Below are 103,600 nucleotides of genomic sequence, written 5' to 3'. Positions count from 1 at the left end.
AAAAATACCGAAAATTGCCTTACGTAATAAATGGACCGCCCCTAAAGACCGAAAAGTTAAGAAAAAGGACAAAACCACAAGCGGACAAGCGTCAGCCATAACGTATATGCCACGTCGAAAAGGGAATAAAGAAAGGGTATGGAAAAAAGGAACGGGATGGGCAGGCTACTGGGACGAATAGCGATAAGCTAAAGGTCTATTCAGATCTAGATCTCAGTGAGACCAGACGGAAATACTGGCAAATCATGTTGACCGTTTTTGAAGCAAGGTGAATTGTAGTTCAAAGTCATCCGACTTTAAGGCTAAGTAGCCCGTCATTCGTTTTGGCAACAATGGACCAATGGACCTATGGATCGATGCACGAGTTCATTATTTGACGTTTGAGCGGTGCCGTGTTATTTACGTGACCATGGCAACGAGTGAATTCGGCACCGCTCAAATGTCAAATTCGTGAACTCGTGCATCGGTCCATGGACCTTTTGGATGCTGGATCATGGTCCATGGACCATGATGCCTTTTCAGCTTGCATTTCAAAGTGATAAAACTCAGTCTTGATTGTTATATTGGCTTGAAAAAGTATCACTGTACGCACTTATGTGCATAAGTGAAAACAATGCTCGAACCAGGTATGCCAATTAGTAGTTCACTATTCAAAGGAACCCCGTCAATAGCCAATAGCCATCTTAACGCCCTACCCATAACCCTACTATCAGGACCTATTATCGTTTGCCAGAAGAGTTCAGCGAAGGCTCCCACGACCTGTCGAAACTCGTGGTGAACCCCTGTAGCTGCCCTGAAGGTCCGCTTAAGGTCCAAGGATCGCGCCCGGACAACCAAAATGTACGTATAACGAAATCACCTGGAGGCTTTGCATGTGCAACATTCCACTTATAAGATGCTGCGAAAAGGCCTTCTACGTACAAAAGTGGAGGCAATGTACGTGCATATATTATGTGATGAATAATAGCATACAATGCGAGTGTATAATTATTTTACCGAACTAACCTGTGATTTTATGCGACTTAACTTATGATAACAAATGTTAATTTGACAGCTGCTACGCATTGATTCGACTTACTTTGTACGAGTGTACGGAACGAAACAAAATGTGCAAATGAACTCAGAAAAAAGCGTTTTATGCGAGTAAACTCTTAAATCTGACGATTTTATCCAACGTGTTTTGCGGGTTTGATGTAATTTGTATGAATAAACAAGTTTTTACGTGAACTTTGATGCGACTTCTGGTTGTCTGGGCGCCAAGGATACCAAGAGCCGACCGTTGGAACCCCCGACGTCCTAGGACGCTGGCACAACCAGTTAAGGTACCTGTATCAGCATATACCTACCTCGTTTACCAACTCGAAGACCGTTGGGCTCCTGAAAGGATACAGAGTTGGTCAAGTCATCCAGGCCCCGTGGATATCGCGTTCAACCCCCACGTATACTTCCAGCCGGCCGCATCGAGACACTACACTTCTCGCGTAACAATTCTAAAGGGCCAATGATCAAATTGTCAACAAATCCGGTTTTGAAACCATTCGATAGCATCTCCCAACACCCACAAACTATGCAAACATTGTCAACATAATCATAAAACTTACCGTTATAAACTCGATTTTCAAAACGGCCAATAATCGCTTTTTTCCAAATCATTCATTGGCCCCCTGCTTGAAACGGCCAATGATCGGTTCTCGCTCTATCGAGAGGGCCTACAATCGGAAAATTTCGCAAACTGTCATTGGCCTTAGCATGGTGAGTAGACTGGCCCTTAAACAAAAAAGTTGTAAATCTCAACGGGGCACCCCCTAGATATTAGCCTTAGGGTAAGAAAAACGCTCTCTCAAAAATTCAACTCAATTGGTTGCTCCACCAGCTGGCGCATTCGATTTGAAGTTTGTATGGGATTTTCGTCTCAAATATATTGAAAATTGATCCTACGTCACTGTTTCGTTCCGTATACTAATTGTTCGCGTTCAAAAAAGCCCAGAATGACAAATACACTAGTTGATACCCTAATGAACATAACTGCAGAAGGTTGTATCTGGGTTTAATCTCATTTTCACTACTCTTTCAGTTGTTGAAAGTTAAGCTTAGATCAGCACTCCCGTACAGTCACTTATATGCATGCGACATGTGCCTCAGCTCGCCCAGCGTCATAGGTGGCTATGATGCGCTTAGTGGCTACCTCCAAGCTATATTGAAGAAATACAAGCAGTATTGCATGATATATTTCAGATGGTTAAAACACCAACTTTGCTAAATTAGATCATGGTACAATCTTCTACAATATTCTTCGCTATTACATCAAGTATTGTTTTTGACATTCTGGGCCCAATTGAATCATCAATTTTCCTGAACCAAACAGTAGATGATGTACTGTTGCTCATATGTTTGAGCTGAAAATCCCATATTAACTTCAATTCAAATGCGCCAGCTCATGGAACGACCAAATTAGCTGCATTTTTCAGAAAGGCTTTCTCTAATCCCAAGAAATAATCCTGGGGGGTGCCCCGTGGAATCATACAACTTTATTTTTCTCCCATACTGAGCTGGGCCAGTCTAATGGTGAGAGGCCAATGACTCTCTCTTGCTCATTCATTGAAAACCGAAAAGGCCTAGCCTTGGTCCAAGCACGCTAATAAAATTCTATTTTGGCCAATAAAAAAGGCCCATGCCTTGTTGAAAATCGAAAATGGACCAAGCATTTAAACTCATAATTTTTTTCATATTTTTGTCAGTTTTCAGAATAAAATCGATTATTAGCGTATAGTAATAGTAAATCGTCACTCAACTAGCAAGAAATCACATTGATTGATTTGAATACTGAGAAATAGGAATTGAAAATGTGATGAACAATGTTCAAATCGAATTTTCTCAGAGTCAATGATCTGAGGATTGGCCCTTTTAAATTGTTACGCGAGACTTCACATCCACACCACATATAGTAAGTTTAATAATAGTAGTTTACACAACAAGGTGCAGAATGAAGATTTTTACAGCACGAGTTGTAATTACAATGAGTGCAGTAAAAATCGAGTTCTGCAACGAGTTGCGTACAGCATTTTTTGCAATTTCGTAGAAGACCACTTGAGGATATCAAAAATCATAGGGGTCGTCCATAAATGACGTAGCTTTTTAGGGGGGAGGGGGGTCTTCACGAATTTGTGACGAAGTGTGACGAGGGGGAGGGAGGGGTCTTAGCTAGTGGACGTAGCATTTTGAATCAAGTCCGTAAAAAGAAAGGCGCTGAAAAAAATTGCATACAATTATTTTTTTATGAAACTTCTTTTTTTTACTTATAAACTTGGGTTATAAAATTATGATTAAGCTTCAAAACATTCATATGACAAGATTGAAAAAAATATCTATGAAACTTTAGATTTTCTTGATAAATGCAATCAAACAGATGTTTTGAAGCTTTAAATAATTATGTGAATATTATATTTTATTCGTGTCCAAATTAATTAATTTATAAATAATCAAAATAAGTTTAATGAATTGATTAAAAATCAACGCTCTAACTACTTGGAGTACATTTTTTTGCCATTTGTTAACATGACATAAGTCAGTCGTTTTAGTTTTATCCGTATTTTCTTTTGGGGCTTTATTTCTCCAAGAAAAAAAATTCTCTTCTTGGCAAATATTACATTTAAAGCAAGATATTTATTCCGTGAATTATGCCTTCAATGTTGCAAGAGATCTCCAACCAATCAACTCATCATTTGTTTTGATACATCAATGCTCTTGATGGAATAGCCTGAATATTCATGAGGATAATAGATTCGAGTGTTAACAAAATTGCCCTATCCAGTGTTGACCAGACTCATTTCCCCGAAATTTGAATTGTCAAGCCATGAACTGTTATAACTGTGCGTTGTATTCCTGAGATGAAGAGGGAGGTGGTTGGGCTTGAGTGTTGCACATGGGATCCGACAGTTTCGATCTCAGTGGGCCGCAATTCAAGTTTCGGTGAAGTGATTCGCACTCACTCACTCACTCATTTCATTTCACCGAAACTTGAATTGTGGCTCTCTGGGATCAAAATTGATCGATTTTGTGTGCAGTACTCAAGCTTAACCATCTGCATTTCTATTTTAGGAGGATAGAGCATGGTTGTAGTAGTTCGTGGCTTCGTAGTTCGGAAAATGTTATTTTCGGGGAAATGAGTCTGAGCAACACTGGCCCTATCATTAAATTTTGGTAATAACTCGGTAATTTGAAGAATTTTTGCTATTTAACGGTTTCATTATAGGTTGTGTAAGATTATTTCAGTATGGAAACGATAATGAAAATCAACTGAAATATTAATAGAGAGTATTGTATTTGTATAATAATCTCTATAATTTTCTAAACATTCCAAATATTTCAAGTGTAATTTTTTATGTATCTGGCCACTGTTTGCTAAAATGTATTGAAATTGGATAATATTAACGATGATTCATTTCAAAATAATATATTTTCTTGATCATCTTCATTGAAATCTATTACCTAACAACGAATAATTAAAAAAAAACAATCTTCTAATATAACGAAATTTTTGTTAAATATATTATAAAATATATTGGACCCTAACTGGACAGTAACGAGCTCGATATGCTACGTATTTTCCAGGGGGGAGTACCAGCATTTGTGACGAAATGCTACGAGGGGGGAGGGGGTGTAAAAAATCAGTATGCTACGTCATTTATGGACGGCTCCATATCGAAATGCATTCCAATTACTGCAATTTCTGAAAAAAAGTGCAATGCAATTACAACACTGATTACAGCACTGATACACTACTTAAAACCAAGATGGCCGCCAGATTTTATCACTCAAAATAATACTCTTATTCTTCACTTGACTCGAGGAAAACACCAACGATTATAAACTTGTTTTTTGTTGTACAAAAAATATTGTTTGCATTTATTGCACTCCCATATACGTCAAAACCGTAGAACATGATTAAGAAAATCGTTCATTTCATAGGATAAATACCATTGCTCACCTAGTTTTTGTAGCCTATCTTACGCAGTTTTCCTCATCTTTCTGATGGTGATCTCAGAATTCAAAACGAGCGGTGCGCTAATGGTGAAAACACATTTTTTTTAACAAAATTCAAGATAATCATTTTTTTTAATCAAAATGAAAGCTTTATCCTTTCTCTATACGAAGCCACTAAGTTTTCCATGTGTTCCAAAGGAAATATGAGACATATCACGTGAAGAAATACCCTATATTTATCAAAAAATGGGCTTTTTCGCAAGCTGTTTAGCTAGCTGGCGTACGAGGAGTCCACAAATTTGAGAAAACTGAAAGGACCACCCTTAAGTTTCATCGAAAACTAGCGATCAGGGACATAAAATTGCAATTCTAACAATGGGTGCCTAATCTAATCCAATTGCAAATTATATGTAATGTTTAGCTTTTCGGTAGTTGTTCAAATGAAAGCTGTATAGAGAAAATACGATGCCACTAATTTTTCTATGTGTTCCAAGGGAAATATGAGACATATCACGTGAAGAAATACCCAAGATTTATCAAAAAATTGGCTTTTTCGCAAACTATTTAGCTAGCTGGCGTACGAGGGGTACACCAATTTGAGAAAACCGAAAGGACCACCTTTAAGTTTCATCGAAAACTAGCGATCAATGACATTAAATTGGAATTCTAACGATGGGTGCCGATGGCGGCCTGGTTTCAGCGAGAATGGCTCATGGTGAATGCTTTCCGATATAATTTCTGATACCTTTAAGTGGTCTTCTACGAAATTACGTAACTCGTTGCAGAACTCGATTTTTACAGCACTACTATTTTGCAATTTTATAAAAGGTTACTTGAGGAATAATTTTTCCGATTCTGATATTCCGATTAGTATTGATTCGGCAGCGGAAGTGGCCCTAGACGGTTTCCTACCGGATAAATCCAATTTAGAATTTCTGAAGCCACCGTCACTAGCAGATTACACAGGACACTGCTTTCGATCGTCCGCGTTTCTGCTGGCAGAGGCAATGAGATGAGAATATATACCAAGATGTGGAAGAAGACATTCAAAAAGGTGCAAAATGTTTCACAACTACAAGCAAGTGAGCTCCCATTAGAAGCCGTTTAAATTAGTGACGTAGTTATTTTTGCCACATACTGCTTCTTCTTCCACACCTTGGTATATATTCTCATTGACATGCAGGATGGAAATCTTCACCTGTTGCTGGAGGATACGCCGAAATTTTCTCCCAACAATGAAATAATGATAATTACATAAATCCTAAGAACGAAAATTCATGGACTTCTTCGTTTTTCTAAGAATGGTAGTTAAATAAATCACATGTGCTTCATTACGTTACTGTAAAGCATTGCGTAATAAGTCATTACCATTCGCTTTTCAGTTCGATAATAGACTCATACGACAATGCTGGAAAATAGGCCATTTCAAGACGGTTTGACGTGATGGAAAACAGATATCGAAAAAATAATAAAACAAACTGTGTGAGTTTTTCTTGAACCCTTGACGAGCTTAAGGCAACCCTAAGAGTCTCTGTGTTTGAGCCAGGTCCCTCCGACCGGCCGGGTAACAGGACCATCGAGGTAGCCATGCAAACCAACTTTTGCTACGGGTCTCTAACTTGATATTGGTACACGAAATATCAAGTAAGGAAGAGTTGACTGTAGTATTAAAAGGATTGTTGGGACGGAAGAGTAGTAACATGGAAAGAGTTCAAAAAGCAGGCCTGTTCAAGCTGTTCAAAGAAATTTGAAAATAAAACATTGTTGCTGCTGAGCGTTATTGTCTACATTTTTGAATAATTTCTTTTAGAAAGTGATAATCTTGCTCAGGATTGCATTAGAACCTAGCTTTAGATTTGTAAATTTGTTCTACGAAAATATGTAAGGGGCTCTGCACAAAAATCGTTCTCTCTTTTTCACTCCTCCATGAAATTTGTAAACAACAAGGCCAGTAAACGTCAAAATGCCCTACAAAATCAAAACAGTGCAGAGCCCCATAGGATTTATGAGAATTCTACTCAAAATTTTATTAGAATCTTGTAGAATATCCTATCTTATAAGAATTCCTAAACTAGTAAATCGTATATCGTTCCATCGAATATATTTGGATTTTTTTCCTGTATCTTTTAGGCATCTTCTCTCTCCTAATCAATTTTAACAAATCTGCTTTCAGAAATAAACAAGAATTCCCTTTAACATTTCGAAGGGAAGAATGAAAGAATATTTCGAATGATTCCTGGAAGAATTTATGAATTTATTTATGATTCTTTCAGTGAATCAGTACGCGTGAAAAAAAATTAAGGTTTGAACATTTGTTTCATAATCAGCTGTGCAAAAGAAGCGAAAGAAACCCAAAAAAATTGAAGTTAAAATTACATCTCCTCGTACTTGCCATCGGAGTGTTTCTACTTTGATATGATATTTATTTCACATGATTTGTTACAATAATGTTAATACACGATGCCCCGACAGACCGTTATTATGAAAACAAATTGTCCATCAAATCTGAGTGCAGAGCTCGATTCCTGAGGCCATTCTGCACCTCTGGGCCAATTTTTAAAAAATCCCTAGGAGGAACCTCGAGAAATCTTGTTTTAAAGTTTTTTACTTGAAAATCCATATTGAAGTTTGAAAATCAATATGGGAAAGTTATTCTTCATATAAAAATATAAAATTTTTGTAAAACTATGATTTTGATTCGTATTTTGTCTGCACCGTGAAGCTGGTGATACTTTAGGAACATGAATTGGAAATAGTTCTACTATAGGGACATGTGTTCCTATAGTGGCTCAAGCGATATTAAATACAAACATGATTTACCAAATCTTTATGTTGCAGCAGATCCTCCAAGTGTCGCGAATATCAAGTCCCTACGCACCGATTTCAAAGCGGCCTATGATACCATCGACCGCGAAGAGCTGTGGAAGATTACGGACGAGAATGGTTTTCCCGGGAAACTGATTAGACTGATCAAAGCAACGATGGATAGTGTACAGTGCTGTGTGAAGATATCGGGAGCATTATCGGACCCATTTGAAACACGCAAAGGACTTCGACAAGGCGATGGTCTCTCCTGCCTCCTGTTCAATATTGCGCTAGTATGGGCGGGCTTCAACATGCGGGGCACGATCTTCAATAAATCCAGCCAGTTCATCTGTTTCGCTGACGACGTGGACATTGTCGGAAGAACGTTCCAGTTGCTTTCTGAACAGTATACCACACTTAAAACGTGAAGCAAACCGGGTTGGATTGAAGGTAAATATGTCTAAGACGAAATATCCACTGGCTGGAGGAACCGAGCGCGATTGAGCTCGCATTGGCAGACGCGAGATGATCGACGGGGATGAGTTCGAGGTGGTGGACGAATTTGTCTACCTCGGATCATTGGTAACGTCGGATAACAACTGCAGCAGAAAATTCGAAGACGTATCATTGCCGGAATTCGTGCTTACTACGGACTGCGCAAGACTTTGCGGTCTGGTAAACTCGGTAAACTTCACCTCCGTACTAAGAGTACCATGTACAAGACGCTGATAAGACCGGTAGTCCTCTACGGGCATGAGACGTGGACAATGCTCGAACAGGACCTGCAAGCGCTAGGAGTTTTTGAACGACGTGTGCTTAGGACGATCTTCGGCGGATTATGTGAGAACGGCGTATGGAGAAGAAGAATGAATCACGAGCTTGCGCAACTCTATGGTAAACCCAGTATCCAGAAAATCGCCAAAGCTGGAAGGGTACGATGGGCGGGACACGTTGTGAGAATGCCGGACAACAATCCCGCAAAAATGGTATTCGCCTCGAATCCGGCCGGTACAAGACGAAGAGGAGCGCAACGAGCTAAGTGGTTTGACCAAAAGGAGGAGGATTTTGGAAGTGTGGGGAAATCGAGAAACTGGAGGTTAGCAGCCATGGATCGAGTTAGTTGCCGTAACATAGTGGCGCAGGTCATGTTTTGAAGGACGTAGTGCCATCAAAAGTACAGTAAGTGATGATGTTTTGTATTTTTCATGTTTTTCCTACAAAACCAAGATTAAAAGCTTTGAGATGACGTAAAAATAACACTGCTGGCTTTATTATTCGATTTTACACAAATATTTGTTTTCAGCTGATCGTTTGGTACACTGAATGAATTCAATGAATCTAACATTTACAGGTTGAACCCCAAGTGTTCTGACCAAGTAAAATTATGGGATGCTTTGGGCAGTTTGCACCACACTGTATGTATATTACCTGTATAATGATTTATCATCTGTTTCCATCCCGCTTGACATAGTTACACGGACTACATAATGCGAACCGGATTTGATACATACTTCGATCGTTTGCTAAGATACCTAAGTCTACATCCTTGATGGCATAATAAGAGCAGAATGGAAATGACAACCTCGTTCGGTACATATAATTCAAACCATAACTGCAACGCAGGGCTCATTCATAAATATCATCATTAGAAAATTGCTATATTTCACACCTATTGTAAAAATTATCGTCAGAATTTAATTAACGTTTGGCATGCCAACACCGGTTTTTTTTCTATTCTTCACCAAGCGTTATGTAATTTACACACAGCCCCTACGATGCGCGCAATGGAAATTTTTCTTCGACGTCTTCCCGACCTAAGTAGTTTACCTGTGAACGAAGAGACTGAGAAAAATCACCTCGATTGAAATTCTGCTAAATGATTCGGTAAGCACCCCCTTTCGGCGGTTAATCCGTTATGGGATGACTGATACGAATCTACCGTGTAGTGGAGTGAATTGAAAAGGGATGTATCACTGCAAAAGCTTCTAGCTATGGTCCAATCAGGTTGCTTTTCTCCAACAGTAAACTTTTTGAAAATGTCATTTTGAACAGATTGATGGTCCACATAAACGAAAATTCAATTTTTGCCAATGAACGGTTCGGATTCCGACATGGGAATTTGACCACTCCTCAACTCTTATGTGTTACAAATTTGATTCGTTCGAACAAATCTTAATTCTACTAGGCTTGCTCTTCTAGACACAGAAAAAGCATTCGACACTAATTTTCTAACATACATTGTTAGGATAATCCAAAGTTATCTATCAAACCCTACACTTCAGATTAATTATCAAAACTTCAAGTCTTTCAGCTTCCTGTAAGAATTGGGTCCTAAAATTTTTAATGAAATCTTGTTTTTATTCAATAACACGAAAGAGCATCTTACTGCAACTACTTTAGCAATTTTTCCCGCTCAAATAACGGCTATATTATGTATAAACTTTAATTTAAAAATTAGGTCCATAAGTGAACCTTGACACATAAGATCATGTTTGACGTTCGCTTAGTCGACAAAAACACCACAGGGGTTTTAGTTTTAACACTGGGGTTGTTCTTATCTGACATTTCGGAAGGGACACGGAAAACAAAATACACTCAAAATTTGAGTTTAAGCCAAGGGGTGTGACAAAATCTAAAAAAATGTTTTTTGGACTCAAATCAACGGAAAACATTAGAAAGTTGAGTAAACATGTGTTATTGGCCTAAACTTAAGCGTTTGGCACTGAAATTGGGACAGGGCTTTAGGACCCTATTGGTGTTCCTCAAGGCATAATTTTAAGACAATATTATACAATATTTTCACATCTGACTTACCTGAGCAAAAAGTTTGGATATTTGTTCTTCATACTTGCAAAAATGGAAGATTTCTCCTAATACTTCCAAAACTAAACTACCGTCGTTGGGGGTGACAATGGGTCAAAAAGGGATATGTGCGATTTATTTTTTGAATAACTATCGCAATTTAACTTCAATAAACTTCAAATTTGGTGTGTATGTACTTTGATGGTACATTAACAACTGTTCAAAAAATTAAAGACAAATATTTATTCACAGCGGCACCACAAGTGAATGAAAAATGACCCAATCTTACCCCATAGAGGGGGTGACATTGGGTCACTATAATTGAAATAACTTGTTTTTGAGAATATGATTTCAAAACCATTCACAACTGAAAAATATTGACAAAAAACGATGCAAACAAGACAAAAAGATATCTAAGATGTTTCACAAGTATGATAAACCAACTTAAAAAAAGATTATACTGAAAATTGAAGAGCTATGAGAAAAAATCTGTAAACCCAACATTTATCGTCAAGTTTACATAAATTTACCCTCAAATTGTCCTCAAAGCCTCATCCCCATTGCTATAAAGCCCATTCAGTTTCCCCAAAGGTGTACTGAAACAGTGATTAGTTCAAACCTTCGCAAATAGTTAAATTTCGGTGCGACATTCCACGATCAATAAATTTCAAGCAGAAGTTGACGTCATAATCCCAGTATTTCAACGATCCAACTCATTTGTACTTCCGTGAGATGTTTCTTTAATATGAAAACACTGATAAATAATCAAATTTAGAAAAAAAAACACCCTTTTGATAAAAATTTACGATGTTGCTGCGCACGAAACACAGTTGCTGGTTTGAGAAGTTGTCAAAATGCGTTGTATTGTTATTCAATGCACGGAATGCTCAAGTAGACTTGTTTGATGTTTCAGAGATGCTGTATTTAGAAAGAATAAACACATCTGAATGAAAAAAGAGAACACCCGGCACCGTAAAATGTCAAAAAAGTGGACTTGGAATTTAATTTACTATCGTTCTTGCTTGACCCAATCTCACCCCCATTTTCAATGTTTTAGCAGGCGTTGCAGAATTCGCTCTCATTTGAGTATGAAGCACGATCAAAGCAAGCAAAGACAAACATCCCATCTGTTGCGGACCACGATCGTCATTGTATCGCAAGGTGTAACAAGTCTGATAAATGGAAGCAGCGAGCGAGAGCCCCAATGAGAAAGCGATGATAAAATCCATTTTTCTCGCTTGTTTACCGTTGGGGATAGATGTTTTTCTTTACTGGCACGATAAACAATCCACGAACTTCCAATAGCAATAGTGTCCCCCAGGCTTGGAGCATGTTTATAGGGGTTTTATCATGCACTACTATCCCCCCAATCTGATCAAACTTGTAGCAGTATACGATAAACAGTCTCTCATAATGTGCAGCATGTTATGATAGTTACAGAGAGCGATACGTGAGAGATTCTCTCAATTTTCTCAGGATTCAATCCCTGTGTTTTAGACATCGTACCGAAAAAAATGATTTTTTTGTGGGAAAATCAAATAGATTCCGGAAAATACCTGTGATGTGTAATGAAAAGGCTTTCAACATTCTACTAATATAACGATAGAGGCTAGAGTACATGCGTGATACTTTGTACAGGAGAAATTTAATGTTGTAAATTTTATCTAGTTTCAACATGCAAGTTTATTGATGTAGTACACAAAAACTACTATTTCTAAAAATGTATATTGTTATGAATTATGTGTAATAATATGTTCCCTAATATATGAATTATAAATTTTAGTAATATCAGCGTTATTAGCTGAAATATTTCACAAAACATATTTTTCCGTTTTGACCCAATCTCACCCCATAGACCCATTGTCACCCCCATCGACGGTAACAATATTCCCACATATACCAAAAGTACTTTATTTGAAACCTTCAAGTAGACATGCTGTCATGATGAGTGCGGTTCCACTTAATTGATCAGATGAAGTTAAATATCTAGAGCACTGGCTAGATGAAAATTTAACTTTCAAAAATCACATCGAGGGCATTCAAGCAAAATGTTACAAATATATAAAATGTCTTTATCCCCTTATTAACAGAAAATCAAAACTTTGTCTCAAGAAAAAGCTTTTGATCTCCAAACAAATTTTCAGGCCAGCCATGTTGTATACTGTACCAATATGGACTAGTTGTTGTAATACCAGGGAGAAAGCTCTTTAGAGGATTCAAAATAATATTTTGAAAATGATTTTGAAGCTCCCTCCCTGGTATAGTACTAATGAATAACATAGAATATCCAATGTTGAAACATTGGAGCAAATGTCGAATAAAATTATTAGCTAATCATTTTAAACAAAAATCGTTGTAATCCTCTGATGCCACAATACAAGAGTTACATAGTTATGTGATGTTAGGTTAAGTTAATTGAAAGCGTGTTTTTTTGTTCTCTTAAAAGCAGGTGAAATCAACTCACCTGTAAAAAATTGAACTGCTACGGAAAATTAAATGTAATATGTTTTTAACAAAATGTTAATATAAGCTTAATTTATTTTTACCAAATTAGGAAGATAGTTTTGTCTCACATAAAACACCTAGATATAAGAAATAAATGTAATGTTTGAAATGGTACTGATACAAGATTCTAAATTGTAAATTCTAAATTCTTCTAAAACGAATGACGGGCTTCTTAGCTTAACAGAATCACACCACTTTACGGTACATCTACGTACACTAGTGAGACATACTTTCATTTGATATCACATCACATTTGTGATGCACGATTTGAACTAACAGACTGATTATCACTGAGTCTTGAAGATCAAATCAATCAGTTCATTCCCATCTTGCCTCGGGTAATGTACAGTTTCTTTCTCCTAACGCGTATCCCATTTCAGTATAGTTACCAGAATACGTTATAATTTTATATAAACTAAAATGTATCTACAGATATTAACGGTAAACTAATACATTAGTATAAAATTCTCAAATCAATAACTATCGTCCCAATTACAGATAACAGCATGTCTGTCGACACTGTCAATTGCAAGTCCACTGCCAATCAACGAACTCAACCCGACAATAGCTAACATAGAGAACTATTTCGGAAACTTGGCAAAATCTTTGATTTTCAGACGCGCAGTCAATTCAACGGAGAAGTATCAATCCGCGGATGGCCTTACGCAAGTGGTGATCCAACCTGCTGCAACGACAAATCTACAGGAAATTTTGTTCCATCCAACCAACCAGCATTTGGTGGCCCAGAACGAGACCGAGGTTTTCAGCAATGGAACGAGCAAAGTACTTGTGGCCAAAGTTGATCTCGTCACTGAAGTTACAGAGATTCAGAAAACTTCTGAAACGACGTCTCCAGTATCCACCACAACGACCTCAGATCAAGCCGCGCCTAAATCGCCAACATCGACCATACAGGTCTTGAAAGCCATTCCTTCCTCAGTCGTGGCAGGAACGACCGAATCTACCACTACTTTGGCTAATTTGTCGACAAAATCGATTAGCACCCCAAATTCGACGCCACATGTTGCAATCGTCACACCGGCAGTGAGTGAGGTGGTAAATGCGACTTCCAGACCCACTACAACTGCGGAGCCCGAATCCGAATCGAAGGAGATTCGGGACAAGGTCAAGGAGGTAGAAGCCGAGCCAGTCATTTTGACTGTTGGCGTGTGAAATTATCACCTTTTAACAATATGTAATTTATAACAACCAATGTATTTTGATAAGGAAATTGTTTGTAATAAATATATTACGATTCAGGCGTATTAGCTCTAAGATATAACTCAACTTTATTTTTAAGAGATCAAAACGTTAGAAGCGTAGACGTCCAGTAGGAGATTGTTGAAGAATATTTTTAGGACTTTTTTGGGAATTCTGTATGTATATTTTTCATGATTTTCTCCGGAGATCCAACTGCTCAAATTTTTTTTTCAGATATTACTCCACAGATTTCTTCAGGTGGTTATTTAGTGATCCTTACGGACTTCCTAAGGAATCCCCCAAGAGTTTTGTTTTAGATACAATCAAAAATTTGTCTAAGGATAACCACATAAATTGTATCAGAGATTCCATCAGGAATTTCTCCAATGATTTTTTCATATATTTTTCTATTCTATTCTATTCTATTCTATTCTATTCAAAGTGCTTGCACAGCCAATATTGAATAGCATCCTGGAATTACCTAGGTATTTTCTTGTCAACATTAATATTAAGCCACTATGGTAAGTTAAGTCAGTTGTAAATATATCTAATTATAACAACGGTAAAAATAATATACTAATTGGGAACAGTTTGGCCAACTTTTCGATTGTTTTTGTATTTTTTTTTTTCAGTGCTATTACGTAATTCTAATATGGATTAGGGGAAGACGGGGTAAGACCGCCTGCCTAAGCAATTTAATTCATATCTCAAAATCAAGAATCAATGAATCCTTTTTCGACGCAACATGTCGTTTTTTGAAGCCTTAGACATGATCAAAAAATATCAAAGGTGTTGTATTTGTAAAAATGTATTTCTTGAAGCTTGAAAAAGTGATGTCTTATTATGATTATTTTTAATAACGAGGTCCCAGCCACGGGATAAAAGCGACAATCACATTTTTTGTACATATTTTCTACATTGATTAAAGGGGATTTTGAAGCATTTTTAGAGTTGATTAATTAAAAAAAAACTTAGATATATACATGTCATAACCTTGAGACACGCATATTTTGGAAAAATATGCCGATTTGACTTGTATTTTTAACAAAATTGAGTTCATTTGACTTGAGTAGTAATGTTCAACGTAGTTTCAATCAAAATGATTTAGAAATTGTATTTGGTATAAATTAGGGGTGGCAGTCTTACCCCATCAACAGTGGTCGGTTTTACCCCGCTTGCGCAATTTTCATTAGGGCCTTATTTCAAAGCTAAATACAGTTAACTCTCCCTTACTCGATATTGAAGGGACCGAGATACAGAACACGTATTTTTCAAATTTTAAACTTTTTATTATTTTGACAAAATACATTCAGAATAGTTATTTTCACGTGAAAAACAATACAATTTTACAATTTTTACCCTTGTGACACTTTTTTACCGATCAGCAAAAATTAAAAATTTTAGCACCCAGAAATTGGCAGTAAACTTTAATTTTACTATCAATTTTATCATAATAATCAAATTCATGAAATTTATTAACGTTTGGCGGACATTTGGAACTTTTCATGAAAATATCGAGTTAGAGAGGTAAACTTACTTGGGAAACTGAAACTGATAGCATCGAGTTAGGGAACATCGAGTTAGAGAGGTATCGAATTACAGAGGTATCAAAGCATGCTAGATTGAAGGGACCGCGCATTCCATCGAGTTAAGGGAAATATCGAGATACAGAATATCGAGTAAGGGAGAGACGACTGTATTTACAATTTATATTTCACTTCTCTTCTGTTAAAGAATGGACGGGTAATTTATTATGTTTTTTACAAACAAAATCCCTTCCAAAATCCTTAAGTGAGCATCTTTTAAATTTAGTTCAATATCGACGAGCAGAAACTTTGTTTTTGCTTATTGTAATGAAAAATTATTAGTATAGTATTATCCTAAATGCTTCGGAATGTGCTTGGTGAACTTTCAAGAAAATTGCCATTTTCATGCCAAACTGAAGGTGGTCCGTCTTACCCCTGTGGGCGCTCTTACCCCGTCGTCTTCACTTATATTGAATTTTTAAGTCAAGATTTTTCGAGATTCCTTCTAGGGATTTTTTTGAAAATAGGCCCAAAGGCGCAGAATGACTTCAGGAATTGAGCCCTGCGATTAACATTTTTTTTTTCATAATAACGATCTGGTGGGGCACCATGTGAAGATTATTTTAAACCTATAATCCTATACCCTTTGATACCTCCTTTTCAAAAGGACATCTCATAGTAACATCTGATGAGTCTTGATAAGGTTCAAAAGTAATCCATGATTAACTCGCACAACGTTATGTGAATGAAATCCTGGGCATCTTAAGAAATCTTGGAAGATTTCTGAGATAAATTGTTAAGATTAATAAAAAAAATATCAATACACATTTCCCCGGATGTGTGTACATAGCATCTATGGATGAACCAAATGTCATTTCATGTAGTTACGAGTCTCTGGCTTTGGCTCGCAATATCGTAACTACTGAATCGATTCAATGAGCACTTAATAGTTTTGCCCCATTCAATTCTCCAGGGACAGATGGAACTTATCCTGTTCTGCTCCAAAAAAGATTTGAATTTATCAAACATGTTTTGAAAAGGCTACTTGTAAGCACTTTTGCTACCGGGTATATTACCAGATCCTAACGTGATATTACTGTGAAGTTTATCCCGAAAGGAGGACGTGCGTCGTATGAGGAAGCAAAGAGTTTTAGATCAATCAGTTTGCCCTTTTTTTTCTGAAATGTCTAGAACGCATTATTGATCATCACATCCGTCAGTTAAGCGTTTTGCAGTGCCCTTTTTAGGGCGCTGTTCGATCCCATTGTGGTATGGAGCTACATGCTCTCATTTCGCTTATGTGATCTTCTCTCTTCATGGGATCCCACTTCTATTTCCTCCCATTTTTCTCTTCTCTTTCCTCTCCCATCGGGTAGATGATGAAATAGGCTCAAATATGGCGATGGAACAAATCTCCTTATAGGTGGGGAATGTGCCTTTGGAGCCGGCCTTCTGATACCTGATGCAACTCCCAACCTTCTTTTGTTGATTCCCTGTGCAGTTTTGATTATTCTGGTCAATCACGGAGTAGCAACTACGAATTGTACGGTCGTCAATGCTTATGTTTATGCTAATTCTTATTCTTGGAAGTATATGTGAATTAATTCTTGTAAGAATTCGTATAATATTGCCAAATATTGGCGTAGGAATTCATGTAAATCTACCTGGAAAAAATCCTAAACAAATTTCATCAAAAAATCTGAATAAATCATTGTGGATTTTCTTGGAATAAGTCCTGCAGAAATGTTTGAAAGATCTTCTAAAAAAACAACTGGTGAAATCAGTGGAAGAATTATGTAGTCAAAAAATATCTGGAGAAAATCTTGTGCTAGACTCTAGAAAATAACTAGAGGTAGAAGCGTTGAGATTGCTCCTGGATTTCTTGGAGCAAATTCTGGAGAAATTTCACTAAGCCTCAAACGCAACACCGCTGGAAAAATAGGTAAGGAAATCACTAGATGAGTTTCTCAAGGGATCCCTAAAAGTAAGCCAGAAGGAATCTCTGAAGAAATTATTAGCAGAATTCGTAAACATTTTCCTCGAGGAATCCGAGAAGCAGTTGCTGAAGAACCTTTGAAATGTACGCGTAATAGTCTCCAAGATTTAACAGCAGGATTCATTGCAAGCAAAATAAAGAAAAAAAAAGACTATAGAAACCTTTTTGATTAAAATATACTTTAGAGACCTTCTGTTTAAAAAAATACTTTAATTGAAATAGAGACCAAGTCTCTGAAAAGAGACCGGGTACCAGCCCTGCAATTGAAACATCCATTACTGACAATATGCAGCTATTTAGGCTGACCGGGAAAAATCGATGATTAATCATCAATGAAAAATATTAATGGTTGGATTCATAAATGCTTAAGTTCTGTAGGACAGTTCTTTCGAGACAATACAAGGAATCTGCTTAAATAATACGTAAGTGCTCATACCTTCATTTTTTAGCGAAAAAATAATCAAATAATGGTGGATCAGAAAGCTTCCTGCCTCTTAGTTGGCTTCCGGTATGTCTCCTCCAGGAACGAGCTAAAAAGAATATTCAACCATCAGTACCGCTGTAAGAAAACAGATACTCCGCAATTCAAGCTTAGCTGTGTTCAACGAGCTGCTCGAACTTGGTTGCAACCACTTGCGAGTCAGCTTTTGGTGTTCATTGAGCCACTCCAACCTACTTCGAGTCGCTCGGGTTTGTGTTCATTGAGCCGAGTCCAACCAACTCCGAGTCGCTCGAAACAGGTTGGAAGCTAGAGTCCGAGCTAGTTCAACCAGCTCGCAGTAGCTCGTGTTTTTGACGTTTAAAAACGTAAACATTCAGAAAAAAAAGCAAAATTCCGTAGCGATACGGATTGTTAAGTGCGCGAATTTTTTTTCACGTGGAATTCCGGTAAATTAGTAAAAAGAGTAAAAAGAGCGTTCATTGAGAAAGCAGCTTGGAGTTGCTCGAAGTAGCTTTGACAGTTATTTGTTGACAAAAAATACGAGCTAGTACAACCAACCCCGAGCAAGTTCGATCAAAGTCATTGAACACAGCTCTTCATAATCTGATCGTGCGTACCATGGTTATGTTGTTCCCGTTGAGCAAAATCTGATCCAGCTTGGTGATTCGCCTTCCCTCGGACGTATTCTCGTACTCGGTCACATCCTCCAGCAGCATATTGACGAAATCGTCGAAACCCAGCAGCGTGCCAACGATTTCCTTATCGTTCTTCATGATAATGTGTATCCGCGAACCGATGCATTTATCCACCAATTCTGAAGAAGCGATTATGCTTGCTATATTGTTCATATAAAAACGTTTTTTGTTTACTCACCGAGAGGTAGCAGTGTAGATTGGTTTGAGACGGTAGTTTGTGCCATTTTATGAACTTTTAACTATTAAAAATCGATATTTAACTGGTTAATTTGCACAGCGTTTGCAACCGCTATCACGTTTGTTTTCGTTTATGTTTTGACCGGTTTGACAGCAGCCACCAGCTCATTGCTCTGCTTTATCGATGATGCTCAAGCGGAGGGAATTGGGGTGCGCTGATTCACGCATCAACAATGCTTGCACCATGCACGTGGTTGTTCAGAAAAGCCAAATTCTGAGAACAGACTGCTATCACTTTAATCTGCCCAAGAAACCATCTTTTGGGATTTTAAAAATAGGAGAAAAGAAGTTTCTCCGGAATGCCCGCTTTCTTGCAAGGATAAAATAGGTAATGTCTGAGTCAAAATTAGCAATCAGCTGGACGCTTTATATTAATTTCTGCGTAAATATTTATACACATTTTCCGTACCGTAATCCGGAGGCAAATTGATCATTGCGGTGAATTTGATCAGGTTGTTAGGCCTCACACAAAACATTGTAGAACAACCATAAACATAAACTGATGGAGATCAACCAATTTTGACGAAATTAATTTGACTATATTTGAATTCTGAAGGATAACATAACAAAAATTTGAATTAAAGCATTTGACAACTGTTCTACAGAACATATTGTTCCATTTCGTTCCAATAGTCTTCGAAATTGTGATATGAATTTTTATTCTTTCCATTTATTCATCCACCATGGGTTATGGGTATTCCTATAGTTGCGGAAATGTTATTTATACTGAATCCATTGAATTGGCCACATAACTGACACTTCCAATCGACGAATTGGCTAGTTGATACATGAAATGAGCATAGTTTAAATGGATCATTGAAGATCACTCATTTGGCACTCACCGCATCAGAGCAGCGGCGCCACTGTATATGGGATATAACATCGTGACAGCATTGCTGTTCTGTCAAACACACACGTCTATGGTGGTGGTATCTTTGCATTTCATAGCGGCCGTTTTGGTTATTTTAATGATCCATTGCTCTGAAATTGGTGAAATAGTACCAAAACTGCTTAAACTTTTCTCACTTATTGTACCAGGAGTTGAGATAAAGTGTTGCTATAATACAGGATATCTTAAGAAAACAACGGATACATCAACTTAAGAACACACATTAAAAATATATCGTAACCAAAGGAACAGTGTACCATCAGGATTATTGTTTTTTACCGTTATGCCGTTGTTCATTGCGATAATATGTTTTTTTCTCATTAAGTAAAGGGGTCATTACTTCCCGTTTCACTAATAATATATACATTCATTGTGCTTCTTGAAATTTGACCGATTTGTGCAGTTGAATCGTACTTAGCACCTTCAATATTGGAACATTTACCGTATTGTAACAAATTCCACATTATGAGTGTTTGCGATTTGCGAAATGATTACACTGTGGAACAAGTTTCTGTCCCAAGTTTGAAAATCCCGCTATTCAATCAATTTTGGCTCGCTGAATCTATTACCATTTTCCGAAAATGATATAGCACGTCTAGTTATTGATATATTGAATGTTGAAAATGCATTATTTATCGATGTCAGTCAACTTGCATGCAAATTCACCAGCTGTACGCTGCTTTTTGAGCTTAATTCACTACAATAAGCAATGATTGGGTACTAAAGAATACGAATCAAAGAAGTTTTTAATATGTTTGATATTAAATTGACGATTTAAAAAAGTATTGTATTTGACCATATAAAAGAAACAACGATTTTTTTGTGGGAACCGCAAGCATTTTCAAAAATTCGATAAAATCGATATTAAATAGTAAAATTGAACAATTGCAAAAGTTCAAGTCCTATTTTGCATGCTTGGTGGATTGATTTACAAAAAAAAAATCTTTAATCATTGTATAAATTTTCTTTAAAGATCAATAAAAACAGTATGTATTTATACAACTTTGACAACCTGTAGCAAAAAATGTGATGTGCTGGAGCATTTCTGGAAGCGGCAACGAATTTAGTAGCAATTCCAAATATAGTGGAGACACGTTATTGAAATTTAATAATAAATTAATATTTAATAATAATTAAATAATAATCAAATGTCGATCTTTGAAACACGCGAAAACAATAATGCTGGTTTTGGAGATTATCATATTGATAACTCATCATTTTATAAAATTAGAATCTCCTTGTTTTATTTTTGTTTCCGAATTATGTGCTTCCTATTTTACATGTAATTTGATAAGGGAATGCTGTCCAAACATGTAACCAGTGGTGTGTCTGTCTGTGCGAGATTTTTGAGATTTTCGCGATGTAGTGTGTTCCGTGTAATAGTTTGTACGAAAAAACGAAACGAAAGAGCCCCCATTCGTCCCCATAATTAAAACACACCCCCCATTTGTCCTCCAAATACCCGCAGGACCCTTGGTTTTACCCTTGGTTTTATCCTTAGAGTACCCTTAGTGACCTTGGAGTAACCTTGGCCGTTGCCTTGCCGTAGGCTGGAGTGCGCGTAGTAGACCCGAAGACCTTGATTGGTCCTACCGCCTCGAAGTGCGCTGCAGTGCTCGTCCCTTACACCCGAGACTGCCAAACGAGCGAGGAAGTGCCTTCTGTCGCAGCTGTGCACGCCATTTTGTTAGCAGCGACGCTACACCTTCAAGCCAAGGCCCAGTAAGGTGAAGACAGGAGGAAGGAAGTAAGGAGAGGAGCCGCGGTCGCAGCCCAACCGAGGAGAGGAGCGAACCGGCGGCGACGAAGCAAGGTGTGGTAGCGGAACGAATAAGGGGCCCCGCCACCAGAAGAAGAGAAGAAGAGGAAGTGGAAGGTAGGAGATAGGCTGTAAGGAAGTGGGAGGAAATACCTGTGTGCAAGAAAAGTTAATAAAGTGATTAATTAAAAGATAATTAAGTGTCGCAAAGTGGATATTCAAGCGTTTTCTTGGTCGCGGATTATCACGCGCATATGCCGACCCTGAGGCTGTGTAGAAGGGGGTCTCATTGATGCCGGATAAGGGGCTGCCCCATTAGTTACAAACATTATATTTACTGATAGCATGAGCTGTATGAATGCTATTCAATCCATTGGTTTTAATTTTAAAACACATTCGTTGTCATTGTTTTGTAAGCTATTATATCATTTTATTAAATTTGTCAGGGCTCCAGCGACTTTTTACGCAAAAACAATTATTATACACAACCTTTACCCCTTTTTGCATGAAGCGTCAAACTATGAAAAATATTATCCTCCTTCTTCATTCACAATAAGCAAAGTAGAATCCAAAAGCACACCGGTTCAATTTGTTTCTTAGCCCGTATAGGACTAAGTGAAAGCAAAAATACTAAAATCCTCACAACTCAGCGAATTCTTAACGCATTCAAATTCGTGGGCTTCATAGCCGTGCGGTTAGTGTCACCAGGCATTTAGCTGCATCGTGCTAGGGAGTGTGGGTTCGATTCCCACCTCAGGCCGGTAAAATTTTCGTGAGGACTGTTTTCTGACTGTGCCACTGGGGGTTGCATGCTAGTCTGTTGTCTAGTGTGGTGCTTCCTTCAAAGGGCATGGAAGCATTAACGTGTCAGTGTCTTTTTTTTAATGATTTTTTTGTCAGTATACTGGCACACATATCTAGTTTCTAGAAGTGGCCAGAGAAAGCTTATTCCGGTGGGTCACTGAGTCAAATCGGGTAAAAAAGGGCTATTTTTTGGGACATGCCAAGTCACCTTTATTTATTTGCAATGACAATTATTTTAATTTGCATAAATCATTTAGATCTAATATTCAACATTAAGAGTATTGCTCCGTTTAAAATATACCGTATGTGGCTACTCGAACTTAATGGCCGGAAGAATCGGCTATAGATTTGTTGGATACTAAACCGTTTCAAATCTCGAAAAGTAGAAATCAGACATAACTGTGCACTAAAATGCGTTCCTATAAGCTTGGAACAGATGTTTAGATACAAATTGGTCACTTTACCGTAAATTTGAGGCGTCACGAGGATCTGAAAATGGTCATTTGTGGGATCGATCAAATGCAGAACTCATAGTTATTCAATCGTTTCTCAAAAGGTTTATACTAGACTGGCCCAGCTTCGTATGGGAGAAAATTAAAGTTGTATAATTCCACGGGGCACCCTCCAGAATTATTCCTTAGAGTTAGAAGAAGACTTCCTGAAAGTTTCAGCTCATTTGGTCGTTACATGAGCTGGCGCATTTGAATTGAAGTTAATATGGGATTTTCAGCTCAAACATATGGGATTCAGCGCATCATCTAATGTTTGGTTCAGGAAAATCGATGATCGCGTTCAATTGCACCCAGAATGTCAAAAACACTACTTGATACCATAGCAAACAATATTGTAGAAGGTTATATCATGATTAAAATTGATAAAGTTGGTGTTTTAACTATTTGAAGGAGATTTGCTAACCCAACTAACATTCACTCATTTAACAAACGCATTTATGGCAGTTTTATCCAGCATCATGTTTTATAACATTTTAATAATGTCCATGGCCATCCTTTGTTAAAGCATTGTTCACACAAATTTGGAGAAACTTTAAAGCATGTCGTTGAATACCAACTTTATTTTTCAGCTTTAAAAACGTTTTTCAAGCATTTAGTTCAGCTTTTATACGGCTGGTCTAAAAATAATCACAGACTAATAAAAACAAAAAAATTTTTTTCTAGGCTCTTTATAAATGTAGTGTGCACTATTATTATGATAGTATAACAATCTGATTTATAAATCGCCTGTATACTGGATTCGAACTCGAGACCTTCCAATCGTCAGCGGTATGCTTTGCCATCTGCGCTATCCTAGAATTAGTGATTATACCGTCCAGTGCAAAATATAAACTTCTCATAGCTGAATATTGACCATGTTCGAGCTACTATTCGACAACGTCTAATCAGCACATGGTACGCTAATCTACAACTGAACAAGCATATTATTCAGCTGCTGTTTAGTGCTGATCCAAGCTGAGTTCAGTCGGCTATTTTTAGCGCACAGTGAGAAAATTTATGTCGATGTTGGTCAAAATAATGTTTATTTACACAAAGTAAAAACAGTCTGAAATGATAAATCTAATTTCATAATAAGTTTTAGTTTGTTCAAAAATGATTAATTAACTTAAATAATTTTATAATTTATAGTTTGATTATATTTTTATTTGTATTTTTCATAAACCTATTACATATGCATTGAAGTAAAAGTTCTCTGTATGAATATATTTGAATCATTTGAAGGGTTAGTCCTCAGAACCCACGTGAATAAAAAAATATTCGAATATCGTGATGCGATTTTTATTTTCGGAAACGGCCAAGTAAATTATTTTTCTTAGAGCGCAGTATTTATTCAGTTGTGAAGAAATGTCATTTCAAATGTAGCTGGCTATAGAAATTTATTTAATCAGAAATTTCCATTTTTCTTGTACGGAAAAACATCCATATCTGCGTACATCAAATTTTTCATAGGTTTAGAAGTTCCAGGAACAAAATTTTGATATTGTCTTCAGATATTTTATCTCTTATGTCAATCAAGTCAATATCACGCTTTGTTTGTCAGTACTTTGCTCCTACTTGGAATACTTAGCTTAAATGTTTATTTTTGTTTTTCACAATAATTCTGCATTTCTGGAGACTGACAATGTTTATTTTCTGAACAGCTATTTCAAAAGTTTTAAGAAAGCATAATTTATGAGCTTTGAAATGCATACGGAACTCAACACGAATTTCGGATATTTTGTCCATTTTATGAAATTTAGCTATAGTGTGATCGCTTTTACAAGGCTATTTATTGCTGAACAATGTGTTTGTTAATTGTCATTTTGGCCTCTATTGGATCAACTGTTCTTATAATATACTGAAGCTGAATTAGGATTTTATAAGATACTTATTCAGCTCTTATTCATGCTTATGTTAAACATGTGAGAATAGCTGAAGTGCGACGCAAGTAAAACGTTAGTTCGTCTTCTGAATATCCTTTTATACATTTACATTTGTTTAGTGGAATATTGGCTTTTTAATTGGGGGAAACATGTCTTGTTCAGCTCATTTGTAGAACAATCTTGACTAGTCGAATGAGAATCTTTGGAAACGTTTAATAAGTGGCGATTCAACTTTTGTTCATTCTAATGCATAACGTTGAACATTGATCTAAGTTTGTGTTAAAAAAGCACCTTCTCAGCTCTTTATAGAGCAAATTTTTTATTCAGCTGCCATTACCATTATTGAACAATAATTAAACATGCATGCTTGTTTGTGGTTTTGAATTGTTAGTTGGGAAGCTCATGCTATACTGCTTTGTATTTCCTCAACATAGCCACTAAGCGCATCATAGCCACCTATGACGCTGAGCGAGCTGCTGCACAAGGCGTATGCCTATATGTGACTGTACGGGAGGTTGATCTAAGCATAACTTTCAATAACTGAAATGTTATTGAAAACGAGCTCAAATCTAGATACAACCTTCTGCAATTATGTTCATTAGGGTATCAACTAGTGTATTTGTCATTCTGGGCTCAATTGAACGCGATCAACTTGTATACGGAACGAAACAGTGACATTGGGTCAATTCTCAATATATTTGGAACGAATATTCCATATAAACTTCTAATTGAATGCGCCAGCTGGTGAAGCAACCAATCGAGTTGAAATTTTGTTAGCGCTTTTTTCTAACCCTAAGGTACATATCTAGGGGGTGCCCCGTTGAGTTTTACAACATTTTTGTTTTAGGGCCAGTCTAGTTTACACAGATGCAATTTTCTTAAAATTCCGTGATATAGTGGCCACATTATCGCCGATCCTGGAAATTATCTGTGACTTGAAATTTGCCTACCTCCAGGGGCACAAACACACAGTACTCTTTTCACCCAACCGGACCCAGTGACCCACCGCAATAACTCCAGCCACATGAATATTTCCGCGTTCCTCTGGGCACTTCTAGAAACTAGATATGTGAGCCAGTATACTGACAAAAAATATTTGAATCCTTTAAGAATTCGCTGAGTGGTGAGAGTTTTAGTATTTTTGCTTTCACTCAGGCCTATATACGAGTCTATTACACTCATCAAAGGATTTAAGTATAAGCATAAGCATAGATGACCGTACAATCGAAGTTGCACAGGGAATTAATGAATGGGGCTTGGGATTAGCTTACCATTCTTCAATGTGCACAAATCGAGAGCGCAAATTTTAAAAGTCAATAACGGCACCGGCCACGTCCTTACGGTCATCGCGGAAGGGAAGGAATGTTAGTGTGACTACCGTTGTTACTAGAGACTGAGATCACCTCTGCATCTCCACGGTTGTCATGGAAAGGATATTGGGTTAGTCGGTAAGGTAGAGATCTTGGAGTCACCAATGTTTGGTGATGCGATCCATGATATAATTACACCTAACCGGATTCGCGAAATAATTCGATAATCGCATTGTACGCCAAACAAGTGTTCATCGCTCGCCTTCGCAAGAGCAAGCGACGTAATCAATAGATCAAACACTACTAAGCGATCGCGGCACTTTTTCACTAATACGCAAACACGACGCGCGAAATGTTTGATCCTGCCCTCATCGCCCGCCCCCGCAGGAGCTTGCGTCAAGGTCGAAGGATCAAACACTATACTCAATTAAACCCATCAAAAGATTTTAGGGATTATTTATTTATTTTTTTTAGGGATATCTTTGAGTAAAACTGTAAACTTCAATATTTTTTCATAAATACTTTCAACATACTTTCAGAGATTTTTCCATAATTAACACTAACAATTACTCCAAGAATCAATAATTTTCTTAGATAACCAAAATCCCTACAGAGATTCATATAAAATCTTCTCTGTGGGTTACCTAAGAGCTATGTTTAGCATTCTAGTTAGCTTAACTTTATATGTAAAACATGAACAATTTATACCCTCATGCTTGTTATTGTCAGGAATCTTTACCTTTTCATGTTTTGGTTCAAATACTTCTCAGAATGCACATTAATAGTCCCAAAGCCATATCTAGGAAGACAAAAATGATTGCGAAAAACCGTCAATTTTAGATATATGGTGTCTTCGGCTAAGTTTCTCCATATTTTTTCAGACATTTTTTTTCAGTGATGTGAAATTAGGGTCACCCACATGGTTTCCGAGATCAGCACATAAACTTTTTTGCTGACGCATTTAGGCCTACACAATGTTCTACAATGTTTTAGAACAACCGATTTGGAGCAACCTTACCGAAGAACCCAATTTCTATCTCTTATAAATGGTTCGCGAGTTATGTTTTTTTTAACAAAAAAGTTAGAGTGATACTGAAAAATCGTTTTTTTTTTCTTGATAACTTTTTATACGATAATTTCTCGCAAAAACTTTGTTCCGAGCATTTATAAAACTTTTGATTGTGCAACTTTTTGTTGAAGAAAATACTGTTCTATCTCTCAAGGTTACAGATATATCAGAAAGTTTCTTCGAAAAAAATGGTTGTTTTCAAATGCCGATATCTCCGAAAGGCGCTAACAGATTTCCAATATTTTGTCGCCATTAGAAAGATTATCTTTTTCTCTGTTTATGGTGAGAAAACTGTGAGAACAATTTTTGTTTGAAAAGATTGACAAAATTTTGAAAATAATGTGTTTTTAACCGGAAATTGTCCGTGACTTGAAAAATAATCGAGAAAGCTCTTTGGTGCTTTCATCAAAAATGTGCAAAATTTAAAGTTCGGAAAGTGTTTCATACAAAGTATTCATAAAAAATCAACGCTTTAAGATATATTCACCATTAACCGAATTGGTGAAGAATGCGAAAAAAGAGAATTTGCTGGAACAACCGAAATGAAGGAGTTAGGGGTAGGAAAGTTGATTGCTGAAGCAGTGTTAACATTAACAATTATCCATAAACGAAGTCTTGTTATTTCACGCGACATAAAGTTTGTGCAGCTAACCTATGACGTGGTCAGTTATAGATTGCTACCGCTTTGGCTTACTAAGCAGAAAGTAATGTGTTCAATACCGATCCTGTTTATTATATTATCAACCCTTTACGATAACAAAAAGTATAAGAATTCCTTCAAATTACCAACATCCTCTTATAGCAATATTGAAGTATCTGCAATTATTGTATCTGGGCATCCAACTTTTCTCATTCAATTCAATTAAATCCATTAAATCTGCCACAACGAATTGGTCAGGGCAGCATCCGCCTGTTGAAGAATGCATGAATCTTGAACAAGAGCCATATATAAGTTCCAAATGTCTGTCTAAGGTAACGAACCAGAAGGTGGGCCTTGATCACTTGAAAACTGCTTCAGCAAATAATTTTCCTTCTTTCAACTCCTCAATACAAGTGTAATCAATTTTAAATGACGTTACATACAGTTATTTTGATTGTTCTAGCAAATATCTCTTTTTTCGCTTTCTTTACCATATAAATTTTGGTTTATTGGGAATATATCGTAAAGCGTTGATTTTTTTATGAATACTTTGTATGAATCACTTTCAGAACTTTCAATTTTGCACATTTTTGCTGAAGGCACCAAAGAGCTATCTCGATTATTTTCAAGTTAAAGACGATTTTCGTTTAAAAACACATTATTTTCAAAATTTTGTCAATCTTTTCAAACAAAAAACATCCCTACAGTTTTCTCATCATAAACAGAGAAAGAGATAGTGTTTCTAATGGTGACAAAATATTGAAAATCCGTTAGCGCCTTTCGGAGATATCGGAATTTGAAAACAACCATTTTTTTCGAACTAAATTTCCGATAACTCTGTAACCATAAGAGATAGAACAGTAGTTTCTTTGACAAAAGTTGCGCAATCAAAAGTTCTAAAAGTGCGCGGAACAAAGTTTTTGCGAGAAATTATCGTATAAAAAGTTATCAAGAAAAAACTGATTTGTCAGTACCATCCTAACTTTTTAATTTAAAAAATATATAACTCGCGAACCCTAAGAGATATGAATTTGGGTCCTTCGGCAAAGTTGCTCCAAATCAGTCGTTTTGAAACATTGTGTAGGCCTTAATGCGTCAGCAAAAAAGTTTATGTGCTGATCTCGTAGATCATGCGGGCCACACTAATTTCACATCACTGAAAAATATGGAGAAACTTTGCCGAAGACACCATATATCTAAAATTGACGGTTTATGCGCAATCATTTTTGTCTTCCTAGATATGGCTTTGGGACCAATGAGGAATGATGTTAAACTGCACAGGATTTTGAGCCTATAATTTAATGAGAATTTAGTTGACCAATTCAACCTAGGAGTTGTAAAAAAATATAGGGAAACTGCTATTATTATCCAAACAAGGTTAAGCCAACTGATAAATAAAAACTGGAAATATAGAAAACTCAATCACAAAATCTTGGGCTCAGAATCATTCACATGAATTTTATGAAAACCTTGGGCAGGATTCCCACAAAATCTTAGGCAGGATCTAATTATGAGTTACGCATTCAACTAGGTAGGGTTTTTCAAGAATTCTGAGCAAGATTTATTTTTAATCCTGGACAGCAACTGCACAGATTTCAGAATAGGATTATGAAATAAATTTTAATCAAGATTCTGAAAAAATCCCATACAAAGTCTCAAAGAATCTTGCTCATGATTTCCATTCAATCCTAGACAAGATTATCAAAAAATGTTGGGCAGCATTCTCACAGTACCCAGGATCTCATTGTAGAATTTTTTGAAGAAGAATTTTTCAAACATTCAAGTAGGATTTTTATGAAATCTGGAATTCCATACCCATAAAGTTCAGGTCAGATTCTTATAAAAATGCTAGACGTTGTGGCACAATCATGTACAAAAGTCCCACAACATTTTTCATTTTTTCAAAAAATGTTTTTTTTTTATTGACTGGCTTTTGTTTGACTTTACAAAAGTTGATTTCATTGTGCACTTAAAAAAAAAATTGGCCCTCCATCAAATTCTGTTTCTGAGATTTGGCCCGCGATTCAAAAAGGTTGGGCAGGGCTAATTTACAGCATCCACTTATCGATTTTACTTCATTTCACAGTAATATGAATCAACTTGGAAAAAAAAATGAAAGCTCAGAAAATAGAAGAGCTCATTCAACACTAAGCTGAGAAGCAGGGTCTGTCCCAGTGAGGACATAATGTCAAGAAGGAGAAGATGAAGAAGAAGGCCCTTAATTTTCTGTACATGTTATTTTAAGCTTAAGGTCTTGTTTTCGGTGTACCTCATGATATCTCACTGTATCAGCAAGGATCGCTTCAGGTATAATTTCGTGCAGTTGTTTGTTCCCATATCCCCCCAAACAAACAACGTGCACATGACACAATTTGCACAAGCGCACATGGGTCGCCTCTCGCGTGAGAGTCATTAGCAAAGTTTACATTTTTTTCTAATGTAGATACCTAGGTTGGATCCAGAGTTGGCTATCCCCAAGTTGATGATAGTGGCTACCACTCTCTTCCATTGTGTCGGCGACTGTCACGCTGTTCGTGTCGTCCAAATTTCGCTGTCCCGATCCCGTATGCCGTGTGTCGCGTCCTCTGGAGGTGCAGTGCCCAATCCATATATAGAGCAGCAATAAGTGAAAAACATGGCGCCCGAAGGTAGACACTGCCGACACTACTGGTATTAATTGCTTCCTGGATGTGCTGAAACATCGTTAGTCGTATAGTTCGTCGTCGTGTAAGCTAAAGAATAGTATAATCGCGTAATTCCACGTATTCAGTCTATCAGTATTGTCTATCCAAGATTCCCAGTGAAAGTGCAACCTCAATCCCTTATTCTCATAAGCCAGATAACGAAGAGTCTCCTCAATATTATAAGCACTATATAGCAAAGAATTAGTGTTCTACTGTCCCTTATTGCTACCTGAGCTGTATACTCGAAAAGTGTGTAAACAAGAAAGCAGAAAATCCACTAATTAGCGTGTTGCGAAATCGTGTTTCATGTGGTCAGCGAGAAGAGTCAGAAGTTAGGATTGCAGCGTTCTACTAGCACCTGTGTGCGATATACGTATATCATATATAGATATGCCGCACAGCAAAATCGGCAGTGGCAAACAAAGCTAGGAAAAATCGATTCGCTTGGAAAGAGAAGAAAGCAAACGCCAGTTTACACAGTCAGTGATATGTAATGTGGAAAGATGCAACAACGAGTGCAAGCTGTGCTCGGTGAGGGAAAAGGAAAATTCAACATCCCCTGAGCTTGTCGTCGTGTTAAAGTGTGGGAGGTTAAACGGTGCTCCAGTGTAATCCGCAAGTGAGATTGAACCGAGCGCCAGGATGAATGCCGACCGGAACAAACGACAGTATCGATCCGGTAACAATCTGTTCAGCGATGATGAGCTGGAATTATCATCGGTAGGTTGTCACGCGACGCATCTTATCCGCTAGATAGATGATCACTTGAGCTCAAAATGCAAGCAATTTGTTTTAGAATACAAATGATGAATCATATGTCGGCAATCGAGAAACAAATGTGCTAAGTAAAAGTTGCAATTATTATCACATAGCCTATACAGATTACCATTCGTTCTTGCATTGTGTGCTGATCGATGTCTGTGTCTGGATTACGTATATATTTCATAGTAAGAACGATTTGTATGCAAACAACGTGCACGCTTCGTTCGCTTCAATTTCGGATGCTTTGAGCAGAGGGAAATTTTTATGAGGTCATTAATATTCCTTCTAACGTAGATCAAATGTGGTTTTACAAAACCGCAATGCAATTGTGATCAGCGAATTATCAGTAGCAATTATATAAATATGAGTAAGTCAATTTTGATAAAACTTTTCACTATTTTTGTTATTTTTTGCATTTTAAAATGCAATTGGAACATTGAACCTATTAGTAAAAAATTATTTTTTTTTCTATCTTTATTAACGAGATTTTTAGCCCTGGGCTAGTTATCTCGGGACCAACGGCTTTACTTCCCTTCCGAAGGAAGTCGTCACTGAAATTTTTAGTGACTATCTCGGGGATGGGATTCGATCCCAGGTCCTCGGCGTGAGAGGCGTGTTTTCTAACCAGTACACCGGGTCCGTCCCGAATATTAGAAAAAAAAATGAACATTTCTAGCGGAAGTATACTCTATATATGCTTTTTTCATTTATTTATTGATCTCTTTAAAATTAAGACTGTTGCCTTGTATGTTTTAAGTGCTGAGGATAAGAATAACATGATTACAAAAAATAACGTTGAGATACACATTAAAAATTAACACAACTTCCAACTTACTAATTAAAATGCTAAAAAAAAAACCATGTAGAATTAATGATTTGAATACTAGAAGGTAGTTTATTCTAGAAATGTATGCCTCTTACAAAAATGAGCTCCCGTATTGTGATGTTCTATGACGGGGGATTTAAAACTTCCTGCCGCGCTGACTTCTTAATGGTGCTATTTTCGAAAATAAATACGGTGGTGTTTTAGATTGTATAATGTTTTGAAACAAAACAACACTTCTAAGTTTCGTAAACTTATCAAACCTGCAACCAATTAAAAAATGCTGTAAATGAGTCACGCTTGCATATCTGTTGAGATTGAATACAAATCTAACACAAAAATTTAAAGCTACTCTAAGTCGATTTATAGTATTTGCAGAAGCTTGTGACAAAAAAATCACAAAACAAAAAGTGTGGGTATATTAGGGATTTGAATTGCATCAATTTAGTCTTTGCTCCAAGACACTCACCTTTAATTCTAAGGGTTCGCAAGGTTGCATATATGTTACGGCATTGTTTTAAAATAAAATATATCCCACTCGAAATTGCTTTGAATGGTACCGTCGTTCGGGGTGACATTGGCCATAAGGGTGACTTTGGGCCAAGATTTTTACAGCAAAGTAATGCCAGAATAATGAAAACAATGTGTCAAGTTTCAAGAATACGTTACAAATAGCCAATAGATGGGCATAGATTAGTTTTTTGGCGCTCCTACTAGCCATGGAAGGCATCGATAGAGGCGGTCAAAGTCACCCCCTAGGCCCAATGTCACCCCGCACAGCGGTAATTCCTAAGCTAAGAACTTCGTTCGAAAACTCTATTTTATCGCCATTTCGAAAAATATTAGGTTCGTTTACAATATTTCTGTTACGTGTAATAAGCATAGCCTGAGTTTTATGCGTTTTTAGAATGGTACAGTTTTCCATGGCCCACCTAGAAACATCAGAGAGACATTCGTTGATTAAATTTTCGATTGCTGCTGTTTCTAAACTGGTACAATCAAATAAGATATGCACATCATCGGCAAAAATATGCACCAAACAATTTCTCAAAGTTGAATGCAAATCGTTAATGTAAAGTAAAGAGAGGAGTGGACCTAACACTGATCCCTGCCGAACTCCAGAAGTGATAGGCAGCAGTGAAGAAAAGCAATTATTATGAAAAACAGTTTGGTAACGATAACTTAAATTTGATTTAATGAAACACACAGCTCTTTAGCAGAATCCAAATTGCCGTTCTAATTTACGACAAAGATTAGTGTGACAGATTGTATCGAACGCCTTAGAGAAGTCCAGAAGAATCATGATAACATGGCCATTAGAGTGATGCAAATTTTGAAATTTTAGCTCCCCTATGCTTAAACGATTTTAATTATGGTGAATAACATTCTCCCAAAGTTTGAAGTGATTCGAAAGAAATTTGACTGTGCACACGCCATTTGAAGTTTATATGGAGATTACTATGGAAAACGCCATCCTTTTGTATTCAGCCCTCTATCTCTTCGTCATGATGTTTTATGAAAAAGTGAACACAATCTTCTCATGTGGCATACTTTCAGCTACAACTTTGCCGAAGACCACATTTTGATTGGACGTCGGGATAAATTGTTATTCATCATCATAAAGTGGGTTTGCATTTTACATGCTTAACTAACTGCTCGGCAGGCAACAGTGGTGCTCCTGGCGGGAAGAATAGATCAAAGTAATCCAGGCTACTATGTTCTACAGCAAAAAAGCAGTGTTGCTCTGAAAGAAATTGAATGATCATCTCAGCGTGGTTTGAACTTTGGAATCAAGAATAGCAAAATATTCAGACATCCAATCAAAATGTGATCTTCGGCAAAGTTGTAGCTGGGAAATTTTCACATAAGATGAGTGTGGTCACTTTTCCATAGATTATTATGACGAGCAGTTAGAGGACTGAACACAAAAGGTTTGCCTTTTTCATAGTAATCTCCATATAAACTTCAAATGGCGTGTGCACAACCAAATTTCTTCCGAATCAATTCAAATTTTGGGAAGATCAATTAAGCATCGTTTAAGCATAGGGGAGCAAAAACTTCAAAATTTGCATCAGTCTAATGGCCATTGCTATCTATGACAGTTCCTATGTCGTCAGAAATACTGAGAATGGCTATTTTTATGCTGTGTCCTCGACGATAACCAGACTGGCAAGGTGACGCCAAGTTATGTCTTTTAATGAAGCTACTTATTTGTTTCTTTGCAACCCGCTCAAATGTTTTCGATAATGCATTTTGTATGCTGATTGGCCTTAGATTTCCAAGAGAAGGATTTGTCTTTTTCTTTTCAATCGGAATTATTTTTGAAATTTTCCGCATTTCAGGGTAGATACTAGTTTTAATAATTTGATTAAAAATGTATTTTAGAGGTGTGATTAACAATGGGAGAATTAATTTAATAAACTTTACAGGAATGTTATCTAACCCTACAGCATTCGATTTTATGTCATGTCATGTCATGTCATTGAACTCGAAAGATTGAGACAAATTCTCATTTTCGCTGGAACTGCTAATCGCATTATTCAAGGAAAAATTGTTACTGAACTGTGCGTTGATTTGATCAGGAGTGAATGGTCGGTATTTGAGATTTTCACAAGCTCGGAATGATTAGTCACTGTTGGTGTGATTTCGGATGTCTTTGAGCAACTCGCTTTTTCCGCAGAGTATCGCTTAAGCTGCAATATTTAATTATTAGTTAATTCAATTCCAGTCGAATTCAGGTTAAGTTACTTACAACTTTGTGCGCTGGATTTTACCATGTCTGTGCGTTCACTTGTGAAACATTCCATTTGATTTAATTTTGGAGAGCTTCGTCACAAATTGATGCCTATGCATATATTATATTTAAATTGTTGAAACAGGGCCGAACTTATATTGAAAACTGATTCAGCAGCCTATAGTGCACGCAAGATATTGTTGAAATTGCTATCATAAATTACAGACCAGTAAATCATTCCTAATAATTGTGGATTATCGATATTCAAGAAAATACTTACATACAGTGATACCTCCATGAGTCGATGTTCCATGACTCGATATCGACTCATGGAACCATACTAAAAACATAATTTCATGGTTACTATGATGGTCCCTAGAAGCAGCTTTCCAAAGAATTGCTGTTCCATGACTCGATATTTCCATAAGTCGATGGTCCCTTCAATATCGACTCATAGAGGTTTCATTGTAATAGTTATTGTATAATGATTCTATGAATATGCGAGTCGAATAATTTTTTTGGCGTACAGCGCTTAAATAAAATATTTCACACATCACATATCATGGGGGCGATTCCAGAAAAATATTGGCCTCAAGGGGGCAATAGTTGAAAAAGTTTGGGAAGCACTGTTTTAGAACAATCGATTTGGAGCAACTTTACCGAAGAACCCAAATTTCTATCTCTTATGGTTCGCGAGTTATGATTTTTTTTAACAAAAAAGTTAGGGTGGTACTGAAAAATCAGTTTTTTCTAATATCAACGCTTTAAGGCGAAGTAGGCCGTCATTGAAATTTGTACGCGTCGTTGGTGATTGTTGCTAATTCATCTCACGATTTCGAATCAAAGAAAATCAGTTGGTTTTGTACTGACATAGCTGAAAAAGTATTAGCATACTTTATGCATGTTAACGCGTACAGAGATATTTTCAAGTCAATATAAACTCTCAAGATTGAGTTTTATCACTTTGAAATGCAAGCTGAAAAGTCATCATTGTTGCCAAAACGAATGACGGGCTACTTATCCTTAAGATATATTCACCATAATCCAAATTTTATATGGTAAAGAAAGCAAAAAAAAAAACAATCGAACAATCGAAATAACAGTACCGTTTTGATTCATATTACGGACACTTAAGGACTCAGGGAAATATAACCCAGCATAGAGCATACAAAATAAATCATTCTGTATGATTCCTTAGCGCTATCGAGCGTCGGAAGCCATTTACTTTCGAACGGTGGTTGAAGAATACGCTTCCGCAACTTCAATAATTTTAAATAAATGAAAATGTGTGGCCTTTTCATGATTCTTATTCCGGACGCTTCCTCACTTTTGCCTCATATTCCGGACACTTTAAATCGAATTCCGGACAGCTCATAATAATCATTAATGGAACAGTCAAATCATCAATCGAAATTGTTAAACCACCAAAGAGACGTCTAAGGTAGTTAGGCATTATAAATTTTCAAAGATATTTATGGAAAAAGTTTACTAAAACGAGCCTTGAAATTGAGAACTTTTGAACAGCAAAAATTGAAACATTTCGCGTGAAATGTTTCCCATACAAAGTAGAGTGTCCGGAATTTGAAGCTGTCCGTAATATGAATCAAAACGGTATGTAAAGTCATTTAAAATTGAATACACATGTATTGATATCGATCATAGTAAGCGGAATATAAGGAGTTGAAAGAAGGAAAATTATTTGCTGAAGCAGTTTTCAAGTGATCAAGGCCCACCTTCTGGTTCGTTACCTTAGACAGACATTTGGGATTTATATCTGGCTCTTGTTCAAGATTCATGCATTCTTCAACAGGCGGATGCTGCCGTGACCAATTCGTTGTGGCAGAGTTTTTGGATTTAATTGAATTGAATGGGATAAGTTGGTTGCCCAGATAGAATAATTGCAAATACTTCTATATTTCTATGAGAGGATATCACGGGAAGTAAGGTTTTGGTAATTTGAAGGAATTCTTCAATGTATACGTTTTGTTATATTTTAGGGTTGATAATATAATAAACGGGACCGGTATCGAACGCATGACCTTCTGCTTAGTAAGCCAGAGCGATAGCAATTTATAACCGATCACGGCATAGGTTAGCTGGGCAAACTTTATGTCGCGTGAAATAACAAGACTTCGTTTATGGATCAATGTTCCATGGATGTTGAAACTGCTTCAGCAATGAACTTTCCCTAACTCCTAATATTTCGCTTACTGTGATCGATCTTATATCAATACATAAATTCAATTTTAAATGACTTTACATGCAGTTAGGGTAAGTGTTCCCTTAGTTGTGGGTGTTCCTATAGTTGCGGTAGTGCCGTTTTCACTGATTTCATTACATTAGTCACATAACCGACACTGCCAATCGACGTATTGGCTTGTTGATACACGGAACAGTTGAAAAGAGTGTTCAAATTGCTTTGAAACTGATGAATATCACTAAAATTGCTAAAGCTTTGCTTACTTGTACCAATAGTTGCGGTAAAGTGTTCCTATAGTGGAGGATTCCATAAGAAAACAACGAATACCGCAACTATAGGAACACAAATTAAGAATATACCGCAACTAAAGGAACAGTGTACCAATAGTGGAGGTATTATTTTTCACTGACATGCCGTGGATTACTGCGATGAAATCATTTTTCTCATTAAGTCAATGGTCGTTACTTCCCGTTACAATATTAACATGTACATTAATTGGGCTTCTTGAATTTAGGCGTTTAAATGAAGTTCAATCGTGCTTAGTACCTCCACTATTGGTACATCTACCCTATTTCGGTTGTTCCAGCAAATATATTTCTTTTTTCGTTTTCTTTACCATATAAAATTCGGTTTATGTCGAATATATCTTAAGAGGAAAATAACCATCATCGTTTTACAAATTTTCAAAACCAGTTTTTTCGCTCAAAATTGAAGCAATGTTCAAGAAAATCTTTCATTGCATTGTCCTTGCTATCTGTAATGCAATGATAGATTTTCATGAGGATTTCTTTTGATTTAAGCGAAATAACTGGTTTTCAATTTTTGATGATTGCTGATGATTGAATGATGGATTCTTGAGCCTTAAAGCGTTGATTTTTTATAAATAATTTGTATGGAACACTTTCAGAACTTTCAATTTTGCACAATTTTGCTGAAGGCACCAAAGAGCTATCTCGATTATTTTTCATGTTATGAACAATTTTCGGTTAAAAACATATTATTTTCAAAATTTTGTCAATCTTTTCAAACAAAAACGTCCTCACAGTTTTCTCACCATAAACAGAGAAAGAGATAAACTTTCTAAAAATTGAAAATCCGTTTGCGCCTTTCGGAGGCATTTGAAAACAACCATTTTTCGAAGAAACTTTCTGATATATCTGTAACCATAACAGATAGAACAGTAGTTTTTTTTCGGCAAAAAGTTGCGCAATCAAAAGTTCTAAAAGGGCTCGGAACAAAGTTTTTGCGAGAAATTATCGTATAAAAAGTTATTAAGAAAAAACTGATTTTTCAGTATCACTTTAATCATAACTCGCGAACTATAAGAGATAGAAATTTGGGTTCTGAATCGGTTGTTCTAAAATATTGTAGAACATTGTGTAGTCCTAAATGCGTCAACAAAAAAGTTTATGTGCTAATCTCGTAAACCATGTGGGCCACCCTAATTTCACATCACTGAAAAAAAATGTCTGAAAAATATGGAGAAACTTTGCCGAAGACACCATATATCTAAAATTGACGGTTTAATCGCAATCATTTTTGTCTTCCTAGATATGGCTTTGGGACCAATGTGCAATGTGCAATGTCGTCACCGGCCAATTTTTGGTTCTCCGGAAGATCCCGAACATTCGGAAATGTGGAGATTTTCAGAAAGTTGGCCTAACAAAATGTTAATAAAAACGTAATTTAGTTGTACCAAATTAGGATGCTACAGATGATAGCACAGAACACCTAGATAAAGGAAATGCTTGTAATATTTGAAATGACACCAATAGAGGAACTAAGGCTTTGAACCGTTTCACTGATTCGTTTAATTTTTAGTTAAAATTTGACATTTCGATAGTTATTTTCCCCTAAAATGGTTAAATTAAACTTCGCGGTCGACCCATTTGAGCTTTGACAGTCGAGAGGTATTTCAGCACAAAGTTGACAGATGATTAGTTATTCTAGTTATTCACAGGAGCAGAAAATAACTTTTGAACTGTCAAGTTTAACCATGCTCCAGAGCAGGGTTATTTTAAACCTGAGGGGAAATAACTATCGAGCTGTCAAATTTTAACTAAAAGTTAAACGAATCGGTGAAACGGTTCATAGCCTAAAAAGCATGTAGATATATAATGAAACAAAATGAGCGCTGTCAAATGCTTTACGTTTGGATAGAAAAGAATACCTATTTGTTGAGAAAGTGTGCTCAGAGTAATTTCAGGTTAAATTATTGGAGAAATCATGGAAAACATCACAGGAAATCTTTGGCTGAACTCCTAGATAAATTAAAATTAGTAGCAAACATTAGGCAAATTCTTGCGAAACCTTTGAAGTAGTTTTTGGTGTAATTTCAGGAGCCAAGCAAGATAGAAGGAGTCCTCAATAAAATTCATATTCTTAAAGGAATTCCTAGTCAAAATCCAAAAAGAAATGATGTTGTTTTGCTTTAGAAACTCAAAGAGTTCTTAGAACATTGTTTTAAAAACTCTTGGAAGATTTTTTATAAGATTTATTGAAATAAAAACGTTTTAGAAATAAAAGTACAAATGAACTTTAACACTTCACTTTTTGCAAAAAAAAAATAAAATACTAAAATCACTAAGGTGAGCAAATACCTTTAAACTCTAATATGTGTTGCTTATCTTGACAGATAGGCCTATTTCGTCTGCGACTTACAGACTTCTTCAGTGTCGAGTGCTCGACTTTGCATGTAGTGAAAGTCGAGCACTCGACACTGAAGAAGTCTGTAAGTCGCAGACGAAATAGGCCTATCTGTCAAGATAAGCAACACATATTAGAGTTTAAAGGTATTTGCTCACCTTAGTGATTTTAGTATTTTATTTTTTTTTTGCAAAAAGTGAAGTGTTAAAGTTTATTTGTAGTTTTAAACATACTCTAATAATCCCTCCCAAAGTTTAATATAAAAAAGTGTAGTTTAAGAATTGTTTAACAGTTTGTTTAAGAAATTCTTGCACGAAATCTATAAAATGCCAATCTGAGAGAATCGTCTCACAATAATCCTGGAAGGGGTATACCTGAAATAACTCAATGGGTTTCTGGAGGAATCCATGAATCAATTCGTAAGAGAATATGTATATGGAGAAATTTCTTGAGGTACTTGTATTTGAAGAACAACGCTTAGAGGTTTTCTCTGTAGAATTATTGGTCGTATCTCTGAAGAACTTTTGTAATGATTCCTGTAATAATCTCGAAGAATATGCAAAATTTCTTATGGCAATTTTTAAACAAATACCAGAAATCCCTGATGTTTTTTAAATAAGAAACCTCGGTGAATTCAAGTATTATCTATACAGCAAATTCTGAAACAGTCAACTCTCCAAAAATCGATATTGGAAGGTATCCAGTTATAGAACACAAAACCACAGCAAATGCGATCCAAGACACCACCGAAGTAGCCATGAAAACCAATTTTTCTATGGATCTCCAACTCGATAGTGATATACGCCCAAAGCATTTTCACTACTGGCAGCTGCTAAATATTGATTAGAAATTCTTTAAAAATCCTGGTGAAGTTCCTCAAAAAGCTGTATAAATGAGAATCTGTGTTTTCAAGAAATCAATGTAAGAAGTTTCTTCGAGTAGTTGCATGTGCTGGTTCTAGAAGGAAGATTGTCTTCAAGAATCACTAGAAGCGTCTCTTTAAGAAATCTTAAGTTTTTCCAGTGGTATCTTTGAACGAATTTTTCAAAGAATCTATGGATCCCTATTTTTTTTATTAGGAATTGTTGCTTTAATTCATTTGAAAGTCCCAAACAGTTTACCAAGATTTCTGAATAATGCAAGTGAGCTTATCAAAAAATTTAGATATCCATAATTCTTGGTAGGATTTCTCACATAAACCTGTGTAAAATTCTGAATGTGATTCTTGAAATACCCAATGAGGAAATTCCTGAAGGAACTTCTAGATGAACATTTCAATAGAAATTCTTGAGGAAATTCATCAGAGAATCAATGGGAATTATTCGGCGTTATACCATCAGAATACTTCTAGAAACAATTCATACTTAATGGGGTTAGAAGGAGAGCGATAACATTTCTGATAGAACTATCATTTATTTATAATAATCAAGGCACAAAAAGGTCGTTTGGTAGATATATGTTTTATTTAGAATTTTTATGCAATTCCCACTCCGTATTCATACGAAGGATATATAGATATTTATGCGGCTTTCACGATCCGATAAGCGGTAGAGCCTGTATCGCCAACCTGTGTATGCGCCCTTAAATCTACATGGTGTTTACAGAAAAGGCTAGGGAAAGTGGAAAATGAAAAATTGTTATACCTTCAGGGCAGCGCTCCATTATTCCACATGCAATACGACGGCTTTCTTGGCTTATGTCTCCACATCTGATCCATGTGGAAAACCATTAGCGACATTTGCCTATAGCCGGAGGAAAAAAAATGTGAAATGAAAAGCGTCTGCGAAATGAGTAGGTACGTAGGGGTCACACAATAATTACGTAATAAAATTTCCAGAAAACTTGTTTTACTAAAGGATTATGAAACGCTTTGTTCAACGCATGGGAATGTAAATCATATTCTTACTTCTTAAACTTTTACATGGTTCATGTACGACCCCCACGACCAAGTTCTAACCGTAAAAACCAGTCCTCATGGTAGACATACCGACCGGAAACGAAGTGGAATGCAAGATGGTACGAAACAAGCAGCAATTGAGCCTGGAGCGGAGATCGAAATGTGTTCATAGGAAGGAAATCCGCTGTTATGAGGTGGACTACTAAATCAAAAATTCAATTTTTGCATCCCCCACCGATGGCGGCAAGGAGATAAAAATGAACATAAAATACGGATTAAGATTGGAGATTATGTGGAAGCTGTAATGTTCTGAAATGTGGAATTAAATGCATGTAAAAATGTAGATTTCTACGCTTTAACCAAATCGAGAAAATGGAAAGAATGTACAGGTTTTTATCTCAAAGGTAAATGTAAAATCTCATTTGCCACAAATAAACATGTGGTCAACTGAAAAATGTTTTTTTTACAAATTGTATAGAGAAGAGTTAGTTAACGTTTTCTTAAACCATTGAAACAGGAAACCATTTCGGAGTTTGTTGGTTTGGTTCATCGGTTAACAATGCAGTTATAATAAATCATTGTTCATGAATAATTTTTGTATGATCATTTTTTATTACATTAATCTCTGGACAAGTTGATTCATAAATTTATGTTGCAATTGCTATAGAGGCTTCAATCTCAAAGATTTTTATTTGGAATAACTGGATTTATTTTTGAGAATTATCAGAATCACAAAATTCTCGAAAAAAATAATATTTTGGAGGGAGATGGGTTGTTCAGTAATTTTTGAAAGATTTTAGTTTTAACCTCTGATGGAAATGCTGTAAGAACTATTGGAGAAATTATTATAACGAAATTATAAACTATAATGGAATGCTAGTAGAAATTTTAGACGGAACTAACTGCTGATATTTTGCAGAAATATCCAGATATTTTTTTGTAATGCGGAATTTACTAAATAAGAAAATTCTTCTTCTTCATGGCATTTTATTTACGTCCATTTTCAGCTCAGCATTTAGAGCATTTTCAGCTTCAGCATTAGAGCTTTCTTTGCCAAAGTTGCCATTTTCGCATTCGTATATCGTGTGGCAGCCTGCCACTGGCAGGTACGATTAGTTTTTTATGCCCAGGGAAGTCAAGGAAATTTCTGTTACGAAAAGATCCTGGACCGACAGGGATTCGAACCCAGACACCTTCAGCATGGCTTTGCTTTATAGCCGCGGACTCTAACCACTCGGCTAAGGAAGGCCGAAAAAGAAAATTCTGCACACTTCGAAATAATCGAGTAATTTTATGTCATTTTGCACCGACATATTAAAGCGAGCCAAATGACATAAAAATAAGTGAGATTTTAATTCTACGCGTTTCGAAAATGGAGTAATTTTACTGTTCAAGATATTATAGCAAGTACTTTTACAACAAGACGCCCTCCCGTCAACCTAACCTCAAAGGCTGTCCATGATTCCCACTGGAAATTTCTTTCAAAATGTAAATTTGAATGGAATACCGTTTCTTCTCATCATTACACTTTTTATTCAATTAACGTACTTACAAAATATCAGCTCTATCAAACATAAAGTATTGAACGGTATGCCTGCATCCAGCGAACACAGCAATTGATTTCCAATCTTAAGCGTATTGAATGGATAGTTCTGGAACCCACTCCACGACGGCCGGAACGTGCTCACATTAATTTGTAGTTATCTTCTGGTTTCTCGTAATATATCCGGAAAATTGGCAAAACACGCACTGGTAATCAAATCTATCACTAATTTTTGTTTTGTTTCAACAGGTTGTGCTTTTTGACATTTCTTCGGAACGAAGGGTGCAATTGTGTCATATTGATGTAAATTTAAGTCACATCTCATTGAAAATTATGTTATGTGATAGGAAAATGAAACCGTATATGTAAAAACAAGCAAATTTCAATAACAAGAATGTGTTTTTGGATTTATGGCATTTATGACTCGAAAATAAATTGCAATTGAGTTTACGACTTGCCTGATTAGATCAGTTTTTCACATTAAGTTATTTTGAATATTCAGATTTTTTTAGTGTGTGTCGAAGCGTAATTCTTGAGGCTTTGCATTCGAATATTGAAAATAGTTGAATTTAAGGGGCAGGATTCGTCTTTAATTTGAGTATTTTCAAAGGCAGTTTTTTCGTTCAAAATCGAGAAGCTTCACTGTATTCCATTCTCTAACCGAAGTTTCGAGATTTTTGAACGTTAGGAATTTTTTGAAACGCTTGCATAAAATCTATTCTACGAATTTATCGATGAAGTTTTAAAGAGTTCGTCACTAATCCTTTTCAACTAGGCTGACCTAGTGCAAAGTCAGAATTTACATATGATGTTAAACGCCTAGAGGTATGTAACGCCCTATATACTATACCTTTTTTTTCGATTTTGGTCGTTATGTATTTACCTATTTATATTGAAAAACGAATGATTTATGCTTGATTCAATATTGAAGTATGAAAATCATTCGATATCTATTCAGAAATTTAATTTGATATAAACTCTTGTCCAGCTTTTTAAAAAGCGTTAATGGCTGCCGCAAACACGCTTCTTTCTGGTAGGGATCAGTCGAATTGACGTTTGGCTTGAGTCGTTTTATATAGGCCTTTTCATGTGACAGATCCGTCTATGCATTTGTTTACATCGGTGGAGGACCGGTGCTAACACGGGACCCAAGCCAAACGTCATATCGACTGATCCCTACCAGAAAGCGCGCCTGATTGTGGCAGCCATTAGCGCTCGTAAAAACCTTGATAGACTAACAATGATGGTTGTCCAACTTAAAACACATTTGTACGTGTTTTTTTTTATTAATTCTGTACTTTAGTGCATCATATCTAATCCACGTTGTCTATTAACATTCTCCAATCCACTTCCAACTGCAATGGTGACAAACAGTAGTTTGGCTATGGATTGCCATGTGCTTACATACGTTACATACCCATTATCAAAGCTACCGTAATCCAAGGTAACATTGATCAGCGGGTTAACATTGACACTTCTCATGAAAAGTTCAAATCAACATTTATCGATAAAACTTTTTCAATGCATGAATGGTGCTACTCCCTATAATATTCATGAGCTAATAAGCATTAAAGTTTTTACGAAAATTGAGATGCGTTCAAGCGAAAAATTTTCAACTTTTGTACACAATTATTTTTATGATTATGGATGACATGGTCAAATAATCATCTTCTTCTTGGCATTAACGTCCCCACTGGAACAGAGCCGGCTTCTCAGCTTAGTGTTCTTATGAGCTCTACCCCAGCTATTAACTGAGAGCTTTCTTTGTCTAAATAGCCATTTTTGCATTCGTATATCGTGTGGCAGGTACGACGATACTTTATGCCCAGGGAAGTCAAGGAAAATTTTATCACGAAAAGATCCTGGACCGACCGGGAATCGAACCCAGACACCTTAAGCATGGTTTTGTTTTGTAGCCGCGGACTCTAACCACTCGGCTAAGGAAGGCCCCTACAAGTCAAATAATCATGTCTCACATTCTTTTGTACCGTAAAACGGGGTAACTTTGATAATGCGGGTAACTTTGATAGTGCAAGACCCACAACATGCTAAACGAAATAACAAAGTTTCTGTTAATCAGTTAAGCAAACCGAATGCAAGAGTAAAGAGTATTAGTATGACACTTCATGTCGAAGCTATTTTCGTTGGAATCAAGTGTATTTGAGGATTTTTATGCAAATATTAAAAATTTACAAGATTTTAGCATTTTTGCATCGCTTACAAACAATCTGTTCTACGACCACTATTTGATAAAGTCATAATGAGTTCGTCACTTACTCATGACAGCCTAGTTATAGTAGAACATTAATTCGGTCTCAAATCTCTTAGCGAAAACCATTTTTACAAACTGGGACCATTTTCGTAATCTAAGTCAGAAATTTCCATATAGCGTTAAACGCCTAGAGGTATGCAACGCACTATAAATGTTCCGTAATTGATTAAATTTTGTTCGATTTATACTGCATTATCAAAGTTACCCCTAAACAGAAAAACGACTTTCGATTATATGAAAAATTATATATCCATTCAGAATTAATCTTTTGGCAATCTATCAACTGCAATCGATAGTTAGGATACCAGTACTTGTTTTAAAAATATAAATTGTAATTCTTTGAAACAGCATGCATAAATATTCAAGTTTTCTTCGAAAAAACTATCAAAGTTACCCCGTTTTACGGTATTTAATAAATAGTGCTGTTTTAAGCAACAAATGATTTTTGTCAATCGTAAGTTATTGGAAACCACCGCGAATCGATTGGACTTCGTCGTTTTGTACCGTCGTGAGTGTGTGGATTAATTTAGGAAATTGTGCGTTAGATTATAAAAAAGAGTGCGTTTAGTAAAACCCAAGATTCGCCGGAGGGATTTTTTTTATTTATCTTGTATCCACATTTTGCTGGACAGTGCTTTGTGAAGGCCCAAGTCTAATAACTCACGCATCGTCGGAGTGATTTTAAATCTCAGTTTTCAGTTCAGCTCAGCTAAATCAACACGCATATGCCGAGATTTCAGTCGAGGATGGGTTACCAACTGGTGAGCTTGTTTCATGCTTGTGAATACAAATTATCAATGGCAATATTATATTTATTTAATCATTAAACATAGTATGGATGGTTCGTCACTATAAGTGTCGAAATAAGCCTTTATTCCTGTTCTATAAAAAATGAGATACACGTACCTATTATTTTATTATTTTATCGCAATTACTTAAAATAACATTTGAAAAATTTGACATTAAACATGTCGACGCTTTCATAGATAACTATTTAAATTGAGGCTACATGCATCGCATCACTTACCAAGGTGAATCCTGATCATATAGCTTTTGAACCCTCCCACTAACAAAACTCCTTCCTGTGAAAACCATGGAGATGCAGAGGTGATCTCGGTCTCTAGTAGCAATGGACGTCACACTAACATTTCTTCCTCGATAACGAGTCATCAATGCTTATGCTTATGCTTATGCTTATACTTTAAACATTCAGAAAATAAAATACAGTATATAGAGACGAGAAATGGTTGTCAGTAGTTGTTTTATAAATATAAAACATGCAACATATGCATTTTAAAATGAAATTTTTAAGAAAAATCCAAAAAACTGATCAATGCTACCCCGGATTACGGTACCCAAAATAGCTAAAATTGACTTTTGATTACATGAAAAATTATAGCTGCATTTTTAATGAATCGTCATGAAATATTTCAAATCAAATCAATAACTAAGACAGCAGTACTTCTTTTAAAAATATTGATTAAAATGATTGAAACAAAAAGCAGAAACAATCAGTTTTTTCCACGAATAAAACTATCAAAGCTACTTCGTTTTACGATACCTAGTATATATTAGAATAGATCCTTTGAAGGAACTAAGCTAAAAATATATCCACATACTTATATTCTAAATTATGTTTATAGACTGAAATGTTGAAATCACATATATCATGATGTTATCAGCATATTATGAGTGTTTTTCCTAAGTAGTCCACTATTATTACAGTGCAGAAAAAATGAGTGGGATGTTGAACCTAATAACACAGACAATCTGTGCTAATACGTTCATACCAGTGATTCCCAACTGTTTTGAACCCTTACCAGACACTAATAATATCGAAAGAAGACCATACCTTGCATCTTTCTCGAAGCCACTAAGCAATTTTCAAAAACAATCCTTCAAAACTCCAATCAAGTTTTATAGGTTATGTTCATAGGAAGATTCCAACACATTCAACAGACTTTTCCAGGATTCGTTGAAAGTTTGCTCGGAAATGCCTCTACAGATTTGAAATACTTTTTTCCAGAATTTCTTACAAACATATTATGAGTTCTGTTTGATCTTTCGACCTTGACGCTTGCTCCTACGGGGGCGAGTGACGAGGGCAGGATCAAACATGTCGAGCGTTGGTCGAGTAGTGAAATGAAAAAGCACCGTGGATCGTAAGTACCTAGTGCTTGCTCTTGTGCGGGCGAGTGATGAACACTTGTTCGGGGTACAATGCGTTTATCTATATCGCGAATCCGATTAGGCGTGATTATATCATGGATCGCATCACCAACCATTGGTGACTCCCAGATCTTTACCTTATCCCACTAACCAAATATCCTTTCCATGACAACTATGGAGATTCAGAGGCAGAGCCGTAGCGTGGTCCCACGGCGCCCTTGGCTAACTTTCCTTTGGGCGCCCCTAAGTCAATTTTGTTTTCATAATGCGAGTTTGTATGCGATTAAAGCTTTCGTCAAATATCCCAAAAAAACAATACTGTTCAAGATGTTATTTTTGCAAATAAACGGTGTACTAGCCTTATGTACATTACTGAATAACTATAGTTAAAGTGGATTTACAATGGGAAAAGGCCCCACAAATGTCGAGTTAATGTTATGAATTATAACATCAATATGGCGCTGATAGACCCCTGTCCAACTTTAAATCAACTTTGATTGTACACAGTTCAAAAACGTTACATCGAGTTGCATGTAACAAACAATTCGCATTTACCAAAATTTTTCATCTGGTTTTAAAATTACAGGTTAACTTCAGTATGGACTTTGCGTAAAATATTTCATCGTTTGCGTAATTTTAAATGAAATGTGATATAAATTGACACATCTAATGCTAGTCAATTGTAATTGAAGATTTTTTTTAAATACAAAGACGGCTACTGTATGAAATTATTATCGAAATCAACAAAAAATATCATGTTGTGACTTAAGTATTCACTAATTAAGAGTACATTACTATATTGGGTATATATTAGTAGAAAGTGTACAAGATAGTTCTTCTTGAGAAGTAATGAAGATTATCTAAAAGATGTTTTGAAGAAATGCATAAGAAAATTATGATAGCAACTCTTAAAAGTCTTTATAATCCTCATCGAGTTCATTTGAATTTTTTAGTAATTTCTTCTCAAAAAACCTCAAATTGAACACCACATATGATTTTAATAGTCTTTAAAACTATGTCAAATTTTAACGGCTATTAAAAATACAAGGAAGATCACTTAGGGCCGATTTATTCGCCTTTGCTTAAGCCGTAAACCACGTTTACCCATATGATTGTACTATACTTAAGGCGGCCATAGATCGCTTTTGAGAGGCCTAGACGCTTATTAGAAATTTAGCAAGTAAATTTTGAAATTGATCAATTGGGATCATCCAAACCATCAAATAACACTACGGAATACATTTTTGTCGCAAGCACCAAAATACCGCTATTCATTTTATTTTAGGTTTGCTGAATCCATGGCCGTTCTCAGAAAAATCATAGCACGTCTAGTTTTTCAAACATTCGCTGTTGAAGATGCAGAATTTGATTATTTTGGCCAATTTTCATACAAGTTTGCCAGCTTGTATGGCAATTTATTTACTTAATTTGGCACAGAAATCTATTTTCATGTGTTAAACAACGCTTATCTACAAATTTTACAATATATTAGATGCTTAAAGGTTATATTTTGATGGTTTAGAAAAGTATTGTATTTTCCCATATAAGAGAAACGAAGATGTATGTATGAAGACCGTATACATGTTGAAAAAATCGATTTATTTAAAATTAAAGCGTGCCATTCAAACCATATTACATCTTAAATGAAAGTTGAAGTCCTATTCTGCATGCATGATGGATAAGATCACTTAGAAAATTGGTTATTCATACTTATAATTCCATGTAAACATAAGTTAAACCAGTGTTTTTCACAACTTTGGCGACCCGTAACTAAAAGCTGTGACGTGCTGGAAAATGTTTGAGAACGGCATAAGATTCAGCCACACCAAATCTACTAGAGACACATAATATGATCCGTGAGACACGCATAAATGTCATGTTTGTTACACTGCGTAATCTTTGAAAGCGATTCAAGAATTGTTAAAATTTTCCATTGTTATGATAAAGACTTAGGAAGCGCCCTTATTTAATAAATCTCTTCCAAAATTTATCAAATGCGTGATGTATTTTGGCGCCCCCAAAAGCTGGCGTCCTTGGCGGGTGCCAACCTGGCCAACCGCATGCTACGGCACTGTTCAGAGGTATACTCTCTATAAATAAAATAATATATGTATATAATAAAATGTATATAAAAGGTCTCTAGTAACAACGGTTGTCTAACTAACATTCCTTCTTTTCCCCGATGACCGTAAGGACGTGGCCGGCGCCGTTATTGACTTTTAAAATTTGTGCTCTCGATTTGTGCACATTGAAGAATGGTAAGCTAACCCCAAGCCCCATTCATAAATTCCCTGTGCAACTTCGATTGTTCTGGTCAATCAATTTCCTCAGAATCCTCGTCAGTCATTTTCTAAAGATGTTTCCTGAAATATTTTAGGTTTTTCCTCTGAAATGGATGGATGTTCTGGACATTTTGATAAAATTATCAAGAAGATTGGAATGGAAACGGGAAAAACAAGTACAAAAATTGAATTGGAAATTTTCGTGTACCTTGTCGCCTAGAATAGGCTCCTAGAATTTATGATAAAATCTTGTTTTATTGAAAAATACGATAGAACGCGTTCTTGAATTGCATTTTAGCAACTTTTTTTTGCTCAAATAACGGTTATACCGTTTTGATTCATATTACGGACAGCTTCAAATTCCGGACACTCTACTTTGTATGGGAAACATTTCACGCGAAATGTTTCAATTTTTGCTGTTCATAAGTTCTCAATTTCAAGGCTCGTTTAAGTAAACTTTTTCCATAAATATCTTTGAAAATTTATAATGCCCAACTACCTTAGATGTCTCTTTGGTGGTTTAACGATTTCGATTGATGATTTGACTGTTCCATTAATGATTATCATGAGCTGTCCGGAATTCGATTCAAAGTGTCCGGAATATGAGGCAAAAGTGAGGAAGCGTCCGGAATAAGAATCATGAAAAAGCCACACATTTTGATTTATTTAAAATTATTGAAGTTGCGGAAGAGTATTCTTCACCCACCGTTCGAAAGTAAAGGGCTTCCGACGCTCGATAGCGCTAAGGAATCATACAGAATGATTTATTTTGTATGCTCTATGCTGGGTTATATTTCCCTGAGTCCTTAAGTGTCCGTAATATGAATCAAAACGGTATCATATTGAAATTATATTTTCAAAAATGGATCCAAATAGGATTTTTTTTACTTTTGTTCATGTTTGACGTTCACTTGATCTCGATTGAATTTGATTTCCAGTCGACCAGTAATTTAACATTGGCCAGTTATTGACACGCCAGTTATTGACATAATAATTCAGTTCCCATGATAGATTCTACCAACATTTCTTTTAGAAATAACTCCCAAATTTCTGCAGGCATCCTTAAAATAGTTTTTCGAGGTATTCCTCTAAGAAAACTTCTTCCAGTAGATTCCTGTAGAGATTTTCTCAGGAGTTGGTTTCAGCTTTAACTCCGGTTTACACATTTCATCAAAAGTATAATTTTTAAAACTCAAGGCATAAGTTCATGAATTTTAAACATTTAACATTTGTTGCGAAGATTGTTTCGTAAACTACTCCAAAAAGTTCTCAAGTATTTTTTCTTGTATTCTTCCTTTTCCTGGATTCCTGAAATTTTCATGACGATTGTTTTTCCTAACAATTAAATCATGGTTGCATCAAACCATCATTGCAATGATACATGCAATTTCTCATTATTTTTCTTGAATTACATTCAGAATTCCTCTAAGGATTGTTTCAGGAACACTATCAATGTGTATTGTTTATTGCAGAAATCAATTCAGAACTATTTCAATAATTTATTTTATATTTCATCTATTTTCGTTTCTTTGGATGTTTCTGGGGCTCTGCCATACAAGTTCTATGTAGAATCCTATGCATTAATCCTTGAATGCCATGCAATTCAAGAATTTCTTCAAAAGTTCTTCCAGAGATATCTTTGAGAAAAATTTTTAAATTTACTTTAACTTTTTTTTTTCAAAAATTCGTTTTGGCATACCTTAGAGTATTCTTGTTAAATTAACACCAACAGCTACTCCAAAAATCAAGAATTACTCTTAGATCACCAACATTCCTACACAGGTTAATGGAAGAGCTTCTCTGCGGGTTTTTCTTAAACAATAAATTTCTCAGGAGCTCTTTTTAGTATTCTTCTGAGCATAATTCTAGATTCATCCAGAATTTGATCCACAGATTTTTACATTATTTTTCCAATAATTCCTGAAACCCTATCCAAGAGTTTCTTCAAGAATTTATTCTATTTGTAGATTCTTCCAGGAAGTCGTCCAAAAATTTATCAAGATTTTTTTCTAAGAACATCCCAAGCAAACCCGTAGGAAGCATTGGATGAAGCTTGAAAAAAGCTCTACACTGTTTCCTAAGGTGCCTTTCGAAGAAAAAAAAAATTGAAATTTTGGGAACAATACTTCAAGGGAAGCATCAAGAATCAGGAATGAAAAAATCCATTAAAGATGTCTCACATTAATTTTGTTTTGATATCCGGCGAAAATCCAAATATAGCACCTTTTATCAGGTTGAATTCTTATAACTCTTAGAAATTTACAAATAGTGGTTACTTCTACATGAATTTTTGAATACGGTTTTTGAAATTTCAAACTGTAAAATTTTCCACGATACGCATCCGCCTTGAAAAAAGAGAAATCGATGTATTTTTTCTGGAATTCCAAAGATAAATTATTGAAGGTATCTTGAGAAAAATTCTTTCGTAGAGTTTTCATAGAAATTCTTGGATGAAACCAAAGATAAAATTTTGAAGAAACTTTGAGAGGCAGGAAAATATCTGAGGGTGCGTGACTAAGGACTCCATGGAAAATTTCGAGCTACTCGCAGGAGCTGGGATAAATTATTGAAATGGTAATTGAAGAACTATTTGAAGTATCGAAAGAAAAAAGTATAATTGAAAATAAAGAGGAATCCCAGAATGAATTCCTGGCACATATGTTTTTATCCCTAATCGGATACTTTGACGAATTCCTCTAATATTTATTGAAACAAAATTCATTTCAAGTAACTAACAGATGCTTGGCAATAGCGTTTGAGTTTCATAACACATTTCTTGCAAGATTTATTGCAATCTGTCAATACATTTATCGAATGTTTTTTATTAAGATCTTTAACAGAAATTTAATTTCTAGTTGGACCATGAATTATTGAATAATGTGACCAAGACGCTGAAAGAGATGAATGCTGAAGACACTATTTTAAAAATTCGTTTTTTTCGCCAGGGGAGGGCCGCGGACCACCTGTTAGGAAACCCTGATCTAGGTCCTTGAACTGCCCAGAGCGGTGGATCTAGTCAAAGGGACTACTTCACCATTATTATGTAAATATAATGTGATAACGACATATAACTGTATAAGCCATGTGTCAAATAATTCGTTAACATAGTTTTATTACAATATATCTGATCAGAACAAATTCTAACATATTACATTTGATCATTATCTGCATTCTCACATGGCCCACAGTCACAGGTGCTGGAGAAGGTCAAATCGGACCGCATTGCTTCCACCAAACCGGACGAGGATCGTCGCCGGCGAACGATCATCGTTGAGAAGAAGAACGGTTCCTACGGGTTTACGCTGCAGAGCTACGGAATCCACTACAAGAAGGAGCAGGAGGTTGAAATGATCACCTACGTGGACTACGTCGAGTACGACGGGCCGGCCTATCGAGCGGGCATGCGGGAAGGAGATGTGATCCTGTCGATCAATGGGTACGACATGGAGAAGGCCGAACACAAAACGTTGGTCAATTTCATCAAAAACTGTGATAACCGAATGAGAATGGTGGTGCTGTTTGAAGACTGCTGTCGAAAGGTAAAGGGTTTCTCAAACTATTTAGATTTTACGAATTTCAAAGCAGATGTTTGTTACAGGTAGAGCTACATCTGAAGTACATCCACCTCCAGGAGCTGCTGAAAAGCAAAATGAACGACCTGGAGCGGATATGTCTGAAGGAGCGGGAGCTACTGGAAGGAAAGTGGAAAACTCACAGCTTACCGGCGCGGAAGAAGGCCACCCCTTCCACCGATGACATCGATCCCGGTTCTACGACTGACGTCGAATCAGCGTCCGGTCCCTCGTTTTGCCGTCCAGCTTCATCGACGGAGGACGTCAAGAAGCTGCTACGGCAGAAGACGTACATTGTACCACCGCCCGCCCAGTTCATGCTAGCGTACCATGTGAGTATTATGAATTTCATATAGATTTGCTGAATTTGTTGTATACAACACACATTAAAACAACAAAGAAATTTTACTTACTGTAAAGTGCTGCATCGCCTTTCTTGTAGATTGGGCGTGTTCTGGTACCCAGATTGTGCCTATGAGCCGGAGTAAATAAATAGCTAGCTTCTCAAGTCCCATCTTTATGAGTTCAACTCAGATATCATCCTTGCTGGCAGATTCATTGTTCTTAATCTGATGAATAACATCCTTCAGTTCCCTCTAAGTGCCCCTTGTTGCTGGTTGGTTTCCTTCGTTCACAGTACTGTCGTAGACATTTCCTCCGTTGCCTTAACCCTCATTGCCTGAGCTCTCAGCACCATTCAAGTGTTCATCGAAGTGCTGCTTTCACCTTTTGATCACCTCATTTTCGTCTGTGCCATTGCGAGTTGAATGTTTGGTAGAGCTCTCAGCTTCTTGAGACTAGCACAGATGTTTCATGTCCTTGTACTCTGCTTCATCCAGGTGGCGTTTTTCGCACGTTTTCTGCATACATTCCTCATCGAACCCATCGTTCCGTAGACTCCGTCTCACGTACCCGACATTGTTGATGCCTGTTCTCATTGAACTCTACCATTATTCAAAAAAGGCTTCATCAAGTTTACTCTTTTCCATAGCATGGCAAAATTTAAGTGGTACGTCGAAAGCTTATTTCAAAAACGTAGAGGAGATAGTTCCAATGTTATTTTTCAAACGCATTAACACAGAAAGGGTTTAAATGTATAACGGGTTTTAAGTACGCAATATAAGAAAACCATTAAACTATACCTAGGCTGTTAACATGGAGCTCATTCTTACGTCTGTTTGATTATTCTGTACTCAACAGTGCTTGGACAGCAACTACCGCTACGTGATACACCCATCGACCTCGACTGGTGCTACCGGTAATACCGAGTACTCCTCGGGAGCCGCATCATTCAACCCTAGCTGTGCTCAATCAACGGCCAAATTGTGTAAAGATCATCAGCATGTAATCCGTGGTTCTTCCCTTGACAATAGCAACGTGGGCAGCGGTCAGCAACCGAAGTCGACATCGCCAACGAAGAGTCTTCACAACTATGACACCAAATCAACGAAATCCTCCTCACGGCGACATCTGCACGGGCACTCCTGTAATCCGTGCATGGGTCACTTCCTGCGCGGCGGCGGTGACAAAGGCAATAAGGCCGACAAAGACAACACCAGTCTCGATGCGTACGACCTCGCCAGCCCTTGCTGTGATCCACAATGTGTTCCTTCGCGGCGCAAGTCCAAACACCACAAAGACCATCATCACAAGCACAAACATCGGGACAAGGAAGCGAAAGAGAGCGCCAAAGAGCGCATTCCTCGTCCCAAGTCACAGCCACACATTTCACCACAGTCACAGGCTAACTATCTGTATCGCCATAGTAAAGATAAGCACGTAAGTTTCGATTCGTAGTTATAGAACCGTACCCTAAATCGCTAGATGACCTTATGAAACACAACCCTTGAACCTATATTTTGAATTTTGAGCTAGTTCCTCTCAATCCTTATCGCCATATTTTTGCATCTTTCCCATTTGCATCCCTTTTTCTCCAGGAACATCACCATGCCAAAGTTTACGACCTAAACGCTAGCTTAACTAGTCATTGTAGTCTTCATTCATGCACATCCAGCGAGTTCAATCCGGCTGCGGAAAATTCGCCAGCATCCTATAGCACATCCATCAGCACCGATACGCTGTATTGGGAACCGCACAGCGAATCAACGTCCGCTTCGGCAGGTTCGGCCCACAAGAAGCCCCCGGCCACAAGTTCTGCGGGTCCAAGCCGTCCGCATACTCATCAACACCACTACTACGTTCAGAAATACATCAATCCTCATACCGGCCAAATACAGCCCATTGCTATGTACGCTGGGCCTCCGGTTCACAAGCCCAAATCTTGGGACAACCTCGCAATGAAAGGATACGGAGGCTATGGATATGGCTACGGTTATCTAGAGATGAATAAGGCGAACATTCCAGCGGCCCAGACCAGGACGCAAACGACCATCACCATCCAGCACAGGAACTCCATTCCGAGAAAGAACGGCTACGAACGGTACTCAGCTTTCGTCGATGTAGAAAACTATGCACCTCCACCGACGCAGTTCCTACAGGAAACGACAACTACGACGACTACCATAACAACCAAGTCGACGGAAAATATCCTCGCACCGTACAACATTTCGGATCAAAGTTTGTCCTGCGAGTGCATCGAGGGTCCGTCGAGTTCAGGTGGAACCGGTGGCGGCGGAAAAGCAACCAGTACCATGGAAATACTACACGATAAGACCGGATATTACTCCAGTTTGGGGGGAGGATCAAGTGCAGGCACTGGAAACAAGAAGCAAATAGCCAACCTAACTGAGATTGCTCGACTCTAGACTAGCTTTTTGTACTCTACGACGTTTCTAGAAGTTAATTTGTTTAATTCGGTTCGATTCAATGCAATTCAATTCCTCATTTTGCTTCTACATTCCCTGTATGAAGTCTCATACGAAATTTGTTCATTGTAGACCTCCATCGCCTAGCGGTGGTACAGTTCAGAACTTTTGCTGGCATGAGCGCAAAATATAAGCGTTGACGTGTATGACAAGCTTGAAAAAGAAACAACGAAATTAATGATATTGAAGTTTTTTGAGTATACTCGAAAATGATAATTAACCTTCATGTAGGCAACAATCAAAGGCGAAATAGAGACGACGTAATCTGTATACACTTAAATTATTTTACGGATTCCTGTAAAATCTCAACAGCTGAACAATTCGGTGAAATAAATTAACGGAGTACGGTAAATTTTTACAGTATTCGGTGGAAAATCACCGCAATCCGTAAAATTTCGACGGAATTACGGTGTTTTATTTCACCGAACTGTTCAGCTGTTGAGATTACGGTGAAATTCACCGTAAGAGCTTAGTGTGATAGTAAATCTGAGTCATTGTACAAGATATTCTTCTAACAATTAAACTCTCCTGACGAAATACCTTAATACATTTCTCCAAAAATTTCACAGAAAATTTTCAGGAAGAAAATGAAAGAACAGCTGGAAGTATTCCTCAAGTAATTCATTAGGATATTTTTTACCACTAGGAGCCCCGGGATCATAAAAGTTAAGCGGAGACCCATGATCAAAAACATTTAAACGGAGTATCAACTATATCCTTGACAGTGATGACTCATTCAATTTTCGAAATTTTTTCACTTATCTCATGTGCGGTTTGAAAAAAACTGCAGTGATGTCCAAATTTCCCATAGAGCAATTAAACCAATGCACTGAAACTGCATGAATCGTGTCAAATCTGTAACAAATGGGCGATCCCTGCCCAGCACAGATGAGACTTACCTCTCTTCAACTACCTCAGGATCAGCGACTATCGCGACCAAGAATACACTAACTACTTTTACTGAACACAAACCCACTTTATTCCGATCTTGTACCGATAGAACTTTATTCTGCTCCACTTTCTTAAGTCTAGCTTCTATTTCACTCGCTCTCTAATCCAACGGCGCTCTCTACTCCTCCACCTTCCTCTTCTCGACCTTGTCAGGCACTTCGCTGGCTGGTACTTCTCTTTACACTGCCTTTCGCCTCCTTATCGTCAGGCCGTTCCCAAAATAGCTGCCTTTGTTCACTAACTAGGTGACGCCTATTGTCTCGCTGTAGCAGTCTACGGAGTCTACACTTATCGACTCTAGGCCAACAACGAGGTATGCCGAGGCCACGACTCACGTCCAGCGATACTTCGGACGGATCCAAATTTTGGTTCGGGGCCAAACCCAGGGTCGAGGTCCTGGATATAATTCCTCGCTTCTTCCACTCTCTTCTATATTTGCTTCCTTATTAGTAGGATCCTAAAGTCCTGTCTCAATTTTAGTGTCAAACGCTTAAGGCTTAAGTTTGGGCCAGAAATACATGTTTACAAAATTTTTAAATGATTTCCGTTGGTTTAAGTCCAAAAAACATTTTTCCTTAGTGTTGGGGCTTTAGTTAAACCTTTTGGTTTCAACTAAATTGTTGGGTATATTTCGTTTCCCGTGTCTATTCCGAAATGTCAGAGAGGAACAGCCCCAGTGTTAAAACTAAAAACCCTGTGGCATTTTTGTTGACAAAGTGAACGTCAAACATGATCAAAAGTGTCATATTTGGAACCGTTTTTAAAATTAAAGTTTAAACATGTTATAGTCGTTATTTGAATTTTAGGACGCAATTTATGAGCTTTCACTTTTGTCGTCATTCTTGCTTGAAAGCTGCAGACTTAATGATCTTTGCGATGGCGGTTAATTATCGACGATTGCAGCCCTTGAAATATTTTTCCTTCTGCGGTGTCTGGTGGTGAGTGCCGGAACCTGATGTGATACGGCTGCGTTCTTCAAAGTGGATGTTAATAGTGTTCAGTTTGAAGTACTCTAATCTGAATTTCTTGATATAATTTATTTTTAACTAGTGGTCCCGGCAAACTTTGTCTTGCCGTTAAGCAGGCTGATGAAAAACACCATAAAACACACAGTTTGAACGAAACGTGTAAATTTCTGAGATATATAATGCACAAAATTATAGCGTGGAATATCATGGATATTTACATGATATGTCATGTAAACTTCAATTATATGTCATGTAATCAAGCAGGATCCAGAGTGATTACATGACATATAACACATTTTTACATGATTTTGAACTGAAATTTACATGACGTCATGTTTACATCGCATAAATGAAGTTAACATGACGTGTAATCTTCATTATTTTTAACTGTGCATTCTGTACAAAATGTGCATTCTGTACAAACGTTCACTCCCATTTTCCGTCTTTCCCGTTCAATATCCTGTGCTTTTTAAATACACAAACACATCGGTATACTTTAAGAACATAACTATGGAAGAATTCTCAAAATCTGATAGCCCGTTCTCAAGCCATTTCGTGACATACAAACACCATTTGATCTAGATCAGTTTTAACTTTTCATATGAATGTTCTAGTTAAAATCTTTCTTCTGCAATGTTGTTCAATGAGAATTTTTTATATGTATTTTCTTGTAAAAGAATCAACGCACACTTAAAAGTTTTCCAAATATGCAGTCTACCTGTACTGCAGGAACTTCCTAGTTTCATCTGGTTCACTTTTTGACACCAATTCAACAAGCACAAATTTCAAGCGATGTAATATGAGATTTTTCAAAAGCTAAAACATATAAAGCTCCAATGAACATTTTTGGAAGAAGAAAAAGAAATTTTTGATTAAATTCAAAGTGTACTTAAAAAACATTTTTTCAAGCCTGTTTGCCTATGAATCAAACTTTAGCCCGATAACATGTTTAGGCAAACATAGAAATGTTTGATTAAAATTTATGTTAAAATTACTGCGCTTCAAATTTGGATTTACAGGCAATTAGTTATAGAAAATAATGTTTTGTCTAGTTTTTTTTTTTTTTTGTAAAATAAATTTTGATTGTAATCAATTTGTATGTATTGTTATGTTAAAGAAGTTTTAAGTGTAATCCTAAATTTATCTCTCTGCTCAAACTAAGGCTCAAATATATGCACTGTTTCTGTACAATCAAAGCAGAAACTACATAATCGCTTTGAAACTTGATTTATGGGCAAATAGTTATAATAAAATAAGTATTACCACCTTTATTTTTGGTACAAAACATATTTCAGTATAAAAACTACAAATTGAACTTTAACACTTCACTTTTACAAAAAAAAAATAAAATACTAAAATCACTAGTAAGGCGAGCAAATACCTTTAAACTCTAATAATGTGTTGCTTATCTTGACAGATAGGCCTATTTCGTCTGCGACTTACAGACTTCTTCAGTGCCGAGAGCTGGTTTTATTTTAAAAAAAATCAACGTAGGTAATCCAAAATTTCTATATCTTTTCAAATATGTTCACTGGACACGTATCTACCCACAGTCCAGTTTATGTCGAAAAAAATATATTTCAAGTCGAACACTCGATACTGAAGAAGTCTGTAAGTCAGAGACGAAACAGGCTTATCTGTCAAGTCTGAATAGGGTCCTAAAGCCCTGTCCCAATTTTAGTGCCAAACGCTTAAGTTTAGGCCAAAAACACATGTTTACTCAATTTTCTAATGTTTTCCGTTGGTTCAAGCCCAAAAAACATTTTATTAGATTTTGTCACATCCTTTGGCTTAAACTCAAATTTTGGGTGTATTTTGTTTTCCGTGTCCCTTACGAAATGTCAGATAGGAACAACCCCAGTGGTCGAACTAAAACCCCTGTGGTGTTTTTGTCGACTAAGCGAACGTCAAACATGATCAAAAGTGTCAAGGTTCATTTATGGACCAAATTTTTAAATTAAAGTTTAAACATGATATAGCCATTATTTGAGCGGGAGAAATTGCTAAAGTAGTTACAGTAACATGTTTTTTTGTGTTATTAAATAAAAACAAGATTTCATTTGAAAATTTTAGGACCCAATTTAAAGGTATTTGCTCTCGCCTTACTAGTGATTTTAGTATTTTTTTTTTTTTTGCGAAAGTGAAGTGTTAAAGCTCAATTAGTAGTTTTTTTTTCTCTTAAACACACTCTAATAATCCCTTCCATAAATTTAATAAAAAAGTGTATATTTCATCGCTTTGAAATTTGATTTATAGGCAAACACGTTGCAAAACATAGATTTTTTAAAGTTTTTAATCAAAATAAGTTTTGAGTGTAATTTGAGTCTATTCTCAAAAACGTTCTCCGAATTACTGCGTTCAAATTAATGTAGAAAAAACCACACGTCATTGCTTTAAGTTTTGGTTCATACGCAAACAGTTTAGAAAAAACGGTATTTCTTATTTCTTCACAGTAACACAAAGTTTGAGTGTAATCAAAAATTTATACTTCTGCTCAAACATGTTCTTAGCAATACTACAAAAAATTCTTATTGAACAGCCTGGCAGAAAGCAGTTTTTTACTAGGGATTTCCTATTTATCAATTAATATTGTATACAATATTATACAAATTGAATGGTGTTTGTATGTCACGAGTTGGCTTGAGAACGAATGAATAGATTTACCTTATTCTTTCACTGTTTCATTGTTCAAGGGCTGCAACGTGTTCATGAGTAGAAAATGTTTAGATAAGTCTCCGTAATAATTGAAAAAAAAACTGTCATTTTGTATGGGAGATTTCATACCGTTTTTCAACAGCCTACTTGATGGCAAGACAAAGTTTTCCGGGACCACAAGTCAAGAGATAAAACTGATGTAGATCAGATATAACCTGTCTACATCAAATCCAAACGGATCAATATGTAGTGCAACTTTATCTAAAATACTTTTTCGGAGATTCCAAACCTCTAGCACCAGAGGTTTTGGCATGTAAAATCCGCGATCTTCACAAATCTGCCTCGTTAGGGATACTAGAAATATATATATATATATATATATATATATATATATATATATATATATATATATTTTTTTTTTTTTTTTGCATTACATGTATTATTTATCAAGTTTTCTAGGGCCAAGTTATCTATGGTTTGAAAAAACTTAAATAATAACATTCGCGGTAAAATTTGACACGACCGATTCGGTGTGCGAAAAAAATATTTTGGTTTAATTGCTCTAGGGGAAATTTGAACACCCCTAGGAACAATTTTTTCATACCGTACTAAACTATGGAACATGGACATGAGATACGTCTCAAAGAGCTTCAAATTTCGGATGAACCGTTGCTTGAACTGATTAAAATTCAAGGTACACCTGATTTTGGTCCCGGAGCTCCTAGTGTTGATATTACCGAAGAAACCAATGGAGAATTATCTTAATGAATTTATAGATCAATCTTTCGAGACATTTTGGAGGAGCTTAATTTCAAAAAATATTTCACTATCCTTCCAATTTTTTTTTTATTTTATTCCAAAAGGAATGATTCAAGTGATTTACTCAGGAATTTTCTGAGAATTCTCTAGGCAATCACTTAGTAACATCTAATGAACTTATAAAGAAGAGAACCTGTGTAAGGATCTCTGTTGGAACTTCTGGATCCTTGGAAAAGTCTTGAAAGAATTTCCAGATAAATTGGTGGAATAATTATTGGAATGATTATCATAACAAACTCGGGATAATATCATGTCGGATTTCCTAAAAACCCTCGGGCGATATCTCTGAGGGTGTTTGTATAGAGAAATTACTGATAATAGTGATTATATCACTGCAAGATTTCTTGGTAGATTGGGAGATCCCAGGGATTTGCGCCGGAGATTTCTGGAATAATTTATTGAGAAACGTTTGATTATATTTTACCTAGAAGAAATCCTACAGGAATAACCGGAATAATATCTCGAGCATTCCTGGGATAATTCGTGAGCAAGTATTTGTTATAATTCCTATGAAAATTATTTAGTACTGCCAAGGGTATTAAGCACTTTAAACTTTTTTTTTGTTAAAATTTTCTATCTGATTTTGTGAGTTTTCTTGGAGAAATTGTTGTAGGAATTCTGGAAATGTGTAAGAGCATCAACTGACGAAATAATTGGAAGAATTTTTGGAATAATTTCTGAAGGAAGCATTGAGGAGATTTTTCGGATCTTTCGCTGACGGAGCTACTAAAATATTCTGCGTGGGATTGCTAAACCAAATTTTGAAAGAACTCCTCTAAGGAAGACTCGGGGAAATCCGTAAATGTATTCACAAAGAAATATCTGAAAGAATTCCCGAAGCTCGTAATCAAGGAATCTATGAAGAATTTTCCTAAGAACATGGGAAGCGTTGGAATCTCTGGTGGGTCTATGATTTACACCAACAGTAATCCCTGAAAATTCCAAACGCTTTGAATATATTTTAAGATTTTGGAAGAATATCTAGAGAAGTTTGCAGCTTAATTCTTGAATAAAAAAAATCTTCGTTGGAATATATTCGAGATTCCAGGGAAGTTCTTTGGTGAGATCGTTATCATCAGAATGCTAGAAGAAATTCCATGCAAAATATATAGAACAATCACCATGAATCACTCGCATAACTTGCTGTAGAAATTGCAACAAGCTAAACGTATTAGGAAATGTGTTATAATTTCAATTTCGGCAATAAGGGGTGCATTAGTAAACGAATTATTTCAATTGTGACTTGAAGGTTCCCAAATAAAATGGCAAAAACTGCAATAAACTGAAATTTCGAAAAAAAAAATGCCTAACGTAAATAAAATTACAATCAGGCAATTAGCATTTCAGTTTGATGTAATGGATTTTACTCTAGCATAGCAGTAACGTCTGGGTATTCTAATGAACACATTTGGAGGGAGCAAGTTTGATATTCAAATATCAAAATGGGATTCCTTAAAACGATTTAAGGTAAAACGATAGACTCACGGAAATCACTACTAATATGAATTTCTCAGCATTCTAAATTGTGCTCTATTACTTCATAAGTCACAAATGTTAAAAAAAAACTACATTACACATTAACGTCCTTATTTTGCTTTTGATATAATTCTATTTGTAGAAAAAAAATAAGGAAAGGCATTTATTCCAAAAAGTAAATTTATTCCAAAAAATTGTCAAACTTCATGAGAAAATCAGTAGATTGCAAGAGGTATGAAAAACAGCCGCGTTTGTGCTTCTTTAAAGAATAGGTTTATGCGCTCGACAGTTGTTCAGTTTTACCAAACATATGTTCTTATTTTCGTGAGTTGTGTTGTATTATCTTTGAGACTTGTTCTGTTATAAATTGGCTATCGAAACTTCGTAGCGTGAAACGTTATTACTACATGTTAGTCACAAGAAAGACGATTCCTTTTCCTGATTAATAATCCGTCTGCTAGACATAAGGTGAAGATATGTCGGAGTCATGTCTCATATTTTCAAGAGCACCAACCTTGAAAACTAAACATGTCTTAAAACAAAAAATGTGATCGATTGGTAACCACAATCATCCCTAGCGACTAATCAATCGAATCAATTTTCAACGTAAACAGCTATTTGTTTTTCAGCTTTGTGCTCTTGAAAATTTGACTTACCATCGATATAATATTCACCGTAAAGGGCCGCCATATAGGATATCTAGTTTACTAATTATAGTGTCGCAATAACAATAAATAAAAGGTATTCAAAGTTTCCAAATTGCAATCATGCAAAGCCAAAAACAAAACCATCAAGTTTTTACCATTTTGGATACAAGTAGGACATTTAATGTAACTAATTTATACGCATAAGTTAGCAATGGTATCGAACCATATTTGTAAAACTAGATCGATGAGCAAAAACAGCAGTTATCAAGTGAAAAACGCCAATGGTCAGGGAAACAAGGAGCAAAACGCTATCCTTGGCATTGATTGTCCTTGATTCAACCAGTTCGATTTTTATGAGGAAAATATCAATAATACGACTCACTATCGCAAAACTCAAACTAATAATAGAACAACCCGAAATATTATTCAAATATGTCAGTAAATATTGTGGAATGGATAATATTTTAGCATTTTGCAGGGGAAGCATCAAAGCTTTGAACAGGAGAGAAACGAGAGAAAAAGACCCCAAATACTTAGATGTAACAGTTGGCTTAATACAATTATTGAAGTAGAAGAGTGAAAGTGACAGTTTATCTCTAGAAAATATATCCGAAATTCTACAATTATCTGGAATTAAACGGTATAGTACTAAATTCGGTTTTCATTTTTTATACGTATTCTATTAAACAGCTCAAAGATTTATTATAAATCGGTATATATTTTTCGCTCCATGAATTCTTCGGTTTACTGGGCATTCAGTACACTGAAACAAGCGTTGCAGTAATGAGAACCATGAACGTGTTTTTAAATTTACTATTCCAACCACGATTGAGCTATCATGAACTCTTTTTATTTGCGTTTTGTTTCCTCTCAATCCAACCGCGTCGATAGCCGAGCGGCTAGCGTTCGCGCTTGGCAATCGCCAGATCCTCGGTTTGATTCTGGTCTGCTGCAAGTTTTTAACCATGATATAGTAATTTTTACTATACAAATGGTGCCATGGTAAAATTGAATGCACAAAATATTCTAAATAAATGCGAATTTAGTCTGCACAAATCAAGTGGCGTTGTGTATTTAATTTAACCCTCTGATATAGTATTTTCAACCGCAACGCTGTTCTCAGTGTGGTAAAATTGAATGCACAAAATATTCTAAATAAATGCGAATTTAGTCTGCACAAATCAAGTGGCGTTGTGTATTTAATTTAACCCTCTGATATAGTATTTTCAACCGCAACGCTGTTCTCAGTGTAACAGAAATAAATGACCAAAAACCTCACAGTCCAAAAACCCTGTAAAATTCTACCGAAGCCCTTAACCTACATTAGGTTAAATCAATCAGAGTGTCTTTCTTTTCCAAAATCAGTAAAGAAAAATGTGATTCTTTCTAATATATTTATTGTTCTGGTAAGTTTTACTTCTAAAACCATCGGTATTCAAGTTGTGATAGAACTGTTTAGTAACGATGGGCCTCTACAGCTATTTTCACTTCATTATGCAGGTGTCTAGATGGAATGGGAAGGGGTGATAAAATGAACACTTTACGGATATAATCTTGTTTCTGACAGAAAAATGATTAATTTGTATACTGCCTATGTTTGCATGGTCGACGTAATCACGTATCATTGCTGGGAAAATGCATTTTTGTATTTCTAGATGCATTCTTGAATTTTTCAACAATTTCGGTCAAATAATCTGTACATTTGCTATGTATGTAAGATTGACATTCAAAAGTTGACTGAGGGAGACTTCTTGATTAATTAGAACAAACGGAACCACTGTGGAGCGTTCAAGAGCAGCAACTCTCACAGACTGCAACAATATCGATATCGGGTGATTTAGGGATGGTACACAAATTATGTCACGCTAAATTTCGACTTTTTCGAGCCACTCCCCCCCCCCCTTTGTCACGTTTTTGTATGAGTCCTTAAAAAAATTTGTAAGGCTTGTCACGCTTGGCTTGACCCCCCCCCCTTGGAGCGTGACGTAATTTGTGCATGACCCCTTATGTTTTGCATAAAATTGGTAATAACTTTCATATTTTCTGATAATGCAGCCTTTAACAACCTAATTATAATCTATTGGATCATTGCAAACATAGCCATTGTCGTGAATTTGGCTTGCTACAAACTCCCGGAATAGCAAATACGCATCTAATTATAACTAGAACTAATAAACACGCACCTACTTATTATTCGAAGCGTCCGTTCTCGCGTAAATCCGTTTCAAAACTGATTTGTTTTTATGTTTTTTGGCGCATTCAAACCCTTTACGGGCCTTGTGCGCATTTTAACCCTTGCTATTACAAAAGCCCTTGCTATTACAAAAACCCTTTTTGGTTACACTTCGGTTAACAAATACTCAGTAGTGTAAATTAGTTACTCTTCATACATTCTGAATAATTTCTCACGAGAATATCTTAGTGTATCTATTCTCTACACATTTGTATATTCTTTCCTCATACAAATTACACAAATTTATTCCCTTCATACACTTTTACATCTATTCCCTACATTCACCTCCTCCTCTACTCTAAACAAAAATGTTAGAAAATACTTTAACATGTATGAGGAAATCATTTCATTTTATATATTCTTACGCACTTAAAAAAAAACGTTCAACAATGTCTTCAAATCATCTCATTTTACATGTTCTATCGCACTACAAATAGCTCACTCTGATTCTAGTCACGCTATTCTGGATTGAGCTTACCAGGCTCGAAGCATCCCATTAGCAGCAAAATCAGAAAATGTTCAACAATGTCTTCAAATCATCTCATTTTACATGTTCTATCGCACTACAAATAGCTCACTCTGATTCTATTCACGCTATTCTGGATTGAGCTTACCAGGCTCGAAGTACTCCATTAGCAGCAAAATCAAAAAATGTTCAACAATGTCTTCAAATCATCTCATTTTACATGTTCTATCGCACTACAAATAGCTCACTCTGATTCTAGTCATGCTATTCTGGATTGAGCTTACCAGGCTCGAAGCATCCCATTAGCAGCAAAATCAGAAAATGTTCAACAATGTCTTCAAATCATCTCATTTTACATGTTCTATCGCACTACAAATAGCTCACTCTGATTCTAATCACGCTATTCTGGATTGAGCTTACCAGGCTCGAAGCATCCCTTTAGCAGCAAAATCAGAAAATGTTCGAAAAGTTCCTCAAATCATTTCTGTTTATATGTTCTATCGCACTACAAATAGCTCACTCTGATTCTATTCACGCTATTCTGGATTGAGCTTACCAGGCTCGAAGCATCCCATTAGCAGCAAAATCAGAAAATGTTCAACAATGTCTTCAAATCATCTCATTTTACATGTTCTATCGCACTACAAATAGCTCACTCTGATTCTAGTCACGCTATTCTGGATTGAGCTTACCAGGCTCGAAGCATCCCATTAGCAGCAAAATCAGAAAATGTTCAACAATGTCTTCAAATCATCTCATTTTACATGTTCTATCGCACTACAAATAGCTCACTCTGATTCTAGTCATGCTATTCTGGATTGAGCTTACCAGGCTCGAAGCATCCCATTAGCAGCAAAATCAGAAAATGTTCAACAATGTCTTCAAATCATCTCATTTTACATGTTCTATCGCACTACAAATAGCTCACTCTGATTCTAATCACGCTATTCTGGATTGAGCTTACCAGGCTCGAAGCATCCCTTTAGCAGCAAAATCAGAAAATGTTCGAAAAGTTCCTCAAATCATTTCTGGTTATATGTTCTATCGCACTACAAATAGCTCACTCTGATTCTATTCACGCTATTCTGGATTGAGCTTACCAGGCTCGAAGCATCCCATTAGCAGCAAAATCAGAAAATGTTCAACAATGTCTTCAAATCATCTCATTTTCTATCGCACTACAAATAGCTCACTCTGATTCTAGTCACGCTATTCTGGATTGAGCTTACCAGGCTCGAAGCATCCCTTTAGCAGCAAAATCAGAAAATGTTCGAAAAGTTCCTCAAATCATTTCTGGTTATATGTTCTATCGCACTACAAATAGCTCACTCTGATTCTATTCACGCTATTCTGGATTGAGCTTACCAGGCTCGAAGCATCCCATTAGCAGCAAAATCAGAAAATGTTCGAAAAGTTCCTCAAATCATTTCTGTTTATATGTTCTATCGCACTACAAATAGCTCACTCTGATTCTATTCACGCTATTCTGGATTGAGCATACCAGGCTCGAAGCATCCCATTAGCAGCAAAATCAGAAAATGTTCAACAATGTCTTCAAATCATCTCATTTTACATGTTCTAACGCACTTCAAATAGCTCACTCTGATTCTAGTCATGCTATTCTGGATTGAGCTTACCCTTAAGCAGCAAAAGCAGAAAATGTTCAACAACATTTTTCGTTGGTAACATTCCTCATATTCTAACACACTTTTATCTTACTTACACTATTCTAGATTGAGCTTGTAATCTAACGCATCTCAACTTAACTAAATCCGATGGCTTCTCCGATCCATCGATCAACTCACTCTAGAGTTGGGTTTCAAATTTCGTTCGACCCAACTGGGTCCGATGGCTTCTCCGACCCATCGACCAACTCACTCCAGAGTTAGATTTCAAATTTCTTTTGACCCAACTAGGTCCGATGGCTTCTCCGACCCATCGACCAACTCACTCCAGAGTTGGATTTCAAATTTCTTTTGACCCAACTGGGTCCGATGGCTTCTTCGACCCATCGACCAACTCACTCCAGAGTTGGGTTTCAAATTTCGTTCGACCCAACTGGGTCCGATGGCTTCTCCGACCCATCGACCAACTCACTCCAGAGTTAGATTTCAAATTTCTTTTGACCCAACTAGGTCCGATGGCTTCTCCGACCCATCGACCAACTCACTCCAGAGTTGGATTTCAAATTTCTTTTGACCCAACTGGGTCCGATGGCTTCTCCGACCCATCGACCAACTCACTCCAGAGTTAGATTTCAAATTTCTTTTGACCCAACTGGGTCCGATGGCTTCTCCGACCCATCGACCAACTCACTTCAGAGTTGGATTTCAAATTTCGTTCGACCCAACTGGGTCCGATGGCCTTCCGACCCATCGACCAACTCACTCCAGAGTTGGATTTCAAATTTCGTTCGACCCAACTAGGTTCGATGGCTTCTCTGCCCATCGACCAACTCACTCCAAAGTTGGATTTCAAATTTCGTTCGACCCAACTAGGTTCGATGGCTTCTCTGCCCATCGACCAACTCACTCCAAAGTTGGATTTCAAATTTCGTTTGACCCAACTAGGTCCGATGGCTTCTCCGACCCATCGACCAACTCACTCCAGAGTTGGATTTCAAATTTCGTTCGACCCAACTAGGTTCGATGGCTTCTCTGCCCATCGACCAACTCACTCCAAAGTTGGATTTCAAATTTCGTTCGACCCAACTAGGTTCGATGGCTTCTCTGCCCATCGACCAACTCACTCCAAAGTTGGATTTCAAATTTCGTTTGACCCAACTAGGTCTGATGGCTTCTCCGACCCATCGACCAACTCACTGTATTAGTCAAATTCTATTAACTAAATGCTATCCACACCCGAGTCTTGTTACACGGTTTTTACAATTTCATTTACGATATTACGAGTAACTCAACATTCATAATTGGTTGAATATACAGGACCTATGTCTGTACAACTGTATCCAATTGCTCAGTCGTTAATGTTCTAGTATTGGGTACACATATGTGTTCTTATTGCTCCCAACCATGCTTTAGAAACACAATGATACATGTATCCAGAGTCATCGTGCAATGTGTAGTTTTTTTATCTAAACCGAACTCTTCAGCAATGATGATTTAGAACATCGTCTATATAAAGGATTTGTCGAAACTATTCGAAATAAGCAACATATCATTGTTAACAATACTCTTGTAGATCGAAAAATTCATTTTTTTTCTGAAATTTGGAAGGTTTTTCAGTCAAACCAAGATTATACAAGATTAGACCTTCATTACCCTAAAAGACTTTGATCCAATTACCGACAGAGTCCAAAAAATGATCGATCTGGAAAACAACTTCATCGCGGAAGTGATTTTAGAACATAAGAGCAAAACAGACCATGTCCCATTTGTGATGTTCTGCTTGAAAGGTTCAATCAGATTCAACTTACACTTGTCAACTATAACTTTAATTAAACGGAGCTACTTCATGAAAATTATTACCGGTAACAATCTCTGAACAAGAAAGAAGTGTAATTGACTAAATGTACCGGTCATTTCGTAAGATAACCCCAATTCGGCTTAACTTTAGACCGAAGTTCATATAAGAAATGAACTATCTTTAATAAAAGTGCGCCGAAGTTTTGGCTGCCAAACTCCTATAAACGCCACTCGGATTATCGATAGTTTTTTATTTGACAACAGCGATAAATTCCAACTCAGTACAAAGTTATTTTTTTACCCAGCGATAGCTTTTGAAATCTCCCTAGTGGGTTAAAACAACTTAAATGTAATAAAACCAATATTTGACTTATTCCACGGAATTGTATCATTGAGTCGACACATTTCTATCTGTTCTTTACATCAATGCTATTGCGAAAGAGGCAAAACAACCCCACCGCGGTTGAAAACTAAGTGCGTCTAAAATGTCCTAATTGTAAAGTTTAAGTTTTTTTTTTTTTAACTATATTTTTGGGTTGTCTGATTTTTCCGTGTGTGATCAGCGAGAGGAAACAAAACAAATTGGGCACCTTACCTTTACTCCAAAATGTGAGAGTATGATATGAACTAATCTACGATGACGTCACGCATGAACACTTCTAATTCACGATTGCGTCACATAACTTTCTTTCACGCAATTATTTCTCATTTTTCCTGTGTTTCTCTTTCTTCGTACCATATGCATAACTTCCACCTTTTAAACACTATTATACAGCACACACACACACACACACACACATAAAGCACCGGAGCCAAACTTCATCCCTGCTTTAGCAGATTGCAGTTAACACAATGTGACATCACATGACCGTGTGCAGGACGATTCGATGTGCACCTGTTTTTTTTTCTTTCCTGTTTACACAATCTCGTGGCCGAGCATATTACGAATATTTTTTTCAATAAACAATCCTACGGGAACGATTCAAGTTCCCTACCAACCACGTCATTGTCGTGAATTTGGCTTGCTACAAACTCCCGGAATAGCAAATACGCATCTAATTATAACTAGAACTAATAAACACGCACCTACTTATTATTCGAAGCGTCCGTTCTCGCGTAAATCCGTTTCAAAACTGATTTGTTTTTATGTTTTTTGGCGCATTCAAACCCTTTACGGGCCTTGTGCGCATTTTAACCCTTGCTATTACAAAAGCCCTTGCTATTACAAAAACCCTTTTTGGTTACACTTCGGTTAACAAATACTCAGTAGTGTAAATTAGTTACTCTTCATACATTCTGAATAATTTCTCACGAGAATATCTTAGTGTATCTATTCTCTACACATTTGTATATTCTTTCCTCATACAAATTACACAAATTTATTCCCTTCATACACTTTTACATCTATTCCCTACAGAAAATATTCGCCTCCTTTTCTTGATCAGAATGAGAGTGCGTCAGCGAATGTTACAAGTGTTGACACACAGTGATCGGCGCCAAACAGTGGGTGGTGTGTGTCTGTCTTGTTTTCGTTTATGGCTCGTTATCTTCCACGAACGATAAATGTCATGCGTGTTGTACACGCAGCGAACTGGACTATCGAATTTCATACATTTTGCCTTATGAAAGGTGGTGTGTGTCTGTCTTGTTTTCGTTTATGGCTCGTTATCTTCCACGAACGATATTGTGCTCTGCAAGATAAATCCACGTAATGCGATTATCTGAAAATGTCGATATACCGTCGCAGTGATAATGAAAATCACCAAAATGTTTCAGATTGGGCAAATTTGAAACATTTGTGTCCTTGAAGGACGAAAAAATCCAAGCCTACTTGAATTTTGACGTTGCGTTTGAATTGCGCGCATATTTTCTGCGCGTTACCGCCGCCGCTGGATGTGGATTTAATATAAGCGCCGCAATAAATGTCATGCGTGTTATACACGCAGCGAACTGGACTATCGAATTTCATACATTTTGCCTTATGAAAGGTGGAACGATTATTGCAATACGAACGCTTTATGTATCGTTTTAGCATCACTCCATCGAGGCGTCGATAGGCGCGTGGTGTACGCTCGGGGCTATCGATCGCAAGGTTCTTGGTTCGATTCCAGGTTGCCGCGAAAACGTTTTTTGTTTGCAAATGCTGGTTTCATATGGCATATTTATGAATTTCAATCCGATTTCTTGGGGCGAATTTTCATAAGGGGTTCCTATGTTTATCGATAGTCCATTTGCCTGAGTGTGTAAATGCAGGCGGATAAATTGGATGAAATTATTTACCGTCGCAGTGATGATGAAAATCACCATATGTTTCAGATTCAGCAAATTAGAAACATTTGTGTCCTTGAATGGCGAAAAAATCCAAGTCTACTTGAATTTTGACGTTGCGTTTGAATTGCGCGCATATCTTCTGCGCGTTACCGCCGCCGCTGGATGTGGATTTAATATAAGCGCCGCAATATGGCTCGTGTGTCAATGATCGTTAAATTTTCCAAAGCCTGATGGACCATCCTAATGTAGAACGAGTGTTGAACAGAGCTAATGTGTTCCTGGTCTCTGAGCTGTCAGTTAAAAATAAAAATCTAGATCAACATTTGTAAATAGTCTATCAACCTTTGTAATCAAAAACTTTGCACTTCGTTTTTTATTCAATTTCAACTTGCTCACGTTAATCTATGCCAAATTAATTATAGTTCATCTATCAGAATTTGTCCGAAAAACATTTGAAACGAAGAGACTTTGTTTAATGAGCGTAATGAAACAAAGCATGTTTGGAAAATGCTCCTGAATATTTTTCAGGAAAGGGAGATTCACTGAGGCTTTTTGTAATGTTGGTCTAGAAACAGCGACATCAGTCAGTCAGTCGCCGCCGTCGCCGCCAATCGTAAACAAAATCGCAATCGGTCAGTGAAAGTTTTTCTTTCGTTTCTCCTAATTTCGTTTCAGTTGGGATTTATGGCGATTTCAATTCGTAAAAAGGTAAAAAGTGTAATGCCAAGTAAGTAATACTTCAGCAATTGTTAAGAACGAGGCTTCAGTCGTATTTCTTTTCAGCTTAACTTTAAATACGCAAAAAAAGCGATGATAGTTCCGACACCGGATTGAGGTTAAACCCCCCCTAAAATGGAGTCGAGTAACGGTAGCGAGAAAGCCGACCTAAACAACTTGGTCAAAAACATCGTCAAAATTTTGCTGTCCACCTCCAAGTATTTCCACTGTCCGTTTTGTGCCGATGAGTATTTGTTCGAGTTCACCCTGAGACATCACCTGCTGAAGAATCATGAAGAGGACCTTTCCAAGATCGTACAATCGCCGGATTCCAGTATTAAGTTCTGTGATAGCAACATTTGTCCATACTGTGGGGCCTTATTCTATTACATTTCGGCGCTACCGAAGCACATCATGAACAGCCACAGCCGGGACTGTCTCATAAAGTGGCAAGCGATTGAGCGGGACAGCAGTCTGCGCAAGAGATTTGCCACCGAGCCGAGTATCCGGTGTGTTCCTTGTTCGCCGGGTTTGAGCGATCTCTTCGAAGAACTGAACACTGATTCCAGCAGAAAGAAACATCGAAGTCACCGCAGGAAGCCTTCCCCTCTGTACAAGTCAGCCCTGAAGAATGCCAACCGAATCTCCGCTTCTAAACGTATTTCCGGCGAATCTTGGGTCAGTTGTGACTTTGAATTCACCTCCGGAGAAGCAGCTCTCAGTGGTTCCGGTTCTGTAGGACGTCGATCCAATAGCGTCCGGAGGGAGCTCCAATTCGATGCGGTCGCATCGGAACCAACGTCCCCACAGGAACCAGAGGGCGTTTGCTCCGTGAAGAAAACGAAACGCGCTCGAAAGCGTTTCAATCTGAAATCACTCAAACCGAGAGTTGGCCTGAGGAAGTACGTGCTGTCAAAGTTCACCAAAAAGTATCGATGCAAAATTGTGACCAGCACACCGAATAATTTCCTGGATGATAGTGACGTCGAACGGAGCGATTCCCGGTTACACAATCAGGAACGCTGGAACAAGTTACATCTTGACTGAGTGGCGGCAGGTGAGTACCTTCCTATTAATCGTTGTTGGCACCCCCAAAGTATGGATATTCTGCAACAGGAATATTCTTCTAATTTTTATGGTATTATCGAATCAAAAGTTATTTAACAGAATCTAAAAGTATTTTGACAGTATGCTTTAACGTATCTCCTTGCCTAATTATTGTAATTCGTGGGCATTATTTGTAACTCGCATTTTTTTGGATGGGAATAATTATACATGCTAAGAATAATATATATGTCGATTTTTAGCTAAGTTAAAATTTGTTTTATTATATATTGTGAAAGCCAACATATACAATATGTACGTAGACAGGGAAATGGGAACACGAGAGGTTTTGTCAGAAATTTGAGACATATTTCATCAGAAATGCGTCAAAATCCGTCGCGAAACTTTCTAGGTTTCTGACCCTGATCTGATTGCAATATATCTTTAAATGTTTGTTTAGATTAATTATAGTAATGTACCTCTATCATCGCTAGTTATGAACAAATTATCTCAAAATGAATCCATCCTAAGTCTTTTTTATTCAGGTTCTCCACGAAATCCTCTAGAGTTTCCTCCAGATGTTTCTTCTAAGACGTTTCCAGGAAATCTAACAGAGAATCTTCATAGGATTATCATGGATTACTTCAAGTGTTCATCCAGAAATTTACGGCCTTCCTTATCCGAGAGTCCGCGGCTACAAAGCAAAGCCATGTTGAAGGTGGCTGGGTTCGATCCCCGGTCGGTCCAGAATCTTTTCGTAATGGAGATTTCCTTGACTTACCTGGGCATAAAGTATCATCGTACCTGCCACACGATATACGAATGCGAATATGTCAACTTTGGCAAAGAAAGCTCTCAGTTAATAACTGTGGAAGTGCTCATAAAAACACTAAGCTGAGAAGCAGGCTCTGTCCCAGTGAGGACGTAATGCCAAAAAGAAGAAGAAGATTCAGAAATGATTTTTCAAGATAGTTCAGCTAGCCCTACAAATATGCAATACTTACAGTATTTTTTTTTGCTCACCTAACCTTTGCGTACATATTGAAAAATCAAGTAACGCTGGTAGATCACCTTTTCGTGGTGCGTTACGGGGTAAGATCTAGCAATTTGAATCCTAGTCCCATCTGGTTTCTCAGGCTAGGGTAATATGTTGTGGTAATTCAAAGTTTCGCGGTACAAAATCCTTTTTAGGCGGCATCCACAAATTACATAACGCTCGAAGGGGAGGGAGGGGGTAGGCTCGAGCGTTACGACTCTTACAAAAATTTGAAAATTTCCATACAAAAAGCGTTACGGAGGGGGGGGGGAGTTGGTCGAAAATTTCGAATTTTAGCGTTACGTAATAAATGGATGCCGCCTCAGTAGTTGCTTATAAACCAGTGCTGGTTGTTGATGTTTCAGTTCGTTTACACGAGCTGTAGCATCCATTGTACTAATCAGTAATGGTGGTTGAGTTTCAAAGCCAACGTGATCAATCGTTTTATAATGCAACATAAGAAAGGGTGTTTGGTGAAACTGTGCGTTACATTACAGTCGAAGCGCGTTATAACGACATCGCAAGGGACCGTCGCAATAGAGAAAAGTCGTTATAGAGAATAGTTATAATATCGAAATGTGTTTCATGGGACCGGAAAAATGTCGCTATAGAGAGCTTTTGTCGTTATAAAAGTTGTCGTTATAACGAGCTTCGACTGTACGTCGTTATTAAATTTAGTGATTGTGAGGGTGCTAATAGTGATTCTAAAATAAAATTTATGGTGATGAAAATTTGTGGAAGTGATTGTGATAGTTTTGTGAAAAATACATGTATAATAATAATGACTATTAATTTAATAATGGTGAAAATACATTTCACAATACTTTCTCTGAATATAAACACTATTGCCTAGTTCTTCACACATGCATGATATGATAGTGTTTATAATGACAACGAGTGCAGAAGAATAGTTCGAAGTGATTGTTTTACTTTAATATTCTTGATCGTAGTGCTAAATCGTAGTTTGAATAGAAATGACTCTACAGCAATAAAAAAATGAAAAAAATATCTTTTAATTACTTAGTAATGATAACAGATGGTAATAACAATGAATTCATATGAAAATGGTGTAATGTAAATTTGATTTGATTTGTTTTATAAAAAATTGTAGCTGTGATAGTGAAAAGTGATATAATGGAAAGTATATTTGAAGTGTATTACGAAAGTTGTTGAGTGATATACGATTATCGGTTATATACGTGATAGTGATGAATAAAAGTGTCGATAGTGAGTGATGAAATGAAATGGAGAACTGAAGAACTGAATGAGGAACTTTTAATAAAACTATTTCGTTCTTCACTTTAACAACTAGTAGCATTTCAGGCCTTATAATAGTTTGATAGTAGTCTGAACTACTAGACTGCAAAACTACGGTAAGGGCTGATTGCTGGTAGGGTACACAGTGACCATTTGAGCAACATTGCTTAGGAACGTCTGTGTGATGAACGCAATAGAGGCTTATAAAAGCAAATGCTGGGAACGAGCTTAGGGCAGATTAAAAGTGCCAGTACTACCCCTATCGTTACTGACAAAAAAAAAGAGAAAAAAAAACTACCCAGGTAACCAATAAGCACTGTCATAGTCATAGGCGGCATATGAGCCGCTCAACAGGTTTTCAGTGCCAACAGGCTTCATATAACATTTTCAAGTGCTTTTAGGCACTGTCACCTTCGAGCACTGAAATTAGCCGTATATGCGTATATAACGCCATACCGCAGTGCTTGTAAGCCCTGTGCCCACAAGCCGCATACAACGACTGTCAATGCTGTTGCAAGGCTGTACTGGTCACAGAGGCCATCTGGATTCCAAGAACTGCGATCTACTTTACGACGCCTGGAAATATTAATGCAAGCAATTATTCTTGATACTTTCACGGTCTTTTCCTTCTCCCAAACATTCCCCATACTTCATTTTACACTCCTTTTTGACTTCCTTTGCAATGAAGTACAAATTAATCCAAATTGAACTGTTGGTATTTCCAGCCTCCAATAATTCTCTGCCTTATAAACGATGCTAAGCAAGGTAACTCATAAAAGCATAGATGGGGAAAGGGAACTGTATCATCTAATAGGAGCCTAGAAAACATCAGTTCGAGTCTAAGATACTTAGCAAAAAAAATAACTTGGAACCAGAGCGTTAAGTTAATCATGATTAAAAATTTGATGATTAAACGGTAAATCATGCAAAAAGCTTTTTCATTTGGATTTTTTTCTTCAATCATGAGTAAAGCTTATTATGCTCAACTGTATGATACATTTGTTGTATACTTCAAGGCGTTCAGGGCATCTCCAAAGTAATTTAATCACTATTTTTATAATTAATCAATGATTAATGATTAATCATTCATTGGCCAATGATTAAATGCCCATAAGTATGCACTAAACGCCTTGTATTATGAAACGAATAGGTTATACACTAGAATATGATGAATATTACTCATGATTAACGAAAAATCATACAAAAAAAGCTTCTGGACTTTTTGACAGCAAATTAATCACAATTTTTAATCACAAATTGTGATTAAATTTATGATTAATCATTAACGCTCTGCTTGGAACAGGTCAAAGAAAGAGAGAAAAGTACAGGAGATAAACAAACTTTTTTTTTTCTTTCTCTTCAACCAACCTGCTATAAAATGTTGACTTCTCTCGCTTCAGATATTCGGTACGAGTAGGCAGTATATAAGCCAAATAATTCGCCAAAAGTGGCTTTTTAACAGCCCTTAATTACGATATAGTTCCTATTAGCCCTGTTAGCCATGTCTTTTATTCGACTATAGAACCGACTTGGTGCCAAACTTTACGGCTTATTGGTTACTTAGGTAAGATTTCTCTAAAGATATTGTAATTGCTGACAATATCCTCAGAGAAATCCTAGTTTTTTTTAGATCCAGAGGTTCTATCCAAGATATCTACATTAGCCTGGGACACGATTATATGAAAAATTTAGATTCTCGCTCCAGTCCAAACCAATCCGATGCTTGGGAAAAAATATTAAGCATAGACTATTCGGAAATTTTGCCCAACGCCTTGCCAATAGGTTTTCATTGAATAACTTTTTGCACAAGCGTCGGATTGTTTCGCGGTCTTCGGCAATATTCTTCAAATGCCTATCGAGGTCTGTGCTCAGAATTTTTATAGAGGTCAATGGGCGACCTCTGGCGATTTTTCTTTGCAAAAGTAAGTTTCCCCATAGTAAATCCCATACAAACTTTTAACGGCTGGCGCTAAAATATAGTTTCTCTGATCGAGTTGAACTTTTGCACAATTGGTATGAGACCTAAATGCAATCCAAAAAGTGAACTGGAGCTAGAATCTTAATTTTGTCCCACACTAATCTTTACATATTGCTCCAGTTATTCTTTGAAATTTTATCAAGTTAGTGTTGAACGTTTTTTTTGACGGCATGCTTCCAGAAATGTCTTCAAGGAAATGCAAAGATTTATTTTTATGAAAAATAAATCCGTGAGGTATTTTTAAAGAAAATTTTTGAGTAACCTTTGATAAAACTATATAGGTATGTTTCAAAGTCACCTTTGAAGAATAAGGATCTCTGCAATAACTCTTGAGGGAGTTTAGGAGATTTCCTAGATAGTTTGCTAAGATAATCGAAAAGTCAATTTCGAGATAGTATGCCGCAGGATTTTTCCAAAGAAATTTCTCGGAAAATATTGGACAGAGTCTCTATAGAAATCTGTGTAGGAAAAAAGCTGTATAAACTGGCGCGAAAACTTAAATAAACTTATGAAAATTGCATGGATTTTGTTATATACTTTTTTAAGAAATGTTTGGTAAAACTGCAAAAGTAATACTTGGATGAAATATTGGAAAAATTACTAGGAAAAAAGAATAGATTTGTTCGAAGAACCCCTTAAGGAGTTTTGGATTTCTTGGAGGAAACGTGATTGAATTCTTGAAGGAATCTACATGCACAGGTGAAGGAATCCTTGTATGGTGTATTATTAAAAACTTTCAAACTATTTTTTTTCTAACACTCTGGAATAAACCTTTGTCCCTGGGCAAAGGCACAACCTTGTGATCAGCTTGATGATATTGTGAATATTAGTGATATAAGCAACAAGGACCCTACTTTTATTTTAATAAAGATAATGATATTGAGTGTTGATATGATTTATTTATTACAGTGATTATTTTTTAATGAGAAGTTTTATATTTTAAACTTGATGAAGCAGTATTGTGTTGTGGCTGGGTTATAGATGTGATGTTAATAATAAAAGTGGTATAGATAATGGTGACGCTGTTAGTAGAAATTCTGTTGATAATTAAGATGGTACGGCTAGCAACATAAAAAAACACTCTGGAAGAAGCCTTTGTGGATTTCCTCGGAAGAAATTCTATAGAAATCTTTTGCAGATCTCTTAGAGTAACAACTGGAGAATTTGGTTGAAAGATTAGTGAAGAATATCTTTTGGAAATTCTACTATAATTTTAGAGATTTTTAGAGAAAATTCTAGAGAAATTCTTCTAAGCATCCTTTGAATAATCGCTGGGAGAGTTTATAGGAGAATTGGTAGAGAAATCTCTAGAAGAAATTCTGGAGAGCTCCCTGTAAGATAAGGTATTTAAAATAAAATCACAAATAATTCCTGAAGCTTTTCCTCGGGGAATCTGAAACAAGTTTTTTGAAGCGGCTTAGAACCCGTTATAGTCTCTGGAAGTTTATTTGAAGCAGTTTTGCATCAGGATTTATTGCAAGCTGAAAAGGAAAAAAAGACTTTGGGGACCATTTTAGTTAAAATAGATACTTTAGAAATTACTAAATGATCTCTATCAGAAATAGAGACTTTTTACAGACTTCCATTTAGTGGGTTTCGTAGCCGTGCGGTTAGCGGCGTCAGTCGTTTAGGCGTATTGTGCTACGAAGTGTGGGTTCGATTCCCGCCCCAGTCGGAGAAAACTTTTCGTCAAACGAAAAAATTTTCACTGGTCCAATGGTCGTTCCGTGTGTCCGTTGTCTAATGTTAGTTAAGTTCAGTCTGTGCAGCCTATGGCTGAAGACGGTTTAAATTGTCTTTTAAAAAGATACCAAGTCTCTAAAAACAAACCTACTACACCATCGTATCAAGTTTATTATTATTTAGTATTATTCATATTAATATGAATATATTTGATATTTATATCCTTTTTATGTCAAATTGACCAAACTGATTGTCTATACAACCAGGTAGGTTGTTCTAATTTCCTCATCTATCAAAAAATGGATGAACAGCAAACATTCTGTGAATTTTGTGTAGTTTTTTTTTCTTTGCACCGAAGTGATCCGGGTAATTGCAAAAGTTTTCAACAGAAACTGAAGATGCTTGAAAAATGTTTCATCGCGCAGAAGCTCTATCAAATATGTCGCTAAAATTTCTCCAACAATTCTGCAAAAAAAAGTCTTGCGAAAAATCGTTTCTTTAATCAATTATTACAGTTAGTTTCCTAGGAATTTCACTATAGATATTCTCAATCGTTCTTCTCACGAGCTAGAACTTTTTGGGGGTCATGCACAACTAGGCAGGAAAATACCATGACACACCTTGTCGTGTCTTTCATTCTCCATAAGACTAAGTACGACATTGATTGAGTTTGTATGTAGTTTGAACAGATGATAAATAATTTCATTTATTTTTCAAGCTCCTGCTGACATTTTTTTTTTTGAATCGTGGGTGGGACAATCCTTTGACTGTTCTACCCAGCTGTATGTACTACGCGTCACTGGTGGAAGTGCTCATAAGAACACTAAGCTGAGAAGCAGGCTCTGTCCCAGTGAGGACGTAATATCAAGAAGAAGATTATGATAATGGTGAATATCTTGCTATTCTTATATTTTTTTGTTCAATACTAGTTTTTAGTCTTTAGCGATCCCAATTCAAATAAAAACATTCACTAATTTATATCGTGCACTTATTTCATGAGAGGCATGAATGTTCGATCAGGTTATTATAGTTTTATGCCATTTAAGTTATCTCACTTATCATTTTACAGTATCATCCGACTAAACCGAAAAAAATGATCAATTTCAACCGAAGTTTTCGTTTTGTCTGATATGTTTTCTGTAATGGGGATAATGCAGAAATAATGGATGGATGGAAATAATGAATAATTAAATTCGAAATTATACGCTGAAGATGGTAAGCTACTCCCAAGCTCTAGGGTTTCGTTCTACTTCGTCGTAAGAGCTACTATTCGTCGTATCAAACTTAAAATGTTCCACTACAGCGGATATTCCAACTTACCTGCAACATAGATTCATTTTCCAAATGTAATTTTGTGAAAGCTTTTATGATTCGTCCACCTGTACACCAAAAATGCAATGAAACTAATGTATTTCGATAAATAACTTTAGTTCAATTATCCACTTTACACTTTTTCACCGAAATCGCATGGACGAACACGATTTGAGAGAAATGCTTAGAGATCGACATCAGTCACACCACTTTCCAACACAAGTTTCTTCCTGCCCCCGTGGGTGACTTATTTCGCCGGGCACTTATTTTCACTATGGAAAACCTTCATACTTGTTCACTGAAGGATCTCATTCCAATCACACGCCGTAAAACTTCAATAAATCACCAAATTTTACGAAATTTCCTCAACCACCGCGTATGATTGAAAAAAACAAAGTTCTTTCCGTCGTACTGAGAAAAAAAAAAGCTTGTGCGCATCAATGTGTGCGCGACGCTCGACGTATAAATACGGTTCCTTTGATTGTGTTGTTTTCGCTGTACTGTGAGCAAATGCCATAATTGTACGGTCAAAAGGAATTGTGTTCATATGTTTGGGCTGAATTTTGATGACGAACAAAGAATTTTAAAGGAAATTAGTATATTCCAACATGCTGAAGAAACGGAGGGAGATGCCCGTAGATCTATATAATCTAGTGAAACATTTTATTATAGCGTTGATATATTGTGTTTTAACCACTCAATACATCACAGTGAGCCGTAAGTTGTGAGACGAATCTGGAAACTGATTGCAACGGAGTTGAAAACGATACGACGGATTGAGAATACGATAAGATGCATTTTCTTTGCATTATTTCCAAAAACAGATCAAGATTTATCAAAATGTTATTGTACAATGCTAAAGCCGTTTTGAGAAAGAATTGTTTGGCATCGGTTTGTATCAGCATCATTCACTGCAATACTGGGAAAATTACAGTTCGCACTGATCAATGCTTAATACGATGGATACTAGCATATCACCCTATTTGTTGAATTTAGATTATTAAATCACAGAGTAGCAACTACGAATATTACGGTCACTGAAATCGTGGTTACAAAACTTTAACAAGCCAACAATTGGTCTGGAGGAATTTCAACGAAAATGGAGAATCAACGCAAACAAAACCTAAACTATCTTTTTTACAAGAAAAAGAGCAGAGCGCAATAAAGCAGTTCGCTGTATGTACTCGCTTCTCAAACGGTGTTCCAAACTAAATCTAAAAACATAATGCTGGTCTTCCAATGCAAACTCCTGCACAACCTCGACCCTTGGTACTCAACAGAACAGCTATATCTTGTCACAAAAATGAATATTGTCGAAAAGTTTATTAGTCGATCTAACCGAAATTTCACTAACTCTTGTTAACTACCCTTTAATAGGATTGGTTTAAGATATTCTTATGGAATTATGTTAGAGTTTCATCCAGTTATTTCTCATCAGATACCATAGAGATTCCTCCAGAAATTATTTTACAATCAACAAACAATGTCTCCAGAAGTTCATCTATGAATACAAGAATTACTCCGAAAACCTTTGCAAAGACCGTTTCTATTCCAAAAAAATCTGTAAGACATCACCCAGGAATTTTTAAAGTTTTCTCCTAGTGTACTTTCAGGGATTTTACTCAAAAAAAAACATCAGATGTCGATGTCAATTTCGTCTTTCATTATATCAGGAATTTCTACAGAGATAACCTAAAATTTTTTTACAACGATTTCTTCAGGTATCTACACAAACATTTTTCAAAATATTTCTCTTCCGCAAATATTTCTTTAAAAATTAATATTTGTAGATCTGTATCTGGAATCCCCCATAAATAACAATAATAAATTCCTACAAGAATTTCGTCTTGGGATACCCGTTAAGAATTTTATCCAAAAACTCTAAAGATTTCTTCCTGGCCTGAATTGTAGGGTTTGACGGTGCCAAACTCAAGGTGCACCATACAAGAATGTCGATCTGAAAAAGATATCACCTTCTAATACTTTGGCACGCCTCTAACAGTTCACGACTTATCTTGAAACGGGTGATTTCAAGTAAAGGTTTTTTTAAACATGTTTCGGTGTAATATCAGTTAATCTTCGAGCGGAGGAGCCACCAGGGCTGAGTAGTTATTTATAAACCAGTGCTGATAGTTGATGTTGTAGTTTGTTTATACGAGTTGTAGCATTCTTTGTACTAGATGGTTAATATTCGAAGCCAACGTTTGATCCATATTTTTCTTAAGTAACGTATAAATGAGATTTTATTTGAGGTATTCTACCTCTTATACAGGTGGCTATTAAACATTGGCTTACACAGTTTCACACTAGGACTTATACGTCTGTTATCTGTGCTGGTATGGAATATCTTAGTTTGGTATTCGGCAGCAATTTTGTTCTGCTCCGGTATGGGCTTTTCCATCACTAGATTGGCCAAAGTATTTTGATGTAGGTGTAATAAGAAAGGATTTCTCAAATCGTTCCCATAATTCAGTCGATGAGCGTTTACTTTGGCATGCATTTATTCCCATTTGAGGCTATATAAAATTAGATAAACAGTTACATCTTATCTATTACGATTGATCAGCTTGCTTGTGTGGATTGTTTAATAGGATTGATGGAACATTTGTAATTCTCCATGCCTGATGAATTTGAAACAAATCTTGGAATTGTGTATAAGTCGTAACACCCCCCGTAACATACAAATTTTGTGGTGTAAAAAATCTAATAGGTTTTTATTTGAATAAACTGGAATATCACTTAGATAGGTTAACAATAGAGGAACATTTTGTGATCATTATGTGTAAGTCTAATAAAGAGAGCTCATTTCCTGGTAAAGTGCTTACGCTAGCTAATAAGCATAGAGAAAAATCAAATGTTCCCAACAGCCTAGAAACTTGGTAGCGAAAGATTTCCCAGCTGTTCAATGTACGGTTTTATTATCAAGGTCCGCTGTGCAATGAATAAAGTAATCCTTATTTAAAAATGCTTCCGAATGTACTGATAAAAACATTTCTGAAACTATACTCTAACACGGGCATGTCCTATCCGGCAGCGATGCCTACATCCATTAAAAGCTAATATACGATCTAATAGTAGTAATACCTATTGTAACAAAAAGTCTACGCCTTCGGCACAGCGACGTGTATGTGTCTGTGTGTGTGATGTTTAAGTTGAGGTAACTCCCTTTCGTGCCACCAGCAGATTGAGCACCGGGTTTTTCCTAATATAACTGACGGCTTTCTTGTGCGTTACCATAGTAAAGTCGTATCCGTTACATTGTAAAATTTTATCGTGCATTCGAAGGCCGGATTTTGCCGCAGGACTCCCTTCGTGGACTTCCGTCACGTAAATGCCCTGGAATTGAATTTTGTTGATCAATATCAATGTAAGGCCGGTTCTCGTTATCGTAACACTTACATAATCAGTATATCCTTGAGGACTTTTTTTGAAATCTTGGTCTATTCCACCACCGATTTTGAACCCGCATTTAAGTACTTCGCGTCCCTCTTCGTCCACATCTTTTTCTTTGTGCAACGTTATAGGAATCTGAAACGAAAGTTAAAAGAATTGTTTGGATTATTAAAAATTTAATTTCACTTTGGTTAATCAGGTATTTATTGATGATTCGCCTTCAGCGCCTAAAAACTGAAACGGTGCCATTGTCGTATATATTTGCTATTAACATTAAAAATACCTGTTCTGAGATATAGGTACTCGTAGAGTTTAGCAATTTCACATGGGATTAATTTCGGCGGTTAGACGTTAGCAGGAATAAGATGAAACTAACGGAAAACCGTAAATTTATCGAAAGGTGGAAGCAGCACTTCAACGAACGTCTGAATGATGCTGAGATTCAAGCAAAATGAAATTCAGATTTAAAGTTTTCTTCTTGCATACCCGAGCTTAAAATAAAAACAAAATGAAAATTGATTTTGTCATTATTCTTAGATTTTTTTTTTCTAATTGTTTATTTATTGGGCTCAATCGTTGTCAACACTTTACGGAGCCAATGGTCATTTAAATTGTATTGTTGTTGTACAATTTCATTCAAACTATAATAAAAACTAACATGCGGACTAATCCGATATATCGGACTTTGAACCGATAGACGACAGTCGGGATGAGCTTCGCTGCTTTTTCTCCTTAGGTGGCAAAATACTCCTAGACGCCTTGGCCTCCAAGTCACGTTTCTTCTGCGGCTCCGTTTCGTCTTCCACACTAATCTGTGCAATCCCTGCATACTGCGTATATGTCTTTCCGTTGGCCCTCCAAAATCTTATTGGCACTGGTTTGGCCTTGGCTTTCGGTATATCCTCTTTTTCCTGAGTTTCCTCGCATATTTCTTCCGACGCAATGATTTCCTCCTCTAAAACCTCTATCTCCAATTCCGTTACTTTTTCAATTTCCATTGATGTATTTTCCTTCACTACACCAGCATAGGTGCATGGTTCTCCCATTTCCTTGTCAGCATTTGGACGTTGAACCTTTTTCTTGGGACAGGCGCTCATCTGGTGTCCCTTTTCAGCACAAATAAAACACTTTTCCTTGTTTCCGAAGTAAAAAATGTTACCTCTCCAGTTAAGGAAATAAAGCACTGGCGGAATTTCTGATTTGACGTTCATATACACCCCACGAACGCCGTTGTATATGTCCAATCCAAGACCAGCAGGAAACTTTTCCCGTATTACTCGTTTAACTTCTCCGTACTTGCCTAGGACCAACGATATTTCTTTATCGGGCAGCTCCGGTGGTAGTTCACACACTCGCACGTATTGAAAATTGCCTTCCGCATCTGATGCTTGCACCACCACTGTCGTCCCATTCGCATATTCAAAACGAAGTGGATGTGCATTGTTCTCCATTGCTTGCTTGAACGCTTTTTGGGTCTTGAATTTCAAGTAAACACTGTGGGTTTCCGCTCGTCTGTACAGCGTATCCATTTCGATGGTACTGATATCCAATGCTTTGGCAAATTTGGCAATTTCTTCATAAGAGGGCCGTGCAGATTCCGGAGGAAAAGCAAACCTCACCGTGTTCTTAATTTCAACCATCTTCAAGAACGCTTATGGATTTTCAACAGCAACCAAGAGACACGTTCTGCTGCACCCGTTCGCGACAGCAGATGAAAGCAAACTGGTGATTATTCTTAGATTGTGATAACTTGAATCAATGATATTTTGATTGAGTTAACGAAAATTACATTAACAAATGAGATCAAAATTTTATATGAGAGTAATGAAAATGTAATACAGTTAACTCTCCCTTACTCGTTATTCCATACCTTTATATCGAGTTAGAGAACCATAGTAAAAGTTGGTTTTCGTGGCTACCTCGATGGTCTCGTGGTTTTGTGTTCTATAACTCAATATCTCCCTAACTCGATGGTCTCTTCAATATCGAGTTATGGAAAGTTGACTGTATTAGAATAATGAATCAATTAGTATTTTTCTAAATATCAGAAAAGGCAAAAAATGCAAGTTCTCGACCGAATTGTCTGATTTTTTTGTAACAAGAAGCACTTCATATTCGCATATTGTGGCCAAACATGAGCTCAGTAAAAGTTTTTCAAAAAACCCCTCTGCCGAAGTGAATTAAAAGTGCTAAGAATAGGAACCGGCTCCCTAAATATGTAACTCGCCATATGATTTGAAACTTTACTGAAGATGCTCTTATATTTGATTGATCCGTTCGGTACGTTTTTGACAGATTTAGAAACGTAGAACGATTTCGGTAATGGTTAACTTTCTTGGAAAAGGTAAACATCATATTTTGCTATACTTCGGCTGTTCCAAATTTGTCAAATTGCTACCGATGTCGGTAATCTAAGTTAATTACTACAGTCACCCCACAGTTATAGATAGCACACAGATATGGATCAAAGTTTGCTTAAACGGAGAATATCTTTATCTACGTGAACCATAAATCTGTACAGCATTGCAATTAATTATGACATCTTCTAGCATATTTTATTCGTCCGTATGGAATAAAATGTTATGCGTATTCATGGAATCATTGATTCATAACGGTGGGGCATTGAAAACCCGTTCCACAGTAATGAATCAACGATAAGACGATTCCGAAAGAAACGCCGAAACGTATACTTTCACTCACACGCCATTCGTTTACTTCACAGATAAATTGCTTTTATAATGCTTTGATCCATAATAAGGACCCTCCTGTTCCACTGACCCACATCTGTGGAACGGACAAGGTTTGAAATTTCTATCGAAATCGACACTTTTTCGTAAATAACCGCGATTTTTTATGAGTATTCTAGAAAACAACTATATTCGGCATTGTCTGGCGGGTTATTTTGTTTTGTACAAGGTCACCATGATTTGTAATATACTTTATTCTAAAAAATGACCCTTAGCTTATCCATAAGTGTGGGGTGACTGTATATTAAAACCATTAGATAGAGCTCAATTTGGCTCATCTTTTATGTACATGAAATATGGCATTTGTAAAACCCTGACCAACCTGTTAACTTTCCCCACCCATTTGGCAACATTGCCCCAAATCAGAGTATGCATCATTCATCGCACTTACGCTGAGGCACTCCATCGCGGTCCCCGCCTGGTGTTGAAACGCCATTTTTGCCATTATGATTCCTTTGATTCCTTTGGCCCACCTTCGGTTGAGGAAACACTCGGTGGTTACTTTTATCGACAATGCAGGAAATTTATCACGGATCCAATCGCTGCTTATCTCGTTTTTGGACGTCAAAAAACAATGTTAAATATCTTGTTGCTGACGAATCGCACCACACTAATCTTTGTATGCTTATAACAACGAATTGGTGTTGTATTTACCGACTGTGGTAGAAATGCGAATTAACACTCAAACTGATTCATAACACTGCCACTTGATCAACGTACATTCACGGTGACTAAAGGTATAATTTGTATTTGTATATCTTACACAATACACACATACAAATTTTCGACTTCGGTAATATTTTATCGAAATTATAGCCGCTTATCGCTTATCGAATTGAATACTAAAACTCTTTAAATTTACAGAACCTAGGAAATGTCCAGGGGCCCAGATAGCCGTAGCGGTAAACGCGCAGCTATTCAGCAAGACCAAGCTGAGGGTCGTGGGTTCGAATCCCACCGGTCGAGGATCTTTTCGGGTTGGAAATTTTCTCGACTTCCCAGGGCATAGAGTATCTTCGTACCTGCCACACGATATACACATGCAAAAATGGTCAATTGGCATAGAAAGCTCTCAGTTAATAACTGTGGAAGTGCTCATAAGAACACTAAGCTGAGAAGCAGGCTTTGTCCCAGTTGGGACGTAACGCCAGAAAGAAGAAGAAGGAAATGTTTTATAGTTCGCGTAACTATGTTTTAAATAGATAATTGTTCTAGTTGTAACGTCTGTTTGACTGTACTTCTATTGAGATATCGGTAAATGTTTACCGATTCTCGGTAACATTCGGCGAGATTTCGATAAAAAATGGATTTAATTTAAATGTGTAAGCCAATAAAATTATGTCAGTTTATTGAAATGTTTTATCACATATATTCATATGCGTAACATTTAAGATTTTTTACGATATGTATTTAAATAGCAAAGCAAAATCAAAAATTTTTGTTTTGTAAGCATCCATAGCTACCAACACTAATGCGAGAAAATATGTAGCATACCTTGCTCTAAGAACTTTTGAATTTACTGCTTTTCATTCTTTGACAGTCGACACTGATGCAGCGTATACATGTACAAACTAGTTGCACAAACTTGCTCGGCAAATATTTTTTTTACTGGGCTCGAACTGTAAATCACCTCACGAAAAAAATACTGAACTACGGTAAAAAAAAACATCCACACTTAGAATTTATCACAGATTTCTGTGAAATTTCACCGACAACAGCAGATTTTTCGGTAAACCGTTCGGTGGTTTTTTACTGCACCGAACGATCCGTAAATCTTGAGAAAGTACATCTGTCGAAAGTACCGAATAGTTCGGTGATTTTATACAGATTTTTTGTGAAATTGTTGTTTGTTTTAGGGGATTTCACTGAGCTTTTCAGTGAAGTTTTACAGATTTGCGGTGATGTTTTTGTTATACTACAGTGGGATTCCGGTTTTGGCAACAAAGTTTAAATTTTCAGTTGCCAAAAACGGAACCGTGCCAAAATCGGAACCCATATTTCAAATTTTTTTTTTCAATTATTGGTTTTGAAAACATCATTGCAATGTTAATACATCATTTTTATGGATCCAAATGGCTTTGAGACTTCGAAAAGGTTCACTACGAAGTATTTTTCCGAAGGGTTATACTATGCTATGAATCTATAGCCCCGTAATGTTAAATCTGGCAAACGTTTTTCTGATGGCGTTTTTACGCCTCAACGTCTTCAATTATATTGAGTAGCTTTATTTAATTTTTGTTTAAAAGGGCCTTGTAAAACCAATAATCGCATAAGTGACCTTTATACACATTTCCTTAAAACTATGAAAGAACACGAAAAAAATATTTTTGTTTTCTTATAAAGACGTATTCACGAATCAAAAGCGCTGGGTATTGCATACCGGCATTAGCTTTTTTTTAATTGAATGAACATTTAAAATCAGTTTAACTTTTGGACTTAAGCGTAAAATTTGAAAAATTCGGTAAGTTCAGAATTGCTCTTTCAATTTATGTTTCTGATAAAGTAAAGCATTTTATAATGAACGGTTGACTGCAATCAAAAGGGCAAACATAAAGATAAGATGATGCATAAATGTGACTTGTAATTCTGTAGAATTTAATTTTTACTTGAAATAATTTTTCATTGAGCTTGATATATGTTTTACACCTACCTTATGAAATCAACTGAAATTTACAGGATCCTGTTATGAAACCTCAAGAACCTTATAGGAATCTTCAGGTTCTCATAAGAAATAAATAGAAAAATGCTTGAGCGCTGAAGCATCTTGCCAAGCATCCGCAGGATCTTGCAGAGAGTTCTCAGGATTTTGCTAGGAGTTAATAATCTTGGAATTCCGCTGCGATGTTGCTGAAAATTCTCAAGTCTCCGATGAAAAAACATTTTAAGTTTATTATTATTAGGTTACCACTAGCACACCTCAAATTCCTCTGGGAACCTTTTCAAAACCCCCAAGCTTTCGCCGGAAATATTAAAAATACCACTAGAAATTCACATTATCCCGCTTAAAATTTACAGGACGCCCTAGTGTTTATTAGGAATTACCAGATTTTGGACATAATTCTCCATAACCGTTTATACACTCTAAGGATCCCTCAAGAAGCCCTCAGTGTCCACTTGGAATCTGCAGATATCCTCATGAATTCGTTAAAATTTTTGGAAAGTCCCACAAGAACCAAGAATCCCTTAAGGATTCTCCAGGGTACAGTTAGGAATCTCATAGACTCAGCTCGTAAGGAACATTTTGATGATGTTAAGACACGTATGCTTGATTACAGAATTCTGAATCGTCTCTTAAGAAATCTAACGACTTACAGAGTGTATAGAAAAAAGGAAACGTAGCTTTCAATAGTTGACGCAGAGAGATCAATATACACACCAATACTACAGACAAATAGTTAAAACACTCTCAGTCGTATTTATCGCACGCTTCAATGATATTATTGAGAATACATAAATTGTAGTTTGGACTGTATTCGCATTTGTCATGTTATTTAATGAAATTTATTAAAAGTTATGATGCACGACATTTTGCTGTACATATTTGTATATATTATTGCGGTGTGAGTCAAAAAGATGTGACAAGATTTATGATTGTAACTCTGTGTGAGTCATAGATTATGCTCTTATGTCGGTGCTGGTGCTTTGTTCAAACAAGCTGTTCCAAATCTGAAGAATAGTGTTTTTATTGCATCACCTACTGGCAGACTCAAATGGGCTGGACACTCAATATGAATGCCTAAGAAGAGAGTCTTTAGTTGAGATACTGGTGGAGATTATTGGCCTCATGAAACGTTGTCAATGTATGACCAATGACCATTCTGAAGTAAATAAGCGCGTACGCGAGTCCTTAGTAGTTGGTGAGATATGGGGAAATATCGACGAAAATGGAGCTCTGGAATGTAATCAGTGTGGAGGTGACATGCTGTTCAAATGACTAAAGCAACAGACACGATAATATTTACAAAAAAAAATACAAATTTTAATGGTATTGAAAAATGTTGCCAAAAACGGATCCATTTTGTTGCCAAAATCGGAGCATGCCAAAAACGGAATCCCAGTGTATTAGCATTTCATCGATTGGTTCGGTGTATTTTTACAAAAGTTCTATGAAAAAGGAAAATGTTTTTTTTTCGGATTTGGCGTGATATGATATCATTTCAATCATCTCAAAGCAGTGTAATAGAACTATGTAACTTTACCAAATGAATCACGCAAACGGGATTGAATACTTCAGTAGGATAATTGAAATGAAAGCACTCAACGGTAATTGCAAATTAAAACATTTTATTTTGATTCCATTTATACACTCTTGATTTTTTTTTCGAATTCTAAACCGCATTATTACAAAAAATATCACCCAGCTTCACTTCTTTGGAAATTCAAACTATTTTCCAACAATCACTCTTTTTTCACTTTAGTTAGTTTGCTTCACTTGGAAACTATCAATTTTGGGAAAAGCTTCGATTGTCAATATGGCCGAAAAATGATTTCAGATTTCACAGATTGTCGGTATAAGTTGTAAAATTTCCCATCTTCACCAACCTGTAAATTTTTGTATTTTTTTCGCCTTTACAGAACGTTCGGTGAATTTTGAAAGTTCTGTTAAAATCATTTGTGTTTCACAAATAAACCTGTAAAATCGTATTTCACAGGTCACAGCCTATGATTCATTTTACCGAAATCTGTGCTTTATTCTATTCTAAGTGTGTCAGTTTATATTGTAAGGCTCTAGTTCAGGGCTGCCCAAAGTACGGCCCGCGGTGCCACTTTGTACAACCATATCTGGCGAAGCCCTACTTACTATGGATCCTGTAGAAATCAAAATTTATGTGAAATTCTTGTTTTTTCGGGTCCTGAGCATCGCAGCTAATATGTGAATAGTGCGATGTGTTCATAAAAACCGTAAGAATGCAGCGCCACACTAAAAACTGATTTCAAAATGCGGCGAGTCACGCTGGCGCAATCCGGTTTGGTGGCGACGCGACAATATTTAAAGTTAGAGCATCAGGGGCGCAACCAAGAGGGGGTTTTGCGGGTCATACACCCCCCCCCCTCCCCCCAGAACAGAAAAAAAATATTTTTTTAAATTTAATACTACAATCCACAAACACTCTAGTGTGGTCACGGATTTTCTCACTAGCGTAAATACAATAGTTTGGTGTTTCGGCTAATCAATTTTCATATTAGGTTTTATGAAAGCAACTTAGTTGAAGTGATCAAATGTGAATAGTGTTCAAATGCAAGAAAAATGTGTACAACAGTCAAGACCGAAGCTGGAGGGTTAACAGTGTGTTGGAAGTATCAAGCTTGGTGACTTCAAGAAAAAGCAGTAGGACAGCTACTAAGGTTTGGATGAATGGAGCAGTGTACCCCTAGCGGACATTCAATTCCTGTTCAGACACTTCGGTGAGAGCTTTCCATTTACCATCCTTCAATTTAGTAGAAGACTAGTGATAATGGTTTTAAGTTGATGATCGAAATTCGAAAATTTTTCGTCTATCACGTTATTCATTCGTGGATAATTTGATCGCCGTGAATTTCGCAATTACCTTCAAACCCAAGTCTGCACAGTGGGCCTGGCCATTTTAATACTTGTATCATATTTTCGATATGCTGCAAATATTAATGCTGACAAGAAAACAGTAGAAGAAATTCTGGTGTTTCCAGGATGCTTTTCATTATTGGCTGTGCAAGCACTTAGATTAGATTAGATTAGATTAGACAATCCACAAACACTCTAGTGTAGTAAGTTGTATTAACAGTTATGTTGTTCTGAGCTGTGAATTTCTTGTAAAGACCCCCGAACAGTTTTATGAAAACAAAATTTTCTCGCTTTTCCTAATAAATATATTAAAGGTTTTGAACGAGAAATTGGGTTGTTGAAAAATCGTTTAATCGGCTTAGCATTAAGTCAAACTTTATGACCTTCAGGGAGCACGTAGATTCCCGGAGAAGCAATTCTTCAATTTTTGATGATTACAAATAAAAATGCTAGGAAAAGTGAAGGGGAAAGATTGATCTCATCCTAACTTTAACAATCACAAATATTCTTCTACAAGTTGAAAATGCGCAACTGTTAATAATAATTGCACTTCTTCTTATTTCAGCTTATCGCAACTGACCATTTTGTTCGTCAAAAAAATTGAAACATATTAAGGGAACAGATACATGTGATACAACGCTATTGTGATTATGTATATGCATCTAAATAAACTTTAAAAAAATAACTACGAAGGAAGATTTAATCGATATCAGAATATTCCATTCATCTTTCAAAAGTAAAATCAACGCAATTTTTTGTAAAGGAAAACTTTTTGTTGACGTCAAATAGTGAACTCGTGCATATGTTCATTGGTGCGCGGTGGTTCATTTTGCCATAGGCTAGGAGAAGTGGATGTACAAGGATGAATCTGTCATTCAAATACTTGTCAAATTTCATACAAAATCTACTTTTTCTCAGCGATAAGTTCATCCCTCATTCATGCTAGGTGAACCACTTCCCCTAGCCTATGTTTATGTGTCGTGTGAGGCAACAGCCTACAAAGAGGGTCAGTGTGCCTCAGTCACCATCCGATACTGACGAAGGATGGATGTGTTGTTCTTCCCCAATACACGGTCCTTCGTGCAGCGTCTTCTGGTGGCTGGACAGAGTTTTTTCTTGTGTGGGGGTATTGGGAACCGAACCCTTGACCTTCCGCTTGTGAAGCGAAAGCGTAACCTCGAGGCTACGGGAACCCCCATACTTTTAATTTTATTGCATGAACTTTTGAATAATTATACAAACTTTTTTGTCCAAAACGAAGCCAAGAGAATATTTTCGAGAAACATAAATATATTACTCAGAAAAAAGAGAAATAACCATACAAATATACGGATATAAAATAAAATACGCATAAAATACGGAAAATTCTAAAAAATGCCTAAAATTTGTTTTTTTATGCTTTTGAGAATTTCTCGGGATCTCGGGAATTCCCGGGAAATAACCATTTTAATCCCCATTTACCAGGAAGTCAAATCCCGGGAATATTGGAAACCCTAGTTGCAATCGCAGAACAAAAGACTATACCTCAAGCATTTAACCTAGATATTTCTTAGGAGAATCACAGAAATAAAGTTTCTACAAGGTAGCTTAGTTGGTAAAGCGCTCGTCTAGCATACAAGAGTCCTGGGTTCGAATTCAAGCCGGGCACGTGAGTTTTTTTTCATAATTTCACCCATAATTTATCCATCTTTACCACGAGTAATGAGTTAGTTAATTTTCTACAAAGATTATTTCAGAATTACTCCAAAAATTCTTTGCGAAATTCAAGAAACTCCTCCGAGATATTATCAAGTGATTCATCCATCTATTTCCCTGGGACAAGAAACGTCTCATGAAACTCAATAAATAACTTCTCCATAAATTTCTAGGGATTTCCGACTAGTTGTCTTATTGGATTTAAATAAGATTTCTGCAAGGGATTTCTCTAAAGACACATTCAGCAATTGTTCCAGAGATTCCTTATAAGGTTTCTACAGAAATTTCTCCAGTAATTCTTTGAGATTTTCTGAAGTAAGGCCTGACAGTTTTTTTTTTTCAGGAATTCTTCCAGGAATGGCTCAAGGGATAGGCCGATGATTTTTTTTTTGAAAAATTAATTTAAAAAATCCTAATGTAACCTCTGCAAAAACTTGTGTAAAGTTTAAAGTAACCCTAAATGAGAAAGAATCTCTAAAATAACTCCTGGGCTCTTGAGGAAGTTTCAGAAGATTCCCTAGATAATTTATTAAGATAATCGAAAAAATAAATAAATCTAATCTTAGGATAGTATTCCGCAGGATTTTCTAAAGAAATATCTCGAAAAAACATTGGACAGAATCCATATAGAAGTTTGTGTAGGAATTATCGGAGGAATTATTGAAAAAAAAATGCTGTAGTATTAACTAGTGGGAAGACTAAAAAAAAAACTTTTTTAAGATTGCATAGGATTTTTTTTTTTTTAAATTTTCAAATCAAATGTTTGATAAAACTGCAGGAGTAATGCTTTAATGAAATGCTAGATAAATTATTAGAAGAAATTGATTTGTTCGAAGAACTCCTCAAAGAATTTTGAATTTCTGGGAGGAAATCCAGATGAACAAGCGGAGGAATTATTGTATGGTTTCTTGAAAAACTCTTAAACTAAACCTTTGTGGATTTCCTCGGAAGAAATTGTGTAGAAATCTTTGGAAGATCTTTTAGCATAACAACTAGAGAATTTGGTTGAAGGATTAGTGAAAAAAATATCTGATTCCAGGATAGTCTTGGAAAAAAAAATCAAAGTGATACTGAAAAAAAAAAATCAAAGTGATACTGAACGTAATTCTGGATTAATTCTTCTAAGCATCTTTTGAAAAAATCACTGAATGGATTTCTGGGAGAATTGATAGAGAAAGCTCCATAAGAATTTTTGAAGAGATCACTGTAGGAGATCCTGAAAGTATTCTAAATAAAATCACTATGGTAATTTCTGAGGCTTTTCCTCGGGGAATCTGAGATGAAATACTAGAAGAGCCTGATGAACTCGTTATAGTTTTTGAAGGTTTCTTTGGATTCAATGCGAGCAGAATAAGGAAAGAAGAGACTTCTGAGAAAATTTGAGTTAAAACAGATACTTCAGAGACCTTGAATTAAAAATAAAGACTTTTATGTTTTTTATTATTATTATTCATATGAAAAAAATATCAATAAATTGTACAATTATTTCGTTTTCAAATCTATTTTATTAAAAAAAATTGACAAAAATAATCCAAACCAGTGAGTTTGTTCTCATTTCATCATCTATTTCTAGATAACAAATGGATAAAAATTCTGTGCATTTGACCATAGATATTTTTTAAGAGACAATCCATTGATTCATTCAGACTGTCCTACCTAGGTATTTTTGAGCGTAGTACATGTCCACCTGTCCTACCCGCTTCCTGCGCCACTGATTTCACCGATTCGGATACGCATCAAAATGTTTTTTTTACAAGGGGGAAATCTGCAAACAAACGCCTGAGAAGGTAACTCAGGGAGTGTGGGGATGCCGCACCAACGACGACCCACTAAAACCAGCACCATGCACTCACTCATGCAAATGGACTATCGAAATACATAGGAACCACTTATGTAAATTCGCCACAATTAATCGGTTTAAAATTCATAGCTTTGTCTTATGAAACCAAAATTTGAAAACAAAAAATGTTTTCGAAGCCACCCGGAATCGAACCAACGACCTTGCGATTGATATGACCGTGCGTACACCAAGTGCCTATCGACGCCTTGATGTGAGGTGATGCTAAAATGATACATAGAGCGTTCGTATTACAATAATCGTTCCACTTTTGTATAAATTTTGCCTTAGATAGTCTAATTTACAGCGTGTAACCTATGGACCGATGCACGAGTTCACTATCTGACGTTTGAGCGGTGCCGTGTTATTTACGTGACCATGGAAACAAGTGAATTCGGCACCGCTCGAACGTCAAATTCGTGAACTCGTGCACAGGTCCATGGACCGATGCATGAGTTCACTATTTGACGTTTGAGCGGTGCCGAATCCACTGGTTTCCATAGGCCAGGGGAAGTGGTTCACCTAGAGTGAATTTATGTCAAAGAAAAAGTAGATTTTGTATGAGATTTGACAGAAAAATGAATGACAAGTTCATCCACTTCTCCTGGCCTATGGTCACATAAATAACACGGCACCGTTCACTGAGAAAAATCTACACGTCAAGGTCGTGTGTTTTACTTATAGATTTGCGCAAAGAGGAAAACCACATGATTTGAGTGTGGTAGCCATATGGATTTCGTAATTGACTTCACGGTATAATAACATGTGTATCAACATTAGGTTGTCATGTGAAACAAACATGAATGTCTAAATATTAAATCATGAAAACCAACTGATTTGCTTATTGAATTCGAAATGTAGTGGCTTTAGATAGTTATGTGTGATAGAACATGAATGTCATGAGACTGAAAGAAGAAATTTGGTAGAGAAACTCTTGCTCCCCAAAATACGGATTCGAGGCTCCTCTGCTTGTCGCAAGCTCACTTGAATGTTTTTTTTTTTTCAAGCAAGTGAGTCAGCAACAAGCGTGGCGCCGCAAATCCATATTTTGGGAAGCCCAGGATTAGCATATTTCATTTTATTCGAAGCTGAAAGCAAGGAAAATCTGTTAGTGGAATTCGATTCTCTAACACCATACATTATATCCAATGCTGGAAGTAATGCATTTCATTTATAGAAAATTAGAATGAACTCATCATCTTCACTCGGATATCTTCACTAATTGAAAGAAAAATGAATCCGAAAATTTTCCTCTAACACTTTCAGCTTCAGAATTTGCTTCTTTTCTTTGGAACATGATGATAACTGTCGTTCGACACGATGTCCGACCGCAATTGAGTTCACTATGGGTTGATCATTAACAATTTAGAAATTTGGAACACGGAAATCGACAGCAAGCTCATCGATTTCAAATCGACCAACTTGAACATGATGAGCATGACACAAGATAACCATAAGTTAAACACACTGAATCCGTGTTGGATGATGATCTATGCACCCATAGGTTGACACACACGAATTTGAAATGGAAAACTTCAGGAACTTATGGGGAAAATTATGGAATTCATGTTGTCGGTTGATGAATCGGTCCATGAAGCAAAACTAAAGAATTGAATGTGTAACACACACGAGGTTTGTAAGAAAATCACAACAAATCGATATAGACGTTCATGAATCGATCCATAATTTTAAGCACACGGATCAAACGTGTGGATTTTTCTCAGTGATTCAAACGTCAAATCTCGATTATTTTTTTCAAATCGACGTAAGTAACTTTAATTCTCTTTTTAACATTTTTTACCGTGTACATCGCTTAAAGTTTGCATGCAATCAGCTCGCGTTAAAACTCAAGGTAGTTCCTATCACTTCCCAAAAAAATTGTATGACAAAATGATAAGCCGTTTCAATCAGTTACTTACGACGTTTTTGTACCAGTGTAAAATCGACTCAAGTAATGTTTTGCTTTGATTCGTGGTTATAGTCACTTTGTCTCCCATACAACGGAGCGGTGAAAGTAGCGGTTAGGTTGCGAAAGTGGAGAATCTTATTTTCGTCGTTTTGTATATCCTGAAATTAAACGTTCTAAAACTGAAAATCGAGTTGGTTTAGAGCAGAACGTGTAGAATTTCGTCTGCGAAACACGTAGGATTTATAAAGTAAGTTTGTTAACTTTTCTGACTTGAGTCTGTTTGAATAAGCCTTCGAGAAATAGCGAACTCGTGCATCGGTCCATAAAGCGCTGCATATGACGAGCCTAACCTCACTTATTTGACAGCTGCTGGTCCTGTTGTTTACGTTTCGGACTTAGTCGTTTTTTCCATAATTTTATCATCTTCGCATTTCTATCACCAGCATGCTGATGGTGACGATTTTCCACGGTAGGAAGATAGAATAATACGATCCGTGGGTATCTGCAGTGGATTTGACCTCTCCTCGCAGCAAACTTTCACAAAATTAAGAATGATTCGAAAAAAGTACTAAGTCCAAACTGTAAACAACAGGACCAGTACCTGTCAAAATTGATGCGTGACGTCACAGTGCAGTGAAGTATTGCTCATGTACAGTACAGTACAGTGCATGGGCTGATTTTATCGGGTCGTCGTTGGTGCGTCATCCCCGCACTCCCTGAGTTACCTTCTCAGGGGTCTGTTTGCAGATTCCCCCCTTGTAATAAAACAAAAAAAAAACGACTTAAACGCATCGAGATGTGTCGAAGAATGAGTGCAAGTACCTTAACTCAGGCTCAAAGTTAAATTATGTTAAGGTGTTTCAAATGTATATGTCGACATTATGTCGACTGTCTTCAACATTATATTCAAATGTCGTTCTTTCAGTGAGCGAACGATTTTCACCTGGCATCGTTTCAATCGAACAGAAATTTGGGTAAGTTTAAAAAATCGTTCAATATCCTGGTTTATTTAATGCAATATTTCTTCGTTACCCATTTCAGCGTGAAGCTATGTCTGGTGCTATCAAGAAGGTAACGTTTTCTGTTAATTACGGTTGATTTTAATGATCCCATCTTTTCAGCTCATCTGTTGTTGATTATGTCATAAGTGGCAATGTTTTGATTGAGATTCTCCTTATTCTTCAGGCTACCGGTTTGACCGGGCTCAATGTGGCCAAGAACCCACACCACACTCTGACCGCCCTGTACAACAAAATCCTCCGGGCCGTGGCGAAGATGCCCCAGGATGCGGCCTATCGGCGTTACACCGAGCAAATTGTTTCGGAGCGTGCCAAGATCGTAGCTTCGGTAAATATACCTACAGTGACTGAAACTCATATTTGTACAAGGGACAATTTTCACATCAAGTTGGTTAAGGGCCCATTCACAAATTTCAAAACGCTGATGGGGGTGGGTGGGTGTCCTTAAAATGTTACAGCTCATACAAAATTCGAAAAACATTCATACAAAATGCGTTACGAGGTGGTGGGTGGGTGTCAAAAATGGCAATTTTCAGCGTTATGAAATTTGTGAATAAACCCTAATGACCTATTGAATATAAGGGAGCAGGATTCATATTTGATTTTGCAATTTTCAAAAGCAGTTTTTTTTCGTTCAAAATCAAGAAAATGTGTTCACTATACATATTATATTCTCCAATCGAAACACAGTGAACACATTTTAGTTTTGAACAGAAAAACTGCTTTTGAAGTTTCGATGATTGCGATGACGGATCGTTGAACGTTAAACCCTTTGGATGACCATGCTAATTGAGATGTTCACCTTGCTTACAGACACCAACGGTTCGTGAAGTGGAGGACAAGATCAACTGCGGACAGGTGGAGGAACTGATCATCCAAGCGGAAAACGAACTGACCCTGGCGCGTAAGATGCTCGGTTGGAAGCCATGGGAACCTCTGGTAAAGCAGGCCCCGGCAACCCAGTGGTCCTGGCCACCGGCGAAAATTCACGAACTCAAGTAAGGTCGGAGAAAGAATTACATTTTATTGATTGTTTAGAACGGTGCCCTGTAAATATAGTCCTGCGTAATTGAACAGGCAATCGAAAGCGAGTTCACGTTCCCTCAGAGAAATCCATGATTAGGTGAACACTATTTTCAGTTTGAGACGATAGTCGTGACCTATAAGACGATAAAAAAATCAACGTTTTATTGCTGAACAACTTCTATAGAGTTAGTGCTTTAGCTGTTTTTTTTTTTTCAAGTGGCTTTATTTGCTCACTTTATCTACATCTACATTTTGCCCCGTCTTCCTCTACTTCGATAAATAGCTCCTGGCATTCATGTCAAAAAATATTTTGAAACGATTCATAACGAAACGGCCGTAATAAGTCACTAGTGGCACTATATTTTTTTTCCACTTGACTGAAAAAAAAACTTTCTGTTAGTTGATGTTTCTACATCAGTATCTTCAAGTTACTAATAAAATAATTCAAAAAATGTAGATAGAACAGTTTTCCCATATATGTGATTGAATTTCTCAATTCAAACTTCAAGCTTGCTTAGTTGATGGATTTCGTTGAAATTGTTACTGTAGCTTCTCTGGGTCCAAATAAAAACAAATGAGGGGCGTAGATCGGCTTCTCAATATGTAGTCCACTGCTCTATGAAACAAATCGTAACGTAACGCGAAAAGTTCTATCGCTTTGCTCTCATTTGCTTTGCTCTTTTAATCATTCGCAGATAATGATTGCTTGCATATACCTACTCTTGAAACCATATCAACCACTAGTAGTTGTGTGTAAGTGTAAGCATTCCACTGATCTTAGCTTTACCGTCTCCCTGAAATCCACCGAAATGTTGATTGTAGCTAGCTGATCCCTGCACTTCGGTGGTTCCGCTTTTACTTCGCCATAAGCGGGCAATCGCCTCAGCCGTAACGTCCGTTCCTTCGTCCTGTTGATGGGTAGCTCCAAAGTTCATCGAAAACTGACGTCTCACTCGGATGGGCACTGCTGGTTCCTGAAGGAAAAAATCAGTGCTAATTGAACACACTCTGTTTCAAACTTCAATCATCGAATTACCACTTTCTGAATCGGTCCACATGTTGCAAGTGAGCAATGAATTATGAATAGAAGAGCTAGAAAGTAAATTCTGAAGCGAATCATCTCGGAAACGATGGCTTGACACACAAAAACTGTTCTAGAAGATTAATAGGGATCAACTGAATCGCGTGACTGGCAGAGGATCAGCCAGTGTGAGTCAGTGATAATAATATGGGTAGTAGTTGATTATTATTGTTCACCATTTGAGCTGATAACGATGAATGGAATGGAATGGTAAAAATAAATTAGCGAGAAATGCTTTGTAAAGAACTACGTACCTACTCAACACGTGTGGTTCGTAGTACAATGTTGTGAAGTGGAAGGTGGCTATGTATAACAAACTTATTCAGAAGAAGAAGGACTATAAAATGGGAGTGAAAGTAGAAAAAAATAAATATGATTCTGGACTAATATTTACAAAGAACGGAACAACGTTTGCAAATTTTGTATTTTTTTCTCGTCCGTGCTTGGCATACATTTTACACCACTAGTAAAAAGGAGTCTGCTGTAGGTGGTGTAATTTTTAAAAACTCTCCAAAATACTCCTATGATGGATGAATGAAGTATCAGGTTCTACAGGATTTTATTCTTTTCAAAAATTAGCATAGATTTCACTTTTCAAACATGTTGTTAAAAAAGTTCATATGAAATCAAAATATTCTGATAACTATTTAAATCTTTATCCATTGTGGTTTGTTCTAAATTTCACACAAAATTTGATTTGATGATTTTATTTTTTCATAAGGGCTTATCTGCATTCATCGATTTATCTTTGCATTATTTGCAGAAAACTAATTCACTTGATTCGTTATTTTTTTTCGTACTGTAGGACAAAGAATCACTAACAAGAAATATAACAGATTTTTTTTTATTTGACGAAGTTATGAGCGAATGAGAGGATCGTTAAAAAGAAATCGCTCATGTCAGCTTAGTCCTTATGAAGAAACAGTGTTGATTAGTGATTTTTCAGCTTATAAACGGCACCGCCAACACCTTCAAATTTTCTAGGACTAGGATTTTATTCCTTACTAGTGGTCCCGGCAAACTTCGTCTTGCCATCAAGTAGGCTGTTGAAAAACGTTATGGATTGTCCAATACAAATTGACAGTTCCGATCACGCCCGTTTTTCGGAATTTCCCGATGAAAATACTGGGATTTTTATACACACAAACACGTCGGAACACTTGACGAATAAAACGGAAAAATAATCATTCAAATCCGTTGACCCGTTCGGAAGCCATTTCGTGACATACAAACACCATTCCATTTTTATTTATATAGATTATTGAAAACAAATGAAATTCTTCTCCAACAATCCACGTGGCCTGAAAGCCATAAATTTTGGCTAAATGCTGCGTCAACTACCTAAAGGATTGTTGAAGCTTCGGATGTTACATCAATCAACTGTTAAGAATCCCAATATATCTACTTGTATGTGTTGTGGAAAACATCTCGCCAAAAGCCAAAAGCCTATGTATAAAGTGAAAAAAATATGTTATTTTGAAACTCTTCTTGACTTTCTTATTAGAAGACCAATAAGAAAGTCAAACTAGAAGAACATAACTGTTCAAACAACCTACTGCTCCGGTGTTTGTAGATTGCAGTATGGTTCGTCATATAAATTTTTCTGCTCTAGTGTGGTTTTGACCAACAAAACCCCCCTTGGTTGCGCCACTGAAGAGGGTCAAACTAATCCTTGTTTATTTCAATTTTTCGCTGAACAAATATACAGTCAACTCTCCATACTTCGATATTAAGGTGAAGATGAATCGAAGCCAAACTCAAATTTTCAAGAGCACGGATCTGGAGAACCGAACACCCGTTTAAGCTGCAAACCAGTGACCAGTCGATTAAGTTTTCAACCTCAACGGATGTTTGGTTCTCCAGAGTAGTGCTCTTGAAAATCTGAGGTTTGGCTTCGATTCATCTTCACTTTAAAAAAACCATCGAGCTAGGGAGGTATCGAGTTATAGAACACAAAACGGAATTGTGGAGC

General features: G+C 36.6%; 7 protein-coding genes across 8 annotated transcripts; 4 read left to right on the top strand and 3 right to left on the bottom strand.

Moving 5' to 3' along the window:
• Window positions 1-13,386: 13,386 nt before the first annotated feature.
• LOC5563842 (G8 domain-containing protein DDB_G0286311) lies at window positions 13,387-14,377 on the top strand. Its single transcript, XM_001648106.2, has 2 exons — window positions 13,387-13,536; window positions 13,594-14,377. The coding sequence occupies exons 1-2, from the start codon at window positions 13,516-13,518 to the stop codon at window positions 14,266-14,268; spliced, it is 696 nt and encodes a 231-aa protein (XP_001648156.1). The 5' UTR covers window positions 13,387-13,515; the 3' UTR covers window positions 14,269-14,377.
• Window positions 14,378-18,225: 3,848 nt separating this feature from the next.
• LOC5563838 (U6 snRNA-associated Sm-like protein LSm5) lies at window positions 18,226-19,287 on the bottom strand. Of its 2 annotated transcripts, none has more exons than XM_001648105.2 (3): window positions 19,133-19,286; window positions 18,877-19,073; window positions 18,226-18,347 (listed from the first exon to the last, which is right to left on the bottom strand). In XM_001648105.2, the coding sequence occupies exons 1-3, from the start codon at window positions 19,176-19,178 to the stop codon at window positions 18,312-18,314; spliced, it is 279 nt and encodes a 92-aa protein (XP_001648155.1). In that variant the 5' UTR covers window positions 19,179-19,286; the 3' UTR covers window positions 18,226-18,311. The 2 variants fall into 2 exon arrangements, with proteins under 2 accessions (XP_001648155.1, XP_021697760.1); XM_021842068.1 differs by having other exon boundaries at window positions 18,241-18,376; window positions 19,133-19,287.
• Window positions 19,288-30,533: 11,246 nt separating this feature from the next.
• On the top strand, window positions 30,534-56,725 carry LOC5565532. The gene is made up of 5 exons (XM_021842067.1): window positions 30,534-31,440; window positions 53,237-53,587; window positions 53,647-53,952; window positions 54,821-55,399; window positions 55,558-56,725. Exons 1-5 carry the CDS (start codon window positions 31,363-31,365, stop codon window positions 56,383-56,385), a joined length of 2,142 nt encoding a protein of 713 aa, XP_021697759.1. The 5' UTR covers window positions 30,534-31,362; the 3' UTR covers window positions 56,386-56,725.
• Window positions 56,726-72,928: 16,203 nt separating this feature from the next.
• On the top strand, window positions 72,929-74,381 carry LOC5565533. Its single transcript, XM_001649842.2, has 2 exons — window positions 72,929-73,080; window positions 73,137-74,381. Exon 2 carries the CDS (start codon window positions 73,206-73,208, stop codon window positions 74,115-74,117), a length of 912 nt encoding a protein of 303 aa, XP_001649892.2. The 5' UTR covers window positions 72,929-73,080; window positions 73,137-73,205; the 3' UTR covers window positions 74,118-74,381.
• Window positions 74,382-83,862: 9,481 nt separating this feature from the next.
• LOC5565556 (uncharacterized protein C45G9.7) lies at window positions 83,863-88,264 on the bottom strand. The gene is made up of 3 exons (XM_001649843.2): window positions 87,911-88,264; window positions 84,779-84,907; window positions 83,863-84,715 (listed from the first exon to the last, which is right to left on the bottom strand). Exons 1-3 carry the CDS (start codon window positions 87,962-87,964, stop codon window positions 84,527-84,529), a joined length of 372 nt encoding a protein of 123 aa, XP_001649893.1. The 5' UTR covers window positions 87,965-88,264; the 3' UTR covers window positions 83,863-84,526.
• Window positions 88,265-99,366: 11,102 nt separating this feature from the next.
• Window positions 99,367-100,608, top strand: LOC5565541 (NADH dehydrogenase [ubiquinone] 1 alpha subcomplex subunit 5). Its single transcript, XM_001649846.2, has 4 exons — window positions 99,367-99,476; window positions 99,544-99,573; window positions 99,688-99,849; window positions 100,335-100,608. The coding sequence occupies exons 1-4, from the start codon at window positions 99,384-99,386 to the stop codon at window positions 100,521-100,523; spliced, it is 474 nt and encodes a 157-aa protein (XP_001649896.2). The 5' UTR covers window positions 99,367-99,383; the 3' UTR covers window positions 100,524-100,608.
• On the bottom strand, window positions 100,525-101,829 carry LOC5565542. Its single transcript, XM_001649847.3, has 3 exons — window positions 101,584-101,829; window positions 101,335-101,521; window positions 100,525-100,681 (listed from the first exon to the last, which is right to left on the bottom strand). Exons 1-3 carry the CDS (start codon window positions 101,665-101,667, stop codon window positions 100,641-100,643), a joined length of 312 nt encoding a protein of 103 aa, XP_001649897.2. The 5' UTR covers window positions 101,668-101,829; the 3' UTR covers window positions 100,525-100,640.
• Window positions 101,830-103,600: the final 1,771 nt, after the last annotated feature.

The sequence above is a fragment of the Aedes aegypti genome, chromosome 2, assembly GCF_002204515.2.
Source record: "Aedes aegypti strain LVP_AGWG chromosome 2, AaegL5.0 Primary Assembly, whole genome shotgun sequence".
Lineage (NCBI taxonomy): Eukaryota > Metazoa > Arthropoda > Insecta > Diptera > Culicidae > Aedes > Aedes aegypti.
The sequence above is the reverse complement of the archived record's forward strand: the minus strand, read 5'-3'. Positions and strand labels throughout refer to the sequence as shown.

Coding starts and splice junctions, on each gene's coding strand:
- LOC5565542 (XM_001649847.3), bottom strand. CDS start 101,667: ATGATTCGCTTCAGAATTTACTTTCTAGCTCTTCTATTCATAATTCAT. Junction 101,522..101,583: donor GTGGACCGATTCAGAAAGTG/GTAATTCGATGA, acceptor TTTTTCCTTCAG/GAACCAGCAGTGCCCATCCG. Junction 100,682..101,334: donor CGGTGGATTTCAGGGAGACG/GTAAAGCTAAGA, acceptor ATCGTCTTATAG/GTCACGACTATCGTCTCAAA.
- LOC5565532 (XM_021842067.1), top strand. CDS start 31,363: ATGAATGCCGACCGGAACAAACGACAGTATCGATCCGGTAACAATCTG. Junction 53,588..53,646: donor TTGAAGACTGCTGTCGAAAG/GTAAAGGGTTTC, acceptor TGTTTGTTACAG/GTAGAGCTACATCTGAAGTA. Junction 53,953..54,820: donor AGTTCATGCTAGCGTACCAT/GTGAGTATTATG, acceptor TGTACTCAACAG/TGCTTGGACAGCAACTACCG.
- LOC5563842 (XM_001648106.2), top strand. CDS start 13,516: ATGTATCTACAGATATTAACG. Junction 13,537..13,593: donor TGTATCTACAGATATTAACG/GTAAACTAATAC, acceptor TCCCAATTACAG/ATAACAGCATGTCTGTCGAC.
- LOC5565556 (XM_001649843.2), bottom strand. CDS start 87,964: ATGGCAAAAATGGCGTTTCAACACCAGGCGGGGACCGCGATGGAGTGC. Junction 84,908..87,910: donor CCGCGATGGAGTGCCTCAGC/GTAAGTGCGATG, acceptor CTTTCGTTTCAG/ATTCCTATAACGTTGCACAA. Junction 84,716..84,778: donor CTCAAGGATATACTGATTAT/GTAAGTGTTACG, acceptor ATTCAATTCCAG/GGCATTTACGTGACGGAAGT.
- LOC5565541 (XM_001649846.2), top strand. CDS start 99,384: ATGTCGACTGTCTTCAACATTATATTCAAATGTCGTTCTTTCAGTGAG. Junction 99,574..99,687: donor TGTCTGGTGCTATCAAGAAG/GTAACGTTTTCT, acceptor CTTATTCTTCAG/GCTACCGGTTTGACCGGGCT. Junction 99,850..100,334: donor GTGCCAAGATCGTAGCTTCG/GTAAATATACCT, acceptor CCTTGCTTACAG/ACACCAACGGTTCGTGAAGT.
- LOC5565533 (XM_001649842.2), top strand. CDS start 73,206: ATGGAGTCGAGTAACGGTAGCGAGAAAGCCGACCTAAACAACTTGGTC.
- LOC5563838 (XM_001648105.2), bottom strand. CDS start 19,178: ATGGCACAAACTACCGTCTCAAACCAATCTACACTGCTACCTCTCG. Junction 19,074..19,132: donor ATCTACACTGCTACCTCTCG/GTGAGTAAACAA, acceptor TCGCTTCTTCAG/AATTGGTGGATAAATGCATC. Junction 18,348..18,876: donor ACGGGAACAACATAACCATG/GTACGCACGATC, acceptor TATTCTTTTTAG/CTCGTTCCTGGAGGAGACAT.